The 137,082-nt window shown below is 53.3% G+C and overlaps 2 protein-coding genes across 3 annotated transcripts in view; both read right to left on the bottom strand.

Moving 5' to 3' along the window:
* Positions 1-15,663: 15,663 nt before the first annotated feature.
* Positions 15,664-127,910, bottom strand: LOC132391989 (shootin-1-like). Its single transcript, XM_059965854.1, has 16 exons — positions 127,418-127,910; positions 115,927-115,979; positions 87,368-87,425; positions 77,153-77,247; positions 73,499-73,655; positions 68,405-68,502; positions 44,812-44,893; positions 44,243-44,337; positions 43,312-43,458; positions 41,501-41,654; positions 32,775-32,928; positions 29,432-29,487; positions 26,787-26,887; positions 25,878-25,946; positions 17,554-17,695; positions 15,664-17,246 (listed from the first exon to the last, which is right to left on the bottom strand). The coding sequence occupies exons 1-16, from the start codon at positions 127,491-127,493 to the stop codon at positions 17,179-17,181; spliced, it is 1,605 nt and encodes a 534-aa protein (XP_059821837.1). The 5' UTR covers positions 127,494-127,910; the 3' UTR covers positions 15,664-17,178.
* A 9,084-nt stretch (positions 127,911-136,994) lies between these two features.
* LOC132391988 (V-type proton ATPase subunit B-like) overlaps positions 136,995-137,082 on the bottom strand; it is a 90,210-nt gene continuing 90,122 nt past the window's right edge. For both annotated transcript variants that reach the window (XM_059965853.1, XM_059965852.1), the window contains exon 14: positions 136,995-137,082. This exon is cut by the window's right edge and continues 1,728 nt beyond it. The gene's annotated coding sequence lies outside the window, so the exon portion shown is untranslated.

The following is a 137,082-nucleotide window of genomic DNA, read 5'->3' as shown; positions in this document are numbered from 1 at the left end:
CCGTGCCTCTTTCCCTCCACTCTCCCTTTCCCTCCCGTGCCTCTTTCCTCCACTCTCCCCTTTCCCTCACGTGCCTCTTTCCCTCCACTCTCCCTTTCCCTCCCGTGCCCCATTCCCTCTCGTGCCTCTTTCCCTCTCGTGCCTCTTTCCCTCCCGTGCCTCTTTCCTCCACTCTCCCTTTCCCCCCTCGTGCCTCTTTCCCTCCCGTGCCCCTTCCCTCTCGTGCCTCATTCCCTCTCGTGCCTCTTTCTCTCTCTCTCCTTTCCCTCCCGTGCCTCTTTCCCTCCACTCTCCCTTTCCCTCCGTGCCTCTTTCCCTCCACTCTCCCTTTCCCTCCCGTGCCCCATTCCCTCTCGTGCCTCTTTCCCTCTCGTGCCTCTTTCTCTCTCTCTCCCTTCCTCCCGTGCCTCTTTCCCTCCACTCTCCCTTTCCCTCCCGTGCCTCTTTCCCTCCACTCTCCCTTTCCCTCCGTGCCCCATTCCCTCTCGTGCCTCTTTCCCTCCCGTGCCACTTTCTCTCTCTCTCCCTTTCCCTCCCGTGCTCTTTCCCTCCACTCTCCCTTTCCCTCCGTGCCTCTTTCCCTCCACTCTCCCTTTCCCTCCCGTGCCCCATTCCCTCTCGTGCCTCTTTCCCTCTCGTGCCTCTTTCTCTCTCTCTCCCTTTCCCTCCGTGCCTCTTTCCCTCCACTCTCCCTTTCCCTCCCGTGCCTCTTTCCCTCCACACTCCCTTTCCTCCCGTGCCCCATTCCCTCTCGTGCCTCTTTCCCTCTCGTGCCTCTTTCTCTCTCTCTCCCTTTCCCTCCGTGCCTCTTTCCCTCCACTCTCCCTTTCCCTCCCGTGCCCCATTCCCTCTCGTGCCTCTTTCCCTCTCGTGCCTCTTTCTCTCTCTCTCCCTTTCCTCCCGTGCCTCTTTCCCTCCACTCTCCCTTTCCCTCCCGTGCCTCTTTCCCTCCACTCTCCCTTTCCCTCCCGTGCCCCATTCCCTCTCGTGCCTCTTTCCCTCTCGTGCCTCTTTCTCTCTCTCTCCCTTTCCCTCCCGTGCCTCTTCCCTCCACTCTCCCTTTCCCTCCCGTGCCTCTTTCCCTCCCGTGCCCCATTCCCTCTCGTGCCTCTTTCCCTCTTGTGCCTCTTTCTCTCTCTCTCCCTTTCCCTCCCGTGCCTCTTTCCCTCCACTCTCCCTTTCCCTCCCGTGCCCCATTCCCTCTCGTGCCTCTTTCCCTCTCGTGCCTCTTTCTCTCTCTCTCCCTTTCCCTCCCGTGCCTCTTTCCCTCCACTCTGCCTTTCCCTCCCGTGCCTCTTTCCCTCCACTCTCCCTTTCCCTCCGTGCCCATTCCCTCTCGTGCCTCTTTCCCTCTCGTGCCTCTTTCTCTCTCTCTCCCTTTCCCTCCCGTGCCTCTTTCCCTCCACTCTCCCTTTCCCTCCCGTGCCTCTTTCCCTCCCGTGCCCATTCCCTCTCGTGCCTCTTTCCCTCTTGTGCCTCTTTCTCTCTCTCTCCCTTTCCCCTCCCGTGCCTCTTTCCCTCCACTCTCCCTTTCCCTCCCGTGTCCCTTTCCCCCTCGTGCCTCTTTCCCTCCACTCTCCCTTTCCCCCTCGTGCCCCTTTCCCTCTCGTGCCTCTTTCCCTCCACTCTCCCTTTCCCCCTCGTGCCCTTTTCCCTCTCGTGCCCCTTTCCTCCTCGTGCCTCTTTCCCTCCACTCTCCCTTTCCCTCTCGTGCCTCTTTCCCTCCCGTGCCTCTTTCCTCCACTCTCCCTTTCCTCCTGTGCCTCTTTCCCTCCACTCTCCCTTTCCCTCTCGTGCCTCTTTCCCTCCCCGTGCCCCATTCCCTCCCGTGCCTCTTTCCCTCCACTCTCCCTTTCCCTCCCGTGCCTCTTTCCCACCACTCTCCCTTTCCCTCCCGTGCCTCTTTCCCTCCACTCTCCCTTTCCCTCCCGTGCCCGATTCCCTCTCGTGCCTCTTTCCTCTCGTGCCTCTTTCCCTCTCGTGCCTCTTTCCCTCCACTCTCCCTTTCCCTCCCGTGCCTCTTTCCCTCCACTCTCCCTTTCCCTCTCGTGCCTCTTTCCCTCCCGTGCCTCCCATTCCCTCCCGTGCCTCTTTCCCTCCACTCTCCCTTTCCCTCCCGTGCCTCTTTCCCTCCACTCTCCCTTTCCCTCCCGTGCCTCTTTCCCTCCACTCTCCCTTTCCCTCCCGTGCCCCATTCCCCTCTCGTGCCTCTTTCCCTCCAATCTTCCCTTTCCCTCCCGTGCCTCTTTCCCTCCACTCTCCCTTTCCCTCCCGTGCCTCTTTCCCTCCACTCTCCTTTCCCTCCCGTGCCTCTTTCCTCCACTCTCCCTTTCCCTCCCGTGCCCCATTCCCTCTCGTTGCCTCTTCCCTCTCGTGCCTCTTTCTCTCTCTCTCCCTTTCCCTCCCGTGCCTCTTTCCCTCCACTCTCCCTTTCCCTCCCGTGCCTCTTTCCCTCCACACCTCCCTTTCCCTCCGTGCCCCATTCCCTCTCGTGCCCCATTCCCTCTCGTGCCTCTTTCCTCTCGTGCCTCTTTCCCTCCCGTGCCTCTTTCCCTCCACTCTCCCTTCCCTCACGTGCCTCTTTCCCTCCACTCTCCCTTTCCCTCCCGTGCCCCATTCCCTCTCGTGCCTCTTTCCCTCTCGTGCCTCTTTCCCTCCCGTGCCTCTTTCCCTCCACTCTCCCTTTCCCCTCGTGCCTCTTTCCCTCCCGTGCCCCATTCCCTCTCGTGCCTCTTTCCCTCTCGTGCCTCTTTCTCTCTCTCTCCCTTTCCCTCCCGTGCCTCTTTCCCTCCACACTCCCTTTTCCCTCCGTGCCCCATTCCCTCTCGTGCCTCTTTCCCTCTCGTGCCTCTTCTCTCTCTCTCCCTTTCCCTCCCGTGCCTCTTTCCCTCCACTCTCCCTTTCCCTCCCGTGCCCCATTCCCTCTCGTGCCTCTTTCCCTCTCGTGCCTCTTTCTCTCTCTCTCCCTTTCCCTCCCGTGCCTCTTTCCCTCCTCTCTCCCTTTCCCTCCCGTGCCTCTTTCCCTCCACTCTCCCTTTCCCTCTCCCCGTGCCCCATTCCCTCTCGTGCCTCTTTCCCTCTCGTGCCTCTTTCTCTCTCTCTCCCTTTCCCTCCCGTGCCTCTTTCCCTCCACTCTCCCTTTCCCTCCCGTGCCTCTTTCCCTCCCGTGCCCCATTCCCTCTCGTGCCTCTTTCCCTCTCGTGCCTCTTTCTCTCTCTATCCCTTTCCCTCCCGTGCCTCTTTCCCTCCACTCTCCCTTTCCCTCCCGTGCCCCTTTCCCCCTCGTGCCTCTTTCCCTCTCGTGCCTCTTTCTCTCTCTCTCCCTTTCCCTCCCGTGCCTCTTTCCCTCCACTCTCCCTTTCCCTCCGTGCCTCTTTCCCTCCACACTCCCTTTCCTCCCGTGCCCCATTCCCTCTCGTGCCTCTTTCCCTCTCGTGCCTCTTTCTCTCTCTCTCCCTTTCCCTCCCGTGCCTCTTTCCCTCCACTCTCCCTTTCCCTCCCGTGCCCCATTCCCTCTCGTGCCTCTTTCCCTCTCGTGCCTCTTTCTCTCTCTCTCCCTTTCCCTCCCGTGCCTCTTTCCCTCCAGCCTCTTTCCCTCTCGTGCCTCTTTCTCTCTCTCTCCCTTTCCCTCCCGTGCCTCTTTCCCTCCACTCTCCCTTTCCCTCCCGTGCCCCTTTCCCCCTCGTGCCTCTTTCCCTCCACTCTCCCTTTCCCTCCCGTGCCTCTTTCCCTCCACTCTCCCTTTCCCTCACGTGCCTCTTTCCCTCCACTCTCCCTTTCCCTCCCGTGCCCCATTCCCTCTCGTGCCTCTTTCCCTCTCGTGCCTCTTTCCCTCCCGTGCCTCTTTCCCTCCACTCTCCCTTTCCCCCTCGTGCCTCTTTCCCTCCCGTGCCCCATTCCCTCTCGTGCCTCTTTCCCTCTCGTGCCTCTTTCTCTCTCTCTCCCTTTCCCTCCCGTGCCTCTTTCCCTCCACTCTCCCTTTCCCCCTCGTGCCCCTTTCCCTCTCGTGCCTCTTTCCCTCCACTCTCCCTTTCCCCCTCGTGCCCTTTTCCCTCTCGTGCCCCTTTCCTCCTCGTGCCTCTTTCCCTCCACTCTCCCTTTCCCTCTCGTGCCTCTTTCCCTCCCGTGCCTCTTTCCCTCCACTCTCCCTTTCCCTCCTGTGCCTCTTTCCCTCCACTCTCCCTTTCCCTCTCGTGCCTCTTTCCCTCCCGTGCCCATTCCCTCCCGTGCCTCTTTCCCTCCACTCTCCCTTCCCTCCCGTGCCTCTTTCCCACCACTCTCCCTTTCCCTCCCGTGCCTCTTTCCCTCCACTCTCCCTTTCCCTCCGTGCCCGATTCCCTCTCGTGCCTCTTTCCCTCTCGTGCCTCTTTCCCTCTCGTGCCTCTTTCCCTCCACTCTCCCTTTCCCTCCCGTGCCTCTTTCCCTCCACTCTCCCTTTCCCTCTCGTGCCTCTTTCCCTCCCGTGCCCCCATTCCCTCCCGTGCCTCTTTCCCTCCACTCTCCCTTTCCCTCCCGTGCCTCTTTCCCTCCACTCTCCCTTTCCCTCCCGTGCCTCTTTCCCTCCCGTGCCCCATTCCCTCTCGTGCCTCTTTCCCTCCAATCTCCCTTTCCCTCCCGTGCCTCTTTCCCTCCACTCTCCCTTTCCCTCCCGTGCCTCTTTCCCTCCACTCTCCCTTTCCCTCCCGTGCCTCTTTCCCTCCACTCTCCCTTTCCCTCCCGTGCCCCATTCCCTCTCGTGCCTCTTTCCCTCTCGTGCCTCTTTCTCTCTCTCTCCCTTTCCCTCCCGTGCCTCTTTCCCTCCACTCTCCCTTTCCCTCCCGTGCCTCTTTCCCTCCACACTCCCTTTCCCTCCCGTGCCCCATTCCCTCTCGTGCCCCTTTCCCTCTCGTGCCTCTTTCCCTCTCGTGCCTCTTTCCCTCCCGTGCCTCTTTCCCTCCACTCTCCCTTTCCCTCACGTGCCTCTTTCCCTCCACTCTCCCTTTCCCTCCCGTGCCCCATTCCCTCTCGTGCCTCTTTCCCTCTCGTGCCTCTTTCCCTCCCGTGCCTCTTTCCCTCCACTCTCCCTTTCCCCCTCGTGCCTCTTTCCCTCCCGTGCCCCATTCCCTCTCGTGCCTCTTTCCCTCTCGTGCCTCTTTCTCTCTCTCTCCCTTTCCCTCCCGTGCCTCTTTCCCTCCACACTCCCTTTCCCTCCCGTGCCCCATTCCCTCTCGTGCCTCTTTCCCTCTCGTGCCTCTTTCTCTCTCTCTCCCTTTCCCTCCCGTGCCTCTTTCCCTCCACTCTCCCTTTCCCTCCCGTGCCCCATTCCCTCTCGTGCCTCTTTCCCTCTCGTGCCTCTTTCTCTCTCTCTCCCTTTCCCTCCCGTGCCTCTTTCCCTCCTCTCTCCCTTTCCCTCCCGTGCCTCTTTCCCTCCACACTCCCTTTCCCTCCCGTGCCCCATTCCCTCTCGTGCCTCTTTCCCTCTCGTGCCTCTTTCTCTCTCTCTCCCTTTCCCTCCCGTGCCTCTTTCCCTCCACTCTCCCTTTCCCTCCCGTGCCTCTTTCCCTCCCGTGCCCCATTCCCTCTCGTGCCTCTTTCCCTCTCGTGCCTCTTTCTCTCTCTATCCCTTTCCCTCCCGTGCCTCTTTCCCTCCACTCTCCCTTTCCCTCCCGTGCCCCTTTCCCCCTCGTGCCTCTTTCCCTCTCGTGCCTCTTTCTCTCTCTCTCCCTTTCCCTCCCGTGCCTCTTTCCCTCCACTCTCCCTTTCCCTCCCGTGCCTCTTTCCCTCCACACTCCCTTTCCCTCCCGTGCCCCATTCCCTCTCGTGCCTCTTTCCCTCTCGTGCCTCTTTCTCTCTCTCTCCCTTTCCCTCCCGTGCCTCTTTCCCTCCACTCTCCCTTTCCCTCCCGTGCCCCATTCCCTCTCGTGCCTCTTTCCCTCTCGTGCCTCTTTCTCTCTCTCTCCCTTTCCCTCCCGTGCCTCTTTCCCTCCACTCTCCCTTTCCCTCCCGTGCCTCTTTCCCTCCACTCTCCCTTTCCCTCCCGTGCCCCATTCCCTCTCGTGCCTCTTTCCCTCTCGTGCCTCTTTCTCTCTCTCTCCCTTTCCCTCCCGTGCCTCTTTCCCTCCACTCTCCCTTTCCCTCCCGTGCCTCTTTCCCTCCCGTGCCCCATTCCCTCTCGTGCCTCTTTCCCTCTCGTGCCTCTTTCTCTCTCTATCCCTTTCCCTCCCGTGCCTCTTTCCCTCCACTCTCCCTTTCCCTCCCGTGCCCCTTTCCCCCTCGTGCCTCTTTCCCTCTCGTGCCTCTTTCTCTCTCTCTCCCTTTCCCTCCCGTGCCTCTTTCCCTCCACTCTCCCTTTCCCTCCCGTGCCTCTTTCCCTCCACACTCCCTTTCCCTCCCGTGCCCCATTCCCTCTCGTGCCTCTTTCCCTCTCGTGCCTCTTTCTCTCTCTCTCCCTTTCCCTCCCGTGCCTCTTTCCCTCCACTCTCCCTTTCCCTCCCGTGCCCCTTTCCCTCTCGTGCCTCTTTCCCTCCCGTGCCTCTTTCCCTCCACTCTCCCTTTCCCCCTCGTGCCTCTTTCCCTCCCGTGCCCCATTCCCTCTCGTGCCTCTTTCCCTCTCGTGCCTCTTTCTCTCTCTCTCCCTTTCCCTCCCGTGCCTCTTTCCCTCCACTCTCCCTTTCCCTCCCGTGCCTCTTTCCCTCCACACTCCCTTTCCCTCCCGTGCCCCATTCCCTCTCGTGCCTCTTTCCCTCTCGTGCCTCTTTCTCTCTCTCTCCCTTTCCCCTCCCGTGCCTCTTTCCCTCCACTCTCCCTTTCCCTCCCGTGCCCCATTCCCTCTCGTGCCTCTTTCCCTCTCGTGCCTCTTTCTCTCTCTCTCCCTTTCCCTCCCGTGCCTCTTTCCCTCCACTCTCCCTTTCCCTCCCGTGCCTCTTTCCCTCCACTCTCCCTTTCCCTCCCGTGCCTCTTTCCCTCCACTCTCCCTTTCCCCTCGTGCCTCTTTCCCTCCCGTGCCCCATTCCCTCTCGTGCCTCTTTCCCTCTCGTGCCTCTTTCTCTCTCTCTCCCTTTCCCTCCCGTGCCTCTTTCCCTCCACACTCCCTTTCCCTCCCGTGCCCCATTCCCTCTCGTGCCTCTTTCCCTCTCGTGCCTCTTTCTCTCTCTCTCCCTTTCCCTCCCGTGCCTCTTTCCCTCCACTCTCCCTTTCCCTCCCGTGCCCCATTCCCTCTCGTGCCTCTTTCCCTCTCGTGCCTCTTTCTCTCTCTCTCCCTTTCCCTCCCGTGCCTCTTTCCCTCCTCTCTCCCTTTCCCTCCCGTGCCTCTTTCCCTCCACACTCCCTTTCCCTCCCGTGCCCCATTCCCTCTCGTGCCTCTTTCCCTCTCGTGCCTCTTTCTCTCTCTCTCCCTTTCCCTCCCGTGCCTCTTTCCCTCCACTCTCCCTTTCCCTCCCGTGCCTCTTTCCCTCCCGTGCCCCATTCCCTCTCGTGCCTCTTTCCCTCTCGTGCCTCTTTCTCTCTCTATCCCTTTCCCTCCCGTGCCTCTTTCCCTCCACTCTCCCTTTCCCTCCCGTGCCCCTTTCCCCCTCGTGCCTCTTTCCCTCTCGTGCCTCTTTCTCTCTCTCTCCCTTTCCCTCCCGTGCCTCTTTCCCTCCACTCTCCCTTTCCCTCCCGTGCCTCTTTCCCTCCACACTCCCTTTCCCTCCCGTGCCCCATTCCCTCTCGTGCCTCTTTCCCTCTCGTGCCTCTTTCTCTCTCTCTCCCTTTCCCTCCCGTGCCTCTTTCCCTCCACTCTCCCTTTCCCTCCCGTGCCCCATTCCCTCTCGTGCCTCTTTCCCTCTCGTGCCTCTTTCTCTCTCTCTCCCTTTCCCTCCCGTGCCTCTTTCCCTCCACTCTCCCTTTCCCTCCCGTGCCTCTTTCCCTCCACTCTCCCTTTCCCTCCCGTGCCCCATTCCCTCTCGTGCCTCTTTCCCTCTCGTGCCTCTTTCTCTCTCTCTCCCTTTCCCTCCCGTGCCTCTTTCCCTCCACTCTCCCTTTCCCTCCCGTGCCCCTTTCCCCCTCGTGCCTCTTTCCCTCCACTCTCCCTTTCCCTCCCGTGCCTCTTTCCCTCCACTCTCCCTTTCCCTCACGTGCCTCTTTCCCTCCACTCTCCCTTTCCCTCCCGTGCCCCATTCCCTCTCGTGCCTCTTTCCCTCTCGTGCCTCTTTCCCTCCCGTGCCTCTTTCCCTCCACTCTCCCTTTCCCCCTCGTGCCTCTTTCCCTCCCGTGCCCCATTCCCTCTCGTGCCTCTTTCCCTCTCGTGCCTCTTTCTCTCTCTCTCCCTTTCCCTCCCGTGCCTCTTTCCCTCCACTCTCCCTTTCCCTCCCGTGCCTCTTTCCCTCCACTCTCCCTTTCCCTCCCGTGCCCCATTCCCTCTCGTGCCTCTTTCCCTCTCGTGCCTCTTTCTCTCTCTCTCCCTTTCCCTCCCGTGCCTCTTTCCCTCCACTCTCCCTTTCCCTCCCGTGCCTCTTTCCCTCCACTCTCCCTTTCCCTCCCGTGCCCCATTCCCTCTCGTGCCTCTTTCCCTCTCGTGCCTCTTTCTCTCTCTCTCCCTTTCCCTCCCGTGCCTCTTTCCCTCCACTCTCCCTTTCCCTCCCGTGCCTCTTTCCCTCCACACTCCCTTTCCCTCCCGTGCCCCATTCCCTCTCGTGCCTCTTTCCCTCTCGTGCCTCTTTCTCTCTCTCTCCCTTTCCCTCCCGTGCCTCTTTCCCTCCACTCTCCCTTTCCCTCCCGTGCCCCATTCCCTCTCGTGCCTCTTTCCCTCTCGTGCCTCTTTCTCTCTCTCTCCCTTTCCCTCCCGTGCCTCTTTCCCTCCACTCTCCCTTTCCCTCCCGTGCCTCTTTCCCTCCACTCTCCCTTTCCCTCCCGTGCCCCATTCCCTCTCGTGCCTCTTTCCCTCTCGTGCCTCTTTCTCTCTCTCTTCCTTTCCCTCCCGTGCCTCTTTCCCTCCACTCTCCCTTTCCCTCCCGTGCCTCTTTCCCTCCCGTGCCCCATTCCCTCTCGTGCCTCTTTCCCTCTCGTGCCTCTTTCTCTCTCTCTCCCTTTCCCTCCCGTGCCTCTTTCCCTCCACTCTCCCTTTCCCTCCCGTGCCCCTTTCCCCCTCGTGCCTCTTTCCCTCCACTCTCCCTTTCCCTCCCGTGCCTCTTTCCCTCCACTCTCCCTTTCCGTCACGTGCCTCTTTCCCTCCACTCTCCCTTTCCCTCCCGTGCCCCATTCCCTCTCGTGCCTCTTTCCCTCTCGTGCCTCTTTCCCTCCCGTGCCTCTTTCCCTCCACTCTCCCTTTCCCCCTCGTGCCTCTTTCCCTCCCGTGCCCCATTCCCTCTCGTGCCTCTTTCCCTCTCGTGCCTCTTTCTCTCTCTCTCCCTTTCCCTCCCGTGCCTCTTTCCCTCCACACTCCCTTTCCCTCCCGTGCCCCATTCCCTCTCGTGCCTCTTTCCCTCTCGTGCCTCTTTCTCTCTCTCTCCCTTTCCCTCCCGTGCCTCTTTCCCTCCACTCTCCCTTTCCCTCCCGTGCCCCATTCCCTCTCGTGCCTCTTTCCCTCTCGTGCCTCTTTCTCTCTCTCTCCCTTTCCCTCCCGTGCCTCTTTCCCTCCTCTCTCCCTTTCCCTCCCGTGCCTCTTTCCCTCCACTCTCCCTTTCCCTCCCGTGCCCCATTCCCTCTCGTGCCTCTTTCCCTCTCGTGCCTCTTTCTCTCTCTCTCCCTTTCCCTCCCGTGCCTCTTTCCCTCCACTCTCCCTTTCCCTCCCGTGCCTCTTTCCCTCCCGTGCCCCATTCCCTCTCGTGCCTCTTTCCCTCTCGTGCCTCTTTCTCTCTCTATCCCTTTCCCTCCCGTGCCTCTTTCCCTCCACTCTCCCTTTCCCTCCCGTGCCCCTTTCCCCCTCGTGCCTCTTTCCCTCTCGTGCCTCTTTCTCTCTCTCTCCCTTTCCCTCCCGTGCCTCTTTCCCTCCACTCTCCCTTTCCCTCCCGTGCCTCTTTCCCTCCACACTCCCTTTCCCTCCCGTGCCCCATTCCCTCTCGTGCCTCTTTCCCTCTCGTGCCTCTTTCTCTCTCTCTCCCTTTCCCTCCCGTGCCTCTTTCCCTCCACTCTCCCTTTCCCTCCCGTGCCCCATTCCCTCTCGTGCCTCTTTCCCTCTCGTGCCTCTTTCTCTCTCTCTCCCTTTCCCTCCCGTGCCTCTTTCCCTCCACTCTCCCTTTCCCTCCCGTGCCTCTTTCCCTCCACTCTCCCTTTCCCTCCCGTGCCCCATTCCCTCTCGTGCCTCTTTCCCTCTCGTGCCTCTTTCTCTCTCTCTCCCTTTCCCTCCCGTGCCTCTTTCCCTCCACTCTCCCTTTCCCTCCCGTGCCTCTTTCCCTCCACTCTCCCTTTCCCTCACGTGCCTCTTTCCCTCCACTCTCCCTTTCCCTCCGTGCCCCATTCCCTCTCGTGCCTCTTTCCCTCTCGTGCCTCTTTCCCTCCCGTGCCTCTTTCCCTCCACTCTCCCTTTCCCCCTCGTGCCTCTTTCCCTCCCGTGCCCCATTCCCTCTCGTGCCTCTTTCCCTCTCGTGCCTCTTTCTCTCTCTCTCCCTTTCCCTCCCGTGCCTCTTTCCCTCCACTCTCCCTTTCCCTCCCGTGCCTCTTTCCCTCCACTCTCCCTTTCCCTCCCGTGCCCCATTCCCTCTCGTGCCTCTTTCCCTCTCGTGCCTCTTTCTCTCTCTCTCCCTTTCCCTCCCGTGCCTCTTTCCCTCCACTCTCCCTTTCCCTCCCGTGCCTCTTTCCCTCCACTCTCCCTTTCCCTCCCGTGCCCCATTCCCTCTCGTGCCTCTTTCCCTCCCGTGCCACTTTCTCTCTCTCTCCCTTTCCCTCCCGTGCCTCTTTCCCTCCACTCTCCCTTTCCCTCCCGTGCCTCTTTCCCTCCACTCTCCCTTTCCCTCCCGTGCCCCATTCCCTCTCGTGCCTCTTTCCCTCTCGTGCCTCTTTCTCTCTCTCTCCCTTTCCCTCCCGTGCCTCTTTCCCTCCACTCTCCCTTTCCCTCCCGTGCCTCTTTCCCTCCACACTCCCTTTCCCTCCCGTGCCCCATTCCCTCTCGTGCCTCTTTCCCTCTCGTGCCTCTTTCTCTCTCTCTCCCTTTCCCTCCCGTGCCTCTTTCCCTCCACTCTCCCTTTCCCTCCCGTGCCCCATTCCCTCTCGTGCCTCTTTCCCTCTCGTGCCTCTTTCTCTCTCTCTCCCTTTCCCTCCCGTGCCTCTTTCCCTCCACTCTCCCTTTCCCTCCCGTGCCTCTTTCCCTCCACTCTCCCTTTCCCTCCCGTGCCCCATTCCCTCTCGTGCCTCTTTCCCTCTCGTGCCTCTTTCTCTCTCTCTCCCTTTCCCTCCCGTGCCTCTTTCCCTCCACTCTCCCTTTCCCTCCCGTGCCTCTTTCCCTCCCGTGCCCCATTCCCTCTCGTGCCTCTTTCCCTCTTGTGCCTCTTTCTCTCTCTCTCCCTTTCCCTCCCGTGCCTCTTTCCCTCCACTCTCCCTTTCCCTCCCGTGCCCCATTCCCTCTCGTGCCTCTTTCCCTCTCGTGCCTCTTTCTCTCTCTCTCCCTTTCCCTCCCGTGCCTCTTTCCCTCCACTCTCCCTTTCCCTCCCGTGCCTCTTTCCCTCCACTCTCCCTTTCCCTCCCGTGCCCCATTCCCTCTCGTGCCTCTTTCTCTCTCTCTCCCTTTCCCTCCCGTGCCTCTTTCCCTCCACTCTCCCTTTCCCTCCCGTGCCTCTTTCCCTCCCGTGCCCCATTCCCTCTCGTGCCTCTTTCCCTCTTGTGCCTCTTTCTCTCTCTCTCCCTTTCCCTCCCGTGCCTCTTTCCCTCCACTCTCCCTTTCCCTCCCGTGCCCCTTTCCCCCTCGTGCCTCTTTCCCTCCACTCTCCCTTTCCCCCTCGTGCCCCTTTCCCTCTCGTGCCTCTTTCCCTCCACTCTCCCTTTCCCCCTCGTGCCCTTTTCCCTCTCGTGCCCCTTTCCTCCTCGTGCCTCTTTCCCTCCACTCTCCCTTTCCCTCTCGTGCCTCTTTCCCTCCCGTGCCTCTTTCCCTCCACTCTCCCTTTCCCTCCTGTGCCTCTTTCCCTCCACTCTCCCTTTCCCTCTCGTGCCTCTTTCCCTCCCGTGCCCCATTCCCTCCCGTGCCTCTTTCCCTCCACTCTCCCTTTCCCTCCCGTGCCTCTTTCCCACCACTCTCCCTTTCCCTCCCGTGCCTCTTTCCCTCCACTCTCCCTTTCCCTCCCGTGCCCGATTCCCTCTCGTGCCTCTTTCCCTCTCGTGCCTCTTTCCCTCTCGTGCCTCTTTCCCTCCACTCTCCCTTTCCCTCCCGTGCCTCTTTCCCTCCACTCTCCCTTTCCCTCTCGTGCCTCTTTCCCTCCCGTGCCCCCATTCCCTCCCGTGCCTCTTTCCCTCCACTCTCCCTTTCCCTCCCGTGCCTCTTTCCCTCCACTCTCCCTTTCCCTCCCGTGCCTCTTTCCCTCCACTCTCCCTTTCCCTCCCGTGCCCCATTCCCTCTCGTGCCTCTTTCCCTCCAATCTCCCTTTCCCTCCCGTGCCTCTTTCCCTCCACTCTCCCTTTCCCTCCCGTGCCTCTTTCCCTCCACTCTCCCTTTCCCTCCCGTGCCTCTTTCCCTCCACTCTCCCTTTCCCTCCAGTGCCCCATTCCCTCTCGTGCCTCTTTCCCTCTCGTGCCTCTTTCCCTCCCGTGCCTCTTTCCCTCTCGTGCCTCTTTCCCTCCCGTGCCTCTTTCCCTCTCGTGCCTCTTTCCCTCTCGGGCCTCTTTCCCTCCACTCTCCCTTTCCCTCTCGTGCCTCTTTCCCTCCACTCTCCCTTTCCCTCCCGTGCCTCTCTCCCTCCATTCTCCCTTTCCCTCCCGTGCCTCTTTCCCTCCACTCTCCTTTTCCCTCTTGTGCCTCTTTCCCTCCACTCTCCCTTTCCCTCCCGTGCCTCTCTCCCTCCACTCTCCCTTTCCCTCCCATGCCGCTTTCCCTCCCGTGCCCCATTCCCTCTCGTGCCTCTTTCCCTCTCGTGCCTCTTTCCCTCCACTCTTCCTTTCCCCCTCATGCCTCTTTCCCCCGTGCCCCATTCCCTCTCGTGCCTCTTTCCCTCCACTCTCCCTTTCCCTCTGGTGCCTCATTCCCTCCCGTGCCCCATTCCCTCCCGTGCCTCTTTCCCTCCACTCTCCCTTTCCCTCCCGTGCCTCTTTCCCTCCACTCTCCCTTTCCCTCCCGTGCCCCATTCCCTCTCGTGCCTCTTTCCCTCTCGTGCCTCTTTCCCTCCACTCTCCCTTTCCCTCTCGTGCCTCTTTCCCTCCACTCTCCCTTTCCCTCCCGTGCCTCTCTCCCTCCACTCTCCCTTTCCCTCCCGTGCCTCTTTCCCTCCACTCTCCTTTTCCCTCTTGTGCCTTTTTCCCTCCACTCTCCCTTTCCCTCCCGTGCCTCTCTCCCTCCACTCTCCCTTTCCCTCCCATGCCTCTTTCCCTCCCGTGCCCCATTCCCTCTCGTGCCTCTTTCCCTCTCGTGCCTCTTTCCCTCCACTCTCCCTTTCCCCCTCATGCCTCTTTCCCCCATGCCCCATTCCCTCTCGTGCCTCTTTCCCTCCACTCTCCCTTTCCCTCTCGTGCCTCTTTCCCTCCCGTGCCCCATTCCCTCCCGTGCCTCTTTCCCTCCACTCTCCCTTTCCCTCCCGTGCCTCTTTCCCTCCACTCTCCCTTTCCCTCCCGTGCCCCATTCCCTCTCGTGCCTCTTTCCCTCTCGGGCCTCTTTCCCTCCACTCTCCCTTTCCCTCTCGTGCCTCTTTCCCTCCACTCTCCCTTTCCCTCCCGTGCCTCTCTCCCTCCACTCTCCCTTTCCCTCCCGTGCCTCTTTCCCTCCACTCTCCTTTTCCCACTTGTGCCTCTTTCCCTCCACTCTCCCTTTCCCTCCCGTGCCTCTCTCCCTCCACTCTCCCTTTCCCTCCCATGCCTCTTTCCCTCCCGTGCCCCATTCCCTCTCGTGCCTCTTTCCCTCTCGTGCCTCTTTCCCTCCACTCTCCCTTTCCCCCTCATGCCTCTTTCCCCCGTGCCCCATTCCCTCTCGTGCCTCTTTCCCTCCACTCTCCCTTTCCCTCTCGTGCCTCTTTCCCTCTCTCTCCCTTTCCCTCTCGTGCCTCTCTCCCTCCACTCTCCCTTTCCCTCCCATGCCTCTTTCCCTCCCGTGCCCCATTCCCTCTCGTGCCTCTTTCCCTCTCGTGCCTCTTTCCCTCCACTCTCCCTTTCCCCCTCATGCCTCTTTCCCCCGTGCCCCATTCCCTCTCGTGCCTCTTTCCCTCCACTCTCCCTTTCCCTCTCGTGCCTCTTTCCCTCCCGTGCCTCATTCCCCCTCGTGCCTCTTTCCCTCCACTCTCCCTTTCCCTCGCATGCCTCTTTCCCCCCGTGCCTCTTTCCCTCCCGTGCCTCTTTCCTTTCACTCTCCCTTTCCCTCCCGTGCCTCTTTCCCTCCACACTCCCTTTCCCTCCCGTGCCCCATTCCCTCTCGTGCCTCTTTCCCTCTCGGGCCTCTTTCTCTCTCTCTCCCTTTCCCTCCCGTGCCTCTTTCCCTCCACTCTCCCTTTCCCTCCCGTGCCTCTTTCCCTCCACACTCCCTTTCCCTCCCGTGCCCCATTCCCTCTCGTGCCTCTTTCCCTCTCGTGCCTCTTTCCCTCCCGTGCCTCTTTCCCTCCACTCTCCCTTTCCCCCTCGTGCCTCTTTCCCTCCCGTGCCCCATTCCCTCTCGTGCCTCTTTCCCTCTCGTGCCTCTTTCTCTCTCTCTCCCTTTCCCTCCCGTGCCTCTTTCCCTCCACTCTCCCTTTCCCTCCCGTGCCCCATTCCCTCTCGTGCCTCTTTCCCTCTCGTGCCTCTTTCTCTCTCTCTCCCTTTCCCTCCCGTGCCTCTTTCCCTCCACTCTCCCTTTCCCTCCCGTGCCTCTTTCCCTCCACTCTCCCTTTCCCTCCCGTGCCCCATTCCCTCTCGTGCCTCTTTCCCTCTCGTGCCTCTTTCTCTCTCTCTTCCTTTCCCTCCCGTGCCTCTTTCCCTCCACTCTCCCTTTCCCTCCCGTGCCTCTTTCCCTCCCGTGCCCCATTCCCTCTCGTGCCTCTTTCCCTCTCGTGCCTCTTTCTCTCTCTCTCCCTTTCCCTCCCGTGCCTCTTTCCCTCCACTCTCCCTTTCCCTCCCGTGCCCCTTTCCCCCTTGTGCCTCTTTCCCTCCACTCTCCCTTTCCCTCCCGTGCCTCTTTCCCTCCACTCTCCCTTTCCCTCACGTGCCTCTTTCCCTCCACTCTCCCTTTCCCTCCCGTGCCCCATTCCCTCTCGTGCCTCTTTCCCTCTCGTGCCTCTTTCCCTCCCGTGCCTCTTTCCCTCCACTCTCCCTTTCCCCCTCGTGCCTCTTTCCCTCCCGTGCCCCATTCCCTCTCGTGCCTCTTTCCCTCTCGTGCCTCTTTCTCTCTCTCTCCCTTTCCCTCCCGTGCCTCTTTCCCTCCACTCTCCCTTTCCCTCCGGTGCCTCTTTCCCTCCACTCTCCCTTTCCCCTTCCCCGTGCCCCATTCCCTCTCGTGCCTCTTTCCCTCTCGTGCCTCTTTCTCTCTCTCTCCCTTTCCCTCCCGTGCCTCTTTCCCTCCACTCTCCCTTTCCCTCCCGTGCCCCATTCCCTCTCGTGCCTCTTTCCCTCTCGTGCCTCTCTCCCTCCACTCTCCCTTTCCCTCTCTCTCCATCACATTGCACAGGATCAGGTCAATTTCCTCCTCCAGCTTCTTTGTTCACTCAACGAGATTGTTCCGTGCTTCGACTCTCTCAGAGTTACAGAGTTGTACAACGCGGACTCAGCCCCTTCGGCCCACATGCTCTGTGCCGACCACCGTTCCTATCTGAGCTAGTCCCATTTACCTGCATCCTTCTGAACTTTCGCTATCTGTCCAAATGTTCATTAAATGTCGCAATTATACCCACTTCAACCACTTCCTTTGGCCACACACTTCACCCACCCACCACCCTCTGTGTGGGAAAAGTCAAATCCCATCCTTCCACCCTGCCTCTCTCTTTGTTCCTGTTGGATTAGACTGTATAATTGTTATTTTATGTGCAGTTCCACTATGTACCTGGTTGTATTTTACATAACTACCTGTATACAGGTAACAGTTTGGTCTGCCCCTAGTGGACACCATATGTATTTGCAATTGTTCAGTCTGTCCCCTGGTGGTCACAGTATGTATTTGCAATTGTTCAGTCTGTCCCCTAGTGGTCACAGTATGTATTTGCAATTGTTCAGTCTGTCCCCTAGTGGTCACAGTATGTATTTGCAATTGTTCAGTCTGTCCCCTAGTGGTCACAGTATGTATTTGCAATTGTTCAGTCTGTCCCCTAGTGGTCACAGTATGTATTTGCAATTGTTCAGTCTGTCCCCTAGTGGTCACAGTATGTATTTGCAATTGTTCAGTCTGTCCCCTAGTGGTCACAGTATGTATTTGCAATTGTTCAGTCTGTCCCCTAGTGGTCACAACATGTATTTGCAATACAAACACAACGCTGGAAGAACTCAGCAGGCCAGGCAGCATCGGTGAGAAAAGAGTAGCCAACGTTTTGGGCCGAGACCCTTCATCAGGAAAGAAAAGCTGCTCTTTTCTCACGGATGCTGCCTGGCCTGCCGAGTTCTTCCAGCGTTGTGTTCGTATCCTTTGATCCACAGCATCTGCAGTTGTATTTTTATGTCTTTGCAATGTACAGTCTGTCCCCTAGTGGTCACAGTATGCATATGCAATTGTTCAGTCTGTCCCCTAGTGGTCACAGTATGCATATGCAATTGTTCAGTCTGTCCCCTAGTGGTCACCCTATGTATTTGCAATTGTTCAGTCTGTCCCCTCGTGGTCACAGTATGCATATGCAATTGTTCAGTCTGTCCCCTCGTGGTCACAGTATGCATATGCAATTGTTCAGTCTGTCCCCTAGTGGTCACAGCATGCATATGCAATTGTTCAGTCTGTCCCTGAGTGGGTAGAGTTCTTTGTAAGATTCTGGAAACTTCTTGGTATCGTATGACTGGGGCATCATGGTTAGCACAATGCTTTACAGTGCCAGAAACACAGGTTCATTTCCCACCACTGTCTGTGAGGAGTTTGTACGTTCTCCCTGTGACTGAGTGGGTTTCCTCCCACAGTCCAAAGACGTACCAGTTGGTCTTTGTAAATTATCCTGTGATTAGTCTGGAGATGTGGGAGGTTGCTGAGCGACTGTTTCGAAAGGGCCTGTTCTGCTCTGTATCTCAATAAAAAAATAAATAAAAATTATTTGAGTAGGGGTTATCTGATTGGCTAATTTGAATGGAATGTCTCTTTTCTATGAGATATAAGAAAGGATGGACATGTTGGCCCACCTGCTTTACCTCTTTCATCCCCCTGTCACCTCTCAGTTTCTCCCTGATTCCAATTCTCTTTGTCCTATTAACAGTTAGTAAAACCATCATGAAGCAACAAGTGTTGTGCCTCTTTCTCGACTTCGGATCAAACATCAGAGCCCAACATTCCTCACGAGCCCCACTCCCTCCTCCCTGCTCCCCATGTACCTGGATCCTCCGTCTTCTTCTCCTTGGGCCCTGCTGCCGTCTCTGTCACCTTCCTCCGCCTCTGGAGGATAGCGTCCAGCTCGTTCTGTCTCTTGTCATTCCTCCAGCTCTTCTGCTGGACTTTCCTCTTCCCCATCGTGTTCTGCCGGACACGTTTACATTTCTTTACTCACTGCCCATCCACCTCGACGTGGGTCTGAAGTCACACACAGAATGTGGCAGAATCCCTTCCCTCAAGGCAAGACCAGATGCGTGTGTTCCAACTATCCCCTAATTTCATGTCTGCCTTATTGCATCTAATTTTGGATTTGTTTAATTACTGTAATTTAATTAATGCAGCCAAGTGTGAGAGGACAAACCAAGGTAGAAATTACACAGTGAATGGTAGGGCTCAGAAGAGTGTGGTAGAACAAAGGGACCTGGAAATACAGGTCCACAATGCGAAAACGTTGTCACAGACACAGGGTACAGAGACCTTTCAGCACATGGGGCTTCAGAGATAAAGTAAATTTATTATCAAAGTACATATATGTGGCATATACAAGCCTGAGATTTATTTTCTTGGGTGTATACTCAAAAACCTATAGAACAGTATGATACTGAGTACCGGAGATGGGATGTTATGTTAAAGTTGTAAAGATGTTGCTGAGGCTAATTTATAGTATTGTGTACAGCTCTGGTCACCTACCCACAGGAAAGATGTGAATAAGATTGAAAGAGTGCAGAGGAAATTTACAAGGATGTTGGTGGAACTTGACGACCTGAGTTATAGGGAAAGATTGAATAGGTCAGCACTTAATTCCCTGAAACATAGGAGAATGAGGGTGATCTGAAAGAGATGTACAAAATTATGGGGAGTATAGATAGGGTAAGTGCAAGCAGAAAGATGATATCTTTCCCGTAATAAGGTGACTGAAATGCTTCACAATACTCCAAGGGCAGCTTCAGCATCATTTTGTATGACTGCAACAAAATGTCTCAATTCCTATACTCACAGCCCTGATTGTTGAACCCATTGTGTCACAAGCCCCCTTCACCAGTCTGTCTACCCATCAGGGAACCATGTACTTGTGCTTCGAGCTCCCTCTGTTCTACAGGACTCCCTTGCCCAGAATCTCACCAACCAGTCCTCTGCCTTGTTGCTGGACGGAGGGAGACCTCCGAATGAATGCACTGATTCTGTTGTGTTTCTTTGTATTTACTGTGAAAGAATCTCAGGGTAGATACAGTCAGAGTTATTAGAAAAATACAGCACAGAAACAGACCATTTGGCCCATCTAGTCTGTATCATAGAAACATAAAACCATAGAAAACCTACAGCACACTACAGAACCTTCGGCCTACAAAGCTGTGTCGAATATGTCCTTACTTTAGAAATTACCTAGGGTTACCAATAGTCCTCAGTTTTCGAAGCTCCATGTACCTATCCAAAAGTCTCTTAAAAGACCCTACCGTATCTGTCTCCACCACCGTTACCAGCAGCCCATTCCACACACTCACCACTCTGTGTAAAAAACTTACCCCTGACATCTCCTCTGTACCTACTTCCAAGCACCTTAAAACTATGCCCTCTTGTGCTAGCCAATTCAACCTTGGGAAAAAGCCTCTGACTATCCACACTATCAATACCTCTCATCATCTTATCCACCTCTATCAGGTCATCTCTCATCCTCCGTTGCTCCAAGGAGAAAAGGCCAAGTTCACTCAACCTATTCTCATAAGGCATGCTCCCCAATCCAGGCAACATCTTTGTAAATCTCCTCTGTACCTTTTCTATGGTTTCCACATCCTTCCTGTAGTGAGGCGACCAGAACTGAGCACAGTACTCCAAGTGGGGTCTGACCAGGGTCCTATATAGCTGTGACATTACCTCTCGGCTACTAAACTCTCGGCCACGGTTGATGAAGGCTAATACACCGTATGACTTCTTAACCACAGAGTCAACCTGCGCAGCTGCTTTGAGTGTCCTATGGACTCGGACCCCAAGATCCCTCTGATCCTCCACACTGCCAAGAGTTTTACCATGAATACAAAATTCTGCATTCATATTTGACCTACCAAAATGAACCACCTCACACTTATTTGGGTTGAACTCCATCTGCCACTTCTCAGCCCAATTTTGCATCCTATCAATGTCCCATTGTAACCTCTGACAGCCCTCCATACTATCCACAACACCCCCATCCTTTGTGTCATCAGCAAATTTACTGACCCAACCCTCCACTTCCTCATCCAGGTCATTTACAAAAATCACGAACAGTAGGGGTTCCAGAACAGATCCCTGAGGCACTCCACTGGTCACCAACCTCCATGCAGAATATGACCTGTCTACAACCACTCTTTGCCTTCTGTGGGCAAGCCAGTTCTAGATCCACAAAGCAATGTCCCCTTGGATCCCATGCCTCCTTATTTTCTCATTAGCCTTGCATGGGGTACCTTAGCAAATGCCTTGCTGAAATCCATATACACTACATCTACTGCTCTTCCTTCATCAATGTGTTTAGTCACATCCTCAAAAAGTTCAATCAGGCTCGTAAGGCACGACCTGCCTTTGACAAAGCCATGTTGACTATTCCTAATCACATTATGCCTCTCCAAATGTTCATAAATCCTGCCTCTCAGGATCTTTTCCATCAACTTACTAACTACTGAGGTAAGACTCTCTGGTCTATAATTTCCTGGGCTATCTCTACTCCCTTTCTTGAATAAAGGAACAACATCCTCAACTCTCCAATCTTCCTGAACCTCTCCCGTCCCTATTGATGATGCAAAGATCATCACCAGAGGGTCAGCAATCTCCTTCCTCGCCTCCCACAGCAGTCTGGGGTACATCCTGTCCGGTCCCTGTGACTTATCCAACTTGATGCTTTCCAAAAGCTCCAGCACATCCTCTTTCTTAATATCGACATGCTCAAGCTGTTCAGTTTGCTGCATGTCATCCCTACAATCGCCAGGATCCTTTTCCATAGTGAATACTGAAGTAAATATTCATTAATTACCTCTGCTATCTCCACCAGTTCCATGCACACTTTCTCACTGTTACACTTGATAGGTCCTATTCTTTCATGTATTATCTTCTAACTCTTCACATACTTGTAGATGCCTTGGGGATTTCCTTAATCCTGCTCACCAAGGTCTTCTCATGACCCCTTCTGGCTCTCCTAATTTCCTTCTTAAGCTCCTTCCTGCTAGCCTTATAATCTTCTAGATCTCTATCATTACCTACTTTTTTTTAATTTTTGTAAGCTTTTCTTTTTTTCTTGACTAGATTGTCAACAGCCTTTGTACACTATGGTGCTTGTACCCTACCACCCTTCCCCTGTCTCATTGGAACATACCAATGCAAAACACCATGCAAATATCCCCTGGACATTTGCCACATTTCTGCCGTACTTTTCCCTGAGAACATTTATTCCCAATTTATGCTTCCAAGTTCCTGCCTGATAACCTCATATTACCCCTTACTCCAATTAAACACTTTCCAAACTTTTCTGTTCCTATCCGTCTCCAATGCTATGGTAAAGGAGATAGAATTGTGATCACTATCTCCAAAACGCTCTCCCACTGTGACCAGGTTTATTTCCTAATACCAGATCAAGTACAGCCTCTCCTCTTGTAGGCTTATCTACATATTGTGTCACGAAACCTTCCTGAACACACCTAACAAACTCCACCCCATCTAAACCCCTTGCTCTAGGGTCATGCCAATCAATATTTGGGAAATTGAAATCTCCCACCACGACAACCCTGTTATTATTACACCCTTTCAGAATCTGTCTCCCTATCTGCTCCTCAATATCCCTGTTACTATTGGGTGGTCTATAAAAAACACCCAGTAGAGTTATTGACCCCTTCCTGTTCCTAACCTCCACCCACAGAGACTCGTAGACAATCCCTCCATGACGTCCACCTTTTCTGCAGCCGTGACACTATCTCTGATCAACAGTGCCATGCCCCCACCTCTTTTGCCTCCCTCCCTGTCCTTTCTGAAACATCTAAAACCCGGCACTTGAAGTAACCATTCCTGTCCCTGAGCCATCCAAGTCTCTGTAATGACCATCGCATCATATCCCCAAGTACTGATCTGCGCTCAAAGCTCATCAGCTTTATTCATAACACTCCTTGTATTAAAATAGACACATCTGAAGCCTTCAGTCTGAGCACATCCCTTCGCTATCACCTGCCTATCCTCCCTCTCTCACTGTCTACAAGCTTTCTCTATTTGTGAGCCAACTGCCCCTTCCTCCGTCTCTTTAGTTCGATTCCCACCCCAAGCATTTCTAGTTTAAACTCTCCCCAATAGCCTTAGCAAACTGCCCTGCCAGGATATTGGTCCCCCTGGGATTCAAGTGCAACCCGTCCTTATTGTACAGGTCACACCTGCCCCAAAAGAGGTCCCAATGATCCAGAAATCTGAATCCCTGCCCCCTGCTCCAATCCCTCAGCCACACATTTATCCTCTACCTCATTCTATTCCTATTCTCACTGTCGCGTGGCACAGGCAGTAATCCCGAGATTACTACCTTTGCGGTCCTGCTTCTCAACTTCCTTCCTAACTCTCTGTTATCTGTTTTCAGGACCTCCTCCCTTTTCCTATGTATGTCATTGGTATCAATATGTATCACGACCTCTGGCTGTTCACCTTCCCACTGCAGGGTATCTTTGACATGATCTGAAACATCCTGGACCCTGGCACCTGAGAGGCAAACTACCACCCGAGTTTCTTTCTTCCGTGTGTCAAACCATTTAAACTCCCTCCTCCCATCGACCTGCACTGGGTCCATAGCCCTCCAAACCCCTACCATCCATGGCCCTATCTAAACTTCCCTTAAATGTTCACGTGGACCACTTGCATCAGCAGCTCGGTTCACACTCTCAGCACCCTCTGAAGGAAGAAGTTCTCCCTCATGCTCATCTTAAACATTTCACCCTTAACCCATGACCTCCCAGCCATATTCAGTGGAAAAAGCCTGCTTGCATTTACCCTGTCTATACCCCTCATAATTTTGTATACCTTCACCAAATCTCTTCCCAGTCTTTTATGTTCCAAGGAATAAAATCCTAAACTATTTAAACCTTCCTTTTCACTTTGGTCCTCCAGTTCTGGCAACATCCTTGTAAAAACTTGGAGACATATACTGAATGCCATTTGATAATTAATTAACTGAGGTTAGTTCACCAGTGGAGCAAGTAAATAGACAGTGTGTGAGGGAGGAGAGGCAGGTGATGGAGAAGGGATGTGCTCAGCTCGAAGATGTAGGGGAGAAGAAAGAAAAGGATAATAAATTTGAATGCATTGTCAGGGATGAAAAGAGAGGAGGAGGTGGAGAGTATCTTAAATGTATCTATTTTAATGCTAGGAGCATTGTAAGAAAGGTGGATGAGCTTAAAGCGTGGATTGATACCTGGAATTATGATGTTGTAGCTATTAGTGAAACATGGTTGCAGGAGGGGTGTGATTGGCAACTAATTATTCCTGGATTTAGTTGCTTCAGGTGTGATAGAGTAGGAGGGGCCAGAGGAGGAGGTGTTGCATTGCTTGTCTGAGAAAATCTTATGGCGGTGCTTTGGAAGGATAGATTAGGGAGCTCCTCTAGGGAGGCTATTTGGGTGGAATTGAGGAATGGGAAAGGTGCAGTAACACTGATAGGAGTGTATTATAGGCCACCTAATGGGGCACGTGAGTTGGAAGAGCAAATGTGTAAGGAGATAGCAGATACTTGTAGTAAACACAAGGTGGTGATTGTGGGAGATTTTAATTTTCCACACGTAGACTGGGAAGCTCATTCTGTAAAAGGGCTGGATGGTTTAGAGTTTGTGAAATGTGTGCAGGATAGTTTTTTGCAACAATACATAGAAGTACCGACTAGAGATGGGGCAGTGTTGGATCTCCTGTTAGGGAATGCGATAGGTCAGCTGACAGATGTATGTGTTGGGGAGCATTTCGGGTCCAGTGATCACAATAGCATTAGCTTCAATATACTTATGGAGAAGGACAGGACTGGACCTAGAGTTGAGATTTTTGATTGGAGAAAGGCTAACTTTGAGGAGATGCGAAGGGATTTAGAGAGAGTGGATTGGGTCAAGTTGTTTTATGGGAAGGATGTAATAGAGAAATGGAGTCATTTAAGGGTGAAATTATGAGGGTACAGAATCTTTATGTTCCTATTAGGTTGAAAGGAAAGGTTAAAGGTTTGAAAGCACCATGGTTTTCAAGGGATATTAGAAATTTGGTTCGGAAAAAGAGGGATGTCTACAATAGATATAGGCAGCATGGAGAAAAGGAATTGCTCGAGGAATATAAAGAATGTAAAAGGAATCTTAAGAAAGAGATTACAAAAGCTAAAAGAAGATACGAGGTTGGTTTGGCAAATAAGGTGAAAGTAAATCGGAAAGGTTTCTACAGTTATAGTAAAAGCAAGAGGATAGTGAGGGATAAAATTGGCCCCTTAGAGAATCAGAGTGGTCAGCTATGTGTGGAGCCGAGGGAGATGGGAGAGATTTTGAACGATTTCTTCTCTTCGGTATTCACTAAGGAGAAGGATATTGAATTGTGTAAGGTGTTGGAAACAAGTAAGGAAGTTATGGAACCTATGACCATTAAAGAGGTGGAAGTACTGGCGCCTTTAAGAAATTTAAAAGTGGATAAATCTCCGGATCCTGACAGGATATTCCCCAGGACCTTGAGGGAAGTTTGTGTAGAAATAGCAGGAGCTCTGACGGAGATCTTTAAGATGTCATTAGAAACGGGGATTGTGCCGGAGGATTGGCGTATTGCTCATGTGGTTCCATTGTTTACGAAGGGTTCCAGAAGTAAGCCTAGCAATTATAGACCTGTCAGTTTGACATCAGTGGTGGGTAAATTAATGGAAAGTATTCTTAGAGATAGTATTAATAATTATCTGGATAGACAGGATCTGATTAGGAGTAGCCAGCATGGATTTGTGCGTGGAAGGTCATGTTTGACAAACCTTATTGAATTTTTTGAAGAAGTTACGAGGAATGTTGACGAGGGTAAGGCAGTGGATGTAGTCTATATGGACTTCAGCAAAGCCTTTGACAAAGTTCCACATGGAAGGTTAGTTAAGAATGTTCAGTCGTTAGGTATTAATGCTGGAGTAATAAAATGGATTCAACAGTGGCTAGATGGGAGATGCCAGAGAGTAGTGGTGGATAATTGTTTATCAGGATGGAGGCTGGTGACTAGCGGGGTGCCTCAGGGATCTGTTTTGGGCCCAATGTTGTTTGTAATATACATAAATGATCTGGATGATGGGGTGGTAAATTGGATTAGTAAGTATGCCGATGATACAAAGGTAGGAGGTGTTGTGGATAATGAGGTGGGTTTTCAAAGCTTGCAGGGAGATTTATGCCGGTTAGAAGAATGGGCTGAACGTTGGCAGATGGAGTTTAATGCTGAGAAGTGTGAGGTTCTACATTTTGGCAGGAATAATCCAAATAGAACATACAGGTTAAATGGTAGGGCATTGAGGAATGCAGAGGAACAGAGAAATCTAGGAATAACAGTGCATAGTTCCCTGAAGGTGGAGTCTCATGTAGATAGGGTGGTGAAGAAGGCTTTTGGAACGCTGGCCTTTATAAATCAAAGAATTGAGTACAGAAGTTGGAATGTAATGTTAAAATTGTACAAGGCATTGGTAAGGCCAAATTTAGAATATTGTGTGCAGTTCTGGTCACCGAATTATATCAATTATATCAAGGAAAGATATCAATAAATTGGAGAGAGTGCAGAGACGATTTACTAGGATGTTACCTGGGTTTCAGCACTTAAGTTACGGAGAAAGGTTGAACAAGTTAGGTCTCTATTCATTGGAGTGTAGAAGGTTGAGGGGGGATTTGATTGAGGTATTTAAAATTTTGAGAGGGATAGATAGAGTTGACGTGAATAGGCTGTTTCCATTGAGAGTAGGGGAGATTCAAACTAGAGGACATGATTTGAGAGTTAGGGGGCAGAAGTTTAAGGGAAACACGAGGGGGTATTTCTTTACTCAGAGAGTGATAGCTGTGTGGAATGAGCTTCCTGTAGAAGTAGTAGAGGCCAGTTCAGTTGTGTCATTTAAGGTAAAATTGGATAGGTATATGGACAGGAAAGGAGTGGAGGGTTATGGGCTGAGTGCGGGTAGGTGGGACTAGATGAGATTAAGAGTTCGGCACAGACTAGGAGGGCCGAGATGGCCTGTTTCTGTGCTGTGATTGTTATATGGTTATATGGTATACTTTGATCTTTGATCAAGACCATGGCAACCTCTCCCCCTCACCCTCTGACCCAGCATTGGCCCCACTCTTCCCCGTGGATCACCTACCAGAATTCCTTGGAGTTCCATCACAGCTGAGCCCTTGCTCTCTGTGTCGGAAGGCTTTGCGTCCGTGAGCTGCGTGCAGGGATGGAAACAGAACAGACTGTCAGCCGGGCCGGAGAGCCGGTCTCAGCCTGGTCAGAATCAGGACCAGCACAACTAAAACACGGTAAATTACAATAAGTATACATAAAGAATTAGATTCAATTAGTAGTGAAAAGTGAGGAAAGATAGCGAGGTTCACTGTGCATTAAGTTTCTTTATACAACGTTGGCTGTGATTAACGGGAATACCTGGTGATACCCATCGGAGCTGCTCACAGACTCACCACTTACTGGTGCCACCTTCACCACAGGCTGGCATTGTACTGTAACGCCTGGCAGCATCGGTGACCCGAGAGACCCACCAATAAACCCGATTCTCTGGGGCAGGTTGGCCATGAGTATGCTGAAAGGTGGGCAGGTCTGAAGGGCCGAATGGCTGTCACTTTCCTGAGATTGCCAGTCCCCAATCAGCGGGCTGTTGCCCCTCCAGGATCCCGTGAAATCAGAACCCACGGGAGGGTTTCTGAAGAGGTTAATCAGGGAAATTTTTGCAGGTCATGGATTAAGGGTGAAGGGTGAAAGGTGAAATGTTTAAGGGGAACGTGAATGGTGGCTCCTTCACTCAGAGGGGAGTGAGAGTGTGGAACAGTCTGCCAACACAAGTGGTGGATGTGCGTTTGAATTCAACATTTAAGAGAAATCTGGCTGTATGGAGGGCTTGTTCAGCATGGACCAGGTGGGCCGAAGGGCTTCTGTGCTGCAGTCTTCGACGACTCCATGACTCCGGGAAAGGACTAGGGGCCTGTGAGAGAGCTAGGAGGGACTTGATGGGCAGAGTGGCCTCCCACGCCACTTGCAGTTTCAGACATACCTCTGTCTTCCTCTTTGTGGGTTTGAGGACCACGCCGTTTTTGATTCTCTCCATCATCTCGTTCACGGCCCTCCCCTTGATATCAGAGAGGGTGCTCGGGCCTGCCGACACAGGAGGAGTTAGGGCTTAGTGAGGTAACGCAAGACTTACCATGGTAGTGTAGCGGTTAGCATGACATTATCACGGCACCAGCGACCTGGGTTCAATTCCCGCCACTGTCCATATGGAGTTTGTACGTTCTTCCCCGTGACTGTGTGAGTTTTCCGGTTGCTGAAGGTGTACGGTTAGGGTTAGGGCATTGTCAGAACGCCATGTTGGTGACAAAAGCATGACAACACTGTCCCCACTACATCCTCGGCCTGCGCTGGTCACTCAAGCAAATGACACACTTCACTGCAACACTAACAAAGATTTCAGCAGGTCAGGCAGCATCTGCGATGGTCGGCGATATGGGCCGAGACCCTTCTTCAGCACGGGACAGGATGGGGGAAGGTGCCAGAATAAAAGGGTGGGGGGAGGGGAAGGAGGCCAGCTGGGAGGTGAAAGGTGAAGGGCTGGAGAGGAGAGTGGGTCATGGGGAAAGGGAAGGAGGATATGTTAATATCAACGGGATGAGTATTAACCAGGACGGGTGGTGTTAATATCAACGGGATGAGTATTAACCAGGACGAGTGGTGTTAATATCAACGGGATGAGTATTAACCAGGACGGGTGGTGTTAATATCAACGGGATGAGTATTAACCAGGACGTGGTGTTAGTATCAAGGGATGAGTACTAACCAGGACGTGGTGTTAATATCAACAGGATGAGTATTAACCAGGACGAGTGGTGTTAATATCAACGGGATGAGTATTAACCAGGACGAGTGTTGTGAATATCAACAGGATGAGTATTAACTAGGACGAGTGGTGTTAATATCAACAGGATGAGTATTAACTAGGACGAGTGGTGTGAATATCAACAGGATGAGTATTAACCAGGACGGGTGGTGTTAATATCAACGGGATGAGTATTAACCAGGACGTGGTGTTAGTATCAACGGGATGAGTATTAACCAGGACGGGTGGTGTTAATATCAACGGGATGAGTATTAACCAGGACGAGTGGTGTTAATATCAACGGGATGAATACTAACCAGGACGTGGTGTTAATATCAACGGGATGAGTATTAACCAGGACGTGGTGTTAGTATCAACGGGATGAGTATTAACCAGGACGGGTGGTGTTAATATCAACGGGATGAGTATTAACCAGGACGAGTGGTGTTAATATCAACGGGATGAGTATTAACCAGGACGAGTGGTGTTAATATCAACGGGATGAGTACTAACCAGGACGTGGTGTTAATATCAATGGGATGAGTATTAACCAGGACGTGGTGTTAGTATCAACGGGATGAGTATTAACCAGGACGGGTGGTGTTAATATCAACGGGATGAGTATTAACCAGGACGGGTGGTGTTAATATCAACGGGATGAGTACTAACCAGGACGTGGTGTTAATATCAACGGGATGAGTATTAACCAGGACGGGTGGTGTTAATATCAACGGGATGAGTATTAACCAGGACGAGTGGTGTTAATATCAACGGGATGAGTATTAACCAGGACGAGTGGTGTGAATATCAACGGGATGAGTATTAACCAGGACGAGTGGTGTTAATATCAACGGGATGAGTATTAACCAGGACGAGTGGTGTGAATATCAACAGGATGAGTATTAACCAGGACGGCGGATGTCCGGAGGAGATACGGGAGAGACGGCAGACTCTGGGACGTGGAGCTGTTGGAGGAACTCATTGGGTCGATCAGCATCAGTGTGTGGGAAATGGATATTCATTGTACGAGATCTTGCACCTTGCCCTGACTCGGAATATTGTGCAACACACACTCAATGTTGGAGGAACTCAGCAGACCAGGCAGCATCCATGGAAATGGGGACAGTTGATGTTTCGGGCTGAGACCCTTCGGCAGGACTGGCTTGGAGTATTGTGTTCAGTTGTGGATGTGGTAGCTTCAGGGAGGTGCCTTCTCCTCCACCCTGACTACCTGTGACCTCATCTTCAGGGAACATGGGCTTGTCACTCCTAGCTGTCTGCTCTGTTGGGGCTGAGTCTCCTGAGGTGGAGGATGGTGAGCATCCCAAGGTCCATACAAACATTAGACAAGGGAACAGAATTTGGCCATTCTGTCCATCGAGTCTGCTTCATCATTCCATCATGGCTGATTTATTCTTCCTCTCAGCCCGGTTATCCTGCCTTCTCCCCGTAACCTTTGATACCCTTACTAATCAAGAACCTATCAACTCCTGCTTTAAATACACTCAATGATTTGGCCTCCACAGTCGTCTGTGGCAATGAATTCCACAGATTCACCATCTTCCTCCTCACCTGGTCTCACCCGTCACCTGCCGGTGTGTACTCCTTCCCCTACCCTCTACCTTTGTATTCTGGCTTCTGCCCCCTTCCTTCCCAGCCCTAATGGAGCTTCTCGCCCTGAAACATTCCCCGAACTCCTGAGTTCTTCCAGCACCTTGTGTGTGTTATAGCACCCGCAGAGTCTCGAGTTTGTGTTTTCTGATGTCCCCGTCTAGAGAGTCTGCGGTGGTGCGGGAAATGGCGCCACAGATAAAAATGTCACTGACCGTCCTCTTTCTTCTGCCCATCCTTCTGTCGTCTTCGCAGTAACTCTGCCAAAGGGCTGTAAAGCACATCAGTAAATTGGTTTATTACTGTCACACGTACCGGGGTACCATGAGAAACATTGCTGTCCACCCATTGCGTTACACGGTGCAGGGAGACGGTGCAAGGGAAAACGGTAAGAAAGCAACGTGTGGCGGTTCCAGAGAGAGTGCAGAGCAAAGTCACAACACTTGTGTGTCAGGAGCCCATCTTTTACACTAGGGGACTATTCAATTGTCAGAAATTGTCCTTGTGCACCTTCTGCCCAGTGGGAGGGGGAGAAGAGAAAATGCCAGGGGCAGTCGGAGTCTGTGATTATTCTGGCTGCTTTACCGAGACGACAGAAAGTCCGCAGACTGGAGGCTGGTTTCTGGCGATGTGGCAGAACAGTTGATGTAGCAAGCTGCATAGCTTGCTGTGGCATCACAGTTGGCAACTGAAGAGCCTCTTTCTCTGCTGTACTGTTCTGTGTTGTAAAAGCAGTAGCAAGACCTTGGACTGGGAACAAAGGTTGTTCAGTACCGTGGAGAAGAGTGTGGGGAGGGTGGAGGGATGCTGGGATTGTCTCCAGAGCAGAGAAATTGGGAAGAATTTGACAGGGATTGTCCTGATGAGGGGTGTGCTGAACTGGGCCGTCAACTCTCTGCAGTTTCTTGTGATCATGGGCAGAGCAGTTGCTGTACCAGGCTGTGATGCATCCAGTTAGAGTGATTTTTGTCCAGGAGTGGAGGCACAGCTTGAGAGCCAGGATACTAACCCACCCTCCCTCCCCTAGTCTGCCTGCCCGAGCCAAGGTCCTGAGCCAGTCTGGTCAGACCTGAGATAGGCCTGGAGATTAGGCAGGAGAAGACCATCAGACCATAACACATAGCAGCAGAATTAGGTCATTTGGCCCATCGAATCTGCTCCACCATTCCATTATGGCTGACAAGGGTGAACTCTGGGCAATAGGAGGCAGAGGAGAACCTAAGGGCATTGACAGTGAGGGGAGGTTGAGGAGGGAACTAGTAGGGTAGTGCTTGAGGATGTTGAGAAGGGATCCAATGATGGAGGGTGGGGAGGGCTCGAGGGAATGTCGAGGAGGGATCTGATGGTGGAGGGTAGGGGGAGAGCTCCGTGTATTTAAGGCTGGGAAAGAGTGGGGCAGGTTGCAACGTTCATTTTCTGTACATGGAGGTTGAGCTTGGTGGGAAGGAGGAGACCATGATGCTCTTGAGAAGGAAGGGTCAGTGAGGTGGGCAATCAGCGAGACGTGGGCTGGGAGAGACTTATCTCATGAGATGCAGTACTGGAAGTAAGGAAGCCATCAAATCACTCAAAAAATGAACAGTGATGTCCGGAAAACATCTGGGATGCTGCTGTAGCAAAGGTGCCATTAAGCTGGAAAGAATGCAGAAGAGATTTACGAGGAGGGTGCCAGGACGAGGCACTGAGTCACAGGAAGAGGCTGAGCTGGTATGAATCTTTTACAGTGAAGGGCAGCACAGTAGCAGAGTGGTCAGTGCATCAGTGATGCGGCTCAATTGTCATTCAACCATACAGGAATACAGCCAAGCGAAAGAGCATTACTCCAGGGCACAGTACTGACAGTCATACACAGCACAGGCACATACAAGACATCAGTAAAATAGTCACACGAAAAATTAATCCAAGTCCCTGACTCTATGGACGTTGCAACAGTCTGCAGTCAAACACAACACAGCCTGTCTTCTGCCGAGCGAACACCAGAGGGCAGCACAAACCCCAGCATGGACACAACTCTTCCAGCACTCTGGCGCCACCCCCTGGGCACCAAGTCACAACTCCTCCATTTTCCCCACCAATGAGCGTCTCACTGATGGGGTAAGCCTGCAGTACGTCAAGTTCTTAACGTCCAGCATTGTACTGCGACCATAAAAAAATACACTTTTTTACAAAAGACAATAACACCTTTGGTTGGCCCGATAGAAGCCGCTGCGTCCAAGCCCATTGCCAGCTTCAATTCCTGCCACTCTCTGTATGTTCCACCTGGGACCACGAGGATTTCCACAGGCTGTTCCGGTTTACTCCCACATTCCAAAGATGCCCAGCTTAGGGTTAGTAAGTTTCGGACATACAGACCCTCTCTGGCATATCCTGTGTCGGTCATTGACACAAGATATGTATTTCACTGTCAATGTACATGTTTAATAACATCGTTCCTTTAACAGGGTGGCCAAATCTGCACACAGAACTCCAAGAGTGGCCTCACCTACCTCCTATCCTATACTGTGACATAACATCCCATCTCCTACACTCAGTGCCCTGGCTGATGAAAACCCACTGCCTTCTCCGCCATCCTATCTACACGCTATCGATGTGTGAGAAGGAATTTTGCAGGGGTACAGGGAGGGGTAGCATCTCTGGCAGAGGGGCTGGTCACGTCCAATTTAATGGCAGCACACTTGGCTTTGGTCCCCACCGGACACTCAGCTCTCACCTGTCACTGTTCGCACGTGACAGCGGCCGCACCCCGGTACCCCGCTTCGACAGGCCTGCTAAGCCAGGTGAGGGTAGACAGAGGGCCTTACACCCGGTGAGATAGGGACTGGCACCAGCAGACTGGGCGGATAAGATCTACAGTGAGACCCAACAGCCGGAAAGGTCATTCTGCAAGGCTCTGTGGAGAGTGAAGGGCAGGACAAGGCGAAGACGACACCATGGTCACCCACTGTAACCAAGAAAGACTACTCATACCACCAGAGCTGGACTTCTAGTTTGAGAGAGTGGGACTGCCCCAATCCAACAGCTGTTGCATTTTAAAAGCTCTGCCGCACAGGGGTCCTGCTTTTGTTGGCTCTGATGGAGAACAGGGAAATGAGAGGGGGATGGTCTCATGGAGAGAGGGCAGAGGTACTGCCAGGAATGGAGTTTTGAGGAGTATATGGCGGATTGTTCCCAGAGGGACAATCATTTAGCTGCAGGTGTGTTAATGGTTTATTTTAGGGACACAGGCCCTTCCCGAACGAGGAGCAGCTCCACCCTTCAACCCGAGCCTAGTCACAAAACTATTTACAATGACTGCTAACTGGTACGTTTTTGGACTGTGGGAGGAAACCCACGCAGTCACAGGAAGGAAATTACCAACTTTTTTACAGAGAATGCTGGAGTTGAACTCCGAACTCCTGTGCTCTGAGCTGGAATAGTGTCACACTGACTGTTGTGCTCCTGTGGAGCCCGGATGTGCCAATGAACGTACAGTGGCTACTCGTACCAGTACACCACCAACACAATGCTCAGCACACCACAAAACGCAGCTGAAGGCTGGTGGGTTCTCGGTTCACTTACTCGATAGGGGCTGCGCTTTGGGGGGGCAGAGGGGGGGGTGGTGGTGGTGGTGGGGGTGGGGGTGGTGGTGGTGGTGGGGTTATGCTGGCAGCCCCCTCGTCCACCTCACACATCGGACGGTCCGAGGAGCTCTGTTCCTGCTGAAGGTCTCTGACTGGAAGCAAAGAAGCAAAATGGTAAGTTCTGAGCCCGATGACAGTGCAGAGTGCCGATCAAATCCAACCCCAACCCCGTCACCCCCCCCACCATCAAACACCCCCCCCACCAACACACATACCCCACCATTACACACACCCCCGTCACACACACCCCCCCACCGTCACACACACACCTCCCACCGTCACACACACCTCCCACCGTCACACACACCCCCCCACCGTCAAACACCCCCCCACCAACACACACACACCCCACCGTCACACACACACCTCCCACCGTCAAACACCCCCCCCACCAACACACACACACCCCACCGTCACACACACCCCCCCACCGTCAAACACCCCCCCACCAACACACACACACCCCCGTCACACACACCTCCCACCGTCACACACACCTCCCACCGTCACACACACCCCCCCACCGTCAAACACCCCCCCACCAACACACACACACCCCACCGTCACACACACCTCCCACCGTCACACACACCCCCCCACCGTCAAACACCCCCCCACCAACACACACACACCCCACCGTCACACACACCTCCCACCGTCACACACACCCCCACCAACACACATACCCCACCATTACACACACCCCCGTCACACACACCCCCCCCACCGTCACACACACACCTCCCACCGTCACACACACCTCCCACCGTCACACACACCCCCCCACCGTCACACACACCTCCCACCGTCACACACACCCCCCCACCGTCACACACACACCTCCCACCGTCACACACACCTCCCACCGTCTCACACACCCCCCCACCGTCACACACCCCCCCCACTGTCACACACACCTCCCCACCATCACACACCCCCCACCGTCACACACACCCCCATCACACACACCACCCACCGTCAAACACACCCCCCCACCGTCACACACACACCCCCATCACTCACACCACCCACCATCACACACCCCCGTCACACACTCAGCCCCCGTCACACACAGCCCGGCCTTCAAATCCCACCCACCTCACCAGCCCGCAGTCCGCGCCCCTTCCTGCCTCAAACACTGACCCATCTCATACAGGTGGCTACTAAACTTTGGCTGCGGTAGGGTAGTGGTTAGCACAACGCTTGGGGTGTTCAATTCCAATGCCATCTGTAAGGAGATTGTACGGCCTCTTGGTGAACGTGTGGGTTTCCTCCCTCAGTCCAAAGGCAGCAGGTGGATTGGTCGTTGTAAGTTGTCCTGTGATTGGGCTTTGGTTAAATCAGTGGTGCTGGGCAGTGCAGCTCGTTGGCCCGGAAGGGATCGTTCAGTGCAGTATGTCTAATAAATGAGTAGATCAGCCTCTCTCCCATTGCCCTGTGTCCTGGAGAGGGAATGATCCTTCTCCCTGCATCCCTCAGCTGGAGGCCCTTTGGCCCAACATCAATGCTGACCAAAATGTCTGTCCGGGTTTGATCCATTAAACAACATGCCCCTCGGTAAGGTCACCTCTCAACCTCCTTCACTCCAGCGAAAAGAGCCTCCGCCTGGCCAGTCTCTCCTTCTACCTCCAGGCTTCCAGTCCCGGTAACCTCCTGGTGAACCTTCTCTGCTCCCTCTCTTCCTGAACGAAATCCTTGCAAGAGTCGGGTAACCAGTTCTCACAGTGCAGTCTCACCAACGTCCAGTAACATGACCTCCCAACTTCTGTATCGAGTGCGAAGGCCAGCGTGCCAAACACCTCCTCCACCACCAGGTCTACCTGTACCTGTTCCCTGGGCCTCCCCATCATACAATACTCCCCAGGACCTTACCATTTACCATGCAAGTCTCGCCCCGGTTTAAGTACCCAAAGTGTTGGCAGTTTTCCAAGTTCTATCTGCTTTTCCTTGTCCCTCTGACCAGTTGACCTAGACCCTGTTTGGAATCTTAGACCACCTTCTTCTCTCTCCACTGTTGCACCCACTTTGGTGTCATCTACAAGCTTACTAATCATACCAGCAGCATTCTATTCCACGCCATTGCATTCTGTGAATAAAAAGCACCAAGAGACCCAACATCGATCACTGCAGCCCCACCAATGGTCACGGGACTCTGGTCTGAAAGTCAAACCTCCACCAGCACCCTCTGCCTCCTTCCTCCAAGCCAATGGTGCATTGTCTACCTCACTCTGGATCCCATATGGTTATGCTCAGCTCGAAGAGTAAGTAGCCTCATGCCACTTGCATTGACCTTGCCTACCGAGCTCTCCACTCCACACCCTGTTGTTCTGTCCCACCCTAGCATTAAAGTCCCCAAGCAGAATGATCTTATCATTCTTAGGGATCCCGCAGAGAGCTTCATCCAATGTCTGATAAAAGCATTCCTTGGCCTCTTTCTCAGATGGCAAAGCTGGTGCACAGGCACTGAGATGCGTGGCATGACGTTTCTTTGCCAGGGGATACGGAGGGTCATTGGTCTCTCACTAATGCCAACGGGCATGTGAAAGACTTGGTAGAAAGGTGTTCTTGATGGCCAATCCTACTCCGTGGAGATGTTGTCCACCTGGGGGGAGACCTTTCCAGAAGAAGGGGTAACCCATCCCTTCCTCTGTTACAGAGCCTTCATCCAGGAGCCTGGTCTCACTCAGGGCAGCAGTGTCGGTGTTGTAGCGCCTCAGCTCAGCCGTTTCCAGTGAGGTCTGTCAGAGATGCCATACAGGTCCAGGACAGTCCTTACATCCCACCCTACCTGCCTTCACTGTTGGTGATGAAAAGCTGTCAGTAGTGCCATCTTTCAAATATCTGGGGAGCATTCTCTCTGAGGATAGCGACATTGACAACGACATCCAGGGCTGCCTTAAAGGGGCATCAGCTGCCTTTGGGAGACTTCGGCATAGAGTCTTTCAGAGCAGGAGCCTTCGCCCCTCCACAGGGGTCGCTGTACACCAAGCGGTCTGTGTCACCACCCTCCTTTATGGCTGTGAAGCTTGGGTAACCTACAGCCGTCACATCAAGTCCTTGATGTGAGCGGGTGCCTCACACTGAAATACTTGTAAAGACCAACTGCAGAAGTATTGAGGCCATGATCACCCAGCGTCAGCTGCAGTGGCTGGGGCACGTGATAAGGATGCCCCCATGTTGGCTACCCTGCAGAGTGTTATACGGCCAGCTACATCATGGTCGACACTCAGCTGGAGGGCCGAAGAAGCGCTATAGGATCAGATGAAGAATCCTTTAAGGAAGCATTAAAGCATCAGACCTGAGGACCTGGAGGATGTTGCTGCTGACCGTAACACTTGGCGACAGCTGTGTAGGGACGGGGTTCATATTCTGGAGATGGAAATAACAACCAGAAGACAGCAGAAGAGAGCCTGGAGAAATGCAGCCATGGTTGCCATCACGACCATCACTACCACATATACATGTCCCACATGCAACAGAACTTGTGGGTCCAGGATAGGACTGTATAGTCATCAAAGATCTCACCGTTAAAGGAGTGGATGTCGTCATTGGATTTCGATGGACAACCAAAGAAGAAGGATCCCATATGATCTCACCTTCTGGACCAGCCAACTGTACACACCCTTGTCAAAGGTCTTGCTAAAGTCTATGTAGATAACATCTACCACCCTGCCCTCATCAATCCTCTTGGCTACCTCTTCAAAAAACTCTCTTCACATCATCCCATCACACACTGTGGAGTCAGACAGAGTAAAGTACCCCTACACTGTCCCATCACACACTGTGGAGTCAGACAGAGTAAAGCTCCCCCTACACTGTCCCATCACACTCTCCCGGGGTCAGACAGAGTAAAGCTCCCCCTACACTGTCCCATCACACACTGTGGAGTCAGACAGAGTAAAGCTCCCCCTACACTGTCCCATCACATACTCCTGGAGTCAGACACAGAGTGAAACTCCCTCTACACTGTCCCATCACACACTCCCGGGGTCAGACACAGAGTGAAGCTCCCTCCACACTGTCCCATCACACACTCCTGGGGTCAGACACAGAGTGAAACTCCCTCTACACTGTCCCATCACACACTCCCGGGGTCAGACACAGAGTGAAGCTCCCTCCACACTGTCCCATCACACACTCTCGGGGACAGACACAGAGTGAAGCTCCCTCTACACTGTCCCATCACACACTCCCGGGGTCAGACACAGAGTGAATCTCCCTCCACACTCTCCCGGGGTCAGACACAGAGTGAAGCTCCCTCCACACTGTCCCATCACATACTCCTGGGGTCAGACACAGAGTGAAACTCCCTCTACACTGTCCCATCACACACTCTCGGGGACAGACACAGAGTGAAGCTCCCTCTACACTGTCTCATCACACACTCCCGGGGTCAGACACAGAGTGAAGCTCCCTCTACACTGTCCCATCACACTCTCCCGGGTCAGACACAGAGTGAAGCTCCCTCTACACTGTCTCATCACACACTCCCGGGGTCAGACACAGAGTGAAGCTCCCTCTACACTGTCCCATCACACTCTCCCGGGTCAGACACAGAGTGAATCTCCCTCTACACTGTCCCATCACACACTCCCGGGGTCAGACACAGAGTGAAACTCCCTCCACACTGTCCCATCACACTCTCCCGGGGTCAGACACAGAGTGATTCTCCCTCCACACTCTCCCGGGGTCAGACACAGAGTGAAGCTCCCTCCACACTGTCCCATCACACACTCCCGGGGTCAGACACAGAGTGAAGCTCCCTCTACACTGTCCCATCACACACTCCCAGGGTCAGACACAGAGTGAAGCTCCCTCTACACTGTCCCATCACAAACTCCCGGGGTCAGACACAGAGTGAAGCTCCCTCTACACTGTCCCATCACACACTCCCGGGGTCAGACACAGAGTGAAGCTCCCTCTACACTGTCCCATCACACACTCCCGGGGTCAGATACAGAGTGAAGCTCCCTCCACACTGTCCCATCACACACTCCCGGGGTCAGACACAGAGTGAAGCTCCCTCTACACTGTCCCATCACACACTCCCGGGGTCAGACACAGAGTGAAGCTCCCTCTACACTGTCCCATCACACACTCCCGGGGTCAGACACAGAGTGAATCACCCTCCACACTGTCCCATCACACACTCCCAGGGTCAGACACAGAGTGAAGCTCCCTCCACACTATCCCATCACACACTCCCGGGGTCAGACACAGAGTGAAGCTCCCTCCATACCGTCCCATCACACACTCCCAGGGTCAGACACAGAGTGAAGCTCCCTCCATACCGTCCCATCACACACTCCCGGGGTCAGACACAGAGTGAAGCTCCCTCCATACCGTCCCATCACACACTCCCAGGGTCAGACACAGAGTGAATCTCCCTCCACACCGTCCCATCACACACTCCCGGGGTCAGACACAGAGTGAATCTCCCTCCACACCGTCCCATCACACACTCCCAGTGAAACTCCCTCCACACTGTCCCATCACACACTCCCGGGGTCAGACACAGAGTGAATCTCCCTCCACACCGTCCCATCACACACTCCCGGGGTCAGACACAGAGTGAAGCTCCCTCCACACCGTCCCATCACACATTCCCGGGGTCAGACACAGAGTGAAGCTCCCTCTACACTGTCCCATCACACACTCCCAGGGTCAGACACAGAGTGAAGCTCCCTCTACACTGTCCCATCACACACTCCCGGGGTCAGACACAGAGTGAAGCTCCCTCTACACTGTCCCATCACACACCCCAGCATGGACACAACTCCCGGGGTCAGATACAGAGTGAATCACCCTCCACACTGTCCCATCACACACTCCCAGGGTCAGACACAGAGTGAAGCTCCCTCCACACTATCCCATCACACACTCCCGGGGTCAGACACAGAGTGAAGCTCCCTCCATACCGTCCCATCACACACTCCCAGGGTCAGACACAGAGTGAAGCTCCCTCCATACCGTCCCATCACACACTCCCGGGGTCAGACACAGAGTGAAGCTCCCTCCATACCGTCCCATCACACACTCCCGGGGTCAGATACAGAGTGAATCTCCCTCCACACTGTCCCATCACACACTCCCGGGGTCAGACACAGAGAGAAGCTCCCTCCACATTGTCCCATCACACACTCCCGGGGTCAGACACAGAGTGAAGCTCCCTCTACACTGTCCCATCACACACTCCCGGGGTCAGACACAGAGTGAAGCTCCCTCTACACTGTCCCATCACACACTCCCAGGGTCAGACACAGAGTGAAGCTCCCTCCACACTGTCCCATCACACACTCCCGGGGTCAGACACAGAGTGAATCTCCCTCCACACCGTCCCATCACACACTCCCGGGGTCAGACACAGAGTGAATCTCCCTCCACACTGTCTCATCACACACTCCCAGGGTCAGACATAGAGTGAAGCTCCCACCACACCGTCCCATCTCACACTCCCGGGGTCAGACATAGAGTGAAGCTCCCTCCACACCGTCCCATCTCACACTCCCGGGGTCAGACATAGAGTGAAGCTCCCTCTACACCGTCCCATCTCACACTCCCGGGGTCAGACATAGAGTGAAGCTCCCTCTACACCGTCCCATCACACACTCCCGGGGTCAGACACAGAGTGAAACTCCCTCTACACCGTCCCATCACATACTCCCGGGGTCAGACACAGAGTGAAGCTCCCTCCACACTGTCCCATCACACACTCCCAGGGTCAGACACAGAGTGAAACTCCCTCTACACCGTCCCATCACAAACTCCCGGGGTCAGACATAGAGTGAAGCTCCCTCCACACCGTCCCATCTCACACTCCCGGGGTCAGACATAGAGTGAAGCTCCCTCCACACTGTCCCATCTCACACTCCCGGGGTCAGACATAGAGTGAAGCTCCCTCTACACCGTCCCATCTCACACTCCCGGGGTCAGACATAGAGTGAAGCTCCCTCTACACCGTCCCATCACACACTCCCGGGGTCAGACACAGAGTGAAGCTCCCTCTACACTGTCTCATCACACACTCCCGGGGTCAGACACAGAGTGAAGCTCCCTCTACACTGTCCCATCACACACTCCCAGGGTCAGACACAGAGTGAAGCTCCCTCCACACTGTCCCATCACACACTCCCGGGGTCAGATACAGAGTGAATCACCCTCCACACTGTCCCATCACACACTCCCGGGGTCAGACACAGAGTGAATCTCCCTCCACACTGTCCCATCACACACTCCCGGGGTCAGATACAGAGTGAATCACCCTCCACACTGTCCCATCACACACTCCCGGGGTCAGACACAGAGTGAATCTCCCTCCACACTGTCCCATCACACACTCCCGGGGTCAGACACAGAGTGAAGCTCCCTCCACACTGTCCCATCACACACTCCCGGGGTCAGACACAGAGTGAAGCTCCCTCCACACTGTCCCATCACACACTCCCGGGGTCAGACACAGAGTGAAGCTCCCTCCACACTGTCCCATCACACACTCCCGGGGTCAGACACAGAATGAATCTCCCTCTACACTGTCCCATCACACACTCCCAGGGTCAGACACAGAGTGAAGCTCCCTCCACACCGTCCCATCTCACACTCCCGGGGTCAGACATAGAGTGAAGCTCCCTCTACACCGTCCCATCTCACACTCCCGGGGTCAGACATAGAGTGAAGCTCCCTCTACACCGTCCCATCACACACTCCCGGGGTCAGACACAGAATGAATCTCCCTCTACACTGTCCCATCACACACTCCCGGGGTCAGACACAGAGTGAAGCTCCCTCTACACCGTCCCATCACACACTCCCGCGGTCAGACACAGAGTGAAGCTCCCTCTACACCGTCCCATCACACACTCCCAGGGTCAGACACAGAGTGAAGCTCCCTCTACACTGTCCCATCACACACTCCCAGGGTCAGACACAGAGTGAAGCTCCCTCTACACTGTCCCATCGCACACTCCCAGGGTCAGACACAGAGTGAAGCTCCCTCTACACTGTCCCATCACACACTCCCAGCGTCAGACACAGAGTGAAGCTCCCTCCTCACTGTCCCATCACACACTCCCGGGGTCAGACACAGAGTGAAGCTCCCTCCACACCGTCCCATCTCACACTCCCGGGGTCAGACATAGTGTGAAGCTCCCTCTACACCGTCCCATCTCACACTCCCGGGGTCAGACATAGAGTGAAGCTCCTTCTACACCGTCCCATCACACACTCCCGGGGTCAGACACAGAATGAATCTCCCTCTACACTGTCCCATCACACACTCCCGGGGTCAGACACAGAGTGAAGCTCCCTCTACACCGTCCCATCACACACTCCCGCGGTCAGACACAGAGTGAAGCTCCCTCTACACCGTCCCATCACACACTCCCAGGGTCAGACACAGAGTGAAGCTCCCTCTACACTGTCCCATCACACACTCCCAGGGTCAGACACAGAGTGAAGCTCCCTCTACACTGTCCCATCGCACACTCCCAGGGTCAGACACAGAGTGAAGCTCCCTCTACACTGTCCCATCACACACTCCCAGGGTCAGACACAGAGTGAAGCTCCCTCCACACTGTCCCATCACACACTCCCGGGGTCAGACACAGAGTGAAGCTCCCTCTACACCGTCCCATCACACTCACACGGAATTATTTTAGTGTTACTGACCTTTGGTTTCGAGCTCCTGATTCCTTTTCTCGGCCTCCTGGACTTGGTTCTCAAGCTCGGCTTGATGTTCGTCTGCCAACTGCAAAAGGAGCCGGAGCCTGTCCACCTCCTTCCTGTGCTCACTCCCCTCGAGCTGCGTTTGCAGCTCCTTCACCTTCAGAGGGTCAAACAGAGCTCGTCAGACATCGGAGCCAAGGGGAAGAGTGGGGTGTGTGAGCTGGGGCAGGGAATGCATAGGGCAAAGAGGGAAGGGGGAGGGTGGAAGGGCAAAGATGGAGGGAAGTAAGAGAGTGGAGGGAGGGAAGGAGGGTTTGGATGGAAAGGAGGTATATCAATGAAGAGGAATGGAGGAGGAAAGTCTGAGTGGAGGCAGTGGATGGATGTTCTGGAGGGAGGGGAGCGAAGGGAGGAAATGGAAGGATGGGAATTCTGAGGGAGGGAGGTGCTCTCTCTTTTCCTCTCGCCAATCCCTACCTTACACTCTCCCTCGCCCTTCTCACCCTCACCTCTCCCCTCGCTGTTTCCCACCCTCATCTCTCCCCTCGTTATTTCCCACCCTCACTTCTCCCCTCGCCATTTCCCACCCTCACCTCTCCCTTCACCATTTCCCACCCTGTTTCCTCACCCTCACTTCTCCATTCCCTGTTTACCACCTTCACCTCTCCTCTCATCACTTCCCACCCTCACTTCTTCCCTCGTCATTTACTACCCTCACCTCCCCCCTCGACGTTTCCCACCCTCACCTCTCCCCTCACAGTTTCCTCTCCCTCACCGTTTCCCACCCTCACTTCCTCCCTCGCAGTTTCCTCTCCCTCACTTCTCCCCTCATCATCTCCCACCCTCACCTCTCCCCTCACCATTTCCCACCCTCACTTCCTCCCTCGCAGTTTCCTCTCCCTCACTTCTCCCCTCACCATTTCCCACCCTCACCTCTCCCCTTGCCATTTCCCACCCTCACCTCTCCCTTCACCATTTTCCACCCTCAGTTTCCTCACCCTCACTCCATTCCCTGTTTACCACCTTCACCTCTCCTCTCGTCATTTCCCACCCTCACTTCCTCCCTCGCAGTTTCCTCTCCCTCACTTCTCCCCTCGCCATTTCCCACCCTCACCACTCCCCTCGCCATTTCCCCCCCTCACCTCTCCCCTCGTCATTTCCTACCCTCACCTCCCCCCTCACCGTTTCCCACCCTCACCTCTCCCCTCGTCATTTCCTACCCTCACCTCCCCCCTCACCGTTTCCCACCCTCACTTCTCCCCTCGCCATTTCCCACCCTCACCTCTCCCCTCAACGTTTCCCACCCTCACCTCTCCCCTCGTCATTTCCTACCCTCACCTCCCCCCTCACCATTTCCCACCCTCACTTCTCCCCTCGCCATTTCCCACCCTCACCTCTCCCCTCGACGTTTCCCACCCTCACCTCTCCCCTCACCGTTTCCCACCCTCACCTCTCCCCTTGTCATTTCCTACCCTCACCTCCCCCCTCACCATTTCCCACCCTCACCTCTCCCCTCGTCATTTCCTACCCTCACCTCCCCCTCACCGTTTCCCACCCTCACTTCTCCCCTCGCCATTTCCCACTCTCACCTCTCCCCTCGTCATTTCCCACCCTCACCTCTCCCCTCAACGTTTCCCACCCTCACCTCCCCCCTCACCGTTTCCCACCCTCACCTCTCCCCTCGCAGTTTCCTCTCCCTCACTTCTCCACGTCATTTCCCACCCTCGCCTCCCTCATCATTTCCCCCTCACCTGTCCCCTTGCCATTTCCCACCCTCACTTCTCCCCTTGAACCCTCGCCGTGTCCCTCCTCACCTGTTTCTCGTGGAGGAAGCGCTCCTCCTCGAGGGTCCGGTGTGCGGCGCTCGCCTCCTCCAGGGCCTTGAGCAGCTGGACGCTGGGCTCCGTTTTCTCCAGGAGGAGCAGACTCTGCCGGTTTGCCTCCTGCTTCTTCACTCGCATCTGCGGCCATCCCGGAGTGAGTGAGGGAGAGGACCTTCCTCACCTTTCTCCTCCTCCCCATTGCCCCATCACCCTGCAGACTCCCAAAATCTGTCGCCCTCTCTAAGCCTTCTCACCACAACCCCCTCCCACCCTCCGTCCACTCTGAACCCTTTCACTCCATCTCTCTCCTTTCCCCACCCTAAACAATTCTCTCTCACTCCCTCCTCCTCACCCCAAACCCTCCCACCTTCTATCCACTCACCCCCACTGTAAACTGCTCCTCCACAGCCCCCGACTCTCTCCACCCTCACTCCCTCTCCGTCAATCTGACCTGTCACCCACTCCTCCCCAACCCTCTACCACCCTCCCCTCTCCCCTCTCCCCGCACCGCCCCGCCCAGGTGGGCGTAGCTCTCTCCCTGCCCCACCCTGCCGTAGCTGGTGGGCGTAGCTCTCTGCCTGCCCCACCCCGCCATACCTGGTGGGCGTAGCTCTCTCCCTGCCCCACCCCGCCATAACAGGTGGGCGTAGCTCTCTCCCTGCCCCACCCCGCCGTACCTGGTGGGCGTAGCTCTCTCCCTGCCCCGCCCCACCCCGCCATAACAGGTGGGCATAGCTCTCTCCCTGCCCCACCCCGCCGTACCTGGTGGGCGTAGCTCTCTCCCTGCCCCACTCCACCATACCTGGTGGGCGTAGCTCTCTCCCTGCCCCACCCCGCCATGCCTGGTGGGTGTAGCTCTCTCCCTGCCCCACCCCGCCATGCCTGGTGGGTGTAGCTCTCTCCCTGCCCCACCCCGCCGTACCTGGTGGGCGTAGCTCTCTGCCCGCTGCCTGAGATTCTGCTCCAGCTCCAGGTTCTGCTGTAGCTCCTGGTATTCCTGGGTCACCAGGGTGGAGACTGTGACAGAGAGCGAATCAGTGTTACAACGCCCCCCCTCATCTGGGAAGGAAATGCAATGGCTTCTGGCCCTATGGGCCGAGTGGCCTTCCTCTGTCTGGGCTATTGGACAGAGCCGACAGCTGGTGGCAGCATTGGAGTGGGAGGGGTGGGGTGAATGGGGGTGGTTTGGTGGGAGGTCATGGGGTTTCCCTCCGTACTGTCACTGTATCCGAGAAGGGTGTTGTCTCCTGGAGTGGGTAGTCCCTCACTCGTCTCAGTGGACCCCTGATAGACAGTGGTGAGAATTGAACCTTGATTGTTGCGCTAAATGCTATGCTACTGCGCCGCCCCTTTGGGCTGGGTCCATTTGCGATGAACGTTTGCGGAGAAGGGGAGATGGAGATGGAGAGGGAGATAGAGAGAGAAGCAGAGAGGAAATGGGAAAGAGTGTGAGAGGGACTGGGGTAGACATGAAGGCTGGGTCATTCAGACCTGTACTGAGCCGCTGAAGGTTCTTGTTCTGCTTGTTGAGAGTGTCCTTCAGCAACCTCTTCTCCCTCTGCTCCTTCTCTGCCTGTATGTCACAAACAAACAGGATGTCAGGAAACAGGAGAGACCCCCCCCCCCCAGCCCAGAAAATCGACGAGTCGAAGAACCTCGGTGGGCGGAGAGGATGCAGCCAATGTGTCCGGAGGGCAGCGACATGGCCCCTGCACTCTGGTGACGCCCCAGACACCTCATGGCCAATCGGGTTCAGTACGAGCAGATAGGATGCACGGGAAGATCTCAGCAAGGACACTGGAGGACCAAAGGAAGCACCAGAGTCCCCAGCAACAACCGGAAGTGCTGGAGGAACTCAGCAGGACAGGCAGCATCGATGGAGAGGACTAAACAGTCAGTGTTTCAGGCTGAGACCCTGTATGAAGACTCACCAGGAATCCAGGGAGCAGTGTCCAGTGAAGAGGCTGTGGGATCTTTCAGATCCGCTGGGCTGGGAGCTGATATAGCATGCTGCAGCCTCTGGCAGTGCAGAGATCCCAGGACACCGACTGAGAGCAGGAGGTATGCATGCATCACACCAGCGGGAGGAGAGCACAGAACAGTCAGGCCCACAGCTTGGACCCAGATCGGATATCAGCTCCCCTCTATCACCTGCAGACTCTCATCAAAATGGTTCAAATGCTTGCAAGATGGCCAGGAGCCCAAGCGGTTCCAGTTTCTGCCCTAAACACTGGGAATGTGGATGGTAAGAGTGAATGGGAAGGGTTTAAGTCCATTGGGAGTGTGGACACTGGGAGTGAATGGGAAAGGGTTGGGTCCATTGGGAGTGTGGACAGTGGGAGTGAATGGGAAAGGGTTGGGTCCATTGGGAGTGTGGACAGTGGGAGTGAATGGGAAGGGGTTGGGTCCATTGGGAGTGTGGACAGTGGGAGTGAATGGGAAGGGGTTGGGTCCATTGGGAGTGTGCACTGTGAGAGTGAAAGGGAAGGGGTTGGGTCCATTGAGAGTGTGGACAGTGGGAGTGAATGGGAAGGGGTTGGGTCCATTGGGAGTGTGGACAGTGGGAGTGAATGGGAAGGGGTTGGGTCCATTGGGAGTGTGCACTGTGAGAGCGAAAGGGAAGAGGTTGGGTCCATTGGGAGTGTGCACTGTGAGAGTGAAAGGGAAGGGGTTGGGTCCATTGGGAGTGTGCACTGTGAGATTGAAAGGGAAGGGGTTGGGTCCATTGGGAGTGTGAACAGTGGGAGTGAATGGGAAGGGGTTGGGTCCATTGGGAGTGTGCACTGTGAGAGCGAAAGGGAAGAGGTTGGGTCCATTGGGAGTGTGCACTGTGAGAGTGAAAGGGAAGGGGTTGGGTCCATTGGGAGTGTGCACTGTGAGATTGAAAGGGAAGGGGTTGGGTCCATTGGGAGTGTGAACAGTGGGAGTGAATGGGAAGGGGTTGGGTCCATTGGGAGTGTGGACAGTGGGAGTGAATGGAAAGGGGTTGGGTCCATTGGAAGTGTGGACAGTGGGAGTGAATGGGAAAGGGTTGGGTCCATTGGGAGTGTGGACAGTGGGAGTGAATGGAAAGGGGTTGGGTCCATTGGAAGTGTGGACAGTGGGAGTGAATGGGAAAGGGTTGGGTCCATTGGGAGTGTGGACAGTGGGAGTGAATGGGAAGGGGTTGGGTCCATTGGGAGTGTGGACAGTGGGAGTGAATGGGAAGGGGTTGGGTCCATTGGGAGTGTGCACTGTGAGAGTGAAAGGGAAGGGGTTGGGTCCATTGGGAGTGTGGACAGTGGGAGTGAATGGGAAGGGATTGGGTCCTTTGGGAGTGTGGACAGTGGGAGTGAATGGAAAGGGGTTGGGTCCATTGGAAGTGTGGACAGTGGGAGTGAATGGGAAAGGGTTGGGTCCATTGGGAGTGTGGACAGTGGGAGTGAATGGGAAGGGGTTGGGTCCATTGGGAGTGTGGACAGTGGGAGTGAATGGGAAGGGGTTGGGTCCATTGGGAGTGTGCACTGTGAGAGTGAAAGGGAAGGGGTTGGGTCCATTGGGAGTGTGGACAGTGGGAGTGAATGGGAAGGGGTTGGGTCCATTGGGAGTGTGGACAGTGGGAGTGAATGGGAAGGGGTTGGGTCCATTGGGAGTGTGTACATGGGAGTGAATGGGAAGGGGTTGGGTCCATTGGGAGTGTGCACTGTGAGAGCGAAAGGGAAGAGGTTGGGTCCATTGGGAGTGTGCACTGTGAGAGTGAAAGGGAAGGGGTTGGGTCCATTGGGAGTGTGCACTGTGAGATTGAAAGGGAAGGGGTTGGGTCCATTGGGAGTGTGAACAGTGGGAGTGAATGGGAAGGGGTTGGGTCCATTGGGAGTGTGAACAGTGGGAGTGAATGGGAAGGGGTTGGGTCCATTGTGAGTGTGTACATGGGAGTGAATGGGAAGGGGTTGGGTCCATTGGGAGTGTGTACATGGAAATGAATGGGAAGGGGTTGGGTCCATTGGGAGTGTGAACAGTGGGAGTGAATGGGAAAGGGTTGGGTCCATTGGGAGAGGTGTGGACAGTGGGAGTGAATGGGAAAGGGTTGGGTCCATTGGGAGTGTGGACAGTGGGAGTGAATGGGAAAGGGTTGGGTCCATTGGGAGTGTGCACTGTGAGCGTGAAAGTGAAGGTGTCGGGTCCATTGGGAGTGTGGACAGTGGGAGTGAATGGGAAAGGGTTGGGTCCATTGGGAGTGTGGACAGTGGGAGTGAATGGGAAGGGGTTGGGTCCATTGGGAGTGTGGACAGTGGGAGTGAATGGGAAGGGGTTGGGTCCATTGGGAGTGTGCACTGTGAGAGTGAAAGGGAAGGGGTTGGGTCCATTGGGAGTGTGGACAGTGGGAGTGAATGGGAAGGGGTTGGGTCCATTGGGAGTGTGGACAGTGGGAGTGAATGGGAAGGGGTTGGGTCCATTGGGAGTGTGTACATGGGAGTGAATGGGAAGGGGTTGGGTCCATTGGGAGTGTGCACTGTGAGAGCGAAAGGGAAGAGGTTGGGTCCATTGGGAGTGTGCACTGTGAGAGTGAAAGGGAAGGGGTTGGGTCCATTGGGAGTGTGCACTGTGAGATTGAAAGGGAAGGGGTTGGGTCCATTGGGAGTGTGAACAGTGGGAGTGAATGGGAAAGGGTTGGGTCCATTGGGAGTGTGCACTGTGAGCGTGAAAGTGAAGGTGTTGGGTCCATTGGGAGTGTGGACAGTGGGAGTGAATGGGAAAGGGTTGGGTCCATTGGGAGTGTGGACAGTGGGAGTGAATGGGAAGGGGTTGGGTCCATTGGGAGTGTGGACAGTGGGAGTGAATGGAAAGGGGTTGGGTCCATTGGAAGTGTGGACAGTGGGAGTGAATGGGAAAGGGTTGGGTCCATTGGGAGTGTGGACAGTGGGAGTGAATGGGAAGGGGTTGGGTCCATTGGGAGTGTGGACAGTGGGAGTGAATGGGAAGGGGTTGGGTCCATTGGGAGTGTGCACTGTGAGAGTGAAAGGGAAGGGGTTGGGTCCATTGGGAGTGTGGACAGTGGGAGTGAAAGGGAAGGGGTTGGGTCCATTGGGAGTGTGCACTGTGAGATTGAAAGGGAAGGGGTTGGGTCCATTGGGAGTGTGAACAGTGGGAGTGAATGGGAAAGGGTTGGGTCCATTGGGAGTGTGGACAGTGGGAGTGAATGGGAAGGGGTTGGGTCCATTGGGAGTGTGGACAGTGGGAGTGAATGGGAAGGGGTTGGGTCCATTGGGAGTGTGCACTGTGAGAGTGAAAGGGAAGGGGTTGGGTCCATTGGGAGTGTGGACAGTGGGAGTGAATGGGAAGGGGTTGGGTCCATTGGGAGTGTGGACAGTGGGAGTGAATGGGAAGGGGTTGGGTCCATTGGGAGTGTGTACATGGGAGTGAATGGGAAGGGGTTGGGTCCATTGGGAGTGTGCACTGTGAGAGCGAAAGGGAAGAGGTTGGGTCCATTGGGAGTGTGCACTGTGAGAGTGAAAGGGAAGGGGTTGGGTCCATTGGGAGTGTGCACTGTGAGATTGAAAGGGAAGGGGTTGGGTCCATTGGGAGTGTGAACAGTGGGAGTGAATGGGAAGGGGTTGGGTCCATTGGGAGTGTGAACAGTGGGAGTGAATGGGAAGGGGTTGGGTCCATTGTGAGTGTGTACATGGGAGTGAATGGGAAGGGGTTGGGTCCATTGGGAGTGTGTACATGGAAATGAATGGGAAGGGGTTGGGTCCATTGGGAGTGTGAACAGTGGGAGTGAATGGGAAAGGGTTGGGTCCATTGGGAGAGGTGTGGACAGTGGGAGTGAATGGGAAAGGGTTGGGTCCATTGGGAGTGTGGACAGTGGGAGTGAATGGGAAAGGGTTGGGTCCATTGGGAGTGTGCACTGTGAGCGTGAAAGTGAAGGTGTTGGGTCCATTGGGAGTGTGAACAGTGGGAGTGAATGGGAAGGGGTTGGGTCCATTGGGAGTGTGGACAGTGGGAGTGAATGGGAAAGGGTTGGGTCCATTGGGAGTGTGCACTGTGAGCGTGAAAGTGAAGGTGTTGGGTCCATTGGGAGTGTGAACAGTGGGAGTGAATGGGAAGGGGTTGGGTCCATTGGGAGTGTGAACAGTGGGAGTGAATGGGAAGGGGTTGGGTCCATTGTGAGTGTGTACATGGGAGTGAATGGGAAGGGGTTGGGTCCATTGGGAGTGTGTACATGGAAATGAATGGGAAGGGGTTGGGTCCATTGGGAGTGTGAACAGTGGGAGTGAATGGGAAAGGGTTGGGTCCATTGGGAGAGGTGTGGACAGTGGGAGTGAATGGGAAAGGGTTGGGTCCATTGGGAGTGTGGACAGTGGGAGTGAATGGGAAAGGGTTGGGTCCATTGGGAGTGTGCACTGTGAGCGTGAAAGTGAAGGTGTTGGGTCCATTGGGAGTGTGAACAGTGGGAGTGAATGGGAAGGGGTTGGGTCCATTGGGAGTGTGAACAGTGGGAGTGAATGGGAAGGGGTTGGGTCCATTGTGAGTGTGTACATGGGAGTGAATGGGAAGGGGTTGGGTCCATTGGGAGTGTGTACATGGAAATGAATGGGAAGGGGTTGGGTCCATTGGGAGTGTGAACAGTGGGAGTGAATGGGAAAGGGTTGGGTCCATTGGGAGAGGTGTGGACAGTGGGAGTGAATGGGAAAGGGTTGGGTCCATTGGGAGTGTGAACAGTGGGAGTGAATGGGAAGGGGTTGGGTCCATTGGGAGTGTGAACAGTGGGAGTGAATGGGAAGGGGTTGGGTCCATTGGGAGTGTGGACAGTTGGAGTGAATGGGAAGGGGTTGGGTCCATTGGGAGTGTGTACATGGGAGTGAATGGGAAGGGGTTGGGTCCATTGGGAGTGTGCACTGTGAGAGTGAAAGGGAAGGGGTTGGGTCCATTGGGAGTGTGAACAGTGGGAGAGAATGGGAAGGGGTTGGGTCCATTGGGAGTGTGGACAGTGGGAGTGAATGGGAAGGGGTTGGGTCCATTGGGAGTGTGTACATGGGAGTGAATGGGAAGGGGTTGGGTCCATTGGGAGTGTGTACATGGGAGTGAATGGGAAGGGGTTGGGTCCATTGGGAGTGTGTACATGGGAGTGATTGGGAAGGGGTTGGGTCCATTGGGAGTGTGCACTGTGAGTGTGAAAGGGAAGGTGTTGGGTCCATTGGGAGTGTGAACAGTGGGAGTGAATGGGAAGGGGTTGGGTCCATTGGGAGAGTGCACTGTGAGAGTGAAAGGGAAGGGGTTGGGTCCATTGGGAGTGTGAACAGTGGGAGTGAATGGGAAGGGGTTGGGACCATTGTGAGTGTGTACATGGGAGTGAATGGGAAGGGGTTGGGTACATTGGGAGTGTGTACATGGGAGTGATTGGGAAGGGGTTGGGTCCATTGGGAGTGTGTACATGAGAGTGAAAGGGAAGGGGTTGGGTCCAGTGGGAGTGTGGACAGTGGGAGTGAATGGGAAAGGGTTGGGTCCATTGGGAGTGTGCACTGTGAGAGTGAAAGGGAAGGGGTTGGGTCCATTGGGAGTGTGAACAGTGGGAGAGAATGGGAAGGGGTTGGGTCCATTGGGAGTGTGGACAGTGGGAGTGAATGGGAAGGGGTTGGGTCCATTGGGAGTGTGTACATGGGAGTGAATGGGAAGGGGTTGGGTCCATTGGGAGTGTGTACATGGGAGTGAATGGGAAGGGGTTGGGTCCATTGGGAGTGTGTACATGGGAGTGATTGGGAAGGGGTTGGGTCCATTGGGAGTGTGCACTGTGAGTGTGAAAGGGAAGGTGTTGGGTCCATTGGGAGTGTGAACAGTGGGAGTGAATGGGAAGGGGTTGGGTCCATTGGGAGAGTGCACTGTGAGAGTGAAAGGGAAGGGGTTGGGTACATTGGGAGTGTGTACATGGGAGTGATTGGGAAGGGGTTGGGTCCATTGGGAGTGTGTACATGAGAGTGAATGGGAAGGGGTTGGGTACGTTGGGAGTGTGTACATGGGAGTGATTGGGAAGAGGTTGGGTCCAGTGGGAGTGTGTACATGGGAGTGAATGGGAAGGGGTTGGGTCCATTGGGAGTGTGGACAGTGGGAGTGAATGGGAAGGGGTTGGGTCCATTGGGAGTGTGGACATGGGAGTGAATGGGAAGTGGTTGGGTCCATTGGGAGTGTGGACAGTGGGAGTGAATGGGAAAGGGTTGGGTCCATTGGGAGTGTGGACAGTGGGAGTGAATGTGAAGGGGTTGGGTCCAGTGGGAGTGTGGACAGTGGGAGTGAATGGGAAGGGGTTGGGTCCATAGTGAGTGTGTACATGGGAGTGAATGGGAAGGGGTTGGGTACATTGGGAGTGTGTACATGGGAGTGATTGGGAAGGGGTTGGGTCCATTGGCAGTGTGTACATGAGAGTGAATGGGAAGGGGTTGGGTACATTGGGAGTGTGTACATGGGAGTGATTGGGAAGAGGTTGGGTCCATTGGGAGTGTGTACATGGGAGTGATTGGGAAGGGGTTGGGTCCATTGGGAGTGTGGGCAGTGGGAGTGAATGGGAAGGGGTTGGGTCCATTGGGAGTGTGTACATGGGAGTGAATGGGAAGGGGTTGGGTCCATTGGGAGTGTGCACTGTGAGCGTGAAAGGGAAGGTGTTGGGTCCATTGGGAGTGTGAACAGTGGGAGTGAATGGGAAGGGGTTGGGTCCATTGGGAGTGTGCACTGTGAGAGTGAAAGGGAAGGGGTTGGGTCCATTGGGAGTGTGCACTGTGAGCGTGAAAGGGAAGGTGTTGGGTCCATTGGGAGTGTGAACAGTGGGAGTGAATGGGAAGGGGTTGGGTCCATTGGGAGTGTGAACAGTGGGAGTGAATGGGAAGGGGTTGGGTCCATTGTGAGTGTGTACATGGGAGTGAATGGGAAGGGGTTGGGTACATTGGGAGTGTGTACATGGGAGTGATTGGGAAGGGGTTGGGTCCATTGGGAGTGTGTACATGAGAGTGAATGGGAAGGGGTTGGGTCCATTGGGAGTGTGTACATGGGAGTGATTGGGAAGGGGTTGGGTCCATTGGGAGTGTGTACATGGGAGTGATTAGGAAGGGGTTGGGTCCATTGGGAGTGTGAACAGTGGGAGTGAATGGGAAGGGGTTGGGTCCATTGGGAGAGTGCACTGTGAGAGTGAAAGGGAAGGGGTTGGGTCCATTGGGAGTGTGCACTGTGAGCGTGAAAGGGAAGGTGTTGGGTCCATTGGGAGTGTGAACAGTGGGAGTGAATGGGAAGGGGTTGGGTCCATTGTGAGTGTGTACATGGGAGTGAATGGGAAGGGGTTGGGTACATTGGGAGTGTGTACATGGGAGTGATTGGGAAGGGGTTGGGTCCATTGGGAGTGTGTACATGAGAGTGAATGGGAAGGGGTTGGGTACATTGGGAGTGTGTACATGGGAGTGATTGGGAAGAGGTTGGGTCCATTGGGAGTGTGTACATGGGAGTGATTGGGAAGGGGTTGGGTCCATTGGGAGTGTGGACAGTGGGAGTGAATGGGAAAGGGTTGGGTCCATTGGGAGTGTGCACTGTGAGAGTGAAAGGGAAGGGGTTGGGTCCATTGGGAGTGTGAACAGTGGGAGAGAATGGGAAGGGGTTGGGTCCATTGGGAGTGTGGACAGTGGGAGTGAATGGGAAGGGGTTGGGTCCATTGGGAGTGTGGGCAGTGGGAGTGAATGGGAAGGGGTTGGGTCCATTGGGAGTGTGTACATGGGAGTGAATGGGAAGGGGTTGGGTCCATTGGGAGTGTGCACTGTGAGCGTGAAAGGGAAGGTGTTGGGTCCATTGGGAGTGTGAACAGTGGGAGTGAATGGGAAGGGGTTGGGTCCATTGGGAGAGTGCACTGTGAGAGTGAAAGGGAAGGGGTTGGCTCCATTGGGAGTGTGCACTGTGAGCGTGAAAGGCAAGGTGTTGGGTCCATTGGGAGTGTGAACAGTGGGAGTGAATGGGAAGGGGTTGGGTCCATTGGGAGTGTGAACAGTGGGAGTGAATGGGAAGGGGTTGGGTCCATTGTGAGTGTGTACATGGGAGTGAATGGGAAGGGGTTGGGTACATTGGGAGTGTGTACATGGGAGTGATTGGGAAGGGGTTGGGTCCATTGGGAGTGTGTACATGAGAGTGAATGGGAAGGGGTTGGGTACATTGGGAGTGTGTACATGGGAGTGATTGGGAAGAGGTTGGGTCCAGTGGGAGTGTGGACAGTGGGAGTGAATGGGAAAGGGTTGGGTCCATTGGGAGTGTGCACTGTGAGAGTGAAAGGGAAGGGGTTGGGTCCATTGGGAGTGTGAACAGTGGGAGAGAATGGGAAGGGGTTGGGTCCATTGGGAGTGTGGACAGTGGGAGTGAATGGGAAGTGGTTGGGTCCATTGGGAGTGTGTACATGGGAGTGAATGGGAAGGGGTTGGGTCCATTGGGAGTGTGTACATGGGAGTGAATGGGAAGGGGTTGGGTCCATTGGGAGTGTGTACATGGGAGTGATTGGGAAGGGGTTGGGTCCATTGGGAGTGTGCACTGTGAGTGTGAAAGGGAAGGTGTTGGGTCTATTGGGAGTGTGAACAGTGGGAGTGAATGGGAAGGGGTTGGGTCCATTGGGAGAGTGCACTGTGAGAGTGAAAGGGAAGGGGTTGGGTACATTGGGAGTGTGTACATGGGAGTGATTGGGAAGGGGTTGGGTCCATTGGGAGTGTGTACATGAGAGTGAATGGGAAGGGGTTGGGTACGTTGGGAGTGTGTACATGGGAGTGATTGGGAAGAGGTTGGGTCCATTGGGAGTGTGTACATGGGAGTGATTGGGAAGGGGTTGGGTCCATTGGGAGTGTGGGCAGTGGGAGTGAATGGGAAGGGGTTGGGTCCATTGGGAGTGTGTACATGGGAGTGAATGGGAAGGGGTTGGGTCCATTGGGAGTGTGCACTGTGAGCGTGAAAGGGAAGGTGTTGGGTCCATTGGGAGTGTGAACAGTGGGAGTGAATGGGAAGGGGTTGGGTCCATTGGGAGAGTGCACTGTGAGAGTGAAAGGGAAGGGGTTGGGTCCATTGGGAGTGTGCACTGTGAGCGTGAAAGGGAAGGTGTTGGGTCCATTGGGAGTGTGAACAGTGGGAGTGAATGGGAAGGGGTTGGGTCCATTGGGAGTGTGAACAGTGGGAGTGAATGGGAAGGGGTTGGGTCCATTGTGAGTGTGTACATGTGAGTGAATGGGAAGGGGTTGGGTACATTGGGAGTGTGTACATGGGAGTGATTGGGAAGGGGTTGGGTCCATTGGGAGTGTGTACATGAGAGTGAATGGGAAGGGGTTGGGTACATTGGGAGTGTGTACATGGGAGTGATTGGGAAGAGGTTGGGTCCAGTGGGAGTGTGGACAGTGGGAGTGAATGGGAAAGGGTTGGGTCCATTGGGAGTGTGCACTGTGAGAGTGAAAGGGAAGGGGTTGTGTCCATTGGGAGTGTGAACAGTGGGAGAGAATGGGTTGGGTCCATTGGGAGTGTGGACAGTGGGAGTGAATGGGAAGGGGTTGGGTCCATTGGGAGTGTGTACATGGGAGTGAATGGGAAGGGGTTGGGTCCATTGGGAGTGTGTACATGGGAGTGAATGGGAAGGGGTTGGGTCCATTGGGAGTGTGTACATGGGAGTGATTGGGAAGGGGTTGGGTCCATTGGGAGTGTGCACTGTGAGTGTGAAAGGGAAGGTGTTGGGTCCATTGGGAGTGTGAACAGTGGGAGTGAATGGGAAGGGGTTGGGTCCATTGGGAGAGTGCACTGTGAGAGTGAAGGGGAAGGGGTTGGGTACATTGGGAGTGTGTACATGGGAGTGATTGGGAAGGGGTTGGGTCCATTGGGAGTGTGTACATGAGAGTGAATGGGAAGGGGTTGGGTACGTTGGGAGTGTGTACATGGGAGTGATTGGGAAGAGGTTGGGTCCAGTGGGAGTGTGTACATGGGAGTGAATGGGAAGGGGTTGGGTCCATTGGGAGTGTGGACAGTGGGAGTGAATGGGAAGGGGTTGGGTCCATTGGGAGTGTGGACATGGGAGTGAATGGGAAGTGGTTGGGTCCATTGGGAGTGTGGACAGTGGGAGTGAATGGGAAAGGGTTGGGTCCATTGGGAGTGTGGACAGTGGGAGTGAATGTGAAGGGGTTGGGTCCAGTGGGAGTGTGGACAGTGGGAGTGAATGGGAAGGGGTTGGGTCCATAGTGAGTGTGTACATGGGAGTGAATGGGAAGGGGTTGGGTACATTGGGAGTGTGTACATGGGAGTGATTGGGAAGGGGTTGGGTCCATTGGCAGTGTGTACATGAGAGTGAATGGGAAGGGGTTGGGTACATTGGGAGTGTGTACATGGGAGTGATTGGGAAGAGGTTGGGTCCATTGGGAGTGTGTACATGGGAGTGATTGGGAAGGGGTTGGGTCCATTGGGAGTGTGGACAGTGGGAGTGAATGGGAAAGGGTTGGGTCCATTGTGAGTGTGCACTGTGAGAGTGATTGGGAAGGGGTTGGGTCCATTGGGAGTGTGGACAGTGGGAGTGAATGGGAAGGGGTTGGGTCCATTGGGAGTGTGGAGAGTGGGAGTGAATGGGAAAGGGTTGGGTCCATTGGGAGTGTGGACAGTGGGAGTGAATGGGAAGGGGTTGGGTCCATTGGGAGTGTGGACAGTGGGAGTGAATGGGAAGGGGTTGGGTCCATTGGGAGTGTGAACAGTGGGAGTGAATGGGAAGGGGTTGGGTCCATTGGGAGTGTGAACAGTGGGAGTGAATGGGAAGGGGTTGGGTCCATTGTGAGTGTGTACATGGGAGTGAATGGGAAGGGGTTGGGTACATTGGGAGTGTGTACATGGGAGTGATTGGGAAGGGGTTGGGTCCATTGGGAGTGTGTACATGAGAGTGAATGGGAAGGGGTTGGGTACGTTGGGAGTGTGTACATGGGAGTGATTGGGAAGAGGTTGGGTCCAGTGGGAGTGTGGACAGTGGGAGTGAATGGGAAAGGGTTGGGTCCATTGGGAGTGTGCACTGTGAGAGTGAAAGGGAAGGGGTTGGGTCCATTGGGAGTGTGAACAGTGGGAGAGAATGGGAAGGGGTTGGGTCCATTGGGAGTGTGGACAGTGGGAGTGAATGGGAAGGGGTTGGGTCCATTGGGAGTGTGTACATGGGAGTGAATGGGAAGGGGTTGGGTCCATTGGGAGTGTGTACATGGGAGTGAATGGGAAGGGGTTGGGTCCATTGGGAGTGTGTACATGGGAGTGATTGGGAAGGGGTTGGGTCCATTGGGAGTGTGCACTGTGAGTGTGAAAGGGAAGGTGTTGGGTCCATTGGGAGTGTGAACAGTGGGAGTGAATGGGAAGGGGTTGGGTCCATTGGGAGAGTGCACTGTGAGAGTGAAAGGGAAGGGGTTGGGTCCATTGGGAGTGTGAACAGTGGGAGAGAATGGGAAGGGGTTGGGTCCATTGGGAGTGTGGACAGTGGGAGTGATTGGGAAGGGGTTGGGTCCATTGGGAGTGTGCACTGTGAGTGTGAAAGGGAAGGTGTTGGGTCCATTGGGAGTGTGAACAGTGGGAGTGAATGGGAAGGGGTTGGGTCCATTGGGAGAGTGCACTGTGAGAGTGAAAGGGAAGGGGTTGGGTACATTGGGAGTGTGTACATGGGAGTGATTGGGAAGGGGTTGGGTCCATTGGGAGTGTGTACATGAGAGTGAATGGGAAGGGGTTGGGTACGTTGGGAGTGTGTACATGGGAGTGATTGGGAAGAGGTTGGGTCCAGTGGGAGTGTGTACATGGGAGTGAATGGGAAGGGGTTGGGTCCATTGGGAGTGTGGACAGTGGGAGTGAATGGGAAGGGGTTGGGTCCATTGGGAGTGTGGACATGGGAGTGAATGGGAAGTGGTTGGGTCCATTGGGAGTGTGGACAGTGGGAGTGAATGGGAAAGGGTTGGGTCCATTGGAAGTGTGGACAGTGGGAGTGAATGTGAAGGGGTTGGGTCCAGTGGGAGTGTGGACAGTGGGAGTGAATGGGAAGGGGTTGGGTCCATAGTGAGTGTGTACATGGGAGTGAATGGGAAGGGGTTGGGTACATTGGGAGTGTGTACATGGGAGTGATTGGGAAGGGGTTGGGTCCATTGGCAGTGTGTACATGAGAGTGAATGGGAAGGGGTTGGGTACATTGGGAGTGTGTACATGGGAGTGATTGGGAAGAGGTTGGGTCCATTGGGAGTGTGTACATGGGAGTGATTGGGAAGGGGTTGGGTCCATTGGGAGTGTGGACAGTGGGAGTGAATGGGAAAGGGTTGGGTCCATTGTGAGTGTGCACTGTGAGAGTGATTGGGAAGGGGTTGGGTCCATTGGGAGTGTGGACAGTGGGAGTGAATGGGAAGGGGTTGGGTCCATTGGGAGTGTGGAGAGTGGGAGTGAATGGGAAAGGGTTGGGTCCATTGGGAGTGTGGACAGTGGGAGTGAATGGGAAGGGGTTGGGTCCATTGGGAGTGTGGACAGTGGGAGTGAATGGGAAGGGGTTGGGTCCATTGGGAGTGTGGACAGTGGGAGTGAATGGGAAAGGGTTGGGTCCATTGGGAGTGTGGACAGTGGGAGTTAATGGGAAGGGGTTGGGTCCAGTGGGAGTGTGCACTGTGAGCGTGAAAGGGAAGGTGTTGGGTCCATTGGGAGTGTGAACAGTGGGAGTGAATGGGAAGGGGTTGGGTCCATTGGGAGAGTGCACTGTGAGAGTGAAAGGGAAGTGGTTGGGTCTATTGGGAGTGTGCACTGTGAGCGTGAAAGGGAAGGGGTTGGGTCCAGTGGGAGTGTGGACAGTGGGAGTGAATGGGAAGGGGTTGGGTCCATTGGGAGTGTGTACATGGGAGTGAATGGGAAGGGGTTGGGTCCATTGGGAGTGTGGACAGTGGGAGTGAATGGGAAGGGTTTGGGTCCAGTGGGAGTGTGTACATGGGAGTGAATGGGAAGGGGTTGGGTCCATTGGGAGTGTGGACAGTGGGAGTGAATGGGAAGGGTTTGGGTCCAGTGGGAGTGTGTACATGGGAGTGAATGGGAAGGGGTTGGGTCCATTGGGAGTGTGGACAGTGGGAGTGATTGGGAAGAGGTTGGGTCCAGTGGGAGTTTGGACAGTGGGAGTGAATGGGAAAGGGTTGGGTCCATTGGGAGTGTGCACTGTGAGAGTGAAAGGGAAGGGGTTGGGTCCATTGGGAGTGTGAACAGTGGGAGAGAATGGGAAGGGGTTGGGTCCATTGTGAGTGTGTACATGTGAGTGAATGGGAAGGGGTTGGGTACATTGGGAGTGTGTACATGGGAGTGATTGGGAAGGGGTTGGGTCCATTGGGAGTGTGTACATGAGAGTGAATGGGAAGGGGTTGGGTCCAGTGGGAGTGTGTACATGGGAGTGAATGGGAAGGGGTTGGGTCCATTGGGAGTGTGTACATGGGAGTGATTGGGAAGAGGTTGGGTCCAGTGGGAGTGTGGACAGTGGGAGTGAATGGGAAAGGGTTGGGTCCATTGGGAGTGTGCACTGTGAGAGTGAAAGGGAAGGGGTTGGGTCCATTGGGAGTGTGAACAGTGGGAGAGAATGGGAAGGGGTTGGGTCCATTGGGAGTGTGGACAGTGGGAGTGAATGGGAAGTGGTTGGGTCCATTGGGAGTGTGTACATGGGAGTGAATGGGAAGGGGTTGGGTCCATTGGGAGTGTGTACATGGGAGTGAATGGGAAGGGGTTGGGTCCATTGGGAGTGTGTACATGGGAGTGATTGGGAAGGGGTTGGGTCCATTGGGAGTGTGCACTGTGAGTGTGAAAGGGAAGGTGTTGGGTCCATTGGGAGTGTGAACAGTGGGAGTGAATGGGAAGGGGTTGGGTCCATTGGGAGAGTGCACTGTGAGAGTGAAAGGGAAGGGGTTGGGTACATTGGGAGTGTGTACATGGGAGTGATTGGGAAGGGGTTGGGTCCATTGGGAGTGTGTACATGAGAGTGAATGGGAAGGGGTTGGGTACGTTGGGAGTGTGTACATGGGAGTGATTGGGAAGAGGTTGGGTCCAGTGGGAGTGTGTACATGGGAGTGAATGGGAAGGGGTTGGGTCCATTGGGAGTGTGGACAGTGGGAGTGAATGGGAAGGGGTTGGGTCCATTGGGAGTGTGGACATGGGAGTGAATGGGAAGTGGTTGGGTCCATTGGGAGTGTGGACAGTGGGAGTGAATGGGAAAGGGTTGGGTCCATTGGGAGTGTGGACAGTGGGAGTGAATGTGAAGGGGTTGGGTCCAGTGGGAGTGTGGACAGTGGGAGTGAATGGGAAGGTGTTGGGTCCATAGTGAGTGTGTACATGGGAGTGAATGGGAAGGGGTTGGGTACATTGGGAGTGTGTACATGGGAGTGATTGGGAAGAGGTTGGGTCCATTGGGAGTGTGTACATGGGAGTGATTGGGAAGGGGTTGGGTCCATTGGGAGTGTGGGCAGTGGGAGTGAATGGGAAGGGGTTGGGTCCATTGGGAGTGTGTACATGGGAGTGACTGGGAAGGGGTTGGGTCCATTGGGAGTGTGCACTGTGAGCGTGAAAGGGAAGGTGTTGGGTCCATTGGGAGTGTGAACAGTGGGAGTGAATGGGAAGGGGTTGGGTCCATTGGGAGAGTGCACTGTGAGAGTGAAAGGGAAGGCGTTGGGTCCATTGGGAGTGTGCACTGTGAGCGTGAAAGGGAAGGTGTTGGGTCCATTGGGAGTGTGAACAGTGGGAGTGAATGGGAAGGGGTTGGGTCCATTGGGAGTGTGAACAGTGGGAGTGAATGGGAAGGGGTTGGGTCCATTGTGAGTGTGTACATGTGAGTGAATGGGAAGGGGTTGGGTACATTGGGAGTGTGTACATGGGAGTGATTGGGAAGGGGTTGGGTCCATTGGGAGTGTGTACATGAGAGTGAATGGGAAGGGGTTGGGTACATTGGGAGTGTGTACATGGGAGTGATTGGGAAGAGGTTGGGTCCAGTGGGAGTGTGGACAGTGGGAGTTAATGGGAAAGGGTTGTGTCCATTGGGAGTGTGCACTGTGAGAGTGAAAGGGAAGGGGTTGTGTCCATTGGGAGTGTGAACAGTGGGAGAGAATGGGTTGGGTCCATTGGGAGTGTGGACAGTGGGAGTGAATGGGAAGGGGTTGGGTCCATTGGGAGTGTGTACATGGGAGTGAATGGGAAGGGGTTGGGTCCATTGGGAGTGTGTACATGGGAGTGAATGGGAAGGGGTTGGGTCCATTGGGAGTGTGTACATGGGAGTGATTGGGAAGGGGTTGGGTCCATTGGGAGTGTGCACTGTGAGTGTGAAAGGGAAGGTGTTGGGTCCATTGGGAGTGTGAACAGTGGGAGTGAATGGGAAGGGGTTGGGTCCATTGGGAGAGTGCACTGTGAGAGTGAAGGGGAAGGGGTTGGGTACATTGGGAGTGTGTACATGGGAGTGATTGGGAAGGGGTTGGGTCCATTGGGAGTGTGTACATGAGAGTGAATGGGAAGGGGTTGGGTACGTTGGGAGTGTGTACATGGGAGTGATTGGGAAGAGGTTGGGTCCAGTGGGAGTGTGTACATGGGAGTGAATGGGAAGGGGTTGGGTCCATTGGGAGTGTGGACAGTGGGAGTGAATGGGAAGGGGTTGGGTCCATTGGGAGTGTGGACATGGGAGTGAATGGGAAGTGGTTGGGTCCATTGGGAGTGTGGACAGTGGGAGTGAATGGGAAAGGGTTGGGTCCATTGGGAGTGTGGACAGTGGGAGTGAATGTGAAGGGGTTGGGTCCAGTGGGAGTGTGGACAGTGGGAGTGAATGGGAAGGGGTTGGGTCCATAGTGAGTGTGTACATGGGAGTGAATGGGAAGGGGTTGGGTACATTGGGAGTGTGTACATGGGAGTGATTGGGAAGGGGTTGGGTCCATTGGCAGTGTGTACATGAGAGTGAATGGGAAGGGGTTGGGTACATTGGGAGTGTGTACATGGGAGTGATTGGGAAGAGGTTGGGTCCATTGGGAGTGTGTACATGGGAGTGATTGGGAAGGGGTTGGGTCCATTGGGAGTGTGGACAGTGGGAGTGAATGGGAAAGGGTTGGGTCCATTGTGAGTGTGCACTGTGAGAGTGATTGGGAAGGGGTTGGGTCCATTGGGAGTGTGGACAGTGGGAGTGAATGGGAAGGGGTTGGGTCCATTGGGAGTGTGGAGAGTGGGAGTGAATGGGAAAGGGTTGGGTCCATTGGGAGTGTGGACAGTGGGAGTGAATGGGAAGGGGTTGGGTCCATTGGGAGTGTGGACAGTGGGAGTGAATGGGAAGGGGTTGGGTCCATTGGGAGTGTGAACAGTGGGAGTGAATGGGAAGGGGTTGGGTCCATTGGGAGTGTGAACAGTGGGAGTGAATGGGAAGGGGTTGGGTCCATTGTGAGTGTGTACATGGGAGTGAATGGGAAGGGGTTGGGTACATTGGGAGTGTGTACATGGGAGTGATTGGGAAGGGGTTGGGTCCATTGGGAGTGTGTACATGAGAGTGAATGGGAAGGGGTTGGGTACGTTGGGAGTGTGTACATGGGAGTGATTGGGAAGAGGTTGGGTCCAGTGGGAGTGTGGACAGTGGGAGTGAATGGGAAAGGGTTGGGTCCATTGGGAGTGTGCACTGTGAGAGTGAAAGGGAAGGGGTTGGGTCCATTGGGAGTGTGAACAGTGGGAGAGAATGGGAAGGGGTTGGGTCCATTGGGAGTGTGGACAGTGGGAGTGAATGGGAAGGGGTTGGGTCCATTGGGAGTGTGTACATGGGAGTGAATGGGAAGGGGTTGGGTCCATTGGGAGTGTGTACATGGGAGTGAATGGGAAGGGGTTGGGTCCATTGGGAGTGTGTACATGGGAGTGATTGGGAAGGGGTTGGGTCCATTGGGAGTGTGCACTGTGAGTGTGAAAGGGAAGGTGTTGGGTCCATTGGGAGTGTGAACAGTGGGAGTGAATGGGAAGGGGTTGGGTCCATTGGGAGAGTGCACTGTGAGAGTGAAAGGGAAGGGGTTGGGTACATTGGGAGTGTGTACATGGGAGTGATTGGGAAGGGGTTGGGTCCATTGGGAGTGTGTACATGAGAGTGAATGGGAAGGGGTTGGGTACGTTGGGAGTGTGTACATGGGAGTGATTGGGAAGAGGTTGGGTCCAGTGGGAGTGTGTACATGGGAGTGAATGGGAAGGGGTTGGGTCCATTGGGAGTGTGGACAGTGGGAGTGAATGGGAAGGGGTTGGGTCCATTGGGAGTGTGGACATGGGAGTGAATGGGAAGTGGTTGGGTCCATTGGGAGTGTGGACAGTGGGAGTGAATGGGAAAGGGTTGGGTCCATTGGAAGTGTGGACAGTGGGAGTGAATGTGAAGGGGTTGGGTCCAGTGGGAGTGTGGACAGTGGGAGTGAATGGGAAGGGGTTGGGTCCATAGTGAGTGTGTACATGGGAGTGAATGGGAAGGGGTTGGGTACATTGGGAGTGTGTACATGGGAGTGATTGGGAAGGGGTTGGGTCCATTGGCAGTGTGTACATGAGAGTGAATGGGAAGGGGTTGGGTACATTGGGAGTGTGTACATGGGAGTGATTGGGAAGAGGTTGGGTCCATTGGGAGTGTGTACATGGGAGTGATTGGGAAGGGGTTGGGTCCATTGGGAGTGTGGACAGTGGGAGTGAATGGGAAAGGGTTGGGTCCATTGTGAGTGTGCACTGTGAGAGTGATTGGGAAGGGGTTGGGTCCATTGGGAGTGTGGACAGTGGGAGTGAATGGGAAGGGGTTGGGTCCATTGGGAGTGTGGAGAGTGGGAGTGAATGGGAAAGGGTTGGGTCCATTGGGAGTGTGGACAGTGGGAGTGAATGGGAAGGGGTTGGGTCCATTGGGAGTGTGGACAGTGGGAGTGAATGGGAAGGGGTTGGGTCCATTGGGAGTGTGGACAGTGGGAGTGAATGGGAAAGGATTGGGTCCATTGGGAGTGTGGACAGTGGGAGTTAATGGGAAGGGGTTGGGTCCAGTGGGAGTGTGCACTGTGAGCGTGAAAGGGAAGGTGTTGGGTCCATTGGGAGTGTGAACAGTGGGAGTGAATGGGAAGGGGTTGGGTCCATTGGGAGAGTGCACTGTGAGAGTGAAAGGGAAGTGGTTGGGTCTATTGGGAGTGTGCTCTGTGAGCGTGAAAGGGAAGGGGTTGGGTCCAGTGGGAGTGTGAACAGTGGGAGAGAATGGGAAGGGGTTGGGTCCATTGGGAGTGTGGACAGTGGGAGTGAATGGGAAGGGGTTGGGTCCATTGGGAGTGTGTACATGGGAGTGAATGGGAAGGGGTTGGGTCCATTGGGAGTGTGTACATGGGAGTGAATGGGAAGGGGTTGGGTCCATTGGGAGTGTGTACATGGGAGTGATTGGGAAGGGGTTGGGTCCATTGGGAGTGTGCACTGTGAGTGTGAAAGGGAAGGTGTTGGGTCCATTGGGAGTGTGAACAGTGGGAGTGAATGGGAAGGGGTTGGGTCCATTGGGAGAGTGCACTGTGAGAGTGAAAGGGAAGGGGTTGGGTACATTGGGAGTGTGTACATGGGAGTGATTGGGAAGGGGTTGGGTCCATTGGGAGTGTGTACATGAGAGTGAATGGGAAGGGGTTGGGTACGTTGGGAGTGTGTACATGGGAGTGATTGGGAAGAGGTTTGGTCCAGTGGGAGTGTGTACATGGGAGTGAATGGGAAGGGGTTGGGTCCATTGGGAGTGTGGACAGTGGGAGTGAATGGGAAGGGGTTGGGTCCATTGGGAGTGTGGACATGGGAGTGAATGGGAAGTGGTTGGGTCCATTGGGAGTGTGGACAGTGGGAGTGAATGGGAAAGGGTTGGGTCCATTGGAAGTGTGGACAGTGGGAGTGAATGTGAAGGGGTTGGGTCCAGTGGGAGTGTGGACAGTGGGAGTGAATGGGAAGGGGTTGGGTCCATAGTGAGTGTGTACATGGGAGTGAATGGGAAGGGGTTGGGTACATTGGGAGTGTGTACATGGGAGTGATTGGGAAGGGGTTGGGTCCATTGGCAGTGTGTACATGAGAGTGAATGGGAAGGGGTTGGGTACATTGGGAGTGTGTACATGGGAGTGATTGGGAAGAGGTTGGGTCCATTGGGAGTGTGTACATGGGAGTGATTGGGAAGGGGTTGGGTCCATTGGGAGTGTGGACAGTGGGAGTGAATGGGAAAGGGTTGGGTCCATTGTGAGTGTGCACTGTGAGAGTGATTGGGAAGGGGTTGGGTCCATTGGGAGTGTGGACAGTGGGAGTGAATGGGAAGGGGTTGGGTCCATTGGGAGTGTGGAGAGTGGGAGTGAATGGGAAAGGGTTGGGTCCATTGGGAGTGTGGACAGTGGGAGTGAATGGGAAGGGGTTGGGTCCATTGGGAGTGTGGACAGTGGGAGTGAATGGGAAGGGGTTGGGTCCATTGGGAGTGTGGACAGTGGGAGTGAATGGGAAAGGGTTGGGTCCATTGGGAGTGTGGACAGTGGGAGTTAATGGGAAGGGGTTGGGTCCAGTGGGAGTGTGCACTGTGAGCGTGAAAGGGAAGGTGTTGGGTCCATTGGGAGTGTGAACAGTGGGAGTGAATGGGAAGGGGTTGGGTCCATTGGGAGAGTGCACTGTGAGAGTGAAAGGGAAGTGGTTGGGTCTATTGGGAGTGTGCACTGTGAGCGTGAAAGGGAAGGGGTTGGGTCCAGTGGGAGTGTGGACAGTGGGAGTGAATGGGAAGGGGTTGGGTCCATTGGGAGTGTGTACATGGGAGTGAATGGGAAGGGGTTGGGTCCATTGGGAGTGTGGACAGTGGGAGTGAATGGGAAGGGTTTGGGTCCAGTGGGAGTGTGTACATGGGAGTGAATGGGAAGGGGTTGGGTCCATTGGGAGTGTGGACAGTGGGAGTGAATGGGAAGGGTTTGGGTCCAGTGGGAGTGTGTACATGGGAGTGAATGGGAAGGGGTTGGGTCCATTGGGAGTGTGGACAGTGGGAGTGAATGGGAAGGGGTTGGGTCCATTGGGAGTGTGTACCTGGGAGTGATTGGGAAGGGGTTGGGTCCATTGGGAGTGTGAACAGTGGGAGTGAATGGGAAGGGGTTGGGTCCATTGGGAGTGTGCACTGTGAGAGTGAAAGGGAAGGGGTTGGGTCCATTGGAAGTGTGCACTGTGAACGTGAAAGGGAAGGGGTTGGGTCCAGTGGGAGTGTGGACAGTGGGAGTGAATGGGAAGGGGTTGGGTCCATTGGGAGAGTGCACTGTGAGAGTGAAAGGGAAGGGGTTGGGTCCATTGGGAGTGTGTACATGGGAGTGATTGTGAAGGGGTTGTGTCCATTTGGAGTGTGTACATGGGAGTGATTGGGAAGGGGTTGGGTCCATTGGGAGTGTGTACATGGGAGTGAATGGGAAAGGGTTGGGTCCATTGGGAGTGTGCACTGTGAGAGTGAAAGGGAAGGGGTTGGGTCCATTGGGTGTGTGGACAGTGGGAGTGAATGGGAAGGGGTTGGGTCCATTGGGAGTGTGGAGAGTGGGAGTGAATGGGAAAGGGTTGGGTCCATTGGGAGTGTGGACAGTGGGTGTGAATGGGAAGGGGTTGGGTCCATTGGGATTGTGGACAGTGGGAGTGAATGGGAAGGGGTTGGGTCCATTGGGAGTGTGGACAGTGGGAGTGAATGGGAAAGGGTTGGGTCCATTGGGAGTGTGGACAGTGAGAGTGAATGGGAAGGGGTTGGGTCCAGTGGGAGTGTGGACAGTGGGAGTGATTGTGAAGGGGTTGGGTCCATTGGGAGTGTGCACTGTGAGCGTTAAAGGGAAGGTGTTGGGTCCATTGGGAGTGTGAACAGTGGGAGTGAATGGGAAGGGGTTGGGTCCATTGGGAGAGTGCACTGTGAGCGTGAAAGGGAAGCGGTTGGGTCCATTGGGAGTGTGGACAGTGGGAGTGAATGGGAAGGGGTTGGGTCCATTGGGAGTGTGGACAGTGGGAGTGAATGGGAAGGGGTTGGGTCCATTGGGAGTGTGGACAGTGGGAGTGAATGGGAAGGGGTTGGGTCCATTGGGAGTGTGGACAGTGGGAGTGAATGGGAAGGGGTTGGTTCCATTGGGAGTGTGCACTGTGAGAGTGAAAGGGAAGGGGGGTCCATTGGGAGTGTGCACTGTGAGAGTGAAAGGGAAGGGGTCGGGTCCATTTGGAGAGTGCACTGTGAGAGTGAAAGGGAAGGGGTCGGGTCCATTGGGAGTGTGGACAGTGGGAGTGAATGGGAAGGGTTTGGGTCCATTTGGAGTGTGTACATGGGAGTGAATGGGAAGGGGTTGGGTCCATTGGGAGTGTGGACAGTGGGAGTGAATGGGAAGGGGTTGGGTCCATTGGGAGTGTGGACATGGGAGTGAATGGGAAGGGGTTGCATCCATTGGGAGTGTGGACAGTGGGAGTGAATGGGAAGGGGTTGGGTCCATTGGGAGTGTGGAGAGTGGGAGTGAATGGGAAAGGGTTGGGTCCATTGGGAGTGTGGACAGTGGGTGTGAATGGGAAGGGGTTGGGTCCATTGGGATTGTGGACAGTGGGAGTGAATGGGAAGGGGTTGGGTCCATTGGGAGTGTGGACAGTGGGAGTGAATGGGAAAGGGTTGGGTCCATTGGGAGTGTGGACAGTGAGAGTGAATGGGAAGGGGTTGGGTCCAGTGGGAGTGTGGACAGTGGGAGTGATTGGGAAGGGGTTGGGTCCATTGGGAGTGTGCACTGTGAGCGTGAAAGGGAAGGTGTTGGGTCCATTGGGAGTGTGAACAGTGGGAGTGAATGGGAAGGGGTTGGGTCCATTGGGAGAGTGCACTGTGAGCGTGAAAGGGAAGCGGTTGGGTCCATTGGGAGTGTGGACAGTGGGAGTGAATGGGAAGGGGTTGGGTCCATTGGGAGTGTGGACAGTGGGAGTGAATGGGAAGGGGTTGGGTCCAGTGGGAGTGTGGACAGTGGGAGTGAATGGGAAGGGGTTGGGTCCATTGGGAGTGTGTACATGGGAGTGAATGGGAAAGGGTTGGGTCCATTGGGAGTGTGGACAGTGGGAGTGAATGGGAAGGGGTTGGGTCCAGTGGGAGTGTGGACAGTGGGAGTGAATGGGAAGGGGTTGGGTCCATTGGGAGTGTGTACATGGGAGTGAATGGGAAGGGGTTTGGTCCATTGGGAGTGTGGACAGTGGGAGTGAATGGGAAGGGGTTGGGTCCATTGGGAGTGTGGACAGTGGGAGTGAATGGGAAGGGGTTGGTTCCATTGGGAGTGTGCACTGTGAGAGTGAAAGGGAAGGGGGGTCCATTGGGAGTGTGCACTGTGAGAGTGAAAGGGAAGGGGTCGGGTCCATTTGGAGAGTGCACTGTGAGAGTGAAAGGGAAGGGGTCGGGTCCATTGGGAGTGTGGACAGTGGGAGTGAATGGGAAGGGTTTGGGTCCATTTGGAGTGTGTACATGGGAGTGAATGGGAAGGGGTTGGGTCCATTGGGAGTGTGGACAGTGGGAGTGAATGGGAAGGGGTTGGGTCCATTGGGAGTGTGGACATGGGAGTGAATGGGAAGGGGTTGCATCCATTGGGAGTGTGGACAGTGGGAGTGAATGGGAAGGGGTTGGGTCCATTGGGAGTGTGGACATGGGAGTGAATGGGAAGGGGTTGCATCCATTGGGAGTCTGGACAGTGGGTGTTAATGGGAAGGGGTTGGGTCCATTGGGAGTGTGTACATGGGAGTGAATGGGAAGGGGTTGGGTCCATTGGGAGTGTGGACAGTGGGAGTTAATGGGAAGGGGTTGGGTCCTTTGGGAGTGTGTACATGGGAGTGAATGGGAAGGGGTTGGGTCCATTGGGAGCGTGCACTGTGTGAGTGAAAGGGAAGGGGTTTGGGTCCATTGGGAGTGTGCACTGTGAGAGTGAAAGGGAAGGGTTTGGGTCCATTGGGAGTGTGCACTGTGAGAGTGAAAGGAAAGGGGTTGGGTCCATTGGGAGTGTGGACAGTGAGAGTGAAAGGGAAGGGGTTGAGTGTGGATGTTGCAATGGGAATGGTTTGCAGTGAGCAGTGTAATTTCCACCCCACCATGTTCTGGGTAGTGCACAGTTTCACTCACCTTCTCCAGCAGCTCAGCCACTCGCAGTTCCAGTTCGGTCACCTTGCCCGTCAACTGCTTCTTCTCCTCCAGGAGCTGGGTGATTCTCTCCTGTAAATCTGATGCCAGAGGCAAAGGTTCAAAGAGCTGGGTAGGCAGCCGTGTACTCTCAGATTGTCTGAGTACCACCTCCACAACAACAAATATCACATTCACCACATCCTGGGTAAAGACTTTCCTTCTCTAGAGTGCCTGTGAGTTGGAATTTTAGACAAGCTCATGGTTGAGCCCACTAGGGGATCGGTTCTCTGGATTAGGTGTTGTGCAATTGAGTAGAGGCTGTAAGGTAAAAGAACTCTTGGGGCAATGGTCATAATAGGATCAAATTCACCCTGAATATTTGAAAATATGAAATTTGAGAAGGAAGCCAAGTCAGATGTACCAGTATTACAGTGTAGGGAATTACAGAGTCATGAGAGAGAGAGAGAGTTGGCCAGAATTGATTGGAAAAGAACACTGGCAGGGATGATGGCAGAGCAGCAATGGCTGGAAGCAATTCAGAAAGGACAGAAAATGCATCCCAAACACTCTAATTCTCTCAATTTGTTTATGGGAACACAAACTGGAGGTATGGATACATGTTCCACTGTTGCTGGTCTCGGTAAACAAAGACCAAGAAGGATGCAAGGACCAATTTGGAAGGCACAGGATATTTCCATCTCAAAGAGGAAGAAGTATTCTAAAGGAAAGATGACATAATCATCGCTAACAAGAGAAGTCAAAGTCAACATAAAAGCCAAAGAGAGGGTATATAATTGGGGCATATAAGAGCAAAAATTGGTGGGAAGTTAGAGGATTGGGAAGCTTTCAAACACCAACAGAAGGCAACTAAAGAAGTCATTACAAAGGTAAAAATGGAAGACGAAAGTAAGCTAGCCAATAATATTGAAGAGGATACCAATAAGTTTCTTCTATAAAGTGTTAAAGAGAGGCGAGAGTGGATATTTGATTGCTGCAAAACGATGCTGGAGAGGTAGTAATGGGGGGGGGGGGGGAACAATGAAATAGTGGATGAGCTGAATAAGTATTTTACGTCAGTCTTCACTGTGGAAGACACTAGAGGTATGGTGGAAATTCCAGGTGTCAGGGGACATGAAGTGTGTGCAGTCACCATAACTAGAGAGAAGGTTCTTGGGAAAATGGAAGATGTGAAGTCACCTGGAGCAGATGGTGTATACCCAGGGTTCTGAAAGAGGTGACTGAAGAGATCATGGAGGCACTGGTAATGATCTTTCAACAATCATTAGATTACAGAATAGTTCCGGAAGACCAAAAAATTGCAAATATCACTCCATTCTTCAAGAAGGGAAGAGGCAGAAGAAAGGAAACTATAGGCCAGTTAGTCTGACCTTAGTGGATGGGAAGATGTTAGAGTCAATTATTAGCGATGAGATCTCAGAGTTCTTGGAGGTGCATGACAAGATAGACTTTAGTCTCCATGGTTACCTCAAGGGAAAATCTTAGCTGAAAATCTGTTGGAATTCTTTGAAGAAAAAACAAGCAGGATAGACAGAGGAGAATCAGTAGACATGGTGTACTTGGATTTTCAGAAGGCCTTTGACACAGTGCCACATGAGGCTGCTTCATAAGCTATGAGAGCATGGCATTACAAGAAAGATGCATAAAGCAATGGCTGATTGGCAGGAGGCAAAGAGTGGGAATAAAAGGAGCCTTTTCTGGTTGGCTGCCAGTGTCTAGTGGTGTTCCACAGGGATCTGTGTTAGGACCGATTCTTCTTGCATTATACGTATGTCAATAATTTGGATGATGGAACTGATGCTTTGTTGCAAAGTTTGCTGATGATATGAAGATAGGTGGAGGGGCAGGGAGTTTTGAGGAAATAAAGAGGCTACAGATGGACAGACAGATTAGGAGAATGGGCAAAGAAATGGCAGATGGAATACAATATTGGGAAGCATGTGGTTCTGCACTTTGGGAGAAGAAATGAAAGGGGTGACAATTTTCTGACTGGAGAGAAAATATTAAATACTGAGGTGCAAAGGGATTTGGGAGTCCTTGTGCAGGATTCCCTAAAGAAGGGAGAGAGGCAGAAAAAAGGAAATTACACACCAGTTAACTGATATCAGTGGTTGGAAAGATGTTGGAGTCAATTACTAAGGATGAGGTCTCAGGGTACTTGGAGGCACATGATAACATAGGCCATAGTCAGCATGGTTTCCTCAAGGGAAAATCTTGCCTGACAAATCTGTTGAAATCCTTTGAAGACATAACAAGCAGCATTAACAAAGGAGAATTGGTTGATGTTGTGTACTTGGACTTTCAGAAGGCCTTTGAGGCTGCTTCACAAACTAAGAGCCCATGGTATTACAGGAAAGATTCTAGTTTGGATAAAGCAGTGGCTGATTGGCAGGAGACAAAGAGTGGAATAAAGGGAGTCTTTTCTGGCTGGCTGCCAGTGATTAGTGATGTTCCACAGGGGTCTGTGTTAGGACTGATTCTTTTTATGTTATTTATCAATGATTTGGATGATGAAATTGATTCCTTTGTTGCAAAGTTTGCAGACAATATGAAGATAGGTGGAGGGGCAGGTAGTTTTGAGGAAGTAGAGAAGCTATAAATGGACTTGGACAGATTTGGAGAATGGATAAAAAATTGACAGATGAAATGCAGTGTTGGGAATTGTATGGTCATGCACTTTGATAGAAGAAATGAAAGGTTAACTATTTTCTAAATGAGGAAAAAAAAATACAAAAAACTGAGGTACGAAGGGACTTGGGTGTCCCTAAGGGTTAATTTGCAGGATGAGTCTGTGGTGAGGAAGGCAAATGCAATGTTAGCAATCATTTCAAGAAGACTGGAACATAAAAGCAAAGATGTAACAATGAGCCTTTATAAAGCACTGGTGAGGCCTCACTTGGAGTATTGTGAGTAGTTTTGGGCTCCTTATCTTCAAAAGGATGTGCTGAAACTGCAGAGGGTTCAAAGGAGGTTCACGAAAATGATTCCAGGATTGAATGGCTTGTCACATGAAGGATGTTGATGGCTCTGGATCTGTTTTCACTAGAGTTCAGAGGAATGAGGGGTGACTTCATTGAAACCTATCAAATGGTGAAAGGCCTTGACAGAGTTGATATGGAGTGGATGTTTCCTATGGTGGGAGAGACCAGAGAACATAGCCTCATGTTAGAGGGGCATCCTTTTAGAACTGAGATGAGGAGGAATTTCTTTAGCCAGAGGGTGGTGAATCCGTGGAATTCTTTGCCACAGGCAGCTGTGGAGGCCATGTCTTTATGTATATTTAAGGCAGAGGTTGATAGAATCTTGATTGGTTGGGGCATAAAGAGACACGGTGAGAAGGCAGGAGATTGGGGCAGAGAGGAAAATTGAATCAGCCATGATGAAATAGCAGAGCAGATCTGATGGGCCATCTGGCTTAATTCTCCTCCAGTATGTTATAGTCTTATGGACACCACTCGAACTCGGACACCGCGGAGGTCAGGCGCAGGCAAACACAAGGCAGGCACGAGAAGTTTTACAAGGGTTGTTCTCTTCTGACAATCTCTAATTAAACATATCAAAATAGATGGCATCTATGAATCCCCAAGAGCTAAAGAAGCACGAGCCAATTGAATATAAGGGTCAAATGAACGGGTAGCCAACCCAAACCAAGACAGGCCAACAGGGGCCTGGATAAATGCGAGCACTCCCAGAGAGAAACTGCACACTGAGGATGTCACCTTGTCCGGCGATGAAATCTCTGCAAGCTAACTGCCAAACTTGGTGAACACGACAACATCAAACTCCTCAACCCAAGCTGCCAATTTTCACCACCATCCTAATCTCTAATTCCACATCAGACTGTATTTCCCTTCACTTGCACCAATGTCTTTATGTTTATCTTTGTTCAGTTTGTCATGTAGATTACTGTGCTGCAGGTGGAAGATAATTTTTATAGCATTAGTACCCTGGGAATGTACTGTATATCCATCACAACATGGACAGCAACACACACAATATGCTGGGGAAACTCAGCAGCTCAGGGAGCATCTATCGAGATGAATAAACAGTGGTTCCAGGCCAAGACCCCTCACCAGGACGGGGAAGGAAGGGGAAGAAGCCAGAATAGGAAAGTGGGCGGAGGGAAGGAGCACAAGCTGGCAGGAGAAGGGAAGCAAGGGTGGAAGAGGGAAGGAACTGGCAGGTGATAGGTGGAAAAGGAGAAGGAATCTGATGGGAGAGGAGAGTGGACCATGGGAGAAAAGGAAGGAGGAATCTGATAGGAGAGGAGAGTGGACCATGGGAAAGAAGGAAGGAGGAATCCGATAGGAGAGGAGAGTGGACCATGGGAGAGAAGGAAGGAGGAATCTGATAGGAGAGGAGAGTGGACCATGGGAGAGAAGGAAGGAGGAATCCGATAGGAGAGGAGAGTGGACCATGGGAGAAAAGGAAGGAGGAGAGGCATCTGAGAGAGGTGATGGGCAGGTGAGGAGAATACATGAGGAGAGAGGGGAAGCAACATGGGATGGAAAAAGAGAGAAGGTGGGAGGTGGAACTTAGCAGAAGTTGGTGAAATTGATGTTCATGTCATCAGATTGGAGATTGTCCAGACAGAATATGAGGTGTTCCTCCTCCTGAGTGTGGTTTCATTGTGGCAACAGAGGGGACAAAGACCAACATGTAGGAATGGGGATCACATGAAATGGGTGGCCACCAGGAGCTGTTGTCTGTTACAGAGGACAGGTGAAGATACCCAACCCCTCGCACCCACCTTCCCCTTCACCTGGTCTCACCATTACCTGTCAGCTTGGACAGATTCCCCTCTCCCCACCTTATTCTGGCAGCTGCCCTCTTCCTTTCCAATCCCGATGAAGCGCCTCAGCCTGAAACATCACCTGCGTATTCACTTCCACAGATGCTGCCTGACCTGCTCAGCTTGTGTGTGTGTTACTCCAGGTGTCTGACCTCTGCAGCACGTCCTGAGGTTTTGACCGTGGACAGGGCGGGCAGGAGGCTCCAGTGCTGCCCTCGTTTGGATGGATTGAGGAGGTGGGATCTACAGCGGAAGCCCCCATCCACTCTGTCGAGACACGTCACCTTTGATCTGGAGCTGGTACTGGTAGACAGGATCCTCGCTGGGATCAGCGCTCTCCTCCGTTCCCGGTGCCAGCTGGGCGATGTCCTCTGGCAGCTTCTCCCACACAGGCTGCAGGACCAGGCTCATCCGCTGCAGTTTGCGGTTCTCTTTGCTGAGCTGTGAGGACACAACCTGGTTAACCTGAACCCAGAGAACATCTCCCACCCACACTCAATTTCACCGTCATATATACAACCAAACAAAACCACGTTCCTCAGACCACAATACATTCATCACACACAGCACATATTACCAGTAATAAATATAATTCAAAATGCATGTAGTAGGCAGCACATGTACCAGCTCTCTGTCCTAGTGGCGAGTTCTCGGTGTGGCAGGGTATTCAATAGTCTCAGAGCCTGAGGGAAGAAGCTGTTACCAGTCCTGATGCTCTTGTACCAGCTTCCTGGTAGTAGTGGGTCCAAGAAATTGTGTTAGGGATCCTCATCAATGTGTGTACAACCTCACCCTAACCCCTCCCATGGTTAACCTGCCCCCACCACACCCAGCAGGGGATGGACTTCCAGCATTCATCCTAACCCCTCCCCGGTTCTTGGTCCCACTGCACCCAGTGGGGAACAAACTCCCAGCCTGCCCTCACCCTGACCCCTCCCTGGTTATCCTGCCCTATTACACCCAGCAGGGAACAAACTCCCAGCCTGCCCTCACCCTGACCCCTCCCTGGTTTACCTGCCCTAGTACACCCAGCAGGGAACAAACTCCCAGCCTGCCCTCACCCTAGCCCCTCCCCTCCCCGGCTAACTTGGTCCCACTGCACACTGCGGGGAACAAACTCCCAGCCTGCCCTCACCCTGACCTCTCCCTGGTTAACCTGCCCTAGTACACCCAGCGGGGAACAAACTCCCAGCCTGCCCTCACCCTGACCTCTCCCTGGTTAACCTGGCCTAGTACATCCAGTGGGGAACAAACTCCCAGCCTCCACTCATCCTAACCCCTCCCCTCCCCGGTTAACTTGGTCCCACTGCACACTGCGGGGAACAAACTCCCAGCCTGCCCTCACCCTGACCCCTCCCTGGTTAACCTGCCCTAGTACATCCAGCAGAGGAATAAACTCCCAGCCTGCCCTCACCCTAGCCCCCCTGGGTTGTGATTGAACAGCCTGACAGGATGCCTTTCGGCCTCTCGTGCCTTTACTAGCTCTCTGAGACTACCCTACTAGTTTCAACACAGCAGAGGAGATGGTGAGCAGTTTCAAGCTCCTTAAACAACCTCTACACATTCTACACAATCAGGAGGTTCGCCAGTGCCGCTGCTTTCTGAGGAAGCTGAACTTTGCACATCCATACTAATGTTATCCTACAGACGTGCAGTAGAGAGCATCCTAACAAACTGCATTACTGCTTTGTATGGAAACTGCGCTGCAGCAAAGTGGAAGGGTAGTCAAAATTGTCCGATGTATCACCAGCACCAGCCTACCTGCCATCAAGGACATAAATACAGAAAGGTGTTGGGAAAAGGGCCAGTTACATCATAAAGGAACTCACCCATCCTTCTCATGGACAGTTTGTCCCCACTTCCATCAGTGAAGAGGCTGCATAACATCCACGCCAGGACCACCAGACTCAAAAACAGTTACTTTCCCCAAGCAGTGAGGCTGATCAACACCTCCACACCCCCTACTTTATCATTTTCTGTCAGAGTCATCTTATATACAGACACTTCAGTGCCTAGTGTCACTTTATGGACATACAGTCAATCTATGCATATAAACACAAGAAGTTCTTTAGGTACGGGAACTCCAGAGCAACACACACAAAGTGCTGGAGGAACTCAGCAGGTCAGGCAGCATCGATGGAGAGGAATAAGCGGTTGATATTTCAGTCTCAGACCTTTCTTCTGGAATGGAAAGAAAGGATAAAAGGAAGGGGGAGGGGAAAGAGGACAAGCTAGAAGGTGATAGGTGAAACCAGGTGTATATAAGCCATCTTACATATTTATATTTATTGTGTTTTAAAATTATTATTGTTTTTATCTTACCCTGTTTCTTGTGCTGCAGTGGATCCAGAGTAACAACTATTTCATTCTCCTTTGCACTTGGTTTACAGGAAATGACATTAAACAATTTTGAACCTTGAATCTATCAACCTACCTGTCTAAATGTCTTTTATACATAATTAGACCATAAGACATTGGAGCAGAAACAGGACATTTGGCCCATTGAGTCTGTTCCACCATTCAATCATGGCTGATCCCTTTATCCCCACCTCAACCCCACTCCCCAGCCTTCTCCCGTAACCTTTGATGCCATGTCCAATCAAGAACCTATCAATCTCTGCCTTAAATATACCCAATGACCCGGCCTCCACAGCTGCATGTGGCAACAAATTCCACAAATTCACCACCCTCTGGCTAAACAAATTTCTCCACATCTCGGTTTTAAAAGGATGCCCCTCTATCCTGAGGCTGTACCCTCTTGTCATCGACTCCCCCACCATGGGCAACATCCTTTTCTTTCATATCTACTCTGTTTAGGCCTTTCAATATTTGAAAGGTTTCAGTGAGATTCCCTCCTCATTCCTTCAGCGAGTACAGGCCCAGAGCCATCAAACGTTCCTTGTATGATAACCCTTTCGTTCCTGGAATTATCCTTGTGAACCTCCTCTGGACCCTCTCCAATGTCAGCACATCTTTTCTTAGATGAGGAGCCCAAAACTGTTCACAATACTCAAGGCGAGACCACACCAGTGCCTTATAAAGCCTCAGCATCACATCCTTGGTCTTGTATTCTGGACCTCTTGCAATGAATGCTAACAATGATTGCATTTGCCTTGCTCACCACTGACTCAGCCTGCAAGTTAACCTTTAGGGTGTCCTGCACAAGGACTCCCAAGTCCCTCTGCATCTCAGACTTTTAAATTGTACCCACTTCTACCACTTCCTCTGGCAATGCATTCCATACACCACCAGCCTCTATAACACTTACAGAGTCTGAGAGTCACACAGCAGGGAAACAGGCCATTCAGTCCTTCTGCTCCAGGCTGGCCAAGTTATCGACCTGAGCTAGTTCCACCTGCCATACCTTTTCTATCCATGTCCTTTAATTGTTGTAACTGTGCCCACCTCTACTACTTCCTCTGACATTGTTTCACAATCCCACCGCCCTCAGAGTGAAGAACTTGCCCCTGAGTTTCCTTTTAAAACTTTCCCCCTTCTCACATTAATCCCATGTCCCCTGATTTTATGCTGGAAAAAATAATGATATCTACCCTATCTATTCCCCCCATATTTTTCTCTCACTCCTCAGCCTCCTTCACTCGAGGGTAACAATCCCAGCCTGTCCAGCCTCTCCTTATAACTCAAGCCCTCCTATCCTGGTAAATGAATCTTTCCTGCACTCGCTCCAGCTTAATGACTTCCTTCCTGTAGCTGGGTGACCACAACTACACACAATGTGCGATCTCACCAATGCCTTGTACAGCCGTAATAGATGTTAGAACAGAAACAGTCCTTTCAGTCCATCTGCCTCGTCTTACTGACCCACAACAGGATCGTGGCCTTCCATACCCCTCTCATCGAAGAACACCTTCCTGGTCCCCTGCACCCGAAATTGGACGAATCGGATCCCACCCTCTTTCTGCGATAAACCATCTTACCTTCACAGCGAGTTCCTCCGCACTCTCCCGGCATGCCCTCTCGACCGCTAGCTGTGTCTCGAGCTCATCCAGCTCCGCAATTATCTGCATGGAGGCTGGAAGGTAAGGAGACACACGTCAGCTGCTTTCTGTGATGTGTCCACCACTCTCTGAAGTTTCTTGCAGTCACGTGCAGATTGTTGGCCGTACCAAGCCGTGATGCAGCGGGATTGGATGCTTTCTATGGTGCATCAATAAAACTTGGTGAGGGTCAAGGGAGATACTGAATTTCTTTTGCCTCCTGAGGAAGTAGAGACATTGGGGATCTTTCTTGCTCATGGCGTCCATGGAGTTAGACCAGGACAGGTTACTGGTGGCGTTCACACCTAGAAACCTGAAGCTGTCAACTCTTTAAACCTCAGCACTGTTGCTGTGTGCCACTGGACTCTTTCTGAAGTCGATGACCAGCTTTTCTGCTGAGAGAGAGGCTGTTGTCTTGACACCATGCCATTGAACTCTCTCCTTCCAGTACTCAGACCAAAAGAATTCACAATCAGAATAAGGTTTATTATCACTGATAAATCTCATTAAGTCATCTTTGTGACAGCAGTACATAAAAATCACTATGAGTTACAACAAGAAACATTTAAAAAATGTAATAGGTAGTGCCAAAAGACAGCACCGTAGTGAGGTTGTGCTCATGGTTTCACGGACCATTCAGAAATCTGATGGCAGAGGGGAGGAAGCTGTTCCTAAAACACTGAGTGTGGGTCTTCAGGCTGATGGCAGCGATGACGAGACGGCACGTCCTGGATGGTGAGGGCCCTCAGAGATGGATGTCGCCTTCTTGAGTCACTGCCTACCGGAGATGTCCTCAGCGGTGCCGGTGATGGAAATGGTTGAGTCCATAGGCCCCTTGGCGGCCCCTGACTGGGCAGAACGCAAGCAGTCAGAAAGCGCTCCACCGTACGGTACACTTAGAGTCTTCGGTGACACAGTCAATCTCCTCCAACCCACAATGAAGTAGAGCCACTGACCTCAATGAACTCTTTGGGCCTTAGCAGGGAGCCAGAGACCACTGGGCTCTCAGTACTCCGTTGGATTATTTGCTGTTTAACGAGAGTCACTGATCATTTAGAGTTCATTGTGTATTTTCTTGAGCAACTCACTCTTCGTAATGTGGTCTCCTGGTGCTTTCTGTTCAAACTTGTTAAGTTTATTTGGATGTGCTCAGGGAATTCCATGTTATTTGTATTATTTAAGTGGATGCCTGATCAGCACTAATTGCTGGGTCCTAGTTTTGAAAACGCTACATCTTCCAGTGCTGCTCGGCCGAGCCATCGGTGTTCTGTTGGAATTCTTATGAACAAACTCTGGTCACTGTCTCTGCACTGGAGTCCACCTTTCCTCTGGCATTGCCAGTGCACACCGTGACGTTGGCCCTCCTTGCACACCGTGGCACTGGCCCTTATCGCACACCGTGACGTTGGCCCTCCTCGCACACCGTGATGTCGGCCCTCCTTGCACACCGTGGCACTGGCCCTTATCGCACACCGTGGTGCTGGCCCTCCTCGCACACCGTGGCACTGGCCCTCCTCGCACACCGTGGCACTGGCCCTCCTCGCACACCGTGATGTCGGCCCTCCTTGCACACCGTGGCACTGGCCCTTATCGCACACCGTGGTGCTGGCCCTCCTCGCACACCGTGACGCTGGCCCTCCTCACACACCGTGGTGCTGGCCCTCCTCGCACACCGTGGCACTGGCACTCCTCGCACACCGTGGCACTGGCCCTCCTTGCACACCGTGGCGCTGGCCCTCCTTGCACACCGAGACGTTGGCCCTCCTCGCACACCGTGGCACTGGCCCTCCTCGCACACCGTGGCACTGGCCCTCCTCGCACACCGTGGTGCTGGCCCTCCTCGCACACCGAGACGCTGGCCCTCCTCGCACACCGTGGCGCTGGCCCTCCTCGCACACCGTGGCACTGGCCCTCCTCGCACACCGTGACGTTGACCCTCCTCGCACACCGTGGCACTGGCCCTCCTCGCACACCGTGACGCTGGCCCTCCTCGCACACCGAGGCACTGGCCCTCCTCGCACACAGTGGCACTGGCCCTCCACGCACACCGTGACGCTGGCCCTCCTCGCACACCGTGGCGCTGGCCCTCCTCGCACACCGTGGCGCTGGCCCTCCTCGCACACCGTGGCGCTGGCCCTCCTCGCACACCGTGACGCTGGCCCTCCTCGCACACCGTGACGCTGGCCCTCCTCGCACACCGAGGCACTGGACCTCCTCGCACACCGTGGCACTGGCCCTCCTCGCACACCGAGACGCTGGCCCTCCTCGCACACCGAGACGCTGGCCCTCCTCGCACACCGTGGCACTGGCCCTCCTCGCACACCATGGCACTGGCCCTCCTCGCACACCGTGACGTTGACCCTCCTCGCACACCGTGACGCTGACCCTCCTCGCACACCGTGACGCTGGCCCTCCTCGCACACCGTGGCGCTGGCCCTCCTCGCACACCGAGGCGCTGGCCCTCCTCGCACACCGTGACGCTGGCCCTCCTCGCACACCGTGACGCTGGCCCTCCTCGCACACCGTGGCGCTGGCCCTCCTCGCACACCGTGGCGCTGGCCCTCCTCGCACACCGTGACGCTGGCCCTCCTCGCACACCGTGACGCTGGCCCTCCTCGCACACCGTGGCGCTGGCCCTCCTCGCACACCGTGACGCTGGCCCTCCTCGCACACCGTGGCGCTGGCCCTCCTCGCACACCGTGGCGCTGGCCCTCCTCGCACACCGAGGCGCTGGCCCTCCTCGCACACCGTGACGCTGGCCCTCCTCGCACACCGTGGCGCTGGCCCTCCTCGCACACCGTGGCACCGACCCTCCTCGCACACCAAGGCACTGGCCCTCCTCGCACACCGTGACGTTGGCCCTCCTCGCACACCGTGGCACTGGCCCTCCTCGCACACCGAGACGCTGGCCCTTATCGCACACCGTGACGCTGGCCCTGCTTGCACACCGTGGCACTGGCCCTCCTCGCACACCGTGGCACTGGCCCTCCTCGCACACCGTGTCACTGGCCCTCCTCGCACACCGTGACACTGGCCCTCCTCGCACACCGTGGCACTGGCCCTCCTCGCACACCGTGGCACTGGCCCTCCTCGCACACCGTGGTGCTGGCCCTCCTCGCACACCGAGACGCTGGCCCTCCTCGCACACCGTGGCGCTGGCCCTCCTCGCACACCGTGGCACTGGCCCTCCTCGCACACCGTGACGTTGACCCTCCTCGCACACCGTGGCACTGGCCCTCCTCGCACACCGTGACGCTGGCCCTCCTCGCACACCGAGGCACTGGCCCTCCTCGCACACAGTGGCACTGGCCCTCCACGCACACCGTGACGCTGGCCCTCCTCGCACACCGTGGCGCTGGCCCTCCTCGCACACCGTGGCGCTGGCCCTCCTCGCACACCGTGGCGCTGGCCCTCCTCGCACACCGTGACGCTGGCCCTCCTCGCACACCGTGACGCTGGCCCTCCTCGCACACCGAGGCGCTGGACCTCCTCGCACACCGTGGCGCTGGCCCTCCTCGCACACCGAGACGCTGGCCCTCCTCGCACACCGAGACGCTGGCCCTCCTCGCACACCGTGGCACTGGCCCTCCTCGCACACCATGGCACTGGCCCTCCTCGCACACCGTGACGTTGACCCTCCTCGCACACCGTGACGCTGACCCTCCTCGCACACCGTGACGCTGGCCCTCCTCGCACACCGTGGCGCTGGCCCTCCTCGCACACCGAGGCGCTGGCCCTCCTCGCACACCGTGACGCTGGCCCTCCTCGCACACCGTGACGCTGGCCCTCCTCGCACACCGTGGCGCTGGCCCTCCTCGCACACCGTGGCGCTGGCCCTCCTCGCACACCGTGACGCTGGCCCTCCTCGCACACCGTGACGCTGGCCCTCCTCGCACACCGTGGCGCTGGCCCTCCTCGCACACCGTGACGCTGGCCCTCCTCGCACACCGTGGCGCTGGCCCTCCTCGCACACCGTGGCGCTGGCCCTCCTCGCACACCGAGGCGCTGGCCCTCCTCGCACACCGTGACGCTGGCCCTCCTCGCACACCGTGGCGCTGGCCCTCCTCGCACACCGTGGCACCGACCCTCCTCGCACACCAAGGCACTGGCCCTCCTCGCACACCGTGACGTTGGCCCTCCTCGCACACCGTGGCACTGGCCCTCCTCGCACACCGAGACGCTGGCCCTTATCGCACACCGTGACGCTGGCCCTGCTTGCACACCGTGGCACTGGCCCTCCTCGCACACCGTGGCACTGGCCCTCCTCGCACACCGTGTCACTGGCCCTCCTCGCACACCGTGACGTTGACCCTCCTCGCATACCGTGGCACTGGCCCTCCTCGCACACAGTGACACTGGCCCTTATCGCACACCGTGGCTCTGGCCCTCCTCGCACACCGTGGCACTGGCCCTCCTCGCACACCGTGACGTTGGCCCTCCTCGCACACCGTGGCACTGGCCCTCCTCGCACACAGTGGCACTGGCCCTGATCGCACACCGTGACACTGGCCCTCCTCGCACACCGTGGCACTGGCCCTCCTCGCACACCGTGACGTTGACCCTCCTCGCACACCGTGGCACTGGCCCTCCTCGCACACAGTGACACTGGCCCTTATCGCACACCGTGACACTGGCCCTTATCGCACACCGTGGAGCTGGCCCTCCTCGCACACCGTGGCACTGGCCCTCCTCGCACACCGTGGCACTGGCCCTCCTCGCACACCGTGACGTTGACCCTCCTCGCACACCGTGGCACTGGCCCTCCTCGCACACAGTGGCACTGGCCCTGATCGCACACTGTGACACTGGCCCTCCTCGCACACCGTGGCACTGGCCCTCCTCGCACACCGTGACGTTGACCCTCCTCGCACACCGTGGCACTGGCCCTCCTCGCACACCGTGGCACTGGCCCTCCTCGCACACAGTGACACTGGCCCTTATCGCACACCGTGACACTGGCCCTTATCACACACCGTGGAGCTGGCCCTGCTTGCACACCGTGGCACTGGCCCTCCTCGCACACCGTGGCACTGGCCCTCCTCGCACACCGTGACGTTGACCCTCCTCGCACACAGTGGCACTGGCCCTCATCGCACACCGTGACACTGGCCCTCCTCGCACACCGTGGCACTGGCCCTCCTCGCACACTGTGACGTTGACCCTCCTCGCACACCGTGGCACTGGCCCTCATCGCACACCGTGACACTGGCCCTCCTCGCACACCGTGGCACTGGCCCTCCTCGCACACCGAGACGCTGGCCCTTATCGCACACCGTGACGCTGGCCCTGCTTGCACACCGTGGCACTGGCCCTCCTCGCACACCGTGGCACTGGCCCTCCTCGCACACCGTGTCACTGGCCCTCCTCGCACACCGTGACGTTGACCCTCCTCGCATACCGTGGCACTGGCCCTCCTCGCACACAGTGACACTGGCCCTTATCGCACACCGTGGCTCTGGCCCTCCTCGCACACCGTGGCACTGGCCCTCCTCGCACACCGAGACGCTGGCCCTTATCGCACACCGTGACGCTGGCCCTGCTTACACACCGTGGCACTGGCCCTCCTCGCACACCGTGGCACTGGCCCTCCTCGCACACCGTGACATTGACCCTCCTCGCACACCGTGGCACTGGCCCTCCTCACACACAGTGACACTGGCCCTGATCGCACACCGTGGCACTGGCCCTCCTCGCACACCGTGGCACTGGCCCTCCTCGCACACCGAGACGCTGGCCCTTATCGCACACCGTGGCACTGGCCCTCCTCGCACACCGTGGCACTGGCCCTGCTTGCACACCGTGGCACTGGCCCTCCTTGCACACAGTGACACTGGCCCTTATTGCACACCGTGGCACTGGCCCTCCTCGCACACCGTGGCACTGGCCCTCCTCGCACACCGAGACGCTGGCCCTTATCGCACACCGTGACGCTGGCCCTGCTTGCACACCGTGGCACTGGCCCTCCTCGCACACCGTGGCACTGGCCCTGCTTGCACACCGTGACGCTGGCCCTCCTCGCACACCGTGACGCTGGCCCTCCTCGCACACAGTGACACTGGCCCTTATCGCACACCGTGACACAGGCCCTGCTTGCACACCGCGACACTGGCCCTCCTCGCACACCGTGACGTTGGCCCTGCTTGCACACCGTGATGTCGGCCCTGCTTGCACTAATGTGTTCGTGCTGAGATGCTGCTTGACCCACTGAGCCCATCCAGGAGATTGTTTATTGGGCCAGAATTTAACGTCCGTTGCTCACTGCCCAACCGTCGGCCAGTTCGGTCACTCACACTAATGGACTGGAACTCATACATAGATCAGACAGGGTGACGATTGTAGAGTTCCCTCTTTGAAGAGCCTTATGAATGTACACACAACCTTGGGGGTGCAGGAAAGATCCATACGGTGTCATTGCATGGGAGGGCTTGAGTTATATGAGGAGGCTAGGACAGTTTTCCCCAGGGTGAAGATGGCTGAGAGGTGACCTTATAGATGGGCATAAAATCATCACAGTTTTTCCCCAGGGTCGGGGAATGAAGAACTGGAGGGCAGAAGGGTAAAGTGAGGGGGAAAGAACATAGGCTAGTAAAGCACAGGCTCTTCGGCCCACAATGTCAATGCTAACCATGCTGAATAGTAAACAAATCCCTTCTGCATAAACATGGCCCATATCCCTCCATTCCCTCCCTGTCTAAATACTCCCTAATTGCCATTGTCGTGTCTGCCTTCACCACCCAGTCCAGGAACCCACCACCCTCAGCACGAAAACTTTAGCTCAACAGCTTACAACGCCACTGTCTGTATGTTCTCCCCACGACCACGTAGGTTTTCTCCGACGTTACAAAGACATACGTGTTAGGGTTAGTAAGTGGTAGGCATGCTACATTGGTGCCAGAAACAAAACGATGCTTACAGGCTGCCCAGCACAATCCTCGCTGATTTGATCTGATGCAAATGACACATTTCCCTGAACGTTTTGACGTCTCGATGTACACGTAACAGATGAAGTTAATCCTTATCTTTCCTCCTCTATGTAATAAAACTTGCCCCTCACATCTCCTCAAAACTCCCCTCACCATCTTAAAAGTAGTGCCCCTGGCACCTGTCATCTTTCCCTGGTAAAAAGATTCTGGTTATCTGTGCTATCTTCTCTTCTCATTATTTTCCTCTGTGGATGCAGTTCTCATACACCCAGCAGTGAGAACTGGATCAATCACCTTGCTGCTGACAACACTTCCCTCTCCCTGATGGAGGCTGCATGCTGGTGATTTCTTTGCCCTCTCCAAAGTCTCCACACCCTTCCTGTAATGGGGCAACCAGAACTGCACGCAATACTCCAGATGTGGTCTAACTAAAGTTCTCCACAATTACAACATGTCTTCCTGAGTCATACTCCGTGTCAAGCAGACCGTCTGCCTTCTTTATCACCCTCGCTACTCACATGGCCACTTCCAGGAGCTGTGAACTTGAACCTCAATATCACATATATCATGGCTGTCCAAGGTCCTACCATTAACTCTATACTTTCCTGTTTCATTTGATCTCCCAAAATGCAACACCTCCCAAATTAATCTCCATCTTCCATATTTGCAACTGGTCAGTGTCCTGCGGTATCCTTTGACGACCCTCCTCACTGTCCACAATTCCACCAGTTTTTGACACAGAGAGTAGTTGCTGGGTAGTGTTCAGAAATCTGATGGTGGAGGGGGAGAAGCTGTTCCTACACACGTGTCTGCAGGCTCCTGTACCTCTTCCCTGATGGTAGCAATGAGAAGAGGGCATGGCCTGGGTGGTGAGGGTGGATGCTGCCATCCTGAGGGTAAGGGGAGATTTGATGAAGAGTTTCACGACAGGTTTAGGGGTAGGTGAGCAAAGCATGGTGCTGGAAATCCAGACCAACACACACAAAATGCTGGAGGAACTCAGCAGGTCAGGCAGCATCCACAGAAATGAATGAAGAGACAACATTTTGGGCCAAGGCCCTTCGTCAGGAGCTGATGGGACAGAGATACAGGGAGGAGGAAGTGTTGTTGGCAATGAGGAGCTTGATCCAGATCTCACTGTTGAGTATAAGAGAACTGGATCTGTAGAGGGAAATAAACCTGCAGGCTCACAGGGAGAGCTGAGGTAGCACAGAGGGACAGCACCCATTCAATGGGCCACATGGCCTCTCTCCTCTGCTCAAGTGGTGGAGCAGCCACAGGGGAACAGCGACTCATCTCTGTTCCAGTGTGAGAAGCTGGAGTTTGTAGAGCAGAGTGTAGAACAGGACAACCGAGGAATGGTCAGAAACAGGGTAATATTACCCTGAGATCCATTGGCTCACAATGTAACCCTGCCCTCTGCCTTCACTACTACCCCCCCGCCACGTCGTGTTCTCTTCTCGTTCCTTCTGATCCACCTCCAGACCTCATCCTTACCTCCTTTCCCATTTCCCCTGCACCCATTTTCATCCCCCTCCTCGTTTCCTCCAATTACCACCCATACAACTCATCAGATCCCCCTCATTGTTCCCCCCAATTACCATCCCCACAACTCAACACATCCCCCTCTCCCCTCCTCATTCCCTCAAATTACCACCCCCACAACTCACCAGATCCCCCCTCCCCTCCAGTTCTGCGCCTCTTCCCTGATTTCACCTCCCTGACAGCCCAGAGTCTGGCATTGGGATACTGTTTGTGTTCCCGTTTATTACCCTCTGGTTCTGCCCCCCCTTAGAGCCCCCTCTCCACTCTTGCATGCTCTCATCTTCCCTCCTTTCACACCTGCCTCTCTCTCAACTTCACCTGCTCCTGCATTCATCTGCCCCCACCTCTTGCCCCTGCTTGATCCACCAATCACCCACCATCCTCTGAATCACCCCTGCCTCTCTGCTCTCTGTACAGGCCACCACCCCTCACCTCTCCATGATCCACCAATCACCCCCGGACTGGCCCCTTTGCCCTATGCTCTGGCCACCATCCCTCTCCTCTCAGCTCTGATGCAGGGTTACAACCTGAGACGTTAACACAGTCTACCCTCCCTCTGCCTTTTACAATTTTATAGCCTTCTCCCACTGGTCGAAGGCCTGGGCTTGTCTAGTGGTCAAAGGCCCAAAGTCTGCCAGTCCGGGCCAGGGACTGGTGGTCAGAGGTCCAGTGGCCTGTCAGTGAGTGGCTGGTAGGGAGGGTGAGAGAAAAGAGGCTGTTCAACACACACCTGATGCTGGAGGAACTCAGCAGGTCAGGCAGTATCTGTGGAGGTCGCCATTTTGGGCCAAGACCTTTTTGCTGTTGTTCAGCCGCACCTCATGGGAACCTCTGTCAGCACTGGAATATGTGGCGATACTCGCAGGCTGCCACCAACACATCCTTGGGTCGTGAAGGCAAACGAGGTCTTCCATGTACATTCAGCAGCCATTCTATTACCCACGTATGCTCATGGTCTTCTGCTGCTGTCGGCCATCACTGTTGTAATGTGTGCTTATCTGAGTTACTGACACCCTCCTGCCAGCTTGAACCAGTCTGGCCGTTCTCCTCTCTCATTAACAAGGTGTTTTCACCCTCAGAACTGCCACCCGCTGGATGATTTTTTTTTTGTATTGTTCTCTGCAAACTCAAGAGAATGCTGTGCGTGAAAGTTCCAGGAGATCAGCAGGTTCTCAGATACTCAAACCACCCCATCTGGCACCAACAATCATTCCACATTCAATGTCACTTAGGTCACATTTCTCCCCTATTCTGATGTTTTGTCTGGATAACAGCTGATCCTCTTGACCATGTCTGCACGCTCTGACACATTGCAATTGCTGGCACATGACTGGGTGATTAGATTTGTGTTACAGAACAGGTGTACCTAATAAAGTGGCCACTAATTGTACTTCTCCAGCACTCTAGGCTAGATCTCCATTGTGGAGGAGAAGAGGTGCAGTTAAGAGTAAGGACACTAGTGGGACCGAAGTCACGTATCGGCATAACTCCACAGAGTGCCTCCTACATGCCCTATCACCCCCGGCTCAGCTCAATGCTGGCAGGGACCAAATTCTAACCACGTGGAGGGTCCCGAGTGAACTGTCTTCGAACGTCACCGCCCGACACACTCCCATCAGATCTGGACCCTTGTGGTAAGCCAGAACCGACCCCAACACAACGTGCGGTAATGCGATTGGGAACTCACACTGCTGCATCTCCTTCAGTAACGTCTCACTCTGCAGGTCAGAAACCCAGTCCGCAGCCTGCAACAGATAGAAATGTTCTTCAGTCCATTGTCCAGCATCCTATCCCATCTATTCCTGATCATCTCACACTTATCTACAGTATCCCAACCCCAAATTGTGCACCCACCCGTAATCCAAACCCAACCTTAAACCACCCTAATAACCCTCAACCCCACCCGCAATCACTCCCTCTGTAACCCTCAACCTCACCCGTAATCACTCCCTCTGTAACCCTCAACCTCACCCGAAATCACTCCCTCTGTAACCCTCAACCCCACCCGTAATCACTCTCTGTAACCCCCAACCCCACCCGTAATCACTCTCTGTAACCCTCAACCTCACCCGTAATCACTCCCTCAGTAACCCTCAACCCCACCCGTAATCACTCTCTCTGAAACCCTCAACCCCACCCGTAATCACTCTCTGTAACCCTCAACCCCACCCGTAATCACTCCCTCTGTAACCCTCAACCCCACCCATAATCACTCCCTCTGTAACCCTCAACCCCACCCGTAATCACTCCCTCTGTAACCCTCAACCCCACCCGTAATCACTCCCTCTGTAACCCTCAACCTCACCCGTAAACACTCCCTCTGTAACCCTCAACCCCACCCGTAATCACTCCCTCTGTAACCCACAACCTCACCCGTAATCACTCCCTCTGTAACCTTCAACCACACCCGTAATCACTCTCTGTAACCCTCAACCCCTCCCGCAATCACTCTCTCTGTAACCCTCAACCCCACCCGTAATCACTCTCTCTGTAACCCCCAACCCCACCTGTAATCACTCCCTCTGTAACCCTCAACCCCACCCGTAATCACTCCCTCTGTAACCCTCAACCCCACCCGTAATCACTCTCTGTAACACTCAACCCCACCCGTAATCACTCTCTCTGTAACCCTCAACCCCACCCGTAATCACTCTCTGTAACACTCAACCCCACCCGTAATCACTCCCTCTGTAATCCTCAACCCCACCCGCAATCACTCTCTCTGTAACCCCCAACCTCACCCGTAATCACTCTCTGTAACCCTCAACCTCACCCGTAATCACTCCCTCTGTAACCCTCAACCCCACCCGTAATCACTCTCTCTGAAACCCTCAACCCCACCCGTAATCACTCTCTGTAACCCTCAACCCCACCCGTAATCACTCCCTCTGTAACCCTCAACCCCACCCATAATCACTCCCTCTGTAACCCTCAACCCCACCCGTAATCACTCCCTCTGTAACCCTCAACCCCACCCGTAATCACTCCCTCTGTAACCCTCAACCTCACCCGTAAACACTCCCTCTGTAACCCTCAACCCCACCCGTAATCACTCCCTCTGTAACCCACAACCTCACCCGTAATCACTCCCTCTGTAACCTTCAACCACACCCGTAATCACTCTCTGTAACACTCAACCTCACCCGTAAACACTCCCTCTGTAACCCTCAACCCCACCCGTAATCACTCCCTCTGTAACCCACAACCTCACCCGTAATCACTCCCTCTGTAACCTTCAACCACACCCGTAATCACTCTCTGTAACCCTCAACCCCTCCCGCAATCACTCTCTCTGTAACCCTCAACCCCACCCGTAATCACTCTCTCTGTAACCCCCAACCCCACCCGTAATCACTCCCTCTGTAACCCTCAACCCCACCCGTAATCACTCCCTCTGTAACCCTCAACCCCACCCGTAATCACTCTCTGTAACACTCAACCCCACCCGTAATCACTCTCTCTGTAACCCTCAACCCCACCCGTAATCACTCTCTGTAACACTCAACCCCACCCGTAATCACTCCCTCTGTAATCCTCAACCCCACCCGCAATCACTCTCTCTGTAACCCCCAACCCCACCCGTAATCACTCTCTGTAACCCTCAACCTCACCCGTAATCACTCCCTCTGTAACCCTCAACCCCACCCGTAATCACTCTCTCTGAAACCCTCAACCCCACCCGTAATCACTCTCTGTAACCCTCAACCCCACCCGTAATCACTCCCTCTGTAACCCTCAACCCCACCCATAATCACTCCCTCTGTAACCCTCAACCCCACCCGTAATCACTCCCACTGTAACCCTCAACCCCACCCGTAATCACTCCCTCTGTAACCCTCAACCTCACCCGTAAACACTCCCTCTGTAACCGTCAACCCCACCCGTAATCACTCCCTCTGTAACCCACAACCTCACCCGTAATCACTCCCTCTGTAACCTTCAACCACACCCGTAATCACTCTCTGTAACCCTCAACCCCTCCCGCAATCACTCTCTCTGTAACCCTCAACCCCACCCGTAATCACTCTCTCTGTAACCCCCAACCCCACCCGTAATCACTCCCTCTGTAACCCTCAACCCCACCCGTAATCACTCCCTCTGTAACCCTCAACCCCACCCGTAATCACTCTCTGTAACACTCAACCCCACCCGTAATCACTCTCTCTGTAACCCTCAACCCCACCCGTAATCACTCTCTGTAACACTCAACCCCACCCGTAATCACTCCCTCTGTAATCCTCAACCCCACCCGCAATCACTCTCTCTGTAACCCTCAACCTCACCCGTAATCACTCCCTCTGTAACCCTCAACCACACCCGTAATCACTACCTCTGTAACCCTCAACCCCACCCGTAATCACTCTCTGTAACCCTCAACCCCACCCGTAATCTCTCCCTCTGTAACCCCCAACCCCACCCGTAATCACTCTCTGTAACCCCCAACCTCACCCGTAATCACTCTCTGTAACCCTCAACCTCACCCGTAATCACTCTCTCTGTAACCCTCAACCCCACCCGTAATCACTCCCTCTGTACCCCTCAACCCCACCCGCAATCACTCCCGCTGTAACCCTAAATCACACCCGTAATCACTCCCTCTGTAACCCTCAACCCACCCGTAATCACTCCCTCTGTAACCCTCAACCCCACCCGTAATCACTCTCTGTAACCCTCAACCCCACCCGTAATCACTCTCTGTAACCCTCAACCCCACCCATAATCACTCTCTGTAACCCTCAACTTCACCCGCAATCACTCCCTCTGTAACTCCCAACCTCACCCGTAATCACTCCCTCTGTAACCCCCAACCCCACCTGTAATCACACTCTGTAACCCTCAACCCCACCCGTAATCACTCTCTGTAACCCCCAACCCCACCCGTAATCACTCCCTCTGTAACCCTCAACCCCACCCGTAATCACTCTCTCTGAAACCCTCAACCCCACCCGTAATCACTCTCTGTAACCCTCAACCCCACCCGTAATCACTCCCTCTGTAACCCTCAACCCCACCCATAATCACTCCCTCTGTAACCCTCAACCCCACCCGTAATCACTCCCTCTGTAACCCTCAACCCCACCCGTAATCACTCCCTCTGTAACCCTCAACCTCACCCGTAAACACTCCCTCTGTAACCCTCAACCCCACCCGTAATCACTCCCTCTGTAACCCACAACCTCACCCGTAATCACTCCCTCTGTAACCTTCAACCACACCCGTAATCACTCTCTGTAACCCTCAACCCCTCCCGCAATCACTCTCTCTGTAACCCTCAACCCCACCCGTAATCACTCTCTCTGTAACCCCCAACCCCACCCGTAATCACTCCCTCTGTAACCCTCAACCCCACCCGTAATCACTCCCTCTGTAACCCTCAACCCCACCCGTAATCACTCTCTGTAACACTCAACCCCACCCGTAATCACTCTCTCTGTAACCCTCAACCCCACCCGTAATCACTCTCTGTAACACTCAACCCCACCCGTAATCACTCCCTCTGTAATCCTCAACCCCACCCGCAATCACTCCCTCTGTAACCCTCAACCACACCCGTAATCACTACCTCTGTAACCCTCAACCCCACCCGTAATCACTCTCTGTAACCCTCAACCCCACCCGTAATCTCTCCCTCTGTAACCCCCAACCCCACCCGTAATCACTCTCTGTAACCCCCAACCTCACCCGTAATCACTCTCTGTAACACTCAACCTCACCCGTAATCACTCTCTCTGTAACCCTCAACCCCACCCGTAATCACTCCCTCTGTACCCCTCAACCCCACCCGCAATCACTCCCTCTGTAACCCTAAATCACACCCGTAATCACTCCCTCTGTAACCCTCAACCCCACCCGTAATCACTCCCTCTGTAACCCTCAACCCCACCCGTAATCACTCTCTGTAACCCTCAACCCCACCCATAATCACTCTCTGTAACCCTCAACTTCACCCGCAATCACTCCCTCTGTAACTCCCAACCTCACCCGTAATCACTCCCTCTGTAACCCCCAACCCCACCCGTAATCACACTCTGTAACCCTCAACCCCACCCGTAATCACTCTCTGTAACCCCCAACCCCACCCGTAATCACTCCCTCTGTAACCCTCAAACCCACCCGTAATCACTCCCTCTGTAACCCTCAACTTCACCCGCAATCACTCCCTCTGTAACTCCCAACCTCACCCGTAATCACTCCCTCTGTAACCCCCAACCCCACCTGTAATCACACTCTGTAACCCTCAACCCCACCCGTAATCACTCTCTGTAACCCCCAACCCCACCCGTAATCACTCCCTCTGTAACCCTCAACCCCACCCGTAATCACTCCCTCTGTAACCCTCAACCCCACCCGTAATCACTCTCTGTAACCCTCAACCCCACCCGTAATCACTCCCTCTGTAACCCTCAACCCCACCCGTAATCACTCCCTCTGTAACCCTCAACCCCACCCGCAATCACTCCCTCTGTAACCCTCAACCCCACCTGTAATCACTCTCTGTAACCCTCAACCCCACCTGTAATCACTCTCTGTAACCCTCAACCCCACCCGTAATCACTCCCTCTGTAACCCTCAACCCCACCCGTAATCACTCCCTCTGTAACCCTCAACCCCACCCGCAATCACTCACTCTGTAACCCTCAACCACACCCGTAATCACTCCCTCTGTAACCCTCAACCCCACCCGCAATCACTCCCTCGGTAACCCTCAACCTCACCCGCAATCACTCCCTCTGTAACCCTCAACCTCACCCGTAATCACTCTCTCTGTAACCCTCAACCCCACCCGTAATCACTCCCTCTGTACCCCTCAACCCCACCCGCAATCACTCCCTCTGTAACCCTAAACCACACCCGTAATCACTCCCTCTGTAACCCTCAACCCCACCCGTAATCACTCCCTCTGTAACCCTCAACCCCACCCGTAATCACTCTCTGTAACCCTCAACCCCACCCGTAATCACTCTCTGTAACCCTCAACCCCACCCATAATCACTCTCTGTAACCCTCAACTTCACCCGCAATCACTCCCTCTGTAACTCCCAACCTCACCCGTAATCACTCCCTCTGTAACCCCCAACCCCACCCGTAATCACACTCTGTAACCCTCAACCCCACCCGTAATCACTCTCTGTAACCCCCAACCCCACCCGTAATCACTCCCTCTGTAACCCTCAACCCCACCCGTAATCACTCCCTCTGTAACCCTCAACCCCACCCGTAATCACTCTCTGTAACCCTCAACCCCACCCGTAATCACTCCCTCTGTAACCCTCAACCCCACCCGTAATCACTCCCACTGTAACCCTCAACCCCACCCGCAATCACTCCCTCTGTAACCCTCAACCTCACCCGCAATCACTCCCTCTGTAACCCTCAACCTCACCCGTAATCACTCTCTCTGTAACCCTCAACCCCACCTGTAATCACTCTCTGTAACCCTCAACCCCACCCGTAATCACTCCCTCTGTAACCCTCAACCCCACCCGTAATCACTCCCTCTGTAACCCTCAACCCCACCCGTAATCACTCTCTGTAACCCTCAACCCCACCCGTAATCACTCCCTCTGTAACCCTCAACCCCAACCGTAATCACTCCCACTGTAACCCTCAACCCCACCCGCAATCACTCCCTCTGTAACCCTCAACCTCACCCGCAATCACTCCCTCTGTAACCCTCAACCTCACCCGTAATCACTCTCTCTGTAACCCTCAACCTCACCCGTAATCACTCCCTCTGTAACCCTCAACCCCACCCGTAATCACTCCCACTGTAACCCTCAACCCCACCCGCAATCACTCCCTCTGTAACCCTCAACCTCACCCGCAATCACTCCCTCTGTAACCCTCAACCTCACCCGTAATCACTCTCTCTGTAACCCTCAACCCCACCTGTAATCACTCTCTGTAACCCTCAACCCCACCCGTAATCACTCCCTCTGTAACCCTCAACCCCACCCGTAATCACTCCCTCTGTAACCCTCAACCCCACCCGTAATCACTCTCTGTAACCCTCAACCCCACCCGTAATCACTCCCTCTGTAACCCTCAACCCCAACCGTAATCACTCCCACTGTAACCCTCAACCCCACCCGTAATCACTCCCTCTGTAACCCTCAACCCCACCCGTAATCACTCTCTGTAACCCTCAACCCCACCCGTAATCACTCCCTCTGTAACCCTCAACCCCAACCGTAATCACTCCCACTGTAACCCTCAACCCCACCCGCAATCACTCCCTCTGTAACCCTCAACCTCACCCGCAATCACTCCCTCTGTAACCCTCAACCCCACCCGCAATCACTCCCTCTGTAACCCTCAACCCCACCCGTAATCACTCCCTCTGTAACCCTCAACCCCACCCGTAATCACTCCCTCTGTAACCCTCAACCCCACCCGTAATCACTCCCTCTGTAACCCTCAACCTCACCCGTAATCACTCTCTCTGTAACCCTCAACCCCACCTGTAATCACTCTCTGTAACCCTCAACCCCACCCGTAATCACTCCCTCTGTAACCCTCAACCCCACCCGTAATCACTCTCTGTAACCCTCAACCCCACCCGTAATCACTCTCTGTAACCCTCAACCCCACCCATAATCACTCTCTGTAACCCTCAACTTCACCCGCAATCACTCCCTCTGTAACTCCCAACCTCACCCGTAATCACTCCCTCTGTAACCCCCAACCCCACCCGTAATCACACTCTGTAACCCTCAACCCCACCCGTAATCACTCTCTGTAACCCCCAACCCCACCCGTAATCACTCCCTCTGTAACCCTCAACCCCACCCGTAATCACTCCCTCTGTAACCCTCAACCCCACCCGTAATCACTCTCTGTAACCCTCAACCCCACCCGTAATCACTCCCTCTGTAACCCTCAACCCCACCCGTAATCACTCCCACTGTAACCCTCAACCCCACCCGCAATCACTCCCTCTGTAACCCTCAACCTCACCCGCAATCACTCCCTCTGTAACCCTCAACCTCACCCGTAATCACTCTCTCTGTAACCCTCAACCCCACCTGTAATCACTCTCTGTAACCCTCAACCCCACCCGTAATCACTCCCTCTGTAACCCTCAACCCCACCCGTAATCACTCCCTCTGTAACCCTCAACCCCACCCGTAATCACTCTCTGTAACCCTCAACCCCACCCGTAATCACTCCCTCTGTAACCCTCAACCCCAACCGTAATCACTCCCACTGTAACCCTCAACCCCACCCGCAATCACTCCCTCTGTAACCCTCAACCTCACCCGCAATCACTCCCTCTGTAACCCTCAACCTCACCCGTAATCACTCCCTCTGTAACCCTCAACCCCACCCGTAATCACTCTCTCTGTAACCCACAACCCCACCTGTAATCACTCTCTGTAACCCTCAACCCCACCCGTAATCACTCCCTCTGTAACCCTCAACCCCACCCGTAATCACTCCCTCTGTAACCCTCAACCCCACCCGTAATCACTCTCTGTAACCCTCAACCCCACCCGTAATCACTCCCTCTGTAACCCTCAACCCCAACCGTAATCACTCCCACTGTAACCCTCAACCCCACCTGCAATCACTCCCTCTGTAACCCTCAACCTCACCCGCAATCACTCCCTCTGTAACCCTCAACCTCACCCGTAATCACTCTCTCTGTAACCCTCAACCCCACCTGTAATCACTCTCTGTAACCCTCAACCCCACCCGTAATCACTCCCTCTGTAACCCTCAACCCCACCCGTAATCACTCCCTCTGTAACCCTCAACCCCACCCGTAATCACTCTCTGTAACCCTCAACCCCACCCGTAATCACTCCCTCTGTAACCCTCAACCCCAACCGTAATCACTCCCACTGTAACCCTCAACCCCACCCGCAATCACTCCCTCTGTAACCCTCAACCTCACCCGCAATCACTCCCTCTGTAACCCTCAACCTCACCCGTAATCACTCTCTCTGTAACCCTCAACCCCACCTGTAATCACTCTCTGTAACCCTCAACCCCACCCGTAATCACTCCCTCTGTAACCCTCAACCCCACCCGTAATCACTCCCACTGTAACCCTCAACCCCACCCGCAATCACTCCCTCTGTAACCCTCAACCTCACCCACAATCACTCCCTCTGTAACCCTCAACCTCACCCGTAATCACTCTCTCTGTAACCCTCAACCCCACCTGTAATCACTCTCTGTAACCCTCAACCCCACCCGTAATCACTCCCTCTGTAACCCTCAACCCCACCCGTAATCACTCCCTCTGTAACCCTCAACCCCACCCGTAATCACTCTCTGTAACCCTCAACCCCACCCGTAATCACTCCCTCTGTAACCCTCAACCCCAACCGTAATCACTCCCACTGTAACCCTCAACCCCACCCGTAATCACTCCCTCTGTAACCCTCAACCCCACCCGTAATCACTCTCTGTAACCCTCAACCCCACCCGTAATCACTCCCTCTGTAACCCTCAACCCCAACCGTAATCACTCCCACTGTAACCCTCAACCACACCCGCAATCACTCCCTCTGTAACCCTCAACCTCACCCGCAATCACTCCCTCTGTAACCCTCAACCCCACCCGCAATCACTCCCTCTGTAACCCTCAACCCCACCCGTAATCACTCCCTCTGTAACCCTCAACCTCACCCGTAATCACTCCCTCTGTAACCCTCAACCCCACCCGTAATCACTCCCTCTGTAACCCTCAACCTCACCCGTAATCACTCTCTCTGTAACCCTCAACCCCACCTGTAATCACTCTCTGTAACCCTCAACCCCACCCGTAATCACTCCCTCTGTAACCCTCAACCCCACCCGTAATCACTCTCTGTAACCCTCAACCCCACCCGTAATCACTCTCTGTAACCCTCAACCCCACCCATAATCACTCTCTGTAACCCTCAACTTCACCCGCAATCACTCCCTCTGTAACTCCCAACCTCACCCGTAATCACTCCCTCTGTAACCCCCAACCCCACCCGTAATCACACTCTGTAACCCTCAACCCCACCCGTAATCACTCTCTGTAACCCCCAACCCCACCCGTAATCACTCCCTCTGTAACCCTCAACCCCACCCGTAATCACTCCCTCTGTAACCCTCAACCCCACCCGTAATCACTCTCTGTAACCCTCAACCCCACCCGTAATCACTCCCTCTGTAACTCTCAACCCCACCCGTAATCACTCCCACTGTAACCCTCAACCCCACCCGCAATCACTCCCTCTGTAACCCTCAACCTCACCCGCAATCACTCCCTCTGTAACCCTCAACCTCACCCGTAATCACTCTCTCTGTAACCCTCAACCCCACCTGTAATCACGCTCTGTAACCCTCAACCCCACCCGTAATCACTCCCTCTGTAACCCTCAACCCCACCCGTAATCACTCCCTCTGTAACCCTCAACCCCACCCGTAATCACTCTCTGTAACCCTCAACCCCACCCGTAATCACTCCCTCTGTAACCCTCAACCCCAACCGTAATCACTCCCACTGTAACCCTCAACCCCACCCGCAATCACTCCCTCTGTAACCCTCAACCTCACCCGCAATCACTCCCTCTGTAACCCTCAACCTCACCCGTAATCACTCTCTCTGTAACCCTCAACCTCACCCGTAATCACTCCCTCTGTAACCCTCAACCCCACCCGTAATCACTCCCACTGTAACCCTCAACCCCACCCGCAATCACTCCCTCTGTAACCCTCAACCTCACCCGCAATCACTCCCTCTGTAACCCTCAACCTCACCCGTAATCACTCTCTCTGTAACCCTCAACCCCACCTGTAATCACTCTCTGTAACCCTCAACCCCACCCGTAATCACTCCCTCTGTAACCCTCAACCCCACCCGTAATCACTCCCTCTGTAACCCTCAACCCCACCCGTAATCACTCTCTGTAACCCTCAACCCCACCCGTAATCACTCCCTCTGTAACCCTCAACCCCAACCGTAATCACTCCCACTGTAACCCTCAACCCCACCCGCAATCACTCCCTCTGTAACCCTCAACCTCACCCGCAATCACTCCCTCTGTAACCCTCAACCTCACCCGTAATCACTCTCTCTGTAACCCTCAACCCCACCTGTAATCACTCTCTGTAACCCTCAACCCCACCCGTAATCACTCCCTCTGTAACCCTCAACCCCACCCGTAATCACTCCCTCTGTAACCCTCAACCCCACCCGTAATCACTCTCTGTAACCCTCAACCCCACCCGTAATCACTCCCTCTGTAACCCTCAACCCCAACCATAATCACTCCCACTGTAACCCTCAACCCCACCCGCAATCACTCCCTCTGTAACCCTCAACCTCACCCGCAATCACTCCCTCTGTAACCCTCAACCTCACCCGTAATCACTCTCTCTGTAACCCTCAACCCCACCTGTAATCACTCTCTGTAACCCTCAACCCCACCCGTAATCACTCCCTCTGTAACCCTCAACCCCACCCGTAATCACTCCCTCTGTAACCCTCAACCCCACCCGTAATCACTCTCTGTAACCCTCAACCCCACCCGTAATCACTCCCTCTGTAACCCTCAACCCCACCCGTAATCACTCCCTCTGTAACCCTCAACCCCACCCGTAATCACTCTCTGTAACCCTCAACCCCACCCGTAATCACTCCCTCAGTAACCCTCAACCCCACCCGTAATCACTCCCACTGTAACCCTCAACCCCACCCGCAATCACTCCCTCTGTAACCCTCAACCTCACCCGCAATCACTCCCTCTGTAACCCTCAACCTCACCCGTAATCACTCTCTCTGTAACCCTCAACCCCACCTGTAATCACTCTCTGTAACCCTCAACCCCACCCGTAATCACTCCCTCTGTAACCCTCAACCCCACCCGTAATCACTCTCTGTAACCCTCAACCCCACCCGTAATCACTCCCTCTGTAACCCTCAACCCCACCCGTAATCACTCCCACTGTAACCCTCAACCCCACCCGCAATCACTCCCTCTGTAACCCTCAACCTCACCCGCAATCACTCCCTCTGTAACCCTCAACCTCACCCGTAATCACTCTCTCTGTAACCCTCAACCCCACCTGTAATCACTCTCTGTAACCCTCAACCCCACCCGTAATCACTCCCTCTGTAACCCTCAAGCCCACCCGTAATCACTCCCTCTGTAACCCTCAACCCCACCCGTAATCACTCTCTGTAACCCTCAACCCCACCCGTAATCACTCCCTCTGTAACCCTCAACCCCAACCGTAATCACTCCCACTGTAACCCTCAACCCCACCCGCAATCACTCCCTCTGTAACCCTCAACCTCACCCGCAATCACTCCCTCTGTAACCCTCAACCTCACCCGTAATCACTCTCTCTGTAACCCTCAACCTCACCCGTAATCACTCCCTCTGTAACCCTCAACCCCACCCGTAATCACTCCCACTGTAACCCTCAACCCCACCCGCAATCACTCCCTCTGTAACCCTCAACCTCACCCGCAATCACTCCCTCTGTAACCCTCAACCTCACCCGTAATCACTCTCTCTGTAACCCTCAACCCCACCTGTAATCACTCTCTGTAACCCTCAACCCCACCCGTAATCACTCCCTCTGTAACCCTCAACCCCACCCGTAATCACTCCCTCTGTAACCCTCAACCCCACCCGTAATCACTCTCTGTAACCCTCAACCCCACCCGTAATCACTCCCTCTGTAACCCTCAACCCCAACCGTAATCACTCCCACTGTAACCCTCAACCCCACCCGCAATCACTCCCTCTGTAACCCTCAACCTCACCCGCAATCACTCCCTCTGTAACCCTCAACCTCACCCGTAATCACTCTCTCTGTAACCCTCAACCCCACCTGTAATCACTCTCTGTAACCCTCAACCCCACCCGTAATCACTCCCTCTGTAACCCTCAACCCCACCCGTAATCACTCCCTCTGTAACCCTCAACCCCACCCGTAATCACTCTCTGTAACCCTCAACCCCACCCGTAATCACTCCCTCTGTAACCCTCAACCCCAACCGTAATCACTCCCACTGTAACCCTCAACCCCACCCGCAATCACTCCCTCTGTAACCCTCAACCTCACCCGCAATCACTCCCTCTGTAACCCTCAACCTCACCCGTAATCACTCTCTCTGTAACCCTCAACCCCACCTGTAATCACTCTCTGTAACCCTCAACCCCACCCGTAATCACTCCCTCTGTAACCCTCAACCCCACCCGTAATCACTCCCACTGTAACCCTCAACCCCACCCGCAATCACTCCCTCTGTAACCCTCAACCTCACCCGCAATCACTCCCTCTGTAACCCTCAACCTCACCCGTAATCACTCTCTCTGTAACCCTCAACCCCACCTGTAATCACTCTCTGTAACCCTCAACCCCACCCGTAATCACTCCCTCTGTAACCCTCAACCCCACCCGTAATCACTCCCACTGTAACCCTCAACCCCACCCGCAATCACTCCCTCTGTAACCCTCAACCTCACCCGCAATCACTCCCTCTGTAACCCTCAACCTCACCCGTAATCACTCTCTCTGTAACCCTCAACCCCACCTGTAATCACTCTCTGTAACCCTCAACCCCACCCGTAATCACTCCCTCTGTAACCCTCAACCCCACCCGTAATCACTCCCTCTGTAACCCTCAACCCCACCCGTAATCACTCTCTGTAACCCTCAACCCCACCCGTAATCACTCCCTCTGTAACCCTCAACCCCAACCGTAATCACTCCCACTGTAACCCTCAACCCCACCCGCAATCACTCCCTCTGTAACCCTCAACCTCACCCGCAATCACTCCCTATGTAACCCTCAACCTCACCCGTAATCACTCCCTCTGTAACCCTCAACCCCAACCGTAATCACTCCCACTGTAACCCTCAACCCCACCCGCAATCACTCCCTCTGTAACCCTCAACCTCACCCGCAATCACTCCCTCTGTAACCCTCAACCTCACCCGTAATCACTCTCTCTGTAACCCTCAACCCCACCTGTAATCACTCTCTGTAACCCTCAACCCCACCCGTAATCACTCCCTCTGTAACCCTCAACCCCACCCGTAATCACTCCCACTGTAACCCTCAACCCCACCCGCAATCACTCCCTCTGTAACCCTCAACCTCACCCGCAATCACTCCCTCTGTAACCCTCAACCTCACCCGTAATCACTCTTTCTGTAACCCTCAACCCCACCTGTAATCACTCTCTGTAACCCTCAACCCCACCCGTAATCACTCCCTCTGTAACCCTCAACCCCACCCGTAATCACTCCCACTGTAACCCTCAACCCCACCCGCAATCACTCCCTCTGTAACCCTCAACCCTACCCGTAATCACTCCCTCTGTAACCCTCAACCCCACCCGCAATCACTCCCTCTGTAACCCTCAACCTCACCCGCAATCACTCCCTCTGTAACCCTCAACCTCACCCGTAATCACTCTCTCTGTAACCCTCAACCCCACCTGTAATCACTCTCTGTAACCCTCAACCCCACCCATAATCACTCTCTGTAACCCTCAACTTCACCCGCAATCACTCCCTCTGTAACTCCCAACCTCACCCGTAATCACTCCCTCTGTAACCCCCAACCCCACCCGTAATCACACTCTGTAACCCTCAACCCCACCCGTAATCACTCTCTGTAACCCTCAACCCCACCCGTAATCACTCCCTCTGTAACCCTCAACCCCAACCGTAATCACTCCCACTGTAACCCTCAACCCCACCCGCAATCACTCCCTCTGTAACCCTCAACCTCACCCGCAATCACTCCCTCTGTAACCCTCAACCTCACCCGTAATCACTCTCTCTGTAACCCTCAACCTCACCCGTAATCACTCCCTCTGTAACCCTCAACCCCACCCGTAATCACTCCCACTGTAACCCTCAACCCCACCCGCAATCACTCCCTCTGTAACCCTCAAGCTCACCCGCAATCACTCCCTCTGTAACCCTCAACCTCACCCGTAATCACTCTCTCTGTAACCCTCAACCCCACCTGTAATCACTCTCTGTAACCCTCAACCCCACCCGTAATCACTCCCTCTGTAACCCTCAACCCCACCCGTAATCACTCCCTCTGTAACCCTCAACCCCACCCGTAATCACTCTCTGTAACCCTCAACCCCACCCGTAATCACTCCCTCTGTAACCCTCAACCCCAACCGTAATCACTCCCACTGTAACCCTCAACCCCACCCGCAATCACTCCCTCTGTAACACTCAACCTCACCCGCAATCACTCCCTCTGTAACCCTCAACCTCACCCGTAATCACTCTCTCTGTAACCCTCAACCCCACCTGTAATCACTCTCTGTAACCCTCAACCCCACCCGTAATCACTCCCTCTGTAACCCTCAACCCCACCCGTAATCACTCCCTCTGTAACCCTCAACCCCACCCGTAATCACTCTCTGTAACCCTCAACCCCACCCGTAATCACTCCCTCTGTAACCCTCAACCCCAACCGTAATCACTCCCACTGTAACCCTCAACCCCACCCGCAATCACTCCCTCTGTAACCCTCAACCTCACCCGCAATCACTCCCTCTGTAACCCTCAACCTCACCCGTAATCACTCTCTCTGTAACCCTCAACCCCACCTGTAATCACTCTCTGTAACCCTCAACCCCACCCGTAATCACTCCCTCTGTAACCCTCAACCCCACCCGTAATCACTCCCTCTGTAACCCTCAACCCCACCCGTAATCACTCTCTGTAACCCTCAACCCCACCCGTAATCACTCCCTCTGTAACCCTCAACCCCAACCGTAATCACTCCCACTGTAACCCTCAACCCCACCCGTAATCACTCCCTCTGTAACCCTCAACCCCACCCGTAATCACTCTCTGTAACCCTCAACCCCACCCGTAATCACTCCCTCTGTAACCCTCAACCCCAACCGTAATCACTCCCACTGTAACCCTCAACCCCACCCGCAATCACTCCCTCTGTAACCCTCAACCTCACCCGCAATCACTCCCTCTGTAACCCTCAACCCCACCCGCAATCACTCCCTCTGTAACCCTCAACCCCACCCGTAATCACTCCCTCTGTAACCCTCAACCCCACCCGTAATCACTCCCTCTGTAACCCTCAACACCACCCGTAATCACTCCCTCTGTAACCCTCAACCTCACCCGTAATCACTCTCTCTGTAACCCTCAACCCCACCTGTAATCACTCTCTGTAACCCTCAACCCCACCCGTAATCACTCCCTCTGTAACCCTCAACCCCACCCGTAATCACTCTCTGTAACCCTCAACCCCACCCGTAATCACTCTCTGTAACCCTCAACCCCACCCATAATCACTCTCTGTAACCCTCAACTTCACCCGCAATCACTCCCTCTGTAACTCCCAACCTCACCCGTAATCACTCCCTCTGTAACCCCCAACCCCACCCGTAATCACACTCTGTAACCCTCAACCCCACCCGTAATCACTCTCTGTAACCCCCAACCCCACCCGTAATCACTCCCTCTGTAACCCTCAACCCCACCCGTAATCACTCCCTCTGTAACCCTCAACCCCACCCGTAATCACTCTCTGTAACCCTCAACCCCACCCGTAATCACTCCCTCTGTAACCCTCAACCCCACCCGTAATCACTCCCTCTGTAACCCTCAACCCCACCCGTAATCACTCTCTGTAACCCTCAACCCCACCCGTAATCACTCCCTCTGTAACCCTCAACCCCAACCGTAATCACTCCCACTGTAACCCTCAACCCCACCCGCAATCACTCCCTCTGTAACCCTCAACCTCACCCGCAATCACTCCCTCTGTAACCCTCAACCTCACCCGTAATCACTCTCTCTGTAACCCTCAACCCCACCTGTAATCACTCTCTGTAACCCTCAACCCCACCCGTAATCACTCCCTCTGTAACCCTCAACCCCACCCGTAATCACTCCCACTGTAACCCTCAACCCCACCCGCAATCACTCCCTCTGTAACCCTCAACCTCACCCGCAATCACTCCCTCTGTAACTCCCAACCTCACCCGTAATCACTCCCTCTGTAACCCCCAACCCCACCCGTAATCACACTCTGTAACCCTCAACCCCACCCGTAATCACTCTCTGTAACCCCCAACCCCACCCGTAATCACTCCCTCTGTAACCCTCAACCCCACCCGTAATCACTCCCTCTGTAACCCTCAACCCCACCCGTAATCACTCTCTGTAACCCTCAACCCCACCCGTAATCACTCCCTCTGTAACCCTCAACCCCACCCGTAATCACTCCCACTGTAACCCTCAACCCCACCCGCAATCACTCCCTCTGTAACCCTCAACCTCACCCGCAATCACTCCCTCTGTAACCCTCAACCTCACCCGTAATCACTCTCTCTGTAACCCTCAACCCCACCTGTAATCACTCTCTGTAACCCTCAACCCCACCCGTAATCACTCCCTCTGTAACCCTCAACCCCACCCGTAATCACTCCCTCTGTAACCCTCAACCCCACCCGTAATCACTCCCTCTGTAACCCTCAACCTCACCCGCAATCACTCCCTCTGTAACCCTCAACCTCACCCGTAATCACTCTCTCTGTAACCCTCAACCTCACCCGTAATCACTCTCTCTGTAACCCTCAACCCCACCTGTAATCACTCTCTGTAACCCTCAACCCCACCCGTAATCACTCCCTCTGTAACCCTCAACCCCACCCGTAATCACTCCCTCTGTAACCCTCAACCCCACCCGTAATCACTCTCTGTAACCCTCAACCCCACCCGTAATCACTCCCTCTGTAACCCTCAACCCCAACCGTAATCACTCCCACTGTAACCCTCAACCCCACCCGCAATCACTCCCTCTGTAACCCTCAACCTCACCCGCAATCACTCCCTCTGTAACCCTCAACCTCACCCGTAATCACTCTCTCTGTAACCCTCAACCTCACCCGTAATCACTCCCTCTGTAACCCTCAACCCCACCCGTAATCACTCCAACTGTAACCCTCAACCTCACCCGTAATCACTCCCTCTGTAACCCTCAACCCCACCCGCAATCACTCCCTCTGTAACCCTCAACCTCACCCGCAATCACTCCCTCTGTAACCCTCAACCTCACCCGTAATCACTCTCTCTGTAACCCTCAACCCCACCTGTAATCACTCTCTGTAACCCTCAACCCCACCCGTAATCACTCCCTCTGTAACCCTCAACCCCACCCGTAATCACTCCCTCTGTAACCCTCAACCCCACCCGTAATCACTCTCTGTAACCCTCAACCCCACCCGTAATCACTCCCTCTGTAACCCTCAACCCCAACCGTAATCACTCCCACTGTAACCCTCAACCCCACCCGCAATCACTCCCTCTGTAACCCTCAACCTCACCCGCAATCACTCCCTCTGTAACCCTCAACCTCACCCGTAATCACTCTCTCTGTAACCCTCAACCTCACCCGTAATCACTCCCTCTGTAACCCTCAACCCCACCCGTAATCACTCCCACTGTAACCCTCAACCCCACCCGTAATCACTCTCTGTAACCCTCAACCCCACCCGTAATCACTCCCTCTGTAACCCTCAACCCCAACCGTAATCACTCCCACTGTAACCCTCAACCCCACCCGCAATCACTCCCTCTGTAACCCTCAACCTCACCCGCAATCACTCCCTCTGTAACCCTCAACCTCACCCGTAATCACTCTCTCTGTAACCCTCAACCTCACCCGTAATCACTCCCTCTGTAACCCTCAACCCCACCCGTAATCACTCCCACTGTAACCCTCAACCCCACCCGCAATCACTCCCTCTGTAACCCTCAACCTCACCCGCAATCACTCCCTCTGTAACCCTCAACCTCACCCGTAATCACTCTCTCTGTAACCCTCAACCCCACCTGTAATCACTCTCTGTAACCCTCAACCCCACCCGTAATCACTCCCTCTGTAACCCTCAACCCCACCCGTAATCACTCCCTCTGTAACCCTCAACCCCACCCGTAATCACTCTCTGTAACCCTCAACCCCACCCGTAATCACTCCCTCTGTAACCCTCAACCCCAACCGTAATCACTCCCACTGTAACCCTCAACCCCACCCGCAATCACTCCCTCTGTAACCCTCAACCTCACCCGCAATCACTCCCTCTGTAACCCTCAACCTCACCCGTAATCACTCTCTCTGTAACCCTCAACCCCACCTGTAATCACTCTCTGTAACCCTCAACCCCACCCGTAATCACTCCCTCTGTAACCCTCAACCCCACCCGTAATCACTCCCTCTGTAACCCTCAACCCCACCCGTAATCACTCTCTGTAACCCTCAACCCCACCCGTAATCACTCCCTCTGTAACCCTCAACCCCAACCGTAATCACTCCCACTGTAACCCTCAACCCCACCCGCAATCACTCCCTCTGTAACCCTCAACCTCACCCGCAATCACTCCCTCTGTAACCCTCAACCTCACCCGTAATCACTCTCTCTGTAACCCTCAACCCCACCTGTAATCACTCTCTGTAACCCTCAACCCCACCCGTAATCACTCCCTCTGTAACCCTCAACCCCACCCGTAATCACTCCCTCTGTAACCCTCAACCCCACCCGTAATCACTCTCTGTAACCCTCAACCCCACCCGTAATCACTCCCTCTGTAACCCTCAACCCCAACCGTAATCACTCCCACTGTAAACCTCAACCCCACCCGTAATCACTCCCTCTGTAACCCTCAACCCCACCCGTAATCACTCTCTGTAACCCTCAACCCCACCCGTAATCACTCCCTCTGTAACCCTCAACCCCAACCGTAATCACTCCCACTGTAACCCTCAACCCCACCCGCAATCACTCCCTCTGTAACCCTCAACCTCACCCGCAATCACTCCCTCTGTAACCCTCAACCCCACCCGCAATCACTCCCTCTGTAACCCTCAACCCCACCCGTAATCACTCCCTCTGTAACCCTCAACCCCACCCGTAATCACTCCCTCTGTAACCCTCAACCCCACCCGTAATCACTCCCTCTGTAACCCTCAACCTCACCCGTAATCACTCTCTCTGTAACCCTCAACCCCACCTGTAATCACTCTCTGTAACCCTCAACCCCACCCGTAATCACTCCCTCTGTAACCCTCAACCCCACCCGTAATCACTCTCTGTAACCCTCAACCCCACCCGTAATCACTCTCTGTAACCCTCAACCCCACCCATAATCACTCTCTGTAACCCTCAACTTCACCCGCAATCACTCCCTCTGTAACTCCCAACCTCACCCGTAATCACTCCCTCTGTAACCCCCAACCCCACCCGTAATCACACTCTGTAACCCTCAACCCCACCCATAATCACTCTCTGTAACCCCCAACCCCACCCGTAATCACTCCCTCTGTAACCCTCAACCCCACCCGTAATCACTCCCTCTGTAACCCTCAACCCCACCCGTAATCACTCTCTGTAACCCTCAACCCCACCCGTAATCACTCCCTCTGTAACCCTCAACCCCACCCGTAATCACTCCCACTGTAACCCTCAACCCCACCCGCAATCACTCCCTCTGTAACCCTCAACCTCACCCGCAATCACTCCCTCTGTAACCCTCAACCTCACCCGTAATCACTCTCTCTGTAACCCTCAACCCCACCTGTAATCACTCTCTGTAACCCTCAACCCCACCCGTAATCACTCCCTCTGTAACCCTCAACCCCACCCGTAATCACTCCCTCTGTAACCCTCAACCCCACCCGTAATCACTCTCTGTAACCCTCAACCCCACCCGTAATCACTCCCTCTGTAACCCTCAACCCCAACCGTAATCACTCCCACTGTAACCCTCAACCCCACCCGCAATCACTCCCTCTGTAACCCTCAACCTCACCCGCAATCACTCCCTCTGTAACCCTCAACCTCACCCGTAATCACTCTCTCTGTAACCCTCAACCTCACCCGTAATCACTCCCTCTGTAACCCTCAACCCCACCCGTAATCACTCCCACTGTAACCCTCAACCCCACCCGCAATCACTCCCTCTGTAACCCTCAACCTCACCCGCAATCACTCCCTCTGTAACCCTCAACCTCACCCGTAATCACTCTCTCTGTAACCCTCAACCCCACCTGTAATCACTCTCTGTAACCCTCAACCCCACCCGTAATCACTCCCTCTGTAACCCTCAACCCCACCCGTAATCACTCCCTCTGTAACCCTCAACCCCACCCGTAATCACTCTCTGTAACCCTCAACCCCACCCGTAATCACTCCCTCTGTAACCCTCAACCCCAACCGTAATCACTCCCACTGTAACCCTCAACCCCACCCGCAATCACTCCCTCTGTAACCCTCAACCTCACCCGCAATCACTCCCTCTGTAACCCTCAACCTCACCCGTAATCACTCTCTCTGTAACCCTCAACCCCACCTGTAATCACTCTCTGTAACCCTCAACCCCACCCGTAATCACTCCCTCTGTAACCCTCAACCCCACCCGTAATCACTCCCTCTGTAACCCTCAACCCCACCCGCAATCACTCACTCTGTAACCCTCAACCACACCCGTAATCACTCCCTCTGTAACCCTCAACCCCACCCGCAATCACTCCCTCGGTAACCCTCAACCTCACCCGCAATCACTCCCTCTGTAACCCTCAACCTCACCCGTAATCACTCTCTCTGTAACCCTCAACCCCACCTGCAATCACTCACTCTGTAACCTTCAACCACACCCGTAATCACTCCCTCTGTAACCCTCAACCCCACCCGTAATCACTCCCTCTGTAACCCTCAACCCCACCCGTAATCACTCCCTCTGTAACTCTCAACCTCACCCGTAATCACTCCCTCTGTAACCCTCAACCCCACCCGTAATCACTCCCTCTGTAACCCTCAACCCCACCCGTAATCACTCTCTGTAACCCCCAACCCCACCCATAATCACTCTCTGTAACCCTCAACTTCACCCGCAATCACTCCCTCTGTAACTCCCAACCTCACCCGTAATCACTCCCTCTGTAACCCCCAACCCCACCCGTAATCACACTCTGTAACCCTCAACCCCACCCGTAATCACTCTCTGTAACCCCCAACCCCACCCGTAATCACTCCCTCTGTAACCCTCAACCCCACCCGTAATCACTCCCTCTGTAACCCTCAACCCCACCCGTAATCACTCTCTGTAACCCTCAACCCCACCCGTAATCACTCCCTCTGTAACCCTCAACCCCACCCGTAATCACTCCCTCTGTAACCCTCAACCCCACCCGCAATCACTCCCTCTGTAACCCTCAACCTCACCCGCAATCACTCCCTCTGTAACCCTCAACCTCACACGTAATCACTCTCTCTGTAACCCTCAACCCCACCTGTAATCACTCTCTGTAACCCTCAACCCCACCCGTAATCACTCCCTCTGTAACCCTCAACCCCACCCGTAATCACTCCCTCTGTAACCCTCAACCCCACCCGCAATCACTCACTCTGTAACCCTCAACCACACCCGTAATCACTCCCTCTGTAACCCTCAACCCCACCCGCAATCACTCCCTCGGTAACCCTCAACCTCACCCGCAATCACTCCCTCTGTAACCCTCAACCTCACCCGTAATCACTCTCTCTGTAACCCTCAACCCCACCTGTAATCACTCCCTCTGTAACCCTCAACCCCACCCGTAATCACTCCCTCTGTAACCCCCAACCCCACCCGTAATCACACTCTGTAACCCTCAACCCCACCCGTAATCACTCTCTGTAAACCCCAACCCCACCCGCAATCACTCCCTCTGTAACCCTCAACCCCACCCGTAATCACTCCCTCTGTAACCCTCAACCCCACCCGTAATCACTCTCTGTAACCCTCAACCCCACCCGTAATCACTCCCTCTGTAACCCTCAACCCCACCCGTAATCACTCCCTCTGTAACCCTCAACCCCACCCGCAATCACTCCCTCTGTAACCCTCAACCTCACCCGCAATCACTCCCTCTGTAACCCTCAACCTCACCCGTAATCACTCTCTCTGTAACCCTCAACCCCACCTGTAATCACTCCCTCTGTAACACTCAACCCCACCCGTAATCACTCCCTCTGTAATCGTCAACCCCACCCACAATCACTCACTCTGTAACCCTCAACCACACCCGTAATCACTCACTCTGTAACCCTCAACCCCACCCGTAATCACTCCCTCTGTAACCCTCAACCCCACCCGCAATCACTCACTCTGTAACCCTCAACCACACCCGTAATCACTCCCTCTGTAACCCTCAACCCCACCCGTAATCACTCCCTCTGTAACCCTCAACCCCACCCGTAATCACTCCCTCTGTAACTCTCAACCTCACCCGTAATCACTCCCTCTGTAACCCTCAACCCCACCCGTAATCACTCCCTCTGTAACCCTCAACCCCACCCGTAATCACTCTCTGTAACCCCCAACCCCACCCGTAATCACTCTCTGTAACCCTCAACCCCACCCGTAATCACTCTCTGTAACCCTCAACTTCACCCGCAATCACTCCCTCTGTAACTCCCAACCTCACCCGTAATCACTCCCTCTGTAACCCCCAACCCCACCCGTAATCACACTCTGTAACCCTCAACCCCACCCGTAATCACTCTCTGTAACCCCCAACCCCACCCGTAATCACTCCCTCTGTAACCCTCAACCCCACCCGTAATGACTCCCTCTGTAACCCTCAACCCCACCCGTAATTACTCTCTGTAACCCTCAACCCCACCCGTAATCACTCCCTCTGTAACCCTCAACCCCACCCGTAATCACTCCCTCTGTAACCCTCAACCCCACCCGCAATCACTCCCTCTGTAACCCCCAACCCCACCCGTAATCACACTCTGTAACCCTCAACCCCACCCGTAATCACTCTCTGTAACCCCCAACCCCACCCGTAATCACTCCCTCTGTAACCCTCAACCCCACCCGTAATCACTCCCACTGTAACCCTCAACCCCACCCGCAATCACTCCCTCTGTAACCCTCAACCTCACCCGCAATCACTCCCTCTGTAACCCTCAACCTCACCCGTAATCACTCTCTCTGTAACCCTCAACCCCACCTGTAATCACTCTCTGTAACCCTCAACCCCACCCGTAATCACTCCCTCTGTAACCCTCAACCCCACCCGTAATCACTCCCTCTGTAACCCTCAACCCCACCCGTAATCACTCCCTCTGTAACCCTCAACCCCACCCGTAATCACTCTCTGTAACCCTCAACCCCACCCGTAATCACTCCCTCTGTAACCCTCAACCCCAACCGTAATCACTCCCACTGTAACCCTCAACCCCACCCGCAATCACTCCCTCTGTAACCCTCAACCTCACCCGCAATCACTCCCTCTGTAACCCTCAACCTCACCCGTAATCACTCTCTCTGTAACCCTCAACCCCACCTGTAATCACTCTCTGTAACCCTCAACCCCACCCGTAATCACTCCCTCTGTAACCCTCAACCCCACCCGTAATCACTCCCTCTGTAACCCTCAACCCCACCCGCAATCACTCACTCTGTAACCCTCAACCACACCCGTAATCACTCCCTCTGTAACCCTCAACCCCACCCGCAATCACTCCCTCGGTAACCCTCAACCTCACCCGCAATCACTCCCTCTGTAACCCTCAACCTCACCCGTAATCACTCTCTCTGTAACCCTCAACCCCACCTGCAATCACTCACTCTGTAACCTTCAACCACACCCGTAATCACTCCCTCTGTAACCCTCAACCCCACCCGTAATCACTCCCTCTGTAACCCTCAACCCCACCCGTAATCACTCCCTCTGTAACTCTCAACCTCACCCGTAATCACTCCCTCTGTAACCCTCAACCCCACCCGTAATCACTCCCTCTGTAACCCTCAACCCCACCCGTAATCACTCTCTGTAACCCCCAACCCCACCCGTAATCACTCTCTGTAACCCTCAACCCCACCCATAATCACTCTCTGTAACCCTCAACTTCACCCGCAATCACTCCCTCTGTAACTCCCAACCTCACCCGTAATCACTCCCTCTGTAACCCCCAACCCCACCCGTAATCACACTCTGTAACCCTCAACCCCACCCGTAATCACTCTCTGTAACCCCCAACCCCACCCGTAATCACTCCCTCTGTAACCCTCAACCCCACCCGTAATCACTCCCTCTGTAACCCTCAACCCCACCCGTAATCACTCTCTGTAACCCTCAACCCCACCCGTAATCACTCCCTCTGTAACCCTCAACCCCACCCGTAATCACTCCCTCTGTAACCCTCAACCCCACCCGCAATCACTCCCTCTGTAACCCTCAACCTCACCCGCAATCACTCCCTCTGTAACCCTCAACCTCACACGTAATCACTCTCTCTGTAACCCTCAACCCCACCTGTAATCACTCTCTGTAACCCTCAACCCCACCCGTAATCACTCCCTCTGTAACCCTCAACCCCACCCGTAATCACTCCCTCTGTAACCCTCAACCCCACCCGCAATCACTCACTCTGTAACCCTCAACCACACCCGCAATCACTCCCTCTGTAACCCTCAACCCCACCCGCAATCACTCCCTCGGTAACCCTCAACCTCACCCGCAATCACTCCCTCTGTAACCCTCAACCTCACCCGTAATCACTCTCTCTGTAACCCTCAACCCCACCTGTAATCACTCCCTCTGTAACCCTCAACCCCACCCGTAATCACTCCCTCTGTAACCCCCAACCCCACCCGTAATCACACTCAGTAACCCTCAACCCCACCCGTAATCACTCTCTGTAAACCCCAACCCCACCCGCAATCACTCCCTCTGTAACCCTCAACCCCACCCGTAATCACTCCCTCTGTAACCCTCAACCCCACCCGTAATCACTCTCTGTAACCCTCAACCCCACCCGTAATCACTCCCTCTGTAACCCTCAACCCCACCCGTAATCACTCCCTCTGTAACCCTCAACCCCACCCGCAATCACTCCCTCTGTAACCCTCAACCTCACCCGCAATCACTCCCTCTGTAACCCTCAACCTCACCCGTAATCACTCTCTCTGTAACCCTCAACCCCACCTGTAATCACTCCCTCTGTAACCCTCAACCCCACCCGTAATCACTCCCTCTGTAATCGTCAACCCCACCCACAATCACTCACTCTGTAACCCTCAACCACACCCGTAATCACTCACTCTGTAACCCTCAACCCCACCCGTAATCACTCCCTCTGTAACCCTCAACCCCACCCGCAATCACTCACTCTGTAACCCTCAACCACACCCGTAATCACTCCCTCTGTAACCCTCAACCCCACCCGTAATCACTCCCTCTGTAACCCTCAACCCCACCCGTAATCACTCCCTCTGTAACTCTCAACCTCACCCGTAATCACTCCCTCTGTAACCCTCAACCCCACCCGTAATCACTCCCTCTGTAACCCTCAACCCCACCCGTAATCACTCTCTGTAACCCCCAACCCCTCCCGTAATCACTCTCTGTAACCCTCAACCCCACCCGTAATCACTCTCTGTAACCCTCAACTTCACCCGCAATCACTCCCTCTGTAACTCCCAAACCTCACCCGTAATCACTCCCTCTGTAACCCCCAACCCCACCCGTAATCACACTCTGTAACCCTCAACCCCACCCGTAATCACTCTCTGTAACCCCCAACCCCACCCGTAATCACTCCCTCTGTAACCCTCAACCCCACCCGTAATCACTCCCTCTGTAACCCTCAACCCCACCCGTAATCACTCTCTGTAACCCTCAACCCCACCCGTAATCACTCCCTCTGTAACCCTCAACCCCACCCGTAATCACTCCCTCTGTAACCCTCAACCCCACCCGCAATCACTCCCTCTGTAACCCTCAACCTCACCCGCAATCACTCCCTCTGTAACCCTCAACCTCACCCGTAATCACTCTCTCTGTAACCCTCAACCCCACCTGTAATCACTCTCTGTAACCCTCAACCCCACCCGTAATCACTCCCTCTGTAACCCTCAACCCCACCCGTAATCACTCCCTCTGTAACCCTCAACCCCACCCGCAATCACTCACTCTGTAACCCTCAACCACACCCGTAATCACTCCCTCTGTAACCCTCAACCCCACCCGCAATCACTCCCTCGGTAACCCTCAACCTCACCCGCAATCACTCCCTCTGTAACCCTCAACCTCACCCGTAATCACTCTCTCTGTAACCCTCAACCCCACCTGTAATCACTCCCTCTGTAACCCTCAACCCCACCCGTAATCACTCCCTCTGTAACCGTCAACCCCACCCACAATCACTCACTCTGTAACCCTCAACCACACCCATAATCACTCACTCTGTAACCCTCAACCCCACCCGTAATCACTCCCTCTGTAACCCTCAACCCCACCCGCAATCACTCCCTCTGTAACCCTCAACCACACCCGTAATCACTCCCTCTGTAACCCTCAACCCCACCCGTAATCACTCCCTCTGTAACTCTCAACCTCACCCGTAATCACTCCCTCTGTAACCCTCAACCCCACCCGTAATCACTCCCTCTGTAACCCTCAACCCCACCCGTAATCACTCTCTGTAACCCCCAACCCCACCCGTAATCACTCTCTGTAACCCTCAACCCCACCCGCAATCACTCCCTCTGTAACCCTCAACCCCACCCGTAATCACTCTCTGTAACCCCCAACCCCACCCGTAATCACTCTCTGTAACCCTCAACCCCACCCGCAATCACTCTCTGTAACCCTCAACCCCACCCGTAATCACTCTCTGTAACCCTCAACCTCACCCGTAATCACTCTCTGTAACCCCCAACCCCACCCGTAATCACTCCCTCTGTAACCCTCAACCCCACCCGTAATCACTCCCTCTGTAACCCTCAACCTCACCCGCAATCACTCCCTCTGTAACCCTCAACCCCACCCGCAATCACTCTCTGTAACCCTCAACCTCACCCGTAATCACTCCCTCTGTAACCCTCAACCCCACCCGTAATCACTCTCTGTAACCCTCAACCTCACCCGTAATCACTCTCTGTAACCCTCAACCCCACCCGTAATCACTCCCTCTGTAACCCCCAACCCCACCCGTAATCACTCCCTCTGTAACCCTCAACCTCACCCGTAATCACTCCCTCTGTAACCCTCAACCCCACCCGTAATCACCCCGTCTGTAACCCCCAACCCCACCCGTAATCACGTCCGTAACCCCCAACCCCACCCATAATCACCCCGTCCGTAACCCCCCAACCCCACCCGTAATCACCCCGTCCGTAACCCCCAACCCCACCCATAATCACCCCTTCCGTAACCCCCCAACCCCACCCGTAATCACCTCGTCCGTAACCCCCCAACCCCACCCGTAATCACCCCGTCCGTAACCCCCCAACCCCACCGGTAATCACCCCACCCGTAACCCCCCAACGCCACCCATAATCACCCCGTCCATAACCCCCCAACCCCACCCGTAATCACCCCATCCATAACCCCCAACCCCACCCGTAATCACCATGTCAGTAACCCCCAACCCCACCCGTAATCACCCCATCCGTAACCCCCCAACCCCACCTGTAATCACCACGTCCATAACCCCCCAACCCCACCCGTAATCACCACGTCCGTAACCCCCAGCCCCACCCGTAATCACTCTCTCTGTAACCCCCCAACCCCACCCGTAATCACTCTCTCTGTAACCCCCCAACCCCACCCGTAATCACTGGAGGGATTCAGCAGATCGGGCAACATCTATGGGAAAGAGTGAAGAGTTGACGTCTCAGGCTGAGGACTGAGGAAGAGTCTCGGTCTGAAACCGCGACTGATTGCTCTGACTCCCTTCCTTCTGGTCACTGGTAGGATCTCTCTGCAGCGAAGGAGGCTGACGGGCCCCTCATAGAGGTTTATAAAGCCTTGAGAGGCACAGATAGGGTGAATGGTCACACTCCTTTCTCCAGGATAGGGGAGTGAAAAACCAGAGGCACAGGTTTATGGTGAGGGGGGAAACATTTAAAGGCCAATTAAGAGCCTCAGTGGTTACGGAGAGAATGGGATTGAAAGGGAAAGTAACTCAGCTGTGATGGAATGGTGGACCACACTTAATGGGTCGAATGGCCTCATTCTGCTCTTAGGTCCTATGATCTTCTCGGACTTGAGGGGGGTGTTTTTAATGCAGAGCATGGTGGATGTGTGGACCAAGAGGAAGTGTTAGAGGTGGTTACAATTACAATGCTTAAATGATGTTTGGACAGGAAATGTTGGCAGTTGGGGCAAGCTTCAGTAGGGCATCTTGGTCAGTACGGACAAGCTGGGCCAAAGGACCTGTTTCCAAGCTAAATTACTGTATGACTCACCTCCTCACTGTCCCACTGGTCATCGTCTGGGCTGACACCACTCTCTCCAGTGACTGCAGGGAGAAACAGAACACAGCCTGAATGATTCACCTCAGCCTGACAACAATCAGCCCATTGCACAAGATAGCTCTTTGTCTCTAATTAGTCTCACTGTCTCCCTCTCCTTCCCTAGCAAATTTCCCTGCAAACCTTTCCCCTCCCACTAATTTTCTATTTTCATTTTGAAAGTTGAGTTAAGCCTTCTTCCACCAAACTGCACATTAACAGCTTTGTTGAAAATTTCCCCCAAATTCGGAGACTTACCCTCTGTCCTAAACAGGTCGCTCACCAGCTTCCTTAGTTAGGGGATTGAGTTCAGGGGCCATGAGGTAATGTTGTAGCTCTATTAAACCCTGGTTAGACCACACTTGGAATATTATGCTCAGTTCTGGTCGTCTCATTGTAGGAAGGATGTGGAAGCTTTAGAGAGGGTGCAGAGGAGATTTACCAGGATGCTGCCTGGATTAGAGATCATGTCGTATGAGGACAGGTTGAGTGAGCTGGGGCTTTTCTCTCTGGAGTGAAGGAGGATGAGAGGTGACGATAGAGGTGTACAAGATGATAAGAGGCATAGACCAAGTAGACATCCAGAAGCTTTTTCCCAGGGCAGAAATGGCTAACACCAGGGGACATAATTTTAAACTGATTGGAGAAATGTATAGGGGGATGTCACAAGTAAGATTTCTACACAGAGAGTGGTGGGTGCGTAAAACAGACTGCCAGGGATGGTGGTAGAGGCAGATACATGGATGATTGAAAAATGGAGGGCTACGTGAGAGGGAGGTGTTAGATTGAACTTGGAGTAGGTGTAAAGGTTGGCATGACATCATGGGCCGAAGGGCTTGTACTGTTCTATGTTCTCTACAACTTTACACTTTCTCCTTTTTCGAGCCCAATTCTGATGCAGGTTTCTCGATCTGAAGCATTAACTCCATTCCTCTCTCCACAGATGCTGCCTGATCAAGTTCAAGTTCAGGTTTAATTTTCATTCAACCACACCCATGAATACAGCCAATCAAAACAGCATTCCTCTGGGGCCAAGGTGTAAAACACAGAAAGACCATCATACAGCACATGTGCAAACACTAGTACATACAGTCACAAAATAATACCGGCACAGGTCTCTGAGCCGCATGGCCTGGAGGCCAACGTTACATGGGTGTTGTCCTGCAGCCACATTTCTGCAAGAACAAGTCTGCATCAGTACCTCATCTCATGCTTGTTCAGCTTGTCTCAGGCTTGGTCAGACTTCCAGGGAGTGAGCACTGGAGAGCAGCTTCAATGACGGATCAGCCGCAGGCAGTCCAGCTTATCGTCCAAGGAGCAAGCACAGGAGGCAGTACCAACTGTACTGGAAACAGTACTGATCCATCTCCTCCCTCTTTGCTTCAGAATTTCAGCATCTGTGATAATTCAGATTTTCCCTTCACATTTTTCCGTGAGTCCCCCTTCAATCATCCACCCCCTGACATTAGAAATGCCTTAGTTCTTCTTTCAACTTCTCACAACTTTTGAAATGAATTGGATCTCCTCCGCCCTGAGAATAAACACGGCTCCCCTGACTCATCACATTTCTGTGAGGGGGAAGCCTTTTCCAACAGCGTACGATGGGTATGTGTTAGGAGTGGGTACAAGGAATTGATTGTACACTTCAGAAAGGGGAAGTCAGGACAACACACACCAGTCCTTAACGAGGGATCAGCAGCGTGAGCAGCTTCAAGTTCCTGGGCGTCAACATCTCTGAGGGTCTATTTTGGGCCCAATATATTGATGCAATTACAAAGAAGGCATGACAGCGACTACTTCACTGGGAGTCTGAAGATTTGTTTCACTGAAGACTGGCACATTTCTACAGGTGTATGGAGCATTCTGACTGGTTGCATCACTATGTAGCAAGGAAGATCCAATGTACAGGATCCCAACAGGCTGCGGAGAGTTCCAACTGTGAATCCCTTTGTGTGTAAAACCAAGGAACCAGCCTGGTTTTCCTTCAATGTTTTACCAACATGTCCCGCCCACCTTCACAGGTTTCTGCGTGCATCGTCTGGTGTTATAAAATCATTAGACATAGGATCAGAATTAGGCCTTTCAGTGAATTGAGTCTTTTCCACCATTCTATCATGCCTGATTTACTATCCCTCTCAACCCTACTCTCCTGCATTCTCCCTTTGACACCCTTACTCATGGGTGATCCACCTCCACTTTAAATATATCCACGTGGCCTTCACAGGTGTCCATGGCAATGAATTCCACAGATTCACCACACTCTGGTGAAAGAAACTTCTCCTCATCTCTGTTCTAAATGGATGTTCCTCTATTTTGAGGCTGTGCCATCAGGTGCTTGACTCCCCCAATATAGGAAGCATCCCCTCCACATCCACTCCATCGAGGCCTTTCAACATTCGATTGGCTTCAATGAGACCCCCCTCTTCTTCTGAATTCCAGTGAGTACAAGCTTAGAGCCAACTAACACCCCTCATACATTTACCCTTTCACTTCCTTAGCTGTTAAAACTCATTAGAACGGGTCCCTTTAGTTTCTACTCCTTCACCTTAAACCATGGGGGGGGGGGGGTCTAAACCTGGCTGAGGGATGTCACAACAGCCTCTTGATCAGCATCAGCAAAACTGAAGAGCTGATTGCTGGCTTCAGGCTGGGGAAACATAGAAAACCTACAGCACAATACAGGCCCTTCGGCCCACAAAGCTGTGCCGAACACGTCCCTACCTTGGAACTACCTAGGCTTCATTTATAGCCCTCTATTTTTCTAAGCTCCATGTATCTACCCAGGAATCTCTTAAAAGACTCTACCGATTCCACCTCCACACTGCCGGCAGCCCATTCCACACACTCACCACTCTCTGCATAAAAAAACTTACCCCCAACATCTCCTCTGTACCTACTCCCAAGCTCCTTAAAACTGTGCCCTCTCATGCTAGCCATTTCAGCCCTAGAAAAAAGCCTCTGACTATCCACACTATCAATGCCTCTCATCACCCTATACATCTCTATCAGGTTACCTCTCCTCCTCCGTCGCTCCAAGGAGAAAAGGCTGAGTTCACTCAACCTATTCTCATAAGGCATGCTCCCCAATCCAGGCAACATCCTTGTAAATCTCCTCTGCACCCTTTCTATGGTTTCCACATCCTTCCTATAGTGAGGTGACCAGAACTGAGCACAGTACTCCAAGTGGGGTCTGACCAGGGTCCTATATAGCTGCAACATTACCTCTCGGCTCTTAAACTCAATCCCACAATTGATGAAGGCTAATGCATCGTATACCTTCTTAACCACAGTGTCAACCTGTGTAGCAGCTTTGAGTGTGTGGTGAACTACGTGTGTCTGTCTGGACATGCCCCCTGCTGACTGCTCCTGTGGCTCCTCCCACAGGCCCCTGTATAAAGGCGATCTGAGGCCTGACGCTCGGCCTCAGTCTCCAGGACATAGTATGATGGTCACTCACTCCTGGTTCCTTCTTCCAGTCAATAAAAGCCGATATCTCGCCTTACGTCTCAGTGTGAGTTATTGATGGTGCATCAGAGTGTCCTATGGTCTTGGACCCCAAGATCCCTCTGATCTTCCACACTGGCAAGAGTCTTACCATTAATACTATATTCTGCTATCATATTTAACCTACCAAAATGAACCACTTCACACTTATCTGGGTCCATCTGCCACTTCTCAACCCAGTTTTGCATCCTATCAATGTCCCGCTGTAACCTCTGACAGCCCGCCACACTACTCACGACACCCCCAACCTTTGTGTCATCGGCAAGTTTTCTAACCCATCCCTCCACTTCCTCATCCAGGTCATTTATAAAAATCACGAAGAGTAAGGGTCCCAGAACAGATCCCTGAGGCACACCACTGGTCACCAGTCTCCATGCAGAATATGACCTGTCTACAACCATTTTTTGTTTTCTGTGGGCAAGCCAGTTCTGGATCCACAAAGCAATGCCCCCTTGGAGCCAATGCCTCCTTACTTTCTCCATAAGCCGTGCATGGGGCACTTCGTCAAAAGCCTTGCTGAAATCTATATACACTACATCTACTGCTCTACCTTCATCAATGTGTTTAGTCACATCCTCAAAAAATTCAATCATGCTCATAAGGCACGACCTGCCCTTGACAAAGCCATGCTGACTATTCCTAATCATATTATGCCTCTCCAAATGTTCATAAATCCTGCCTCTCAGGATCTTCTCCATCAACTTACCAACCACTGAACTAAGACTCACTGGTCTAGAATTTCCTGGGCTATCCCTACTCTCAAGAGGGTGAACATCTGCCAATCTGCATTAGGGGATCAGCAGCTTTAACTCCCTGGGGGTTAACATTTCAGATGATTTGTTCTGAGCCCAGCAAACAGATACAATCACAAGGAAGGTGTGCTAGTGTCATTTCTTTCTTAGAAGGTTAGGAAGGTTCAGCTTGTCACTAAACACTCTTACAAACTTCTACTGTACTGTTGAAAGTATCCTGACTGGTTGTATCATGGTCTGGTACAACAGTTCAAATGTGCAGGAATGCGAGAAGCTGCAGAGAGTGGTGAACTCTGCTTAACACCTCCCTCCCCACCAATGGTGGTATCTGCTTGAGGTGCTGCCTCAAGAATGCAAAGGTTCATCTGTTATGGGAGTATGTGTGCCATATACAACTCTGAGATTCCTCTTCTCCGGATAGCCATGAAACAAAGTAAACCATGGAAGTCAGTTCAAAGAGACATAGCAAACCCACCTCCACCCTGCACAGAGAAAGGACAGTAACATGATCTTTAACTCTAAACGCCCCCCCCCCCCACACAAAATACAACAAGAACATCAGCCTCCAAATCCCTTTCTCCAACATACAAATGGAATGAGAAAGAATGGGGAAAAACACAGAATATAAAAACCATAAGACTGAGAAAGCCCATAGCCCAAATCCATAAGCACAGAACTTCAGTAACGTCCTCCAATATCATTGAAAGAGAGTGGCACCGCTCGAACACAGAGGCCTGCTCTCTGGGCACAGTGATAGGCCACGCAGGTTCCCTCTCCGCACAGCGGTCTTCCTGGCCATTGGATCTCATGCGTACAGTCCACCAAAGCCGACTTTGAAATCCCACTAATGTATATGGCAAATCAAATTGATCCTAGATCCTTGAAATAGTCAATGGGGTGCATGTCCTGTTCACCACCTACTCACCTCTAAAAACATGACCTCTGGTATTCCCCCTGTACTTTTCAAACACCTTAAAATTATGCCTTCTTGTATGAGCCAATTCCACCCTGGCAGGTTTTTTTCTGGCTGTCCACTCTATCAATGCCTCTTGTCATATTATAGGCCTCTATCATCCTCTAAAGAGAAAAGCCCTAGCTCACTAAACCTTTCCTCATAAGACATCCTGTCTAACCTAGAAAGCCTCCCCTGCATCCTCTCTAAAGCTGGCACATCCTTCCTATAATGAGATGAGAAGTGTATGGGGTGTCCGGGAGGGGAAGCACCTCTGGTGTGAAGACCAGTCGTATCTCCTGAAGTAGGTCTTCCACCTTTGGTCCTCACCTGGCACTCGGCTCTCACCAGTGGCTCCAAATAAGCTGTTTGCATGCGACAGTGGCCACACCCCAGGCAAATGGTTTGACAAGCCGGCCAAACCAGGCGAGAGTTGCCGTCAGGTTTTGTTTTAAACCCTTGGTGATTTCGGGCTTGTCTACCCAAACCATGTGAAGACTGGATTTGGCAGACCGCGCAGAAGAGACCACCAGCTGGTTCAGCGGGCAGGAAGGTGCTTCCCAGCATGCATTCTGGAGCATGAAGAGCGTGGCAAGACACATACATCCTGATCTATCTCCAGTAGTTTTGACTCCTGCCTTGCTACTAGATCCAGACAGACCAGGACGAGAAAGTGAGGGTGATGACCTGCACAACTATCCCTCACTTTAATCAAACTCACGCACAGGTCGTGACATCTCAGAAGGATGTTGCTCGCGATGGATGCACACACACACATAATGAGACAACCGGAAATGAACATGATACTCTATGTGTGGTCTAGCCAGGGCTTTATAGAACTGCAACATTACCTCGTGGCTCCCGAACTCGAGACCCGATAAATGAAGTCCGACACACTGTAAGTCTTCTTAACAACCTTATCAACTTGTGAGGCAACTTTGAGTGATCTGTGGATTTGGACCCTGAGATCCCTCTCTTTCTCCAGACTGCAGAGAATCCTGCATTATCCCAGTACTCTGCCTTCAAATTCCACCTTCCAAACTGAAACTCTTCAAATTTTTCTGGGTTGAACCCCATCTGCTACTTCTCAGCCCAGCTCTGTGTCCTTTAAATATCCTGCTATAACCCTCAGCAACCTTGTATCCTCAATACCACCAACCTTCATGTCTAACCCACCCTTCCACCTCCTTAAGACCACAAGATACAGGAGCAAAATTAGGCCATTTGGCCCATCGAGTCTGCTCTGTCATTTTATCATGGCTGATCCATTTCCCTCTCAGCCCCAATCTCCTGCCTTTTCCCCATATCCCCTCATGCACTGGCCAATCAAAAATCAATCGACCTCTGCCTTTAAGATACATAAAGACTTGGCCTCCATAGCTGTCTGTGTCAAAGAATTCCACAGATAGACTACTCTCTGGCTAAAGAAATTCCTCATCTCCATTTTAAAAGGATGTCCCTCTGATCCTAGACTTTCCCACTATGGGAAATATCCTCTCCACGTTCACTCGGACGAGGCCTTTCACCAATCAATAGGTTTCAATTAGGACACCCCTCATTCTTCTGAATTCTAGTAAATACAGGCTAGAACCATCAAAAGCTCTTCACATGACAAACCATTCAATCCGGGAATCATTTTTGTGAACCTCCTTTGAACCCTCTCCAGTTTCAGCACATCCTGTCTAAGATAAGGGGCCCAAAACTGCTCACAATACTCCAAGTGAGGCCCGTATAGTATGAGTGTATTCCCCTATCTCTGCCCCTCATGATTTTATCCCTCTATAAGATCATCCCTCATTCTGTTTCACTCTAAGAAACAGAATCCTACCCTGTCCAACCTCACTTTACAATTCACTCCCTCAATTTTTGGCAGCATCCTTACGTAACTCTCAGTTCGGCTAGTGGCCTAAACTAGGGGAAGATGGCCCTTGGCCTGGCCAAACTTTGGAAATTCTGTTTGTGTGGATGCTGCATGGTGTGTCCTCTGTTACAAACCAGCACCACAAAATAACAAACAGTACACAATATGCAATTAAGCAACTGAGCTTTATAATCCTTAATTTAACAATATGGTTAGTAAACAAAAGAAAGGACTCATTCTCATGAAACTGTCTAATGCACAAACGTTCGAGCTCACTGATAAGGCTGTTCGTCCATCAACCTCCTCCGATCTTCACTGAGCTTCAGACCCTTGCTCCAGGTGCACTCCGTCTGGCGGTCTACCAACTCTCTCCATTTGGGTCTTCTCTCCTCATCTCTCCCCGGCAAAAGACCACAAAACCCCTCTCCCAAACACACAAGAAAGAACATCCCACTCATTGGCTAACATGCCCAGTTACCTCTAGTCATAACCCAAACACTGCTGCTACAGAGAAACCATTACCTCAGCAGAGGAACATTACAGAGAGGCCATTACATTAGCAGTGAAACCTTACAGCAGGTTACACTTGTAAATCTGTCTTGAACTCTTTCCAGTTTGACAATATCTTTCCTATAGCAGGATGACCAAACACAATGTAATACTCTGAGTGTGTCCTCACCAGCATCCTCTACCACTGCATCCCAAGCTCTCAGCTTCTGTACTCAGTTCCCTGACTGATGAGGGCCAGCGTGCCCAATGGCCTCTTCACCACCCCATCTGCCCGTCTCCTCTTTCAAAGTTGAAAGTAAATTTATTATCAAAGTACATGCATGTCATCCTGCAATGCTGCATCACTGCTTGGTACAGAAACTGTACTGCAGCAGACAGGAAGGCTCTAAAATGGGTGGTCAAAACTGCCCAATCCATCACTGGCACCTTCCTACCCACTATCAAGGGCATACATACAGACAGGTTCCAGAAAAGAGCCAGTAACATCATGAAGGATCCCACCCACCCTGCTCATGGACTGTTTGTCCCCCTCCCACCAGGGAGGAAGCTAAGTAGCATCCACACCAGGACTGTCAGACTTAAAACATCACCCAAGCAGTCAGGCTGCTCAACACTAACTCCAGCACTACTTTATTATTTCCCGTCAGCCACCTTATGTACAGTCTGCCACCACTTTATGTACTACAATCAATCTATGTATACAAGTTATCTTATACGATTTATATTTATTGTTTTTTTAATTATTGTGTTCTTTATCTTGTGTTTTTTGTGCTGCTGTGGATCTGGAGTAACAACTTTTTCATTCACCTGACACTTGTGAACAGGAAGTGACTTTGAACAATCTTGACTATGTCATCATATACAACCCTGAGGTTCGCCTTCCTGCAGACATCCACAGTAAATACAAAGAAACACAATGGAATCAATGAAAAATCTCACACAAGATGGACAACCAGTGTGCACAAGACAACAAATTGTGCAGATACACAAAGAAAAAGAACCAAAATAATAAAAATAAATAAATAAGCAGTAAATATGAAGAATATGAGATGAAGAGTCCTTGAAAATGTCCCTTGGTTTTGGGACCAACAAAAGGACCATAACCTTGTCGTTGGGTTTGGAGGCTCGCGTGCCTCAATGACCCGGAGAGCTACGCTGGCTGGAGTCAGGACTTTATGCTTTGGCTCTTGGTATGCAAAAGAGGTCAAAGGGTAGAGGTCAGACTAAGAGTGGCCCACCGGTCCTCCAGGTTCGGGGTTCAGCTCAGTACTAGCAACCCTGGCTGGTAAAACAGCAGTGAAGCATCCTCCTACATCTGAGTGTGACGGTATTCCTGGCTCTCAAAGGTACACTTAATAACCATATAACAATCACAGCACGGAAACAGGCCATCTCGGCCCTCCCAGTCCGTGCCGAACTCTTAATCTCACCTAGTCCCACCTACCCGCACTCAGCCCATAACCCTCCACTCCTTTCCTGTCCATATACCTATCCAATTTTACCTTAAATGACACAACTGAACTGGCCTCTACTACTTCTACAGGAAGCTCATTCCACACAGCTATCACTCTCTGAGTAAAGAAATACCCCTCGTGTTTCCCTTAAACTTCTGCCCCTTAACTCTCAAATCATGTCCTCTCGTTTGAATCTCCCCTACTCTCAATGGAATCAGCCTGTTCACGTCAACTCTATCTATCCCTCTCAAAATTTTAAATACCTCAATCAAATCCCCCCTCAACCTTCTACGCTCCAATGAATAGAGACCTAATGTCAGAGAAACGTATGCAATATACATCCTGAAATTCTTTTTCTTCGCAACCATCCATGAAAACAGAAGAACACCCTAAAGAGTGAATGACAGTTAAACATTAGAACCCCAAAGACCCCCCCACTCGGAACTTGCACGACCGACAGTGCAGACCGAGAGGAAGCTATTGACCTGATGAAGGAAGCCCAGGACATCACCAGAGATGGAGGACCTTCACTGCTGCCGTAAACACCAACGGTGTAACGGGGAGTAGAGGTTGTGGGAACTGTCTACTCGCCTTCCAAGGTCCCACTTCTATGTGTTTCTGTATTTACCATTTCTAACTCATTCCAGAACATCAAAGTAAAACTGTTTTCAATCCCACAGACTTTCACTTTGACCAGCGATCCCTTCTGTTACAGATTTGCACTTAGTCACTTCCTCAAAAGCATTTTATCAATTCTAAAGAAATGATTTAGCAAATCTGCATTCCCACATGTTCAGTGATTTCTCTCCGATCTCGGATTCTGTAACCTCCCCCAGCGGACGCTGTACTTGGCGGTAAGTGAATGTTCTGTAACGTCTCTTCACACAGCATGATCATCCTTTCAGTTTTCCATTGAGCAAGCAGTTGCTAAATCCAGGGGAAGTTTTGATGTTTGTGAACAATCTGGTCAGTGGAGTCAATAATTGCTGGTATCAAAAGACCGGAAGACATAGGAGCAGAATTAGGCCATTTGGCCCATCGAGTCTGTCCCACCATCCCATCATGGCTGGTTTATTTTCCCTCTCAAACTCATTCTGCTGCCTTCACCTTATAACCTTTGATGCCCTGACTAATCAATAACCTATCGACCTCTGTTTTAAATATACTGCCCTCAATGACTTGGCTTGCACCGCTGTCCATGACAATGAATGCCCCAGATTCATTGCACCATCTCCTTGTTGTGCTGGAGAGGATTGAGATCCCAAACCCAATGCCGTCTGGAGCTCAACTCCTCGGAGGGTCACCCATGGTCGGAAGGTCAGGGGAGAGGTTCCACACAAAGAACGATTCAACCAAGACCTCAGCAGTAGTGCTGACAGAAGATGATGACGCATTACAAGGTGGAGGAAGGCTGCGGGTTGCAGAGTCCCAGTCACCTTGCATTTCATGCCACTGGACCCTGACCCTGATCTGTTAAACAAAGTCACCCACAGGCATTCCACTTTAAGGGAATCCACACTAACATCCGGGTTATGTGTATCCTGGACCATCTGAGAACCCACCATAGACAACCCCTTAGCAGAACATCCTCAGTGATGATCTTGTTTACAGCCACTGCATCTTCTTGTCACTGTTACACCTGATTCTGAATTCTGTTATTGCTTTACCTTGTTCTCCCTCAATGTTCTGTGCAATGATCTGAATTGTATGAAGTTTATAAGAAAAGCTTTTCACTGTATCTCAGTAGTTGCGACAATGATAAACGGTGATCTCTGAGGATTTTATATACTTCAATCATCCCCCCCCCCCCCCCCACCGCCCCCGTAACCTCCTCTGCTGCAGGGAGAACACAGCCGATTCTCCCAGCTGTCCCTGGAACCGTGTGTAACGGGTAACTCCGACAGCAGAGAGGTTAGCGCAACCCTTTACAGCGCCAGAGACTGGGGTCAAGGAGTTTGTACATGTCACCACGTGGGTTTCCTCCGGGTGCTCAGGTTTCCTCCCACAGTCCAAAGACCTACGGGATAGGGTTAATGAGACGCGGACGCGCTAATTTTGGGCTGGAATCGTGGCGACACTTAGGCGTTGACTCGTTTCACTGTTTTGATGTTTCAATATTCATGTGACAATGTAAATTTTATATTTTGCTCTCTTTGAGAGACACGGAGGGACTACTCGACTAATTTGCCAAGGTTTCTGGAAATCTCTGAGCACACCCGCCAACGTAACAGCTGGCAGGACGCAGCCAGCGACCCCCATCCCAACCCACAAGTTCTGCAACTGCCCCCACCCCCCGTCCCCCCGAATCTCAGAGCCACCCACAGGAGACGACCGCTCACCCCGCCGGTAGCCCAGACTCCACGTCCCAGCGGCCGGCGCCTATCGCCCCTCCCCGGCTGCCCGCTCCGGGTACCTGAGTGTGGCGCAGGGTCGGGGTCGCGCCAACCCCAGCCCAAGGCAGGGCGCCGCTCCGTGCAGTCGGCGGACATCTCCAGCTCGAACTTGGAGAGGCTGCCCCCGGCTACAGCTCGGCTCCCGGAACAGAGGGAAGTGAAAGCAGGAAAATGCAAATACAGCGGTTATATTAAAGAACCATGGGGGAGGGAAGAGGTGAAGGGGCAGCGAGGGAGAGAGAAAGATAGTGGGGTGAAGGGGAAGGACGAACGAGAGGGGACAAGACAAAAGGGGAGATAGAAAGGTGCAGGGAGACAGAGAGAGTGAGAGACCGGGATAGACGGAAGGGGACAGAGTGTGCTCGGAGAGCGAGGGATATATAGAAAGAAAACAGAATAAAAAGTCAAATAGCGAGAAACGTATCACAGAGAGAGGGGATAGGAAAGAAGGAGGCAGAGAGGGAGGCAGTAGGAGAGAGGGAGGGGAGGGAGGGAAGGAGAAGAGGGGGGAGGGAAGGAAGGAGGGGAGGGAAGGAAGGAGGGGAGGGGAGGGGAGGGAAGGAAGGAGGGGAGGGAGGGGAGAGTGGGGAGAAAGAAGGAGGGGAGAGAGGGAAAGACCTGCTCACAATCGAACTGAGATCCAACTAGCCATGAGTGAGAAGTTTAGTTTTATCCAAACCATGGTCTTTGTGGAAATGGGACACAGTCGGTTCTGTTCCTCCTGTGTGGAAAGTTCCTTTACTACTGTGGGGATGTTCTTTTCCCTTGCTGGAAGCTGTCTCTTCCAATATGGGAGGCATCCCCCGTTCGGGAAGCTCCGATACCCCTCTTCACCCGCTGACATCGCCAGCTGCCCTCGCTGAACGACCCGCCTCTTGATGCCCAGCTGAAGTGGTGACCAATGACCTCACCTTCTGGGACATGCCCACTTCTCATTGTCACCAGCAGGGAGGAGGTACAGGAGCCTAAAGGAACATACTCAACGATTCAGGAAGTTTCTTCCCCTCCATCACCGGATTTCTGATTGGTCCGTGAGCCCATGAACTCTACCTCCTGTTCCTCTTCTGCACTCTTTGTTCATTTTTGTAACAATGACACGCCCAGACTAATCAAGAACTTACAGACCTCTGCTTTAAATATACCTGCACAGCTGGCTGTGGCAACAAATTCATCAGATACAGCACCCTCTGACTAAAGAAATTCCTCCTCATCTCTGTTCTAAAGGGGCATACATCAGGTGAATGCTCGCACACCTTTTCCTCAGGGCTAGAGGGCACAGGTTTAAGTGGGAGGATTGAGGACCAGTACATATGCTATATGGAACGAGTTGCCAGAGGAAGTGGTTGTGGCAGGGACATAAACCACATTTAAAAAGACATTTAGACAGGTATGTGGATAGCAAAGGTTTAGAGCAGGGGTTCCCTATCTTTTTAATGCCATGGATCCTGACCACTAACTGAGCAGTCCATGGACCCCAGTTTGAGAAGTCCTGGTAGAGAGATATAGGGCAAATGCAGGGAACTGGGTGTGGCTGAAGTTGGCAATTTATTCAATATGAGCAGTTGGTCAAAAGGGCTTCTGTGCTTTGAGACTAATTTCACCCCTTTCCCACACTGCCTGTTCCAGCAATTATTCTTCATCTTCCCCATTCCCCCGCCCTGAACTGCTGGTTCACCATTCATCTCTGCCCTTTTGTTCCCCTTCTTCTCTCTCTATACCAACCACCCCTCTCCCATCTCTATACCAACCACCCCTCTCCCATCTCTACCAAACCCTCCCTCAACTAGCTCTATACCAACCACCCCTCTCCCATCTCTATACCAACCACCCCTCTCCCATCTCTATACTGACCACCCCTCTCCCATCTCTACCAAACCCTCCCTCAACTAGCTCTATACCAACCACCCCTCTCCCATCTCTATACCAACCACCCCTCTCCCATCTCTATACTGACCACCCCTCTCCCATCTCTACCAAACCCTCCCTCAACTAGCTCTATACCAACCACCCCTCTCCCATCTCTATACTGACCACCCCTCTCCCATCTCTACCAAACCCTCCCTCAACTAGCTCTATACCAACCACCCCTCTCCCATCTCTATACCAACCACCCCTCTCCCATCTCTATACCAACCACCCCTCTCCCATCTCTATACCAACCACCCCTCTCCCATCTCTATACCAACCACCCCTCTCCCATCTCTACCAAACCCTCCCTCAACTAGCTCTATACCAACCACCCCTCTCCCATCTCTACCAAACCCTCCCTCAACTAGCTCTATACCAACCACCCCTCTCCCATCTCTACCAAACCCTCCCTCAACTAGCTCTATACCAACCACCCCTCTCCCATCTCTACCAAACCCTCCCTCAACTAGCTCTATACCAACCACCCCTCTCCCATCTCTACCAAACCCTCCCTCAACTAGCTCTATACCAACCACCCCTCTCCCATCTCTACCAAACCCTCCCTCAACTAGCTCTATACCAACCACCCCTCTCCCATCTCTACCAAACCCTCCCTCAACTAGCTCTATACCAACCACCCTGCTCCCATCTCTATACCAACCACCCCTCTCCCATCTCTACCAAACCCTCCCTCAACTAGCTCTATACCAACCACCCCTCTCCCATCTCTACCAAACCCTCCCTCAACTAGCTCTATACCAACCACCCCGCTCCCATCTCTATACCAACCACCCCTCTCCCATCTCTACCAAACCCTCCCTCAACTAGCTCTATATCAACCACCCCTCTCCCATCTCTACCAAACCCTCCCTCAACTAGCTCTATACCGACCACCCCTCTCCCATCTCTATACCAACTACCCTTCTCCCATCTCTACCAAACTCTCCCTCAACTAGCTCTATACCAACCACCCCTCTCCCATCTCTACCAAACCCTCCCTCAACTAGCTCTATACCAACCACCCCTCTCCCATCTCTACCAAACCCTCCCTCAACTAGCTCTATACCAACCACCCCTCTCCCATCTCTACCAAACCCTCCCTCAACTAGCTCTATACCAACCACCCCTCTCCCATCTCTATACCAACCACCCCTCTCCCATCTCTATACCAACCACCCCTCTCCCATCTCTATACTGACCACCCCCTCCCATCTCTATACCAACCACCCCTCTCCCATCTCTATATTGAACACCCCCTCCCATCGCCCTTTTCTATATTGACCAACACCCCTCATCTCTCCATACTGACCAAACACGCCCCATGCTGACCAAACCCCCTCTGCTCTCTATACCAACCAAACACCCCCTCCCCTCTCTATACTGACCAAACCCTCACCCCTTTCTACACTGACCAACACCCCCATACTGACCAAACCCCTCCCCTTTCTATACTGACCAAACACCCCCATGCTGGCCAAACCCCCTCCCCTCTCTATACCAACCAAACACCCCCTCCCCTCTCTATACTGACCAAACCCTGTCCCCTTTCTACACCGACCAACACCCCCATACTGACCAAACCCCTCCCCTTTCTATACTGACCAAACACCCCCATGCTGACCAAACCCCCTCCCCTCTCTATACCAACCAAACACCCCTTCCCCTCTCTATACTGACCAAACCCTCTCCCCTTTCTACACTGACCAACACCCCCATACTGACCAAACCCCTCCCCTTTCTATACTGACCAACACCCCCATACTGACCAAACCCATCCCCTTTCTATACTGACCAAACACCCCCCATGCTGACCAAACCCCCTCTGCTCTCTATACCAACCAAACACCCCTCCCCTCTCTATACTGACCAAACCCCCTCCCCTCTGTACTAAACACCCCCCACCCTTCTCAGTCCAGCCTGAATCATCAACAATTCCTCTCCCCCCACAGGTGCTGCTTGACCTGCTGGTTTCTCTAGCAGGTTGCTCACTGCTCCGGATTCCAGCATCTTGAACATAGAACAGCCTTTCAGCCTACTCCAAGATCAACCTCATCCTTTCCTCCCACGTAGCTGTTCAGTTTTTTACAATCTGTGTGTCTGTCTAAGGGTCTCTTAAATAGTTCTGCTCTACCTCCCACCTCTGGCAGGCTGGTCCACGCACCCACCACCACACTGTGTTAAAAACTTTCCCTATACTTCCCTCCAATCACCTTAAAATTATGGCCCTTGTGTTAGTCATTTCCACCCTGATCAAAAGTATCCGGCTATCCACTTGTTCTTTGCCTCTAATCATCTTACACAAGTCAGCTCTCATCCACCACCTCTCCGAAGAGAAAAGAACCCTATCCTTATAAGACATACTCTCCAATCCAGGAAGAACCCTGGTAAATCTCCTCTGCACCCTCAGTAAAACTTCCACATCCTTCCTATAAGGAGGCAGCCAGGGCTGAACACAATACTTTGTGGTGCCTTGTGTCTGAAGCAGCCCTGTGTTGTCGGACTGCCTCAGCTGATCTAAACTCCCATTGGAACCAACTTGTTCTATGCTCGACTTTGGCAGAAATTCAATTGGACTTCATCGGGCAGATCGTCTGTTTCTGCTGCTTTCAGCCAATGGATGTAGGGCGGCTCGAGAAGTCCTGTGGGCTTGAAAGTCAATTCCTTTTCCAATCACCTCTTCCTTTTTCGACTATAATCGCAGACAGCCCACGACATGTGATGTGGATGTGGTGTTGAGTGGGTTCAGGGAAAAGGGAAGTTTACTAGCAAACTCCAGCTACACGTCAGGTGCTAGCTGCGTGTAGCAACGGTGAAGTGAAAGTTCAAATGTACATATATCATCGTATATCACTCAGAGATTCGTTTTCCTGCAGGTATTCACAGCAGAACAACAAAATACAATAGAACCAATGAAAACACAGTCTAGTCAAGTCCTGATGAAGGGTTTTGGCCTGAAATGGTGGCTCTTTATTTCTCTTCATAGATGCAGTCTGGCTTGCTGAGTTTCTCCAGCAGTTTGTGTGTGTTCCTCTAAAATCAATGAAAAACACTGACAAACAATTAATGTGCAAAAGAAGACAATCTGTGCAAATACAATTTTAAAAAATAATTAATTAATAACACTGAGAACATGAGTTGTCGAGTCCTTGAGAGTGAGTCTGTAGGTTGTGGAATCAGTTCAGAGTTGAGGTGAGTGAAGTTATCCATGCCAAATCAGCTGTCTGATGTTTGAAGGATAATAACTGTCCTGAACCTGGTGGTGTGGGACCTGAGGCTCCTGTGCCTTAGTCATAGAAAATTACAGCACAGAAACAGACCCTTTGGCCCATTTAGCCAATGTCAAACCATTTAACCTGCCTACTCCGATTGACCTGCACTGGGACACAGCCCTCCATACCCCTACTATCCATGTACCCATCCAAACTTAAACGTTGAAATATTCTCTTAAACCACTTTTACTGGCAGCTCGTTCCACTCTCTCATGACCTTCTGAGTGAAGAAGTTTCCCCTCATATTCCCCTTAAACATTTCATCTTTCACCCTTAACCTCTGATTCTTGTCCCACTCACCCCCAGTGGGAAGAACCTGTTTGCATTTACCCTATCTATACCTCATAATTCTGTATACCTCTGTCAAATCTCCTTTCAGTCTTCTACACTCCAAGGAACAAAGTCCTAACCTATTCGATCTTTCCCTATAACTCAGATCCTCCACTCCCAGCAACACCCTTGTAACTTTCCTGTGACGGTAGAGTGGGCCAGGAGGTGGAGATCCTCGATGATGGACGCAGCTTCCTTGTGGCAGTGTGCCCAGTAATAGGGAGGACTTTAGCGATGATGGTCTGATCCACCACATGTTGCAGGCAATTGGTAAATGTCTGTTGTTGTCACGAGCTGCAGTGAGAAGCTTACCTTGTATACCGATCCGATCGTCACACAGTGCATTGGGACAGTAAAGCAATGCCTGTGTGTACAATAAAGTGTTGCAGTTGCAGAAAAGGTCCAGTGAGGGCAGGCTGTAAGGTCCCATTGGGCAGGAGGTACAGGAATCCAAAGCCCTGCATCACCAGGTTCAGGAACAGCTACTTCCCTTCAATCATTCTGTTCTGAACCAACATGCACAACCCTGATCACTACATCCGTCTCCACGGATCGTCACCTTGTTGTGTTGGAGAGGCTGAGGTCCCAGATGGAGTCATCCTCGGACCTCAGTACCTGGTAGGGTCACCCATAGTGATAAGGTCAAGGTGGAGACCCCAGTCAAGATCCAACCAAGACTTCGCTGGTGGGCTGGCAGAAGAAGATGACACATCAGAATGGGAGTGAAATGTCCCCCAGTCACCTTGCATTCTGTGTCACTGGACCCTGACACTGATCTGTCAAAGATCGTGTGGTGGATGCCCGTGCATCAGCCTCTCCATGTTAAACAAAGTCATACAAAGGCGTTATCCATTAACGGAATCCACACTAACATTCCGGTTATGTGGATCTTCCATCGGCCTTTACAGCCACCAATGAACAACCCTTAGGAGAACATCATACCCGACTCGAGTGATTGCACTACTGATCACTACCTCAGTGCAGCAACGCTTTGCCTTACAACGGACGTAGACCATAAGACCAAAAGACCACTCTTTAAGAAAGGAGGAAGGCAGCAGAAAGGAAGTTATAGACCAGTTAGCCTGACCTCAATGGTTGCAAGGATGTTGGAGTCAATTAAGGAAAGCAAATGCTATGTTGGCATTCATTTCAAGAGGAATAGTATATAAGAGTAAGGAGGTGTTGATGAGGCTCTACGGGGCTCTGGCGAGACCCAATTTGGAATACCGTGTGTGGTTTTGGGCCCCCTATCTTAGAAAGGATGCGCTGATGTTGGAGAGAGTTCAGAGAAGATTCATGAGGATGATTCCTGGAATGCAGGGACTAACATATGAGGAGTGTTTATCGGCTCTTGGACTGTATTCATTAGAGTACAGAAGAATGAGAGGGGATCTCATAGAAACATTTCGAATATTGAAACGGTTGGACAGAGTAGATGTGGAAAGGCTGTTTCCCTTGGTGGGTGAGTCCAGGACAAGAGGCCACAGTCTTGGAATTAGAGGGTACCCATTTAAAACAGAGATGAAGAGAATTTTCTTTTAGCCAGAGGGTCGTGGATTTATGGAATTCATTGCCACACACAGCTGTGGAGGCCCGATCATTGAGGGTATTTAAGGAGGAGATTGATAGGTATCTAATGAGCCAGGGTATTAAAGGATATGGGGGAAAAGCCAGAAATTGGAACTAGACAGGAGCATAATTTAGCTCATGGTGGAATGGCGGAGCAGACTTGATGGGCCGAATGGCCTGCTTCTGCTCCTTTGTCTTGTGTGTGTGTGTGTGTGAATTGTTAATGATGAGGTGATGGAGTACTTGGTGACACAGAACAAGACAGGACAAAGCCAGCATGGTTTCCTTAGCATGGTTTTCTTGCCTGACAAACCTGTTGGAATTCTTTGAGGAGATTACAAGTAGGATGGATAAAGGGGATACAGTGGATATTGTATATTTGGACTTTCAGAAGGCCTTTGTCAAGGTGTCACACATGAGGCTGCTTACCAAGTTAAGAGCCCATGGTATTACAGGAAAATTACTAACATGGTTAGAGCATTGGCTGAGTGGTAGGGGGCAGCGAGTGGGAATAAAAGGATCCTTTTCTGGTTGGCTGCCAGTGACTAGTGGTGTTCCGCAGGGGTCAGTGTTGGGACCACTTCTTTTTATGCTGCATATCAATGATTTAGATGATGAAATCGATGGCTTTGTTGCCATGTTTGGAGATGATACAAAGACTGATGGAGGGGCAGGTAGTGTTGAGAAAATGGGTAGGCTGCAGAAGGACTTATACAGATTAGGAGAATGGACAAAAAGAGGTAAATGAAATACAGTGTGGTAAATGAAATACATGATCATGCACTTTGGTCATAGAAATAAATGTGCAGACTATTTTCTAAATGGGGAGAAAATCCAAAATTCTGAGATGCAAAAGGACTTGGGAGTCCTTGTCCAGAACAAGCTAAAGGTTAACTTGCAGGTGGAGTTGGTGGTGAGGAAGGCAAGTGTAATGTTAGTATTCATTTCAAAAGGTCTAAAGTACAAGAGCAGGGATGTGATGGTGAGGCCTGACCTTGAGTATTGTGAATGGTTTTAGGCTCCTCATCCAAGAAAAGATGTGCTGGCATTGGAGACGGTCCAGAGGAGGTTTACAAAGATGATTCCAGGAATGAAAGGGTTATCATTTGAGGAACGTTAGATAGCTCTGGATCTGTACTCACTGGAATTGAAACTTTTCGAATGCTGAAAGGCCTAGACAGAGTAGATGTGGAGAGGAAGTTTCCCACAGTGGGGGAGTCTAGGACGAAGGCACAGACTAAGGATAGAGGGGTGTCCACTTAAAACAGAGATGTGGAGAAATTTCTTTAGCTAGAGGGTGGTGAATTTGTGGAATTTGTTGCCACATGCAGCTGCGGAGGCCAGATCATTGGGTGTACTTAAGGCAGAGATTGATGGGTTCTTGATTGGACATGGCATCGAAGGTTATGAGGAGTAGGGCTGAGGAGGGGAGAAAAGGATCAGCCATGACTGAATGGCGGAGCTGACTTGATGGGCCAAATGGCCTAATTCTGCTCCTATGTTTTATGGGATCAGCTGACCCTCCCCTTTAAAGACAATACCAGGTTAACACTGAGTGCCAGTCCAGACGTCAGGTGTGGCAGGGTGGCCTGGTAATGAGATGGTTGGCACAATTCTCTGCAGTGCCGACAATCACCGAATAGGCTTCAATTCTGGCCCGTCTGTAAGGAGGTTACAAGGAAAGTGCAGTGCTGGTAGGCAATAATGTGAAGGCCATGTGACAGATTGTGAGTCCATTATATTGTACTCGGAAACCATTCAATAGTCTTATATTGGCAGGCTAGAAGCTACCTCATGATCTGCTCGTGAGGGCATTTTAAGCTGGTATCAAGGTGACATAATGTTTTACAGTGCCAGTGGTAAGAGTGGGGTTCAATTCCTGTAAGGTGTTCGTACATTCTCCCTGTGACTGAATGTATGAACATTCCTCCCACGTTCCAAAGACGTGCGGATTAGGCGTGGGCACAGACGGAGAAATTCAAAGATGTTGTTATGCTGGACTGGTTGATGTTCTATAAAAGGAAAGATGGGTGTGTTATGTTGGTGCTGGAAGCGTGGTGACACTTGTGGGCTGCCCCCAGCACATCCTCGGACTGTTTTGGTTGTTGACACAAACAATGTATTACAGTGTGTGTGACAATGAACATACGACAATTAAAATCGAACCTTCCTTTCCTTTTATAGAACATCGACCAGTCCAGCCATCAGTAGAGCATAACAACATCTCTGAATTTGTTCCCTCCATGTGTTCTTGTCAAAGTTCTAGTTCCAACAACAGGTGAGTCCCGATGGAGGGTCTTGGTCTGAAACATCAACTGTTTATTCCCTTCCATGGATGCTGGCTCTCCTGGCGTGTGTGTGTGTTGCTCCAGATTTCCAGCACCTGCATAATCTTTAGTGTTTATAGACATGAAATGTTAGCTCTGTGTTCCTCTCTCTATGCATCCTCCCCTATCTTCAGAGTATTTGGCAACCTTATTTGTGGAGTCTTTCATCTGCCTGACCTATGCAGAGGCGAGGATAACGCAGCTTAAGCCTTTATTAGTTGTTACACAGAACGATGATCCAGAGATAAACATCCAAAATCAACACATCTAGAATTCTAAAGC

Source organism: Hypanus sabinus, chromosome 3, assembly GCF_030144855.1.
Source record: "Hypanus sabinus isolate sHypSab1 chromosome 3, sHypSab1.hap1, whole genome shotgun sequence".
Classification (NCBI taxonomy): domain Eukaryota; kingdom Metazoa; phylum Chordata; class Chondrichthyes; order Myliobatiformes; family Dasyatidae; genus Hypanus; species Hypanus sabinus.
This window is presented reverse-complemented; position numbering and strand designations above follow the sequence as displayed.

Coding starts and splice junctions, on each gene's coding strand:
- LOC132391989 (XM_059965854.1), bottom strand. CDS start 127,493: ATGTCCGCCGACTGCACGGAGCGGCGCCCTGCCTTGGGCTGGGGTTGG. Junction 43,459..44,242: donor CAGAGAGCTACGCCCACCAG/GTACGGCGGGGT, acceptor GGATGGCCGCAG/ATGCGAGTGAAGAAGCAGGA. Junction 41,655..43,311: donor GCTTCCTCCACGAGAAACAG/GTGAGGAGGGAC, acceptor GACCCTCTGAAG/GTGAAGGAGCTGCAAACGCA.